The 119,619-nt window shown below is 48.5% G+C and overlaps 1 protein-coding gene across 3 annotated transcripts; it reads right to left on the minus strand.

The window, feature by feature from the left end:
* Window positions 1-1,321: 1,321 nt before the first annotated feature.
* Window positions 1,322-83,759, minus strand: SFSWAP (splicing factor SWAP). 3 transcript variants are annotated; one of them, XM_060027849.1, is made up of 18 exons: window positions 83,379-83,759; window positions 80,661-80,830; window positions 79,948-80,079; window positions 75,378-75,463; window positions 69,436-69,661; window positions 68,162-68,274; window positions 67,080-67,215; window positions 49,400-49,640; window positions 48,260-48,391; window positions 47,625-47,718; window positions 46,524-46,695; window positions 38,641-38,871; window positions 37,327-37,517; window positions 19,597-19,862; window positions 13,078-13,203; window positions 3,386-3,538; window positions 1,996-2,068; window positions 1,322-1,622 (listed from the first exon to the last, which is right to left on the minus strand). In XM_060027849.1, the coding sequence occupies exons 1-18, from the start codon at window positions 83,594-83,596 to the stop codon at window positions 1,557-1,559; spliced, it is 2,826 nt and encodes a 941-aa protein (XP_059883832.1). In that variant the 5' UTR covers window positions 83,597-83,759; the 3' UTR covers window positions 1,322-1,556. The 3 variants fall into 3 exon arrangements, with proteins under 3 accessions (XP_059883832.1, XP_059883831.1, XP_059883833.1); XM_060027848.1 differs by having other exon boundaries at window positions 3,386-3,541; window positions 83,379-83,756; XM_060027850.1 differs by having other exon boundaries at window positions 3,386-3,541; window positions 80,708-80,830; window positions 83,379-83,400.
* Between the last annotated feature and the right edge of the window lie 35,860 nt (window positions 83,760-119,619).

The raw sequence follows: 119,619 nt of genomic DNA on the forward strand, positions 1-119,619 counted from the left end.
GCGTCCCTCTCTCGCCCGGGGACCTATGGCCACGCCGTGCCCGCCGAAGCCCCTGCCGGCGCTGAGCCCGGACAGAGCTGGAGGAAGACGGAGCAGGGCAGCCGCTCGCCTGCTCCCTTGCTGGGAGGTGGAAGGGCCGCTCCTACTGCCCTGCCCGACTCCACCCTCGGCCAGGTCAGTGGAGACGCTCTCTGCCGCTGCCCCCCCGACCCCCGACCGTCGTCAGGGACGGGCTGTGAGGGTCCCCCGAGGAGCTGAAGGCGGCTGAGGGAGGGGCACCGGTCAAAGGCAGGACGATCTGAAGCGTGTGGGCAGCAGGTGACGGAAATATATCAACATTGGCCCCGGAGAGCGACAGATGTCCCTCCTGACGGTGCAGCGGACAGTGCAGGGTGAGGGCTGCTGGCCGGCCTGTGAGAACTTTCTCTTCATACTTTTTCAATAAATCTAAACGTGTTCTAAAGCTTCTTACAGAGAAGATAAAGGAGCTTTCTGTACAGGTGCAGAAGCAGCTCCAAGACGTAGAGTAACTGCAGGCGCAGGGGAAGCAGGCACGCGGTTTGCTTTTCTGCGTGTAGGAGACGCGGATGCAGATGTGGGCCGGGCGGAGGAGACCGTAATTTCCCACTTCCTTGTAGTTGTAAAAAGCAACTTGAAAGGACACACGAGGAAGTCATATTTAACCAGGTGGAGGAATCACTTATTCAACACAAATGGAACCCCAAACTGCTGAAAGCCGCCTGTCGGTGCGGCCGTCGGATTGAGCTTCCAGCCCCTCCTGGCAGCAGCCCGGCCCCCTGCGCGCTCTGGGTGGCTCGCTCCCGCTGCCCGTCTTCTCATCTCTCTGGGAATCTGGGTCACGGACAGCAAGCTGATCTGGACGCAGGTCTCACCCGGGCGAGTGGGGACATCCAGGCAAAACCTCACTGAAAGCTGGTGGGAATGTGGTTTTTAAAAAAATATTTTATTTTTGGCTGCGTCCTGTCTTCATTGCGGCGCATGGGCTCAGTTGTCCCGCACGGGTTTAGCTGCCCCGCGGCACGTGGGATCTTAGTTCCCCAACCAGGGATCGAACCCTCGTCCCCTGCCTTGGAAGGCAGATTCTTAACCTGCCACCTGCCTCTCCTGCTTTGCGGGGGCTGAAATGGCTGTGGCCTCGCGCCCCGGTGCAGGGCTGGGGGAGCGGGACAGGCGACCCCTACAGCCGTCCCCATGCCGCGCGACACCCACGCAGCAAGTGTTAGAGGCCAGTGACAGACGACAAACAGTAATGAACTCACAAGCCAAACAAGGAAGAAACTGCCCACGGTGACTAGCTAGAAAAGGTGTTTTCTTCCCATTTTATTTGATAATACATTTTCACAGAAACAGGATATTATTTACAAATATACAGGTAAGAGACTGCTGGTCAAAAATCTTAAACCTAAAATGTCATCAAAAATTAATTTACAAAACCCGCCAACCGTCCAGGAGCCCCAGCGGGATGTCTGTGCAGGACGGGGCTCTCTGCTCTGCCAGCTCCTGGGGCCCCAGGCCCAGTCGCCCACGGCCGAATCTCAGGAGGCACTGGTCTGCATGTTTTTGGAAGCTGCGAGCATCGCTCTTACTTTGGCCATGAGGTCCTGTGCGAGGAGAAGAGGGCATCCCTGAGGGCTCCCGCTAAGTCTCAGGAAGGGGACGCTCCACACAGGGAAGTAGCTCGTGAATGTGTTAACGGGTGAAGACCGAGGAAACTGGGGGCAACGTGCTGGGTGGCTGGGGACACACCCAGGCAGGCTCAGGGCCCAGGAGGAGACGCTCAGGCCTGGCCGGGAAGGAGGAGACGGGGCTGACCGGAAAGGGGGGCCCAGGGACCAGCTGCCCTGGGCAACGCTGACACCACCGCCTCCAGAGGACCAGCTGGGACCCCCGTCAGGACCCACAAGATAAGGGGACAGGGAGTGGAAACCAGCCCCCTTAGAAGAAGATGGGAAGAAAGAGACCCTCCCGCCTTACCTGAGTGATTTTGCTCTGCACGGAAGAAACAATTGCTGAGGAGATCTGACCGTCTTTTTCCTGAGAAACTCCCCTAACGCAAGTAAACAGAGAGGTCAGAGGCTTAAAAAATACTTTAAGAAGGCATTTTGTTTTACTTGTTTCCAGTATCCTTAAAAAAGAAATCAACATTATAAATATATTTCACTTTTATGTTTTATGTAACACGTTTGAAATAGTTCATAAAATGCAACATTACTCAAAGATATAGGGCTTCCCCGGTGGCGCAGTGGTTGAGAGTCCGCCTGCCGATGCAGGGGACGCGGGTTCGTGCCCCGGTCTGGGAAGATCCCACATGCCGCGGAGCGGGTGGGCCCGTGAGCCATGGCCGCTGAGCCTGCGCATCCGGAGCCTGTGCTCCGCAACGGGAGAGGCCACAGCAGTGAGAGGCCCGCGTACCGCAAAAAAAAAAAAAAAAAAAAGATGAAGAAAAGGACAAAAGCACAGAAAGCGGGCGCCACACTCCCAGAGCCTGACCACAACCCGAGTGGGCGCCTCTGGTGCATCGTGAGGACTTTCGGGGCCGTGGACACGACACACAAGTGGTGGTCGGGGCCTGTACTGAGTCACGTTTTACCTTTGAAGAAGCTGCACCTTAGATTCTGACCCACCTCAAGTGAGCTGTGGCCTCTGCTACTCACCCACCAGCATCGGAGCACCGTAACGCACACTTGCGGAAGCAGGGGGTTTACAGGCGCGATGGAGGACCTGATCCCCTGCCCCCGACTCCCGCCCAGGCTCTGGGTGGGTGGGTGTGGGCGGGCGGCTTTTCAAAACAGGACTAGGTCTGGCAAATATCCCCCGACAACCACGGGCAGCCAGGCAACGGGGGTCACCTGCGCTGGCACGGGGAGACCGCGGGACGATCAGCGTGGACGCCGACATCCCCACAGCCTGCGTGGTCAGGAAGTGATGGGTTCACCCCTGCCCGCTTGGGCTGAGAGGGGGCGATGGGTGGGTGGGGGTCCTGGGCCCCTGTCACCGCGGAGTCCAGTGCCCGACCCCCTCCTTTGGTCACACCGGGCTCCCCAGCTCCCACGCCATACGGCCCACGTGAGCACAAGGCACTACCGGCAGGGAGCCTGGAGAGACACTGGTTTGGGAACCGGCCGCTGGCACACTACGCGGTCGCCCCACACCCACTCGTAGGGTTCCCCTGCCCAAGCGCGGGGCGGGTGGCCCGGGGCGGCCTCTGGACCCACCCCTCCGTGTGCGCCCTCTACTCATCTGGAGCCCGAGTGACACCCGGAGGGGGTGGGGCGCAGGGCCTGGGGCCGGGGGTCTGCCAGCCCGCCCCTTCTCGGTACCACCCCCACCGGCCCCCGTGGCCCAGAGGTCAGGGCGGGGTTACCTGGAGCGCTCCTGGCTGGAGCCCCGACTCTCCACAGGAGAGATGCTGGCCGAGTGCCGGCGCGCGGCCTGCTTGCTCGGGGAGGCTGGCTGTGAGCCGGCCTTGGACTTGGTCCGCGACCGCGAGCGCCGCTTCTTCTTCTTCTCGTGGGGGCTTCTGGAAGGAAAGCGGTTTTAGACAAAGGCACAGCGCGGGCTCTGAAGGAGCTCTGGGTGCTCTCCACGGGACAATTCAGCAATTTCACCCACCCTTCTATACACATTGACTCCTTTTCAAAACCAAACACATTTAATTAACTTGAAACGGATGGATATAACAAAATAAAAGTCGTGCAGAAGTAAAACGTGGACCACCTTCTCGCCAGAAGTCCTGCAGTCAGATGCCTGTGGGTTTAAAACACCATCAGCACTTTATCTGCATTTAAAATAACCCAAGATAAGTAACCAAGCGCTGTTTGTACTGCTTGTTCATTTACGCTGACTTCATGGGAATTTCCAACCAGAAGTGGAAAATCATCAAAACCCAGCACTGTGAGCACAGACGCTAGGCGTGTCCTTGTGGCCTGAGGCTGACGGCCCCCGGGGCCACCCGCTCTCCCACCGCCCTCGCAGCCGCGCCTCGCTGCCCGTGTCCTCGCGTCCTCCGAGTCGCCAAGGCCCGTGACTCCACGTCAGAAACGACCCCCAGCCCCTCCCCACTCCAGCCCCGCAGCCCCGCACTCTGCCTGGGCCCAGCGCCTCCCGCCCAGAGGCAGCTCTCACTCCACTCCACGCCCTGCCCTGTGACCCCCCCTCCCCACGGCCCTGAAACACAGCAAGAAAGAGGGTATGTGTAGGTGGTGGAAGCGCTGCGGTGCAGGTCCCTGCCCGCTTCTCCTGAGACCACGGTTGCCCGCCCTTCAGAACCCGCCGGTGCCTGGGCTGCAGGCCGCCCTCCTGCTGGGACCATCTCCTGGAAAGTCTCTGCAGGCACAGGTCACCGCTGGTTTCATCAGCCCCCGTCTCAGTTTGTCGCTCCCCGCTTCCTCCCGGGCTGCGACTTGCTGCAAAGCACTAGAGGGTGGATCCCTGGCCGTGGGCAGCTGGGCGACAGGACGGGAACTGGACCTCGGGAGACATTGCCCGATGCCCACGCCCTCGTCCTCAGAGCGCGGCCGGAGGGTGGGCGACGGGCTTCTGGTGCTGTCACTTCCCTGCGTGCCGTCACTGCTCTAAACACGGACGTCCTGGGTCACCGCCTGCACAGCTCACACTCCTCCTGGTTCCTCGGGACTCAGGTGGCTCACAGGCCCTTCCCAACCTGGAGACACCCCGGGGCCTGTCTACACGCCCACCCACCCCACTCGTCGGGGCACCTCCCTGGGGCGGCTCCCGCGGACCCCTGGTGCAGGAGGCTGCTGGCCAGCGAAGCAAGCTGGCCGTCCCGCCGGGCAGGGCGTGGCTTTCTGGCTCTGTCTCAACAACAAGGACCTGGCCCTGGGTGGTGGCAGCTGGGCAACTTCAGTTCAGCTGTGGAAGTGTCCCTGGTGCGCTGGCCTACGTGCAGGACAGGAGCAAGAGAAGTGGTCCACAAAGAAGAGGCTCTTCCCGGTGCAGGGTACACAGAAGCGGGAAGTGCACACCACAGGCCTACTTCCTACACCGCAGACGTTTTGTGACTTTTTGTCACATGGCTAGGATTTCAAAAGCAGCAGCAAATAAAACAATGAATATTTAGGAGCACGTGGCATACGTCCCGAATGATTTCAGCCCCAAATCCGGCTAAGTTCCTACGGCTGCCTACGTGAACTAATTAAAGGTAGGTGAGCAATCCTGAACTGTAGATCACGTTCAATTTCACTACAGCTTGATCTCATGACAAAACTTTCTAAGCGTTCGCTTAAGGAATTAACTCATCTTTTTGCTTTTTAAATTGAGGTGTGCTTTATATCCAGAGAAATGCAAAGGTCTGAAGTGCTATTTGCTGAGTTTTGGCAGACATGGTGAAACCCAGACCCGTCACGACTAGGAACACTCTACCATCCAGAAGGTTCTTCCACTGATGCTCTCGGGCATCTGCATCCCCTGACCCACCATCCCAGATACCCACTGCTCTGATTTCTACCACATAAATGGAAACCCAGATAAACCGGATCACACAGTGCTAGTCCTCTGTGACTGGCTTCTTCCGCTCAAGCAGTCTGACTCTGAGATTCCTCACGAGGGGGTTCTTTTCGCGGCCAGGTAGTGTTACACCGTATGAATCTGCCATCACTGGTCTTTTCGCGGCCGGGTAGCGTTACACTGTATGAATCTGCCATCACTGGTTGAGGCTCTCCTCTGTTAACAGACATTTGGGCTGTTTCCGGTTTCTAGCAATTACAAGTCAAGTTGCGTCTGTGGTCAGATGTTTATGGCGAGTAAACACCTGGGACTGGCACGGTCAGGCCATGGAGCAGTGTATGTTTCACACTGTAGGAACCCGCCAAACTGTTTCCCAAGCGTTTCAACACTTAGTAATGTCCCTCTGCTTGTTTCCAGCCATTCTTGTCAGTGTAAAGAGCGCCTCACTGTGGTTTTAACCTGCATTTTCCCTGACAGGTGACTAAGGAAGCTGAGCACATTTTCATATGCTACCTTCACTGGCTATTTAAATATATTCTGTTTTTCCACCAAGGTATTTGTGGTTTATTTATCAAGAGAAAACTATTCCTTAGCCCAGATATGCATAGTTCATAGTTTTGAAACACAAGCATGTGACAAACTCCTGTGGAACTCAACCCAAAGAAATCCTTTCCATTCCAAAATAACTTTGCACTCTAAGAGATACCGGCCTTCCGCATCTCCTCAAAATCTCTTATGGAACCGTAACTTCTGTAGACATCTGCATGTGCCTTCTTTCTTGGTTCAACCACAGCAAGCTTACAGACAGCTGCGACACCCGGGGACACAACGAACGCTCCAGCAGTAGGAAAGTGCAGGCGCTTGGCCAGGAGGCTGCCCCGCTGAGGCCTCCTTACGGGACGCGAAGCTCCTCTCTTCCACAGCTCAGTGACAACAGCCTTCCAGGCCGATGGAGAAATGGACCTGAAATACATTCTGTTATGAAATGTCTTTCAAGCCCTCTGCCCCTCTTCTAATCGGGTTGCCTTTTTGGAACTGACATAGGCCTCTGTCAAAGATGCACATTGCAAATCTCTCTCCCCGTCTGGGGCCTGCCGATGCACTTTCTTAACTGTCCCTTTTGAATGAAGTTTTTAATTTCAATGAAGTCAAATTTATGATTTTTTTCTCTTATGGTGGCATTTTCTACATCCTCAGGAATCTCTGCCACCTCATAAATGTATTCTCCTTGTTTTCTTCAAAAACAGAATGGTTCTAGTTTTCATATTTAGGTCTGTGATCCATCTTGAGTTAAGCTTGGTATTCGGGGTACAGGTCACTTTTCTTCCATTCTGATGTCCAGTTGTTCAATCAAGTTTTGCTGAAAAACGACTTTTCCTCCCTGCACTGTTTCGGCTCTTCACCCTTTTAAGGTGTGCAGCGCACGCCATCTGACTCCTGTGGCTCTTAGTAAAGTCCTGAATTGGTATGAGAGTCTCCAACTTAGCTTTCAAGGTTGTTCTGACTGCCAGTCAGCGTGCCGAGGGCACAAGAAGCCGAGGGCGGTTCTGATTGGGACCGTATTGGGCCTACAGATCCTTTTGTGGAGAAGAGCCATCTGAACGACACTGAGCCTTCCAGTCCATGAATATGGACTTTCTCTCCATTTATTTAGGTTTCTCCTAAACATCTTCTCTGAACTGTTTTGTGATTTTCAGTGTAGAGAGATCTTATACACATTTCCTTACATTTATCCGTAAGTAGTTTGTTTTTTTGATACTGTTCCAATTAGTATTGTTTTTAACTTCATTTTTCGGTTGTTCTAGGCTAGTATACAGAAATAAACTTAGAGGTTCCTTAATAAGAAGACACAGTTTTACGCTCTCCTTTGCAATCTTTAGGCCTTCTATTTCTTTTTTCTTGCCTTACTGTCGAGGCTGTGAATTCTATTACAGAGCAGACACCTTGGCCTTGTCTCTGATCTCAGGGGGAAGGCACCAGCAGGTGTGATGCTAGCTGTAGGCTTTGCAAAGATGTCCTTTGGGAATTCTCTGGTGGTCCAGTGATTAGGACTCCACACTTCCACTGCTGAGGGCCCGGGTTCAATCCCTGGTTGGGGAACTAAGATCCCACAAGCCACAGGGTGTGGCCAGAAAAAAAAATAAAGATGCCCTTCACCAGATGGAGAAAATTTCCTTCTATTCCTGCTTTGCCAAGTTTTTTTTTTTCTCCCCCTTTTCTCTTTTTAATGAACAGGTGATGAATTGTGTCAAATATTTTTTCTGCATCTATTGAGATGTCATATGATTTTCTTCACTTATTCTGTCAATACTGTGAATTACAATGACTGGTTTTTGAATGTTAAAGAACCTTGCATTTCTGAGACAAACCCCATTTGGCCCTGATGTATTTTATCCTTTTAATTAATTGCTAGACTCAAATCAGCTAACACTTTGTTAAGGATTTTTGTACTTATTTTCCTGAGAGTATTAGTTTAGGAATAAACACATGCGTGTACACACACAGCCACCCCCCCCCCCCAACAAAGCACTCCACACTCCACACCACACAGATGTGCACACTGTCCATCTGCTTTAGGACGGTCTCATGCGGTGAACTGGGAAGTGTTCTCTCTTCTACTTCCTTTGAAGTGTCTATAAAATTGGTTACCCCCTTTTTCTTGAATGTTAGACTCTACTGATAAAAGTCATCTGGGCCTGGAGTTTTGTGGAAAGGTTTTAAATTATAAATTCAGTTTATTTAGCAGATGTGGAGCTGCTTAGATTTTCCATTTCTTCTGCTGTCCATTTGGTAGTTTGTTTCTTTCAAGGAATTTGTCCATTTCACCTATGCTGTTAAATTAACCGGAAGGAGATTTATTTTCTTATTATCCTTTTAATGTCTATAGGGTCTTTCATTCTTGATCAATCTAAAAAAAGATTTATCATTTTTAAAATTATTTTCAAAGAACCATCATTTGCTTTTACTGTTTTCCTCTGTGAGTCTGTTTTCTATTTTGTTGACTTCTGATCTTACTTTTATTATTTCCTTGCCTCTATTTACTTTGAGATTAATTTGTTCTTCTTTTTCTAGCTTTAGACAGAAGATTGGTTCTTAGACCTTTCTTTTTTTTTCTAATAGAAACACTTAAAGCTACTAACTTCCTTCTGAGTACAGCTGCAGAAGGAGTATGTTACATTTTCATTATCATTCATTTCAACATATTTTCTACTCTCTCTTGTGATTTCTTCTTTGACCTATGGGTAATTTAAAATGTGTTAACTTCCAAGTATTTGGGGACTTTCCAGATACCTTTCTACAGATTTTTATGTGTAAGAAGACATACTCTGTATCATCTGAGTCTTTTGGAATGTGCTGGGACTAATTCAGTGTTACAGGGAACGATTTAGCCTGGTGACTGACCCACGTGCATGTCACGAGAGTGTGCATGCTTCACTGCAGGTGGTAGTGTTTAGCGGGTCAACAGTGCTGCTCATATTTGCTGCATCTGTCGTGTTCTACTGCCTGCCTTTCCCTTTAGTTCTGTCAGTTTTGTTTCAAGTATTTTAAAGCTCTTTTATTCAATGCACACATTTAAGACATTATGTCCTCATGAAGAGCTGGCCCCTTCATCATTATGAAACTGCCTTCTTTATCTCTAGCACTACTTTTTCAAGTCTGCATGGTCTCCTGTTAATACGGCCACACCACCTTTCTTCTTATTAGCACTGTACGGTGTATCTTTTAGATCTTAACCTATTTGTATATTTAAAGTATCTCTTATAAGCAGCTTAGTATTAAGTTTTGTTTTTTAATGCAGTCTAAAATCTCTGCTTTTTAACTAGAGTTTTTAGTCTGCTTACATTTAATGTAATTATTTGTATGGATGGTGTTAACAATCTTCTTGTTTTCTAGCTGTCCATTTGTTCTTTTTCCTCCTCTTCCCCACTTTTCTGCTTTCTTTTGCATTAATAAAGCATTTTTATGGTTCTCTTTAACAGTATTGGATTTTTAACCTTTTTATTTTTAGTGGTTGCTCTAGAGAATTATGATATGCATCTTTCAATTGTCATAATCTACACTGAATTAATAACACTTCATGTATGATACAAGAACCACAGAACAGCAGCATATTCCCATTCACTCACTCAACAAGCATTTGCTGATGTGCTCGGTGAACACTGAGCTGTAGGGATTCAATGCTAAACCCTGCCCCCCGTCCTAACCAATCACATACTATTTACTGTCATAAAGTAACCGGGACTTCCTGTTGGAGTGTACTGTAATATGATTTGGCTAAACATTTTCATGAATTTTACTTATAAAAATATTCACTCTGCCCAGATCTGGATCTCCAAACACTAAAAGGAACCAGGATTCCTAGGAGAAACAGCTGACCCCAGGTCTGGGGCAGGGAAAGCACAAGCTAAGCCTGGAATATCTTGGGCCAAAAGTGACAAAGTACTCAAAGAACAATGGGGCCAAATGTGAGACAATGCTACCATCAAATAGAATATAATGGCAACGGATTGTTGCACAACAAATAAAAAACAAATCCCCAAACCCAAAGTCCACAGTGATACTAAAACAAAGGGGGGTGTTTAGAGAAGAAATGAGGAGAAAGCTGCTGGCCACAGGACACTCACATTGTTCCAGTGCCACCCCACAGATGACTTGTTAGTTCAAAGAGGTATGATTACACAGCAGACACAACCTTAACCAAGTGATCAAACTCAGTGTCACTGGCAATGGGACAAAGGGACACTTGTGTGCCTCCTGGTGTGATGCAATGGGAAGTTACACAACATCACTATAGAGTATTCTTGCGAAAAATACTTAACATGAACACAGCCAAAAGGACACAGTAAGACAAATCCAGAGTGTGGGATCTTCAATGATACAGGTGACCTGGGCTTGTCAAAGTCATGACATGCCCTCACAGGAGGGCATGAGGGAGGGAGGAAGAGGAGGAGAGAGAAAGGAAAGCAAATGTGGCAAAACGTTAACACTGAATCACGCTACAAGTTACATGCAGATGGGTGTTTTTAAGTAGTAAGTTAAAAACTTTCTAGTAAGTTAAAAGTTTTTCAAAAATAGAAGCCAGGGGCTTCCCTGGTGGCACAGTGGTTAAGAATCCGCCTGCCAATGCAGGGGACATGGGTTTGAGCCCTGGTCCAGGAAGGTCCCACATGCTGTGGAGCAACTAAGCCCGTGCGCCCCAACTACTGAGCCTGCGCTCTAGAGCCTGCGAGCCACAGCTACTGAGCCTGCACTCTAGAGCCCATGGTCCACAAAAAGAGAGGCCACCGCAGTGAGAAGCCCACACACCGCAACGAAGAGCAGCCCCCACTCGCTGCAACTAGAGAAAGCCCGTGCGCAGCAATGAAGAACCAACGCAGCCAAAAATAATTAATTAATTAATTTAAAAAAATGTTAAGTTAAAAAAAAAATAAAATAGAAAAAAAGTCGTGAAAGAAGCACTCGGTGATCAGCCTGTAGAAATAATCCTTCAAATCTGGCAGGAGGCACTTCCCCTCAGTTGGGGTGACCTGACGGGATTAAAGTGACCCTGACTTGGCGGACGGATTAGTCACCTGCTGCCACACTGGAGCAGAGACCCCGAAGCTACTCCGAGTAGAAGGATGAGGGGACAGCCTGACTGCTGGGTAACAAAACGCGCCTGCTAACAGAACGTATTCCTGGCCTACAGAAACTCTGGGTTTATAACCAAGCCCAGGAAATCGACCAGTAATCGTGCACATGTTCACCTCTACTGGGTTCCTCCTGAGTCCACCACTGTCCACGACCCCTGAGTCAGGTCACAGGCTTGATCCCATCTATCAGGGCAGGGTAGCTAGGCCCTGCAGTAAGTTGAATCTTAACTTCTTTCATCTGACTTACTGAAGTTCTGATGATAGCACAAGCTCTGATGAACCCTAATATAATCACCGTCTTCTCTAGTGATAGCTCTTTTAATGCAAAGGTTAATTTGAGGGCAAAGCAAGAACTCTTCTGTTAGGAGAGATCTTCGGCTGCAAGGAATTAATTTTAGACCATGCCCTTTACATACACCAAGGGTGACGATAAATTTCAAATGTCAATTACTTGCATAAGGAATAAAATTTAAAATGGACTTCAATTTTCATCATTTTATCCTGCAACAGTCACGTATGCTTAGCGTGGGAGTTCCAAGGCACAAAGTGAAACTTATAAACAGACGGAGTGAGTCTGTGCGTGAAGCCTTCACTGAAATGTATCAGTTTTACAGCTCCTTTCCTGATTTTTCTGTTTTAAGAAAGAGAGATGACATTTTATCATTTAATGGAACTATTGCATAACTAGCCAGACTGCAGGAACGTTTTTCAGTTAGAAATGCCTTTCAGAACTGCTCCTGCATGTATACATGTAGCTGATTCACTTTGCTATACAGCAGAGACTAACACAACATTGTAAAGCAACTACACTCCAATAAAGATGTTAAAAAAAAAAAATAACTGCTCCTGTTGAGGATGTCTGCTGACGGAGGGGCGTCTCTGAGGCAGGTTTGGGTGATGGCTGGGTTCATTTGTCCAAGAATGGTGGACACCTGAAATGCAGATCTGTCCTCTGGAAGACCCTGGAAGGTTCTGGAACCCCGGGTGTCCTGACACTCAGCAGCATGGCATCATGAAGTCTGAGACTACGATGGGCAACAATGGCGTCTTGCCCTTTTCTGGGTGCCTTGGTCACCGGGCCAGCAATGCTCCTTGTCTACCTACCAGAGCCGGGGCCTGCCTTAACTCCAGTGCAGGGACACAAAAAATGGGAAGCCCTCATTTTCAGAGAGGATGGAAATACAGAAGCCAAGTGACAAAAAGCATTCAGGTGGCATCACCCAGGCTGGACGGGGCGATCCCCAGGTGGCGCCCCTCAGCCGAGAGGGACACGCCCACTGGCCCACCGGCCACGCTCCTGGCTTGGGCCCTGTGTCTCCTCAAGGCAGCGGTGGTGCCAGGGCCTCTGGTGGCAGAGGTCAGCCCCGGAGCGCTCTTCCTGGAAGCGGGGGCAGGGGCCCTGGCTTGCCGAGGGTCCAAGGCCCAGACTGGGGGTGACGGCGACATGGGAACCAGCCTCCCTCACTCTCCTCAACTAGACAGGTCTCTCCTAGCGGTCAAGGGGCCAGAGGACGGGCCCTCTCCCTGCTCTCAGACCCCACGAGGACCCTGCGGCACTCTCCTGGGAGCTGCAGCCGAGGCGTGGCCGCCTGGGCAGCAGGAGGGATCCACCTGAAATCTGAACTTCAGACTCTCCTTGTCGGTCGCCCCTCCACTCCTTTCCCTGCTCAACACGTGAAGGGTAAGGAGCTGCGTGTGGGGGGTCTAGGGGCATCTAGGCTTGGGGGAAATGTGACCCCAAGAGCTCCCAGCAGGGCCAACCACCTGCAAAGACAGACGTGTTCCAGCACAGGCAAGCACCCTCTGCTTCTGAGCTCCAGAGCAGTGAGAACGCTGCCAGGATGACTCGGGATCGGCCAAAGCAGCTGTTCCCCGGCTCCGGACAGCTCTGTGCCGGAGACGTGGGAGCCCCACCTTCCAGCGCAGGTCCCGTGTCTGTGAAAGCTCCGCCGCCTACCTGGACCGGGTCCGCTTCCTGCTGACTCCAGGGCTGTTACTCATTCGGTAGGCAGTGGGGACACTCCTGTCCTCCCGCCGTCTCTCGGGGGAGTGTGCTCGTCTCCGGGGGGACCGGGACCGGGACCTGGCAGAGGAAAGCAGGCATTTCAGTCCTGTGTGGGGTGGGCAGGGAAGCACCTCCACTGCTGAGACGGAGGCCAGCCCTGGCCTGAGCCCGTTGGGCGTGGTGGGTCCCTGCCTGTCCTTTCAAGGCCCGCCCCCAGCCTCCCTACTCTGCTGACCCGGAACTGGATCCAGGCTCAGAGGCAGAACGCTCATCACACCAATGCTAAGCTTCTAAGTGGGGCCCAACTCATGCTGAGGCTGGAGCCGTGGGCTGCTGGTGCGGACAGCCAGCAGGAGCCAGCTCCCGCCCACTGGGTCCCTGCAGTTCCTGGCGGACGCAGGCCCGCTGCTGCTCTTCCTTTCTCTTGCCTTTGCCCATCTGGTCTCCCTAAAACACGTTCAGCTCACTGGTATTGCTGTCAAAATTAGGTAAGCAAAGGCAACAAGGTCCAAGTGAGCTGTTTCCACTTGTTCTGAACACTGGCAAGAGGAAGAAACTGACACGTGATGAAGTTCGAGGACCCCCTGGAAACCTCTCTTGTTTGCACTCATCTTATGGCCTCTCAGCATGAGGAACAGCCTGCAGGCCCACTGGCAGGAAGCCTGAACCTTCAATCCGATTCAGACCGTGCCGTTCCCATGAAAGTTCTGGCTAAACCATTTGTTTATGAGATGTCTAATACTTTTTCTTCCCTTTCCTGTGCCTGGAAGAGGACTATTCCATTCGTGCAGTGCCGTGACCCACACACGGCAACCGTGCCCCAGACAGCAGCACGCAGAACTCCAACTCGAGACCCTCACCCACGGGGTCACGGTCCTAACGGACGGCCCTTTAACAATGGGTTTAGGACTCTTATTTTAGTTTTTTGTCCATTCAGTGAAATTACTGTTTTGGGGAGACCTGAAATAAGCAGAAATCTGGGGGGGGGAATTTCTTTCCGTTCTGTTTCTATGACAACCCACTCAAAAAACGATATACAGAAGAGGTTTTGATTTTGTCATCTAAAGAAGTTCTACACGGAATCATTTTAAGTCACAGTAAAACCCCCAACAACGCACACCGTTGTTGCAAAGATCAGCTTGTATCACATTCCACCCTCTGTGTCACAGGGGCAACGCTGAGTCACTCCTGAAAAACACTGCAGCCACGGAAGGACCTGCTCCGGGAGAAACGCGCCTCGGCCCTGGGGCTCCTCTGACACAACTGCTTTTCAGCTTATACAACGGTTGTGATTTTTGTTTCCAGAGCTTTCCTAAGATTTAAGTAACGATTACAAAGCTGAGGTCAGTCAGACACCTTGACATTTTACCAGGCTTTCCCTCAAAAGGGCTCCAGGAGTCAAATCTGTTCGTGGTGGAGGCTGCCCGATAACTGCCTCGCTGTGCTGCCGCCACTGCCGAGCTGCCCTGACAAGGCTCCGGGCTCAGCATCCCTGGGAGGCCGTGGGTCTGTGGCACGGAGGCACACACTTAACGTTCAGAATGTGCTGGGCTGCGCGGTGCTAGAGCCCCGAGAAAAGCTCTGCTCAATCAAAGCCACAGCGCCTACGGAACGCTTAAACACAGGCTTCTACGATGAGCTCAATAATCAGGAAAATAAATCACTTTTTACTGTCTGCAAATCCCTAACTTTGACATACAATACCACTTTGCAGTGGCCACTGGTGCTTTCTTTGAAGTGAGGTGCCTGTGACCAGTAGATTCCAAGTTACCTGGGAAAAGCACATCTCAGAACGGAGGGCCATGAGCTACACCAGATGACGCTTAGGTTTTATTTTAATTAAAGAAGCTCCAATGCTTTTATTCTGCTAAGTAGGGTCTGAATATTGCTACCATGGCACAGTGCAAGGAACAGGAAGTCCATTTTGTAAGTAAATCATCTGCATAACGTGACCGGAGGCCTTCTCATAAAGAAAATGAAATAGTCTGAATTAAAAATTTTCAAGCATGATGCAACTCAGATTTTTTTCTTAAATGATCATAATGGTTTGCTTTCAAAGAGAGTCATAAGAAGGCTTCTCATCTGAACGACAGCGATATTTATAAACAGCTTCTTTCCACCAGTGTTTAACCATTTCAGGAACCCACTTCCTCCATTCCTCTTACTTTACTACTCACAGGTCCTCACGGAACTGAACAAGCAGCAACGATCTGGTACCAACCAGGCTGGGAACCTGGCAGCAAGGATCTGGTACCAACCACGCTGAACAAGCAAGAGGCTCCCAGGTTTTAGTTCTTCTCAAGCTTAAACTGTGGACCCGACTTCACCCGCAAACCCTTCCTCCCCTCCTGCGGGGACAGCTTCTCCCCGCAGCGCTGTTACCAACACGGCGGCCACGGCTCTGCCTGGGGTTACGACTCACTTCCTGGACACCAGCACGTGAACCGGCGCCTGGGGGAACGTCAAGCACCCCATCCTCCTTTAAGGGCCTGGATCAGGAGATTAAACCAACCACCCTCACCGGTTTGCTACGCAGTTTTATCAGGGGGAAAACGTAAGGAATTACAAATTTCAAACTAAAATACGACCCCAATTTTGCCCGCCTGAGTTCTTTTTGAACATTAAATAGAGCACTTGCAAAAGTCACATTAACCCCCCAGCTCCCAGGCCCCTCCCCGAGTGAAAGCCCTGAGGGAGCCTGACCTCTGGAAGCCACACGGGGGGGCCCCTGGCCCTCCTCCACATAGAGCACCTCACACCGCGGGGCTGCAGAGTTCCACCCAGAATCCCCCCAACCTCAGAACAAGCGAAACCAACCCCCCACCAACTAACCAACTATACGACGCTGCAGGCGATCTCATCAAAAGCCTTACAAACAAGCTGAATTTCAAGCTTTAGTCTCATCGAGCTTTGTTTTAAAATACCTACACTGTTACAAGTGGATTTTAATTTTAGGCAGTGAATTGCACGAGTACATCTTCATCCATTAAGGTATAAAACCTAATGTGATATAAAAGCAGAAGACAACAGAGAAAGAAGCCTTCTACTTTAATCAGTGTTGATTTAAAAGACACCAAATACTGTCTTTCGGTAATCACTGTGCTTTCTGAGAAGCAAAAGACTGATTTCCAAAACTAAAAATTTTCCTATGACAAATTCACCTTTGGAGAGCCAGAGTCATCTATAATTTAGACATATTTGATAAATGGGACTTCAACCATACGAGCATTAACATATTAACATAAAAATTACTTATGACATAAAAGCTTTTTAATCTTAACTTTCTATATTTTATACAGGATTTCAGTAATTTAATATACAAGAGAAAATATATTTCAACTGTAATATCCTACAACAAGTAGAAAGAAATATTAACAAAAGTCATTTTACTTGGAGCTGGCGGTAGTCTTTTTAAAACAAATGATTAAGTTGTGTCAGGCCCAAGAAACAAGTCTTATATATCCTATGCAGACATTATGTCTGTCATGGGTTAGTCTATCTGGAAAGACAGATAGTTAAAGAGAAAATTATGACAGTATCATTAGCAGCTGGTTAAAATTTAAATTTCTTTTTTTTATACTTCAAACAATTCATATCACCAAGAATACCAACCTCTTTCATTTTATAAGATTATTTTATAAATCCAGTTGGATCCCTAGAAATTATTAGTGTGAGCCTGGATTAAGAAAGCAGGTCTGTAACCAGCTTAAGAAAAAAGGCAGTATTATCAAATAAAACTCACTCTTCTCAGAAATAAGAGCCGAAGCAGGATTCTACCTGGTGAAGGTGACTTATCCGACTTATGTCCCCAGGGCCCAGAGACCCACCACGAGACAGCTGGTCTCTCCTCCGTACCTCCGATCAGAGACCTGCAACCCGCCTCTGGGCCCTGAGCTCAGAGGTGGTCTGATTTCAAGGAGCGTCACTGCCACATATAAGCTGTCAAGGCAAATACTCCTGGACAAACACTTTGAAGGTTTGGTTTTATAATATTATTTAAAAAATATTTTATAATAAAGTTGCACTCTGCCTTGACATTTTATCTAAACTGCAAAATCAAACATCTGACTTATTTAGTGAACTTAAGTCAGCTGATTTAAATCAAATTAACTAAAAGTATCACACAGATACTATTGAGATTAAAAAAAATGTTTGGGAGTTATGAAAATACTCAGCTCTTTTTACAAACGTTTTAACTATAGGTCAAATTAAGGTAAAATTGATGGTTTGCCATCACAGAACTCACACTAAAAATTTTTTGAACTTAACTTTTTCTTTTAACTGAAAATTACAAACTAAGGATTAGGAATTTGCTTCCTGCAGTTGTCAGCACTGAATATATGAGAACAATATAAAATATACTTGAATATAAAATCTGTAAATCTATTCTAAAATAAAAAAAAATTTAAATGTATTAAAATAACATACAAAATGACTTACTATTATATATAGATAGTCAATAAATATCACACAAATCCTAGAAAGTTAGAATTCCAAGTGTTTCACGAACACTTCCAGTTCTGAACAGACCAACCTGGGGGAAAGGTCTGTGGCCATCAAATCTGACCAGACAGGCTCACTTCAGTACTAGACACTGGCACCTACTGTATGCGCTGAGCACTCACCATGAAAACCTACTCATTTCTTACCCTGGGAAACAATCTAAGGAATCCTGAGAGTTACCAGTCCCCTAGATGGGGGTTTATGAATGCATTTTACTCTCTTCTCTTTGAGCCCTGGAATAAAGGCTAACTAGGAAGAATTTTACTGGGTATGTTATTACTCAGAGGGCTTGTACAGGCCTATTTATTTATTTCCACTATATAACGTTATAAGAAATTTTTTCAAGCAAGAAACTTTAAAAAGTTTTGATATATACATACAAGTTTCTGGGGACTTTCAAAAATTGAAAATATGTCAGCAAAGTTGTTCATTTAGTTAAACAACAACAAGCTCTGTGTGTGTGTGTGTGTGTCTGTCTGTCTGTGTGTGTGTGTGTGTGTGAGAGGGAGAGGGAGAGGGAGAGAGAGAGAGAGAGTGAGAGAGAGAGGAGTGATGGAACGTCTAAAGAACTAGCAAAAACGCAGAAAGCGGGACTTCCCTGGTGGTGCAGTGGTTAAGAATCCACCTGCCAACGCAGGGGACACGGGTTTGAGACCCGGTCCGGGAAGATCCCACATGCCGCGGAGCAACTAAGCCCGTGCGCCACAACTACTGAGCCTGTGCTCTAGAGCCTGCGAGCGACAACTACTGAAGCCTGCACGCCACAACTGCTGAAGCCCGTGCTCCACAGCAAGAGAAGCCACAGCAATGAGAAGCCCGCACACCTCAACCAAGAGTAGCCCCCGCTCACCACAACTAGAGAAAGCCCGCGTGCAGCAACAAAGACCAATGCAGCCAAAAATAAATAAATAAATTTATTAAAAAGAAATGCAGAGAGCCAAAGATCAAATTTATTCTAATTTCATTGTAGACAAGTGTAAATACTTGTCAAGCCTTTAAGGTCTGGTCTGGGTAAAAATAGAGAAAGCATTGTTGTTCTAGGATATATTTAAGACAGGCAGATGTGTATACAAGTACACTTTTCTTTTAAACATTAAAAAATAAAAAGTATAGGGCACCTGCATTTTTCCCACGGAAAGGAAAGAACTAACAGCAGCTGGAGAAGAAGAACTAGATCAGTACAAGTGCTGTGCTAAAGAGAAACTGAGAGAAGTCCAATCAATGTTCAGTAATAAATCACAAGGCATGAAGTAAGTTTTAAAATTAAAAATTTGCTTTCCTGAACCTCCTGCAAGCCAGGTGCTTTAAGAAAAAGAAAAATACCTGCTTTACTAAGCAGCAAATTCTGTGATGCTTACAGGTTTTCATGTTTATTACTTCTGTTGCCTGAAATGTTAAGCTGCTTCCTCAAAAGCTGGCTCCTTGTAAAGGTGGTTTTGGGTTGAACAGTGACTGTGGGTGAGAGGTTTGGAGAAGCAAATTAATCGAGAAAACAGATGTGTGCCACTGTGCTCCCTCCTTTATGTGCACTTGTAGGTGCTGTGCCAGGGAAGCTGAACACAGCCGAAGTACAAATCCTCCTGCTTCGCCATCTGCACATTCACAAGGAGTTAGCCTGGGAAAGCCTGCTCGTTCACACCAAGCAAAAGACCCCCAACCTGTGGATCTTCCACACATTTCAGCCGATACGCTAGGCTTGCTTCTAAGACCTGTTAAAACGTAAATACCTCTATTTTTTAAAAACCCTGGCAGTAGCTGATGAACCTTAGGAAGTCAGGTTAAAAAAATATTTTGAAAAGACCTTATTTGGATTGGCAGGGCGCATCTCTCATCAACACACGCAGGTGTGTGGGTCTGTGCTTACAGGGAGCTGGTCTAGGGAGGCCCCACCCAGCTCTGCTGGTGAGCAGGTGCGGGGGTCTGCACCCACACCAGATGCACGGCCGCGAGGGCGCCCTGCACACCCACCTCGAGCGCCGTGCTGTCCGATAGGCACTGGGAAGACAATGCTTTGCTTTCGAGTGGGATCTAGACCTGGACTTGGATGACGAATGGTACTTGGGAGAGCGTGATCTTGTTCGAGACCGTTTTTTGTGCTTTTTCTTTTTCCTCTCTCTCTCTTCTTCTCTCGGCGGGTCTTTGCTTTTGCTTGAGCGCCCTTCCGGAGGCTTAATGTCTAAAGTGGGCAGAGGTCTGCCTCCGGCCAGTAGAGGGCAGGACACAGTACTGGCTTCCTGGGAACAGAAGCAAACGTCTGGATGTTAACAGGGAAAATGCGACATTTAAAAATGTATGTTTATAAGCTTCCGACTTTGGGGCCCTCTCACCAGTAACAAACCAACACCTCCTAGAGCGGACCACGCCTCCCTCTGTGGTGCTAAAAACCCTGCCCTGGCATCTTAGGGAGAATGACGGCTCCTTCGAAGTCAAGAGCTGAATGCCCACCTCTCCCGGCCGAGCCTTCCCGTGCAGGGTTCCCCCCAAAGCCTGCTGCGCTGCGGCAGCTGGATTTGGCGAAAGGAACGCGGCACGAAGGGCACTGTGTTAGGAAAAGAGCCCCGCTTGCTCTTTCGTAAATAATTGTGACCTTCCACCGAAAAGGAGATTCCTCTAGTATCGCGTTTTGATGAACCTCTGCTCTGCCTGAACCAAAAGAGGTTCCTCTTTGATTTTTAAAAAGCTCTTTGTCACAAGGAAAATACATTTCTCTCCTTCCTTCTTTGTACCTGTGTGAGGGGATGGATGTTAACTCCTAACTCCTACTAACTTACTGTGGTAGTTATTTTGTTCTATATGTAAGTGAGATCATGCTGTGTACCTTGAACACACAATGCTGTGTGTCAACTGCTAACCAGAAAACTGTCACTCGCCATCTGCTCTACAAGGATGAAGACACTGGCCACTGCCGTCGCTGACCTCTGACACCCCCTGAAAGGAGCTCTGGGTGGAGATCAGGAAGGAGGCCCTCGGTGCTCTGGGAAAACCTGGCAGAACAGGCCTTCAGATAGTTAGAGATTTTCAGGGGAAGACGTTAAGAGCCCAATTCTAGTATTTCCTCATGCCTAGAAAAGCACTAACATCGTTAATGGAGACACCTGCTCCTCGTGACGCGCAGCCACCTTCTGCCAAGATGTGTGCTCGACTGCACGCACCCCCTCACCAGAGTCACTTATCTACTGACCCCCGGCCCCCAACCTCTGCGGAGCAGTTCCTCGGCGCTCCTGAGAGGCTGTCTCCTGGGCTGTCATCCTCATGTTGCCCCAAATAAAACTTAACTCACAACTCTCACGTTGTGCACTTTTTTTCCACTGACACAATTATATCTCAGTAAAACTGAAAGAAAAAAATAAAGCCACTAATGGGAATCACAAACAAGATAATCCCATCAGCGCAAGTCAGCCGTGCCCCACACATGTGAACGCACCACACCACGGTACCGCACTTAGTAAGTTATCAGTCATCCTCAGAAACTCTTTACCCAAGCATGACAGACACACAGAAGAGTGCACAGGCCTTCAGGACGCTGCCTGCTAAACTCTCACGGTGGGACACCAGCACACACATCAAGAAGCCACCACCCTCAGCGCTGTGGCATCCAGAGCACGCCCATCGCTGGGACTTTACTGTAAAGTGCTGGAGACGCACACCTGAGGACCACATCGCACTCTACGATGACAGGAATGATAAGCTGCCTGCACGGCCATCAGAAGGGTGCACTCCTGGCTCACTATGGTCCATCCCAGCAGTGAGTCAGTACAAACCAGCTTGAAAGAATGATGTGGTGATATCCTATTTTTATTGACGTTAACATTTGTCCACATCACGTTGTAAGATGAAAAAATGAAAAACCCCAACAAACCCAGAACTCCAAATACCCACCACCGGTATTTTACACTTGCAGCTGTGGCCACCCACCTGCAGCCCTTCCCCTTGTCCTGAGAAAAGTCATTTCCTCAATTCATTTACATGAGTTTTAACTACAGCCAGTAAATACCACACGCAGAGACATATCGAGATATCTGCAATGTGTCACTTTGTGCCTCGGAGGATTCAGCTGTAAGGTTTACGGAAAACAACCCCAGGCAGGGGCTGTGGCCCGGCCCCGTCTCGTGGGCCGCGTGGACGCTGGCTGCTGTCGGGTGCTGGGCTCTAGCAGGACCGGCCTCCCCTCTCTTCTCCGCAGGTCCATTTGGACAAGGCCAACTGGATGAGGGAAAACAACACTTTGTGCAAATGGTTCTTCTAAAGTTGCGCTTCTTGCCCTGGCGGTGCTCCTGCGGCCGGACGAGGATGCCACCCTGGGTTAGGGGTCAGGGCTGCGACCCGAGGGCAGTGCTCTGCCTGCCTACTGTTTACACTCACAACACCGTCTCTCACACCTTCCCTTCCTTGTGAGCTGAGAGGCAGCAGGGCCGAGAATCGCTCAAGAACAGTAGAACAGTGCGCTCTGTTCCCAAAGCAGTTTGCTCTCTGTAGCCGGGGCCACCGCAGGACGGGGGGTGCACGGGCCGCCTGCCGCTCCTGGCTGGCTTCGCTCGTCTCCTCCGTGTCAGCGCTGCCCAGTTCATTTTTAAGGCTCTGCCTAAATTGTCTCCAGGGAACCCAGTTCATCGTGAGACAGTTCTTCCTATCAAAAAGGTCTCTCTCACTTCAAATTCTTTTAGTGCAATAATATTTTTTGGGTTACATTTAAAAATAATTGGTTGTTGTTCAACAATTCTAACATGTAGAAATGAACCTTTACTTCTAAGAACACCTAACTCCCACTCTGGCACTCCATAAACTTATATACAAAATGATATGTTAAGACTAAACTAAATAAAATGTAGTGGCCTTTCTAACTTTAAAGGCTGGCGGAAGGGAAGTGCTGGCTGTGCCGCCAGCCGTGCTGCCTAGTAGAGAACCCTGTTGCCGCTCGGCTGCAAGAACCAGCTTTTAGTGCATTTAAAAATCCCAGTAACTGTGGACTCTGAATTAGGAATATACACATTGCACGAACAAGGAGACGCAAGTAGGGGTAAGAGGCGCCAGCGAGCACTTCCACGCCAGATGCACGAGGCCTCCAGCAACGGGGAGTTAGTGGTCACGGCCCCAGGAGCCACAGGGCAGTCAGGGCTGCTGCGGAGATTTTCCCCGGAGAAGCAGAGAGAGTCTATTTTAGGAGAACTGAGACATGGTTTCCATGCCTTATCTAAGTGGTTTGTTGAGTGAGGAGAAACACAGAATGGCTGTCTTTCTCCCTCAGGGTTCTCCCTTCCTGCACATGAGGACAGAACCACGGTACTAATTAGTGATGATTAGTGCTGCACTAAACGGGGGAGAGATGGGAAAACACGCCCCCCATGATGGACGTCTGCAAAGGATAAGAACCAGGTGGACGAGGCACACCGCAGGCGGCCAGTCCAGGACAACAGGAGAGGGTGAGTGGCAGCTTATTAGATGAATTCCTATTTATACGTTATTGCCAACCTGGTAATTTGTACCTCTGAACTTTATTACTGCTTCTTTTGCCTTTATCCTAACTAACGCCCGTCATTAGGAATACTTATTTCACCACTGTGGTTATAGTTTAGTACTTCATTTTGAGGCGAGGGAATAAGTGAATCAATATATTCAAAATATAACTCGTAATTAGGTCATGGGGTCTATTTATTCCAATAAAATGATTGATTACCCTTCACCATTAAAGTGAAAATCAGCAACTGAGGTGGGGGGCCTTGGCTGGGCTGAATTAAGATGATGCATTGTGACGACCTCACTGTTTTTTTCAGCCTAAAAGTACTAAGAGGATATTAAAAAAAACCCCGGCAGTTAGACTTGAGAATAAGAAAAAAAAAAGGATAACCAATCCCACACGCCCAGGGGCAGCCCCCCAACAATGGTGACCCCAGGGGCAGGCTGTCTGTGCCAGCACGTCTCGGGGTCCTGAGATGTACGCTCTCCCCAACACGGCTCCACTTCTGAAACCAAGCAACCTCATGACGCGTCCCACCACGCAGGGCGGCGGCTCTCGTGACGACCGCACCAGGGGGAAGCAGGCGCGGGTCACGCCCTTCATGCAGGGTGAGGCTGAAGAGACTTGCAGGCCGCCCGCACTGCCAGACAGGACGGCTGGATGCAGGAGCTCTACCCAAACACAAGCCGAAGGGCCTGGCCTGCCCGGGCCTCCAGGGCTGCTCAGAGGCAGGGCTCCGGTATGTCCAGGCTCGGGGAGCGGCCAGCACCTGGGACACGTCAGGACAGGCGTGTGTTCTGGCCTCTTCAACTACACCCAAGGCGTTCCTGGGTGCACAGCTGGCGCAGGGGGCACGGACTCAACAACACAGAGGGGTGGTTCGTGGATATTAACGACATGAGCCACAGAACTATTTCAGGAAAACATCACTCGGGCTGTTCAGAAAAGCGTGGTGGCCCCCTGCTCTCTGCAGCCCGGCACCCTCTCCCCTACTTGCAAGAACACCGTTGATGTGGACAATGGCCCTTCTTGCCCTCTCAGTGCGTGAATTCCGGATGAAGATCTCCAGCTGAAGCAGAAGACAGACCAGAACATTCTGCTCTCCCCGGCCACCTTGCTACGTTGAGGGAGAAGCACATGACCCGAGTCTGGCCCAGGTCAACAGATTCAAGACCAGGCTGAGCGGGGCGGGGCTGCGGAGTGAGGCACTGAGACAGGGGCCGGAGGGAGCAGAGCTGCGGAGCTCAGCCCGCCCAGGAGGCTGAGCCTGCAGAGGAACCCTCGAGACCTACGTGAGCCCCAAGCACGCTGCGCCCCCCTCACAACTCAGAAAGTGAACCCAACTAGTTACTGGACTTGCTTAAGTCATTTGGGGGCAGTCGGGTGGTTTTCTAGCATGTGTAATCAGGGCCCTGACTGATGCAGCAATCCAGGCTTTCAAACGACTGGAAAAGAGATTTAAATACCCAGCTAGCTCTGTAATCTAGACCTGGCTGCAGTGATGGAAACGTACTGTTTCTGCACTGCCCCCCACTGCAGTTAGCTACCAGCCATGTGCGGCTACTGAGCGCTTGAGATGTGGCCAGTGTGATCAAGGACCTGAATCCTCAATTTTAATTGAGTTAAGCTGAAATTGCCACGTGTGGCTGGTGGCCATACTGCACAGTGCACATCCGGAAGGAGTCAATGGCCCTGCTAATTTGTACTATAAATTATACGAAAACCCCAAGACCAAGTCACTGCTGAGTCAACACCCTCCCTGCAGCCCCACACCTCCCTTGTCTAGTTTCTGAAGGCACCTGGCTGAGGCTCTGCACAGGGTGACCCGTGAGGAGCTGCCTGTGATGCCCGCGGGGGACACAACAACAGAGCCGTGCGGCAACCAGTGTCCAACAAGCAAAGCGGCCTTTTGGGGATGGAATGTTAATACTCCAGCAAAAATGATCAGAGCACAGATCATCATGGGGTAGAAGAACACACAGGTTGGTCTGAGTCATGACTGGCAAAATCAGGAAGGAACATGAGAAAGATTAGTCATTTATAAGAGTATTTAAGGGCTTCCCTAGTGGCACAGTGGTTAGGAATCCGCCTGCCAATGCAGGGGACACGGGTTTGAGCCCTGGTCCGGGAAGATCCCACGTGCTGCGGAGCAACTAAGCCGGTGCGCCACAACTACTGCGCCTGCACTCTAGAGCCCCTGAGCCACAACTACTGAGCCCACGAGCCACAGCTACTGAATCCCACGTGCCTAGAGCCCGTGTTCCGTAACAAGAGAAGCCACCGCAATGAGAAGCCCACGCACCACAATGAAGAGCAGCCCCCGCTCGCCGCAACTAGAGAAAGCCCGCGTGCAGCAACGAAGAACCAACGCAGCCAAAACTAAATAAAATAAGTAAATAAAAAAAAAAAGAGTATTTAAAAACTTGTGCCCCTTATTTTGGTAACAGTGGGAAACAATACTGATCAGTCTTTGATCACAATAAAGTATTTGTCAACAAAGTAGCACACAAACTAGCAACTATTATTTCCTGCTGTGGGAAAATAAATTGCTCAAAAGCAGACTAACATACATTTTAAAATAAAATCTAATTTCTGAAGTAACACTACATTAACCACTAAATGGGATAATTATATAAAGGACTCAAGATATATTATACGTTTGAAATCAGACTTTGAAACGCATCCTCTAAAACCGCATTTGCAAATGTCTACCAGTGCACATCGAGCCAGAGTCTCCCCAGTCGACCTCACAGGCAGGGCAATCGCCCAGGTCTGACTGCTGAGGCCTCTTTCCAGATGACCCTCTCCTGCCCTCTAATCAGCTGTGCCCGCTCAGAGTGCTGTTGCCGCCGTATCCACATTCTTCCGTGGAAACGTACTGCAGCGGTTCAGCCTCTCCCAGACCTGTCCCCATCGCCGTGCTGGTTCTGCCCCTTCCTCCACAGACCCTTCATTCAGTGCGGGGTTGGGCCAATCACTGCTGCCTGCGCAGGCTTCCCCTGCCTCTGCAGCTTGTGGGTCTTTGGCCCCAGAGTGCCCTCGCCCCCGTCACCTCTCCAAATGACCATGGTTCCCCAAGACCCTGCTCTGTCCCCAAGCACTCTACGGACCCTGCCCTGGGCCGCCTCTGCTGTCCTGGGGGCCCGGCGCCCTCACCCTCTTGCTCAGAGCTGCTCTGTGCCCCGCAGGGCTGACCTGGTGGAAATGTCCATGGGCAGATGCCAACCACACGAATGCGACTGGTCACGGAATAAGAGACAGGCTTCTAATTCACATCCCAAAGTGCCCTGAATATAACAGAGGCTCAACAAACATGGGCTGATTTTTGTTCCCCTTTCCTTTTCAAACTCTTGTTGGACCTGTAAACTTGGCAGGATCATTAACTTGAAAAAATTACTGTTATCTAAACAATGTCTTGAAGTCTGTTGTTACCACGTAAATGACGGCATGATTCAACAGGGATTCAATTCAAGACTTCTGATTTCTCTTTGTTTTGAATTAAGAGCACAAACAAACACACACCAGAAATGGGATGGTATATACACAGATTTCTAAGTACTACTTATGAATAGTGTTTTAAATATTTTATATACTGCTTACAAATTTAACATACTAGTATCTGTCCACATCAATAAACACACTCCAAGGCATCATTAAAAGTTATACCTGAGTATGTAAAAATCACCTCTCCTAAGAGATCGATGGAACCGAACAGACAACCATGCACTAACAGAGCATGTACAGCTGGGACTGAGTGTAGAATAAAGGGGCCCTTGAACTAGTGCAAAAAGATGTGTGATTTAGTGGGTTGTGTTGTGTCTAGCTATATGCTCCCCAGAATGAAATAAATTCCCAGTGGGGCAGATTAAAAGACAAAAAGGAAACTGTTGGTAACTCTAGTGATACAGAGCTAACACAAAACAGGAGAGAAAAGCCAGCCAGCCAGGAGAAAAGTAAAGGCTATGGAAGGGGTTCACAGCAGGGGAATAAAAAGGCCACAAAACCCGTGAAAAGTTACTCAGTTAACACCTATAATTAAAATATGTAGGTTAAACCAAACAGATACCATCTTTTCCTATCTATCAGACTCACAGAATTAAGGTGATGACAGCCAGTGACGGCAGGGCGTGAAGACAGTTACATTCACACACCACAGAGACAAACAAAACGAAAACAAACCCCCCCCCCCAAACTGCTATAATCGTTCCAGGCACTAATTTAGCAATAAAATAAATTTAAAAAATTTTAAATCTGAAATTTAAAAATCAATTCCACAGTCAGGGATTTATGCCGTGGATATACTCCCCTCAGTGAGCACAGAAGGCTTAAAGCAGCACTGCTGTAACAGTAAAACCCCAGGAGCGGCTCGCGTTTCCACCAGCAGGGAGGGGTGAACCAAGTACGGCACAGGCAGGCGGTGCCTGATTTCAGGACTGATGTATGCAAGGACTGACAGTCACTCATCCTGTAAACAGTTACCAGGTGTCTATTACACACGAGGCACTACTCTGGCATTGATATGGAAAGATCCCTAGCAGAAGTGAAAAGAATCGAGATACCAGAATAATGGACAGGGCACAGTCCTATTATTGTAATATTCAAAATCTGTTCCTAACTAAATAGGATGACGGGTGCCAGGGGCCTGGAGAGGGGAGTGGGGAGCTGGGGTTTAACGCGGACAGCTTCAGTTTGGGAAGATGGAGAAGTTCTGGAGATGGACGGTGGGGATGGCTTCACAACAATATGAATGTACTTAATGCCCCTGAACTATATGCTTAAAAAGCGTTAAAATGATAAACTGCATGTATATTTTACGCAATAAAAAATGAATTAAAAACGGATACTTTGGAGACGGCGGGGAAGATGGCGGAAGAGTAAGACACGGAGATCACCTTTCTCCCCACAAATACACCAGAAATACATCTACACGTGGAACAACTCCTACAGAACACCTACTGAACGCTGGCAGAAGACCTCAGACCTCCCAAAAGGCAAGAAACTCCCCACGTACCTGGGTAGGGCAAAAGAAAAAAGAAAAAACAGAGACAAAAGAATAGGTACAGGACCGGCACCACGGAGGTGCAGGGAGGAGCAGGGCGGAGACTGCGGATGGCGGAGGGGGAAAGCTTCGGAGACGTGGAGGAGAGCAACAGGGGTGCGGAAGGCAAAGCGGGGAGATTCCCGCACAGAGGATCGGTGCCCACCAGCACTCACCAGCCCGAGAGGCTTATCTGCTCACCCCCCGGGGCTGGTGGGGCTGGGAGCTGAGGCTCGGGCTTTGGTCGGAGTGCAGGGAGAGGACTGGGGTTGGCGGCGTCAACACAGCCTGCAGGGGGTTAGTGCGCCACGGCTGGCCGGGAGGGAGTCCGGGGAAAAGTCTGGACCTGCCGAAGAGGCAAGAGACTTTTTCTTGCCTCTTTGTTTCCTGGTGCGCGAGGAGAGGGGATTAAGAGCGCTGCTTAAAGGAGCTCCAGAGACGGGCGCGAGCCGTGGCTATCAGCGCGGACCCCAGAGACGGGCATGAGACGCTAAGGCTGCTGCTGCCGCCACCAAGAAGCCTGTGTGCGAGCACAGGTCACTATCCACACCCCCTCCCGGGAGGCCGTGCAGCCCGCCACTGCCAGGGTCCTGGGATCCAGGGACAACTTCCCCGGGAGAACTCACGGCGCGCCTCAGGCTGGTGCAACGTCACGCCGGCCTCTGCCGCAGCAGGCTCGCCCCGCATCGTGCCCCTCCCTCTCCCCCCGGCCTGAGTGAGCCGGAGCCCCCAAATCAGCGGCTCCGTTTTTTTTCTTATATTATTTTAAAATAATATCCTAGCAAATTCTACCACCATTTGAGTGATTAATAAAAAATAAAACTTTCATTTATTTTCTAGCACCTGAAAACACCTCTAAACCTTTCAACTGAAGTATGTATAGATGAATGTGCAGACCAAAGTAAAAGCATCAAGATAATTATATTTAAAAATGAGTCAGGATTAAAGGCGATGTCCTCCTTTTTAAAAGCATATTGCAGTATTCCAAGTACATATCCTTACTCTCAGCGCTCCTTTAACCCCGTCCTATGTGAGTGAAGAACACACGCCCTCCTGCGACCTACGCGCAGAGGCGGGGCCAAATCCAAAGCTGAGCCCCCCAGCTGTGCGAACAAAGAAGAGAAAGGGAGGGAAATCTCTCCCAGCAGCCTCAGGAGCAGCGGATTAAAGCTCCACAAGCAACCTGATGTACCTGCATCTGTGGAATACCTGAATAGACAACGAATCAAATTCAGGAGGTGGACTTTGAGAGCAAGATTTATGATTTTTTCCCCTTTTCCTCTTTTTGTGAGTGTGTATGTGTATGCTTCTGTGTGAGATTTTGTCTGTATAGCTTTGCTTTCACCATTTGTCCTAGGGTTCTATCTGTCCGTTTATTTTTACTTAAAAATTTTTTTTCTTAATATTTTTTATTTTAATAACTTTATTTTATTTTATCTTACTTTATTTTATTTTCTTTTTTCCTCCCTCCCTCCCTCCCTCCTTTTTCTCCCTTTTATTCTGAGCGTGTGGATAAAAGGCTCCTGGTGCTGCAGTCAGGAGTCAGTGCTGTGCCTCTGAGGTGGCAGAGCCAACTTCAGGACACTGGTCCACAAGAGACCTCCCAGCTCCACGTAATATCAAATGGCGAAAATCTCCCAGAGATCTCCATCTCAACACCAACACCCAGCTTCACTCAACGACCAGCAACTACGGTGCTGGACACCCTATGCCAAACAACTAGCAAGACAGGAACACAACCCCACCCATTAGCAGAGAGGCTGCCTAAAATCATAATAAGTCCACAGACACCCCAAAACACACCACCAGACGTGGACCTGCCCACCAGAAAGACAAGATCCAGCCTCATCCACCAGAACACAGGCACCAGTCCCCTCCACCAGGAAGCCTACACAACCCACTGAACCAACTTTAGCCACTGGGGACAGACACCAAAAACAACGGGAACTACGAACCTGCAGCCTGCAAAAAGGAGACCCCAAACACAGTAAGTTAAGCAAAATGGGAAGACAGAGAAACACACAGCAGATGGAGAAGCAAGATAAAAACCCACCAGACCTAACAAATGAAGAGGAAATAGGCAGTCTACCTGAAAAAGAATTCAGAATAATGATAGTAAAGATGACCCAAAATCTTGGAAATAGAATAGAGAAAACGCAAGAAACTGTAACAAGGACCTAGAAGAACTAAAGATGAAACAAGCAATGATGAACAACACAATAAATGAAATTAAAAATACTCTAGAAGGGATCAATAGCAGAATAACTAAGGCAGAAGAACGGATAAGTGACCTGGAAGATAAAATAGTGGAAATAACTACTGCAGAGCAGAATAAAGAAAAAAGAATGAAAAGAATTGAGGACAGTCTCAGAGACCTCTGGGACAACATTAAATGCACCAACATTCGAATTACAGGGGTCCCAGAAGAAGAGGAGAAAGTATTTGAAGAGATTACAGTTGAAAACTTCCCTAATATGGGAAAGGAAATAGTTAACCAAGTCAGGAAACACAGAGAGTCCCATACAGGGTAAATCCAAGGAGAAACACACCAAGACACATATTAATCAAACTGTCAAAAATTAAATACAAAGAAAACATATTAAAAGCAGCAAGGGAAAAACAACAAATAACACACAAGGGAATCCCCATAAGGTTAACAGCTGATCTTTCAGCAGAAACTGTGCAAGCCAGAAGGGACTGACAGGACATATGTAAAGTGATGAAGGAGAAAAACCTACAAGCAAGATTACTCTACCCAGCAAGGATCTCATTCAGATTTGATGGAGAAATTAAAACCTTTACAGACAAGCAAAAGCTGAGTGAGTTCAGCACCACCAAACCAGCTTTACAACAAATGCTAAAGGACCTTCTCCAGGCAAGAAACACAAGAGAAGGAAAAGACCTACAATAACAAACCCAAAACAATTAAGAAAATGGGAATAGGAACATACATATTGATAATGACCTTAAATGTAAATGGATTAAATACTCCCACCAAAAGACACAGACTGGCTGAATGGATACAAAAACAAGACCCATATATATGCTGTCTACAAGAGACCCACTTCAGACCTAGAGACACATACAGACTGAAAGCGAGGGGATGGAAAAAGATATTCCATGCAAATGGAAACCAAAAGAAAGCTGGAGTAGCAATTCTCATATCAGACAAAATAGACTTTAAGATAAAGAATATTACAAGAGACAAAGAAGGACACTACATAATGATCAAGGGATCGATCCAAGAAGAAGATACAACAATTGTAAATATTTATGCACCCAACATAGGAGCACCTCAATACATAAGGCAAATACTAACAGCCACAAAAGGGGAAATCAACAGTAACACATTTGTAGTAGGGGACTTTAACACCCCACTTTCACCAATGGACAGATCATCCAAAATGGAAATAAATAAGGAAACACAAGCTTTAAATGATACATTAAACAAGATGTACTTAATTGATATTTATAGGACACTCCATCCAAAAACAACAGAATACATTTTTCTCAAGTGCTCATGGAACATTCTCCAGGATAGATCATATCTTGGGTCACAAATCAAGCCTTGGTAAATTTAAGAAAACTGAAATTGTATTGACTATCTTTTCCAACCACAATGCTATGAGACTAGATATCAATTACAGGAAAAGATCTGTAAAAAATACAAACACATGGAGGCTAAACAATACACTACTTACTAACGAAGTGATCCCTGAAGAAATCAAAGAGGAAATTAAAAAATACCTAGAAACAAATGACAATGGAGACACGACGACCCAAAACCTATGGGATGCAGCAAAAGCAGTTCTAAGAGGGAAGTTTATAGCAATACAATCCTACCTTAAGAAACAGGAAACATCTCGAATAAACAACCTAACCTTGCACCTAAAGCAATTAGAGAAAGAAGAACCAAAAAACCCCAAAGTTAGCAGAAGGAAAGAAATCATAAAGATCAGATCAGAAATAAATGAAAAAGAAATGAAGGAAATGATAGTAAAGATCAATAAAACTAAAAGCTGGTTCTTTGAGAAGATAAACAAAATTGATAAACCATTTGCCAGACTCATCAAGAAAAAAAGAGAGAAGACTCAAATCAACAGAATTAGAAATGAAAAAGAAGAAGTAACAACTGACACTGCAGAAATAGAAAAGATCATGAGAGATTACTACAAGGAACTCTATGCCAATAAAATGGACAACCTGGAAGAAATGGACAAATTCTTAGCAACGCACAACCTGGCAAGACTGAATCAGGAAGAAATAGAAAATAGGAACAGACCAATCATAAGCACTGAAATTGAAACTGTGATAAAAAATCTTCCAACAAACAAAAGCCCAGGACCAGATGGCTTCACAGGCGAATTCTATCAAATATTTAGAGAAGAGCTAACACCTACCCTTCTCAAACTCTTCCAAAATATAGCAGAGGGAGGAACACTCCCAAACTCATTACACAAGGCCACCATCACCCTGATACCAAAACCAGACAAGGATGTCACAGAGAAAGAAAACTACAGGCCAATATCACTGATGAACATAGATGCAAAAATCCTCAACAAAATACTATCAAACAGAATCCAACAGCACATTAAGAGGATCATACACCATGATCAGGTGGGGTTTATTCCAGGAATGCAAGGATTCTTCAATATATGCAAATCAATCAATGTGATACACCATATTAACAAACTGAAGGAGAAAAACCATAGAGTCATCGCAATAGATGCAGAGAAAGCTTTCGACAAAATTCAACACCCATTTATGATAAAAACCCTCCAGAAAGTAGGCAGAGAGGGAACTTTCCTCAACATAATAAAGGCCATATATGACAAACCCACAGCCAACCTCGTCCTCAATGGTGAAAAACTGAAAGCATTTCCACTAAGATCAGGAACAAGACAAGGTTGCCCACTCTCACCACTCTTATTCAACAGAGTTTTGGAAGCTTTAGCCACAGCAATCAGGGAAGAAAAGGAAATAAAAGGAATCCAAATCGGAAAAGAAGAAGTAAAGCTGTCAGTGTTTGCAGATGACATGATACTATACATAGAGAATCCTAAAGATGCTACCAGAAAACTACTAGAGCTAATCAATGAATTTGGTGAAGTAGCAGGATACAAAATTAATGCACAGAATCTCTGGCATTCCTATACACTAATGATGAAAAACCTGAAAGTGAAATCAAGAAAGCACTCCCATTTACCACTGCAACAAAAAGAATAAAATATCTAGGAATAAACCTACCTAAGGAGACAAATGACCTGTATGCAGAAAATTATAAGACACTGATGAAAGAAATTAAAGATGATACAAATAGATGGAGAGATATACCATGTTCTTGGATTGGAAGAATCAACATTGTGAAAATGACTCTACTACCCAAAGCAATCTACAGATTCAATGCAATCGCTAGCAAACTACCAATGGCATTTTTCACAGAACTAGAACAAAAACTTTCACAATTTGTATGGAAACACAAAAGACTCTGAATAGCCAAAGCAATCTTAAGAAAGAAAAATGGAGCTGGTGGAATCAGGCTACTTGACTTCAGACTATACTACAAAGCTAGAGTAATCAAGACAGTATGGTACTGGCACAAACACAGAAATACAGATCAATGGAACAGGATAGAAAGCCCAGGCATAAACCCACACACATATGGTCACCTTATCTTTGATAAAGGAGGCAAGAATATACAGTGGAGAAGAGACAGCCTCTTCAGTAAGTGGTGCTGGGAAAACTGGACAGCTACGTGTAAAAGAATGAAATTAGAACACTTCCTGACACCATACACAAAAATAAACTCAAAATGGATTAAAGACCTAAATGTAATGCCAGACACTATAAAACTCTTAGGGGAAAACATAGGCAGAACACTCTATGACATACATCACAGTAAGATCCTTTTTGACCCACCTCCTAGAGTAACGGAAATAAGACCAAAAATAAACAAATGGGACCTAATGAAACTTAAAAGCTTTTTGCACAGCAAAGGAAACCATAAAAAAGATGAAAAGACAACCCTCAGAATGGGAGAAAATACTTGCAAACGAAGCAACTGACAAAGGATTAATCTCCAAAATATACAAAGCAGCTCAATATCCAAAAAACAAACAACCCAATCCAAAAATGGGCAGACTGTGCATCTGAAGCCTGTGCTCTGCAACAAGAGAGGCCGTGACAGTGAGAGGACCGCGCACTGCGATGAAGAGTGGCCCCCACTAGCCGCAACTAGAGAAAGCCCTTGCACAGAAACGAAGACCCAACACACCCAAAAAATTAAATAAATAAATTAAAAAAAAAAAATGGGCAGAAGACCTACATAGACATTTCTCCGAAGAAGATATACAGACTGCCAACAAACACATGAAAGGATGCTCAACATCACTAATCATCAGAGAAATGCAAATCAAAACTACAATGAGGTGTCACCTCACACCGGTCAGAATGGCCATCATCAAAAAATCTACAGACAATAAATGCTGGAGAGGGTGTGGAGAAAAGGGAACCCGCTTATACTGTTGGGGGGAATGTAAACTGATACAGCCACTATGGAGAACAGTATGGAGCTTCCTTAAAAAACTAAAAATAGAACTACCATATGACCCAGCAATCCCACTCCTGGGCATAAACCCTGAGAAAACCATAATTCAAAAAGAGTCATGCACCCCAATGTTCACTGCAGCACTATTTACAAAAGCCAGGACATGGAAACAACCTAAATGCCCACCAAGAGACAAACTGATAAAGAAGATGTGGTACATATATACAATGGAATATTACTCAGCCATAAAAAGAAACGAAACTGAGTTATTTATAGTGAGGTGGATGGACCTAGAGTCTGTCATACAGAATGAAGTAAGTCACAAAGAGAAAAAGAAATACCGTACGCTAACACATACATATGGAATCTAAAAAAAAAAAAAAGGGTTCTGAAGAACCTAGGGGCAGGACAGGAATAAAGACGCAGATGTAGAGAATGGACTTGAGGACACGGGGAGGGGGAAGGGTAAGCTGGGACGAAGTGAGAGAGTGGCATGGACATATATACACTACCAAACGTAAAATAGATAGCTAGTGGGAAGCAGCTGCATAGCACAGGGAGATCAGCTCGGTGCTTTGTGACCACCTAGAGGAGTGGGATAGGGAGGGTGGGAGGGAGACGCAAGAGGGAGGAGATATGGGGATATATGTATAGCTGATTCACTTTGCTATACAGCAGAAACTAACACAGCACTGTAGAACAATTATACTCCAATATAGATATTAAAAAAAACCCCAAACAAACAAAAAGCCCACAGTTTTATTAGAAAATATAGAAGCAACCATGTAACATAATGGGTTACAGTATCTATGTATGCAGATACCTTTTAATTAAGCCCTATATTCCCTGCGCAAATGACATCAAAACAATAAAGGAAATTAAAGTAGTCCACTCACACCCCTCCCATGTGGCAGCTCCCTCACCTTCTTAAGTTCCCTGCCTGCCCACACTATATGCGCGTTTTTACAGCTGCAGCCATAAACGTGGAGCTGTTCTGTACTCTGCCTCTCCCCCCTTTTCTATCTGTGGCGGTTATAGCGGCTGCATGTTTTCATCACTGCCCTGGCGCAGAGGTGCTCCCAAAGCCAGGGCATGACTGCAGGTGCTTTTCTGGGCCCGCCTGCCTTTGGCCTCCCCAGGCGGCCGCCTCCGGAAGCAGCACAGGGAAGCACAGAGGCGGCCAGGCCGGTGCTCCAGCAGGTGGCCGGGTGCCCAGGAGGATGGCAAGCGCGCCCAGCCCGCCAGGGCGCAGCCCACAGTCCACAGGCTCTCACGGAAGCTGGCATTCGTGCTCCCCAGCCTGATCCAGCTACCATTTTTGAGGTCTCCTGCCAGATTTGAATTTCAGACCGACTCCTGAGGTGAGAAAGCTGATTCGACCTTCAACAGAATGCTGAAAATCTGAACTTAGAATGCTGCTTTCCATGGAGAAACAAATAAACCAGTGGCTACATGCAGCAAAAATCAGTTTTTAGTAACGGCCTTAGACGCTCAGAAATGTCAACATAATTAAAGTAAAAAACGCACAGTGCCCGTTCTACGTTACAGGAAAAAGGCAGCTGCGAAAGACGTTTGGGGACCCCTGGAGAAGCGGGGCAGGCCGTGTTCTGAGCAGTCCAACGCCCCACGCCCCACTGCCATGTGAAGGGAGGAAATGGGCCGGGGACTAAGCTGTGGTTCTACAGCTTAGGAAAGAGTTGTGAGCATCTGACCCCTTTAAGAGAAGACGACGGTAACCATATCTTACTTTTCTTTTTAATTAAAGTGCTGCTATTAACACAGACCCCTGAGTAAGGTTCTTGGCCGTCAGTGTGAGCTCAAGGGCCACTGCTGTGGCAGGAGCCTCACTGCTCTGGTGAGTCTGTCCAGGCCCGAGGCGGCCCTCACAGCCGAAGCTGTCCTGCAGCTCCTGGGAGGCTCACCACGAAGCACAGGCTCCCAGCCTGGGCCCAAAGGTCCGTGTCTGTGACACTGCACCCAGTATTTGGTGTGCATGTGCACTCAGGGAGTTTTCATCAGGTTCTCACTGACCCCAGCTATACAGTACAGACAGACCTCATTTTATTGTACTTCACAGATACCGCGGTTTTTTTTGTTGTTGTTGTTTGTTTTTTTACAAATTGAAGGTTTGTGGCAACTCTGCGTCGATCATCAGGGCCACCTTCCCAAGAGCACTTGCTTATTTCATGTCTCTGTGTCACATGTTGGTAATTCTCGTAATGTTTCAAACTTTTTCATTATTAGATCTGTGATCAGTGATGTTACTATTGCAAAAAGATTACCACTCGCTGAAGGCTCAGATGATGGTTGGCATTTTTTAGCAATAAAGGGTTTCTAAATTGAGGTATGTATATATTTTTCAGACATAATGCTATTGCACACTTAATAGACTACAGTATAATGTAAACATAACTCTTACACACACCGGGAAACCAAGAAGTGCATGTGATTTGCTTCGCTGCTATGGCCTGGAACTGAAACCACGGTATCTCCGAGGTCTGCCCGGAAAAGCACGCGATCCCCCGTGGCAGAAGGGCGGGGTCTGCTCACAGCCTTCACGCAGGCTCGAGCGCTGAGCGGCCGGAGGAACCCACACTCAGGTGCTTTTACCAACCACGCTTTGCCCAGAACACAGACGTGGACTCTTGTTTAACTCACCTCGACGCTGAAAGGATTTTCTTCCACTTTCCCGACTTCTGCTTCTGGCAGAGGATTTTTTAAGGTTTGTAAAAATAAAGCTGCCTTCCTTTTACGTTCCGCTTGAAGCTGCTTCTCCTTTGATTCCTTAGACGCCTGGGCAAGCTTTTCCCTGGCAGCAGCTGCCAGTCGGTCCTCCAACTTTTGCTTTGCTTAAGGAATAAACAGAAAAAAAGATGTTTAGAGCAAGCAGTACTGTATAAATATATTGCTATCTTAATTTCCATGGGCAGTAAAAGGGTCGTGAAATATAATGCAGTTATTTTAAAACGTGAATATGATACAGGTTTCAGGAAAGGCCAACAAATCAGGCAAACAATTCTCAGAGCATTAGTTTACAATGCTTTCGCTATTGGTACTTCTCACATTTTACATTCCAAATCAAAGTCAGAAAGTTGTTGGGATTCCACAGCAGTGAAACCTGAAATGATGAAAACCTCGGAATGGTTCTCATAAACATGTGCCCGAATTACCAGGTAAGGAGCACTGTGAAAAGTGTTTTATTCCAAATGATCTGACACACTGCTCAGTCCACACGCAATAAATGCAGATTTGGGCACACATGCACGAACACAAGTGTGCTCGGGGGGAGCAGCACAACGCTAGTTCCCGAGAGCAGGGCATCCTGTGGTTAAAGAATTACCTTCCATCAATGTTGCGTGATCTGTTTGTGTATACAAAGAAAAATTCATTCACAAAACCAGTTAGAACAGATACATACTGCAAACGCAACTGTTAATTCACTACTTTAGTGAGAGCAGAACAGAACTTATTTTGGAGGAGGGACAGAACACGACAAGACGTTCCCCACAAACACTGCTAGCCATGCGTCAGAGGCAAGCGGTGGCCACACCGTGACCCCTGAAGACGAGCCACAGCCTGAAAACCAGCTCGGGCCCCAGCACCTTCAAGGGTCCGATGGTTCTGCAGGGAGATGGCCTCGCAAAGAGGCGTCTCCCAGCTCGGAACATTACCCCGAGCTGGGCGCACAGGCTGAGCATTTGCCCCAAGGCTGCCATTAAAGCCTTCTCGGCCACCCTCAGCCGACCCTCTGAAAACACATCGCCGAGGGCACTGCATCTGAGCTTAAGGAACAGCAGCGCTCCTCACTCCACAGAGAACTTCTCAGCTGAGCCAAAGCAGCCCGCGGCTCCGCAGTGGTTCTGATCTCCGAAGGCTGGAGACTCCAGCTGGCAGTCTCGTAGTTTTGCCTTAGTAGGTAAATCTTGTATTTACGTACTTTTCTTTTAAGAAGTTTAAAACATATTGACAAACCTTGCTTTGCTTCTAGCTCCTCCTGGGTAAGTTGAGGCCGCTTCTCCTCAACAACTACACAGGGTGGGGCAACTGCCGGGTTAGTGTTTGTAGCACTACTAGAACTTTCTTGGCCTTCTTTGCTTTCTTCATCATCATCACTGTCATCATCTAGCTTAACACGATTTTTTTCCAGGGGAAGTAGATCATTTTCTTTGGCCTTGATTGCAAAGCTTATTGGAGCAAATGAAGCTATTGAGAAAAGGTGAAAATGGTAATACATTTTTAAGTAACTGGAAGCACAGAGCAGAAATCTACACGGGCCCCACCATCCACATGAGCATCAGCTGGTGGAGCAATGTCTTGAGTGGAGCCACATCTTACGCAGAGGGAGGTTCTAGGGGCCGCAGGCAGTGCCTGTGATGTCAGAGGGCATTTAAGAGGACATCACACGTGCTGAGCCCGATGGAGGGGAAGGCAGAGCACCGGCTCCATCTCGGGCCACGTCAGGATGCACACACTGAGTGCCAGCTGGGGTCACTCTATGGGCAAATGGTCAATTTTTGTTGGTGTTTTCCTTTTTTTTCTGGGCTCAGCACATTGCTGAGTTTGCAGAAGTAAGCATATGATGGGACTCCACTATTAAAAGGTACTTCTAAAAAATCCCAACCATAGAAGGTAATCTTTTCTTACAAAAGCAAGCTGCAGAAACTGTTCCTTTATTCAGCAAACGTTTGACTGGGTGCCTACTTTGTGCTAGGCGTTATGTCAGACTATTCTCTGCACCTTTAAGAAAATCTTAAACCTAGTGTAACAAAAATTTAGGTGGTTCAATTTTTCTCTCCTAGAATATTTGGAAATTTTAATTGAAGAGAAATACAAAGGCCCCAAAGGAAACAATCTTCTTCCCCTTCCCCCGTCTACTCAGCACTCACTGAGTCCCTGCGTCCTCAGACTATGGCAAATGGCTCCTAACAACACCTAACTGGTTGTAATGAGATACTTTATTTTTAAAAACCATGTGTTATTACTGATGAAAGCTATTCAAGTAAACCACAGCGAAGGGCAATGTCAAGTGCAGCGCAAACGGGCTGACTCTGAGAGGGAAGTGGATCTAGGTTACCGAAGGCAGGTTCTGATGTGGCTGTAACTGTGGAGGTGAGCTCACCCAGCTGCCCCCGCCCCCCGGGCTTCTCTACTTTCAGCATTTCACGGTTCCAAACCCAAGTGTGACTTGAAGCTGGTAAATAATCTCTGACATATAATCTCTGACATATAATCATCTCTCGTCAATAATCTCTCAAGCTACACAGCACACCCCAAGATGTTAAATGTTAGCAAAGTGATATTTTATAAGTCAGAATGAAAAGGGGGCAAAATCAGTCTCTGTGTTGATTATGCAACGCCATGCACTGGCACTGTACGTGGTGCGCTGAGGTCTACCTTCCTAACAAGCCCCAAACAAAGATATAACACGGGGTGGAAAGCACACTTTGCTGGGAGAGTCAATATTAACTATTTTACCGTGGTTATGTTAAGAACGGCCCTTATCTTTTGGAGATAAGTGCGATCACACTGATGGATAAAATGCCATGATGTTGGGATCTGCTTCAGAATATCCTGGGGGTGGGCTGGACTGAGAATTCTAAGATGTGTCCTGCGTCGGCCACGGGCGCTGGATGCTAGCACTGCGTGTGTGACTATTACACCAGGCTCTGTTTCTGTACTTGTTTGAAATTCTCCGTAAGAAAATACTTTCATAATATTAACCGTTTATAGCCTCTAGTAATATGGTCTCTTTAAGAATAGAGTCAAAGAAACAGAGAAAAGAAAACTTCAGTTAAATGTTAATCAAAATTACTCAAGTTAACTTGGGCTAAAGTATTATATCACAAAATAATTTTAAAACAATTACTCCCAATCTCTTCCTCCAAATTAAAAAATATGCAATCAACAAATATATTAAAATGAAAACTTCTGGAACACAGTTTAATGCATGTCGAATACAGTGCCAAACAGCACCACTGTTCGATACATACTTTAAAGTGATTTAGGGACTTCCCTGGTGGTGCAGTGGTTAAGAATCCGCCTGCCAATGCAGGGGGACACGGGTTCGAGCCCTGGTCTGGGAAGGTCCCACATGCCGCGGAACAACTAAGCCCGTGCGCCACAGCTACTGAGCCTGTGCTCTAGAGCCTGCGAGCTGCAACTACTGAGCCCACGTGCCACAACTACTGAAGCCCGTGAGCCCTAAAGCCCATGCTCCGCAACAAGAAGCCTGCGCACTGCAATGAGGAGTAGCCCCTGCTCGCCACAACTAGAGAAAGCCCGCGCACAGCAACGAAGACCCAACGCAGCCCCCAAAATAAATAAATAAATAAATTTATATTAAAAAAAATAGTGACGTAACAAAAGAACTGACTAATGTGCAGAGTCTCCACGCCTCACCTCACTTAACATTTGCAACCCCTGGAGGAGACAGATACTATCAGGCCTCCCCATTTACAGATAAGGAAACTGAGGCTCAAAAGGTCAAGTAAGCTTCCCAGCATAGCTCAGCCAGAAAGCAGGGGATGAGGAACTACTTTCTTTGGAGAATTACTCAATTACACAACTACTGCTTCTACCTGGAACCTTATTTGCAAGTCGCCTCACAACACGTGAAAAGCACTTCCTACAGCCTTCAGCGGTTTCCTGTTGTGTTAAGGATGAGCAGCAGCTGTGGAGGGGCCCCTCTCCCACTCCCCGCTCCTGCACTGCGCTCCAGCCCCGCCCTGTCTTCTGCCTGGAGCCGTCATCCTTTTCTCATGCCTGGCTTTCTTGCTCGTCTCATCTCAAATGAAGCCTCTCCTCAGACAGGCCCTGCCTGGCCTCTCTCCTTCACGCCACTCTTGACGTTCTGTGTTGTGTGTGCGGTCTGGTTACCCCGGAGCCTGGAGTGGGCAGGACCGCAGGACTAATGTGGCCCCGGTGTGCACTGACGCAGAGTAGCCTGTGCTCAGGAAACACGCGTGAGTGAGCTGACGGCGCCCGGCCCTCCACCTTCCACATCAAATATGCTTCGTTTCTTAAGGTATCAAGTTTCATTACTAACTTTTAACTTCTAAGGTAATACATATTCTCTATAGGAAATTTTGAAAACACAAGTGAACAAAATGAAAGACCAACTGCTATTCAGATACGGGAAAGAAATGATCTGAGCACAATGGTTCCGAGGCACGTACATGTGCATGTGTACAAACACACGAAAAACGGGACCATACTTTATAGCCTGCTGTTTTCACTTAGTAAGCGACACCTTTCCATAGAAAACGTTTAGACATCTTTCCATGTCAACATACATCATTTTAATAAATGGCAACAATATTCCTTAGTATGGACATGCCAACTGATTTCAGTCTCCCATGATGGTTCCCAATTTTTTATTTTTAAAAGCCCACGAGCCTTGGGAGGAACACCTGGTCGAGACGTCCTGGTGAGCCAGACGTTTCTAGGAGTGGGAGGGCATCCGCATTTAGGGTTTGGTCCCCATCACTGGGCTCTCCCCTGGAGAGGCCTTACCGACAACACTCCAAGGACAACACACGAGTGAGGGTCCTGCCACTTGCACGCTCTCTGTTACTTTCTAACTTTACCAAATTGGAGGCAAAGAACAGTATCTTGTTAGTGAGGATATATTTTAAAAGTTTAGGACTTCCCTGGTGGTGCAGTGCTTAAGAATCCGCCTGCCAGTGCAGGGGACACGGGTTCGAGCCCTGGTCCAGGAAGATCCCACATGCTGCAGAGCAACTAAGCCCACGTGCCACAACTACTGAGTCTGCACTCTAGAGCCCGCGAGCCACAGCTACTGAGCCTGTGTGCCGCAACTACTGAAGCCTGTGCTCCGCAACAAAAGCCACCACAATGAGAAGCCCGCGCACTACAATGAAGAGTAGCCCCCGCTCGCCGCAACTAGAGAGAGCCCGTGTGCAGGAACAAAGACCTGACGCAGCCAAAAAAAAAAAAAAAGTTTATTCACTGACCAACTGTTTTCCTTCTTTTGTGAACTACCTTTTCATGTCCTTTGTTTTTCTACTGCAGTGACTCTTCTTACTGATTTACAAGAGCTCTTTCTATAGCAAGGACTTTGACCTTTATCTTCTGTTATATTAGCCATCACTGCCATCCTGACGTTTATCTTTCAACTTTATACAGGCCCAGTTCCCATCAGACCTATCTTTCTTTATCATTCATGGCTTCAATTCTTAGAAAATCCTTTCCACTCTGACTAGAAAAAAATTACCTTTATTTTCTTCTACTTCATGATTTTATTTTTTATGTTTAAACACTTAAATCTATCTGGAATCACTATAATTGTCAGAGGTAACGTGAGAGTCTTATTTTTTTCACAATGGAGAGCCTGTTTTTGCAACGTCAATTACTGTCATACTAGGGAAGCTTTATCATAAAAATCTCAGCAAATGTTGGTGCTTTTCCAGCATCTGCTAGCAAGGTAAGATTGTCCTTGGAGGCTTTTCTGGCGGGATGCCGCACTGGGATGGCTGCAAGGAGCCCCACCTGCTCACACCTGCTCTCACTGTCGTTCCCAGCTTGCTTCCATCTGAGGTGCTAACATCTGGGTTTCCCGGGGTCCTGGCCTGCAGACTGCTAAGCTTTATGGGGCTAAGGTGCTAGGGCTGGAGAGCTTCCTAACTGTCCATCTTTGGGCTCTGGAGTAGCTTTAATCAGACAGGCTTTCTCTTTCTTGAGGGAAGTTACCTTGACCTTAACTTTGTCCTGGCCTGCCTGCTTTTAGAGGTATTTCACTGACCAGTTTTCTAAATTCTTTCAGGCCTATAGATCTGTCGTCTTACTGCCTCTCTGGAGACATTTTAGCAATTGATCAATATATTTTCTTAGACAATTTTTTTCAGTTATTTTCAAATTTATTCAAATTTAGTTAAATATATTGTTCTCATGTACTTAAAAAACACCGTGTTTTCTCTCTCATTATGCTGTGCATTTGCTCTTTTTTCTGTATTAAACTTGTACAATGATGATAAGTTTTACTGGTCTTTTATTATATCCTCACCCATTTCTGCTTTGATTTTTACTGATTCTCCTTTTCTGCTTTTCTTACATGCATTTTTTTGTTTGTTTTCGTTTTTTTGCGGTACGCGGGCCTCTCACTGTTGTGGCCTCTCCCGTTGCGGAGCACAGGCTCCGCACGCGCAGGCTCAGCGGCCATGGCTCACGGGCCCAGCTGCTCCACGGCATGTGGGATCCTCCCAGACCAGGGCACGAACCCGTGTCCCCTGCATCGGCAGGCAGACTCCCAACCACTGCGCCACCAGGTAAGCCCTCTTACGTGCATTTTATAGAAAGTTTCTTCCTAGGTCCTTGAGTTGAATGCTTGCTTTGTTTTCACTTTCTCTTCACCAACATAAGCACATGAGGTTGTAGGTTTTCTTTAAGTTTTCACTGCATCTGATAAGTCTGGATAATATGCTCACTGCCCTCACCTTCCCTGACTGATCAATTTCAGGGTGCTGACATGTCTGTAAGAACCTTTGTCCTCCAGCATTCAGAACACTTTTCATTCAGAAGTTCAGATAGATCTGAACTCCCTGGCATTTAATGCTGTAGATACACGTCCGATGCGCCAGCCTCTGCTTTTTCTCCCCCGTGAAGGACAACCTGTCTATTTTCCCATCTGGATGCTTTTCCTTCCATCTCTATCCTTTCCCTTGGAAATCTGAGAAAAATTTTGAACTTGTCTTCTCACCCAGTCTGATTTTTAGTGTTTTTATTATATTTTAAAATTTGGCAATCTTTTTCTAAACAATCTTTTCCAGATGTCAGATTATCGGTTGCACTAATTCTACAGTACCTTTAATTCTGTGAGAATATGCATCAGAGACTAAAAGAATTTTCCTGTCACTTAGTAACTGTTTCCAAGGTGCCCACGTGCTCCGAGGCTCAGATCGTGTTCTCCTGAGCTCCTGCCTCTTTGCGGAGCCGAGACTCTCTGTCTCCTCGTCCTCACCCTGACGGAGCTGAGGGTGGGGTGCGTGCTTTCGGACACCCGCAGCTCTCGGGCGCCTCAGGCTCAGAGGGTACGACGAGGGAAGTGGCGAGCGAGCACCATTTCGTCTGCTGAATCCCAAGGCGCTTGCTCCCGGGAGCGGGGAGGGCGCTCCATGCGGGGGCTGGCCCACTGCGCCCCGACCACACCCTGTTGGGGCCCTGCTGCCCCCTGGACGCTCCTGGTGGTTCTGGCCTTCTGCCCGCCCCCTTCTTTGGTTGACAGTGGTTCCCCCGGGGTCACTGACACTGAGTCCCCAAATGTCCTACTCTTTCCTATGAACTGAAGTCCAGGTGGCCTGGCCTGTCCTTCTTAAACATGAACAGTACCTCCCCCTGCTTCTGGAGCAGTAACTGTTTTTACTCTCCTTACTAATACATTCCTTTGGTTATTCCAATGAGAGCTGAAGGCGGCTGGGAAGGGTGAGAGATTAAACACGTGTGCTCAGGTGACCTCCTGGACTGAGAGGCTCACAGGCACTTCCATAAGTTTCCCAGTTACCCATCTGGGTCATTTGGGTTACTCCTGATCGCCATCTTTGTATCAGAAAAGGCATCTGTATGCACAGAAAAGGCCTTCCTGCAATCCTGGCCCGTCTGCCCGTCCCGCGTCTCCTCTGCCTTTCCTTTTAACCCGGGCACTGGCTCCTGCACCGCCCGGCCACGCCCCCTCCTCCACTTCAGGCCACCAGCTCCACCCTGAACCCCCCACATGGCTTCTCTGCCTCGATCCCTTCACACACTCACCATACTGCATAAAGTGATTCCTCTGATCTAAGCCACAAGGTGTGCTGTCCCTGCTGGAAGCCCCGGGACCCGCCAGGAAGGCAGAGCCCCACGAGCTGCCCATGGTTACCTGGGCAGGTGTGCCCCCCTTGACACCCGGGTCCCTCAGACCACTTCCCGTCTCTGAACAGGCCACACGGCTCAGACCACGCCGTCCCGCCTGGGAGCTCCTCTGGCTCTGAACCCTCTTCCCTCTGCACAGCCCTTCTCATTCCCACCTGGTGCAACTCACTGCTTCTTCACACGTCCAACCACAGAGTTCTCTGCTACCGTGCCTGTGTCAGCTTTTTTTTCTTTCTATTTATTTATATTTGCTCTTTTCATGTATGTCTGTCCTGGTAGATGAAAAACTCCTCCCAAGAACATAAAAGGTAACTGAGGGGCTTCCCTGGTGGTGCAGTGGTTGAGAGTCCGCCTGCCGATGCAGGGGACACGGGTTCGTGCCCCGGTCCGGGAAGATCCCACATGCTGCGGAGCGGTTGGGCCTGTGAGCCGTGGCCGCTGAGCCTGCGCGCCGTGGCCGCTGAGCCTGCGCGTCCGGAGCCTGTGCTCCGCAACAGGAGAGGCCACAACAGTGAGAGGCCCGCGTACCGCAAAAAAAAAAAAAAGAAAAGGTAACTGAAACGGAGCGAGTGGAATACCGCCTGGTAGAGACCCTCAAGGGACTTGCCTTAACAAATAAAGAAAACGAATTCCATTGGCACAATAGTTTGCATATAGTTTCAGAAGTCCAAGGGGGGGGGGTACAAAACATCATTTGAAAAATTCTAAACATTTCCATTAAATTGGTAGAACAGGCTGTTAGCAACAGCCTGTAGAACGCATACCTAAGATGAGCTTATATCCAAATGACCCCAAACCCGAAATCAGGAAAGTACTATGAAATAAGCAAGTTTTATTAGTAACAGCAACTTAAAAGGGGCAGCCATTTCCTCCTGTCCTGTGGCTAAAGGCACCTGACCTTAAGCGGTCCAGCGTTCTTCCTTGCTAATTTGAAGTGACACCTGTGAGGTACAAGGTCAAAACTGGAACCCTTGGTAGGGAGGGCAGCGTACCTTTCACCAGCTTCCCGTCGGGGACGGCTTTGCTGCACGACAGCTCCTTCTTCCCCGAGGAGCCACCTCTGCCCCCTGCGTCGGCCACATCTTCAGACACACTATCGTCCCCAACGTCACTCGGCTTTTCAGGAGCAGACTCTGCAGGAGCCTCTTCCGGTGCTGACACAGCCTGCAGAGGTTAAACATGACTCTGAACTGCTCCATTGGAAATGACACAGGATTTGTCAGAAAAGATATGCAGCACATACATTTCATGGGACAAAAGCATGGCTACGTTACTGCCTAAGTAACACCACGGAATATATTTTCTAACTCAGATGTACTATTTTCTGATACAACAGAATGAAAAGAGGAACGGAAGGAGGTATTTTCCCTGTAATATTGTTTTGGGAACCAATGCCCACTAGCTCTTCTTTGGAGAATGACCACTGAGAACACGTTTAGAACACCAAATTATGCCCAGCACCTACAGATGAGTCCATTTTCTTCAGTTTGAGCAGTCAGATAAAAGCCTGTAGAAATCCACTGATATGCAAAGCCTACGTCATCTCTCTATCAAAACAGGTTTTAGAAAGACATTAGGGTGCCCATGTAATTGAGGAGAGGAGAGGAGAGGCAGAAGAAAGGATTACAAGGACAGGAGGAAATGCTTCTAACAGGTGCCTGAGAACCAAGTGTGGGGACGTCTGCAGGGATGGGAGTCGTGAGGCGAGCTGCTGGCAGGTGGCGCTCGAGGCCAGTGGGTGGGTGGCACCTGTGTGGCTCCAGCCTGTCAGCTGGGGGCATCTGTGGTTACACTTAGGCATTTAAGTACATGTTAACACAACACACAGCTTCCATCCAAAGTAGTCAAGAACAACAGCCAAGCAAAACACCAAATGCCTGAAGAGACAGGATTACTTTGTTTACAACATTCTGGACAAATGATCATCAATGAACTATGAATACGGGTCAAAGATTTCAACAGATGTAAAACAAGAGAGGTGGGAAAAGCTAAACTCGGCAAATGCAAGACATACGTCACACGTAAAAGCGAGTGTGAGATCAGCCAACCCGGTTAGCGCACATCCCGAGGATTGCTTCCTCCCAGACACACACCTGTGCGCTTTCAGCCCCTTCTTTCTGGAGGAAGAACTGCTTCTTAAACTCGTAATAGGCATTATACTGGTGCCACGGCTGCAGGAACTCAAACCTAGCAACAGAGAAGGGGACGAGTCATTCAACAAGACACGCTCGCTCGCTGTGACACCCCTCGGCTCCGACGGACCACACCTGCTGCTCTGAGGCTTCGCAGTGACTGACCCTGGCGATCACACAGATCGTGTTGCGACCACAGCCTCCTGTTGTTATGTTACGACCCGAGCACGGAACATTATTTGATGAAAAAAACAAAGTGCAGTGTGTGTCTGAATTTCCACAGCAGATTCTTGAAAAGCATGAATTCCAGCTTTTTATTTTAGGGAGGTTCAACATTTTTAAAAAAACAAAGCAAAACAAGTTAAACAAACAAAAAAATTATAACAATAAAAAAGACAACCACCCCAACTCTAAGTAATTTAACAAGATATATTTATCTAAACACATAAGGATAAAAAAAAAATATGTGTGTATATATATATATACACACACATATATATACATATATATAAACAATTATGTAGCTAGATTAAAAAAAGAAGCTAAACTAAACCCCAAATACCATTCATCTGCCCCACATAAACTCCTTCACTCACCTTTGATCATTCTTGGCACGAACGCTGGTCTCAAACTTAAGGCCGTTCCTGGCCACGTACTCTGCCAGCTTGTCAATCACGGGCTGAATGTCGGGGGGCGGGGGGATGATGGCGGCCACGGAAGCAAGTGCACTGCAGAGGAGAGCTGGGTCACACACACAGTGCCAGGCCCTCCTCCAGATCAGCGGCAGGGGGGCGGCCAGCAAGGCTGCTGGGGGACTTGCACTGTCTCAGTTCACACCGGCAGGTAAGTTACACACAGACAGGGAGGCCCTTATCTGAAATGACTGGGACTACAGAAAACTAGTCAAAGTCAATCCATTTGAAACAGGGACCAAAATATCATTGCCAATGATGAAAACAGGGGTTTTACTCAAAGTGACACTTAAGGTCATGAACACAGGTTCATCTTTTCTCTCCTCACATTTCCCCCAGTTGCTAATTCTAGAAACAACCAAGGACAAATCAAGTGTGAATTTGTGTATATATACGAAGGTATGCTGGCCAGCGTGACTCATCATCCTTCGTTTCCTGTTTCCTGCCTTAGCATGATCAGGAAGCGGGAACCATCCAAGTGCTCCGTCAAGGCTCCTGAGCGGTTGTCCTGTCAGCTTGAGACGTGCCAGTGCCTCTTAGGAAGTGCTCGCTCACCCGCAGACGCTCTTCAGAGCCCCCTCCACGCTCCCCAGGACAGGCGCGGGGGTCCAGTCCCTGCCTTGCTGGCTCTGTTAGTCGATGGTTAGCTGAACTAACAGCAGATCCGCATTTCCTACCAGCTTGTGAGCCATTCACTTGCATCGGCTTTTATGAAATCCTGCATTTTGGGCAGAAGCTGGGCCTCGCTTCACACTGCCCGTGCCTGGTGCTGCCCCGCCGAGATGGCGGCACACGGGAGAGAGCAGATGCTGGGTCAGGGCAGCGGCGCGGGACGCTGTCTGGGAGTTCATTTTCTCAGTGGTTAGACCTCACTGCTACAAGTGCTTATGTCATGACAGTTTCCGTTGCCCAATCAACCCTGTAACTCGGGGATTTGGATAATAAGTACTCAGGTAACGGAGACCCTCTATGTGACTCACACTATAAAGAAGCCCAAACCAAGAACACAGGTGCTCCAGGTGACCAGCAGAAGTGAGAGCATACCTTGTGGTGATGGTGGTGGAGGTCACCCCACTACTCGTCTCTGCTGTGCTTGGGGGGGGCGGTGGCGTGGTCCCTGGAGGGGGCGGGGCCGTGGCTGTCACTCCAGCGGAGCCGGACACGGCCACCCCGGCAGGCAGGGTGCTGTAGTAAGTGGCTACGTCAACCCCTGGAGGGGGAGGTGCCAGGCAGTAGGTGCCGTCGGGCAGCATGTAGTAGCTGTAGTACATGGCTGCCACTGTCGCTGTGAAAAGACACATTTTGGGGGCGTGAGAGTGGCAAAAGACAGGCTAGTTGGTGAGTATCCACAATGCAGGAAAAAGGGACACTTTTCCAAATGCAATATCACTTCTGTCCAATGTCAACCACATCGTTTTGTTTTTCGGATATAAGAAAGGCTGCCCAGGTGACACAGAGTTTGGAAGAATCAGGCAATGCCCAGACACACACCCAGGGACGATGGAAAGTGAACATGCACGGGGACATTCAAGGCAGCCCAACGTGGACCTTCCTACTACACAATTGATGTCCTCCCTAACTGCAGAGCGGGCAGATTAGGACAAAGTCCACTGTCCAGCAGCACTAGCTCCCTTCCTGTGTGGCCTGTGAGGTGATCCGTCTGAGGACTAAACACCCTTCCCTGGCTTCCCCGTTTGACACCAGCTCTCCACTCTCTCCTCTCCTTACTTTTCTCATTTAAACATTTGTCTGGGCATAAATCACAGCCATGTATTCTTAGGTCAGTCTCCCAAGGCACGACACAGAAGCAAAAATAAACAAATGGGACCTAATCAAACTTAATAAGCTTTTACACAACAAAGGAAACCACAAACAAAATGAAAAGGCAACCCACAGGATGGGAGAGAACATCTGCAAATGATGTGAACGACAAGGGCTTAATTTCAGAAATATACAAACAGCTCATGTAGCTCAGTAACAAAAAAAACAAACAACCCAATCAAAAAACGGGCAGAAGACTCAAATAGACATTTCTCCAAAAAAGACATACAGATGGCCAATAAGCACATGAAAAGATGCTGGACATGGCTAATTATTAGGGAAATGCAAATCAAAACTACAAGGTACCACCTCACACCAGTCAGAATGGCCACCATTAAAAAGTCTACAAATAACAAATGCTGGAGAGAGTGTGGAGAAAAGGGAACCCACCAACAGTGTAGGAGGGGATGTAAATTGGTACAGCCACTATGGAAAAGAGTATGGAGGTTCCTTTAAAAACTAAAAATAGAACTACCGTATGATCCAGCAATCCCACTCCTGGGCATATACCCTGAGAAAACTCTAACCGGTAAAGACACATGCACCCCAGTGTTCATAGCAGCATTATTTACAATAGCCAGGACATGGAAACAACCTAAATGTCCATCAACAGAGGAATGGATAAAGAAAATGTGGTACATATACACAATGGAATATTACTCAGCAATAAAAAAGAATGAAATAATGCCACTTGCAGCAACATGGATGGAACTTGAGACTATCATACTAAGTGAACTAAGACAAAAAGAAAGACAAATATCATATGATATCACTAATATGTGAAATCTAAAATACGATACAAACGAACTTATTTACAAAATAGAAACAGACTCACAGTCATAGAGAACAATACCAAAGGGGGAAGAGGGAGGGAAGGGATGAATTAGCAGTTTGGGGTTAGCAGATACAAACTACTATATACAAAACAGATAAACAACAAGGTCCTACTGTATAGCACAGGGAACTATATTCAATATTTTGTAACAAACTATAATGGAAAAGAATCTGAAAAAGAATATATATTATGTACAACATTCATATAAATGAATCTGGTATGTATTTCTTATATACATGTAACTGAATCACTTTGCTGTATACCAGAAACTATCACAACACTGTAAATTAACTGTACTTCAATAATAAGCAAACAAACACTTGTCTTGGAAGTCATCTTGTCTACAAAGCTGTGCTGCTCTGTAACCCCTGCATGCCTTCGCCCCAGCACAGAGACGTACTGCAATTGATTTAAGAAGTCCTGACGGCACTGAGATCATTTGGGGCTCTATTATTATAAACAGTGAAGTACACTCACTTCCTATATATTTTGCCCACCCATGCAAGTATCTGTAAGACAGAGCCCATTTTTTAAAACAATCAAAATTCCTGTAAATTTATTCATTTTTTATTTGGGGGGAAAATATTCAAAACCAGTGAAATCACAGAAGATCCAATGAACTAATTAAGAATTTAAATTTCTAATTCTGCTGTAGATAAGCAACTGGTTCTGACTACACAGAGATTTAATTTCCTCTGCATTAGAGCATGGTGAAAGATTTTTCTCATTAAGGAATTTTATTTTGATCTTCAGTTAATCTACTTTAAAACAAAAACATTTGCCAATAGTGAGAGCCTTTACACTGACCACAGTTTCCCGCACTGGAAGCTCCGTGGGGAAGGTGTCAGTGGTGCAGCAGCTCACAACCCGTCCTTGACAGCTATACCCCAGCCTTTCCGCCTCGGCTGGGACAACTGCATCACTCACACGTGCTGCAGGCATATCCGCGGCTGGTAGCGACTTACTTTCCATGAATTATACATGTCTGAACTCCCAAGTCGTGAATCGCTGGCTCGATGCCGTGCACCAACCACTGTTCACGTTCACCACAATATTCCACATTTTCAAAAAAAGATGTGTGGCCTCAATATCCTCTCTGTGTGATCTTTAGCACAGAGACATTCAAAGCATATCTCTGAAGGAAGGCGGGGGCAGAGGGCAGGAAAGACACGTTTGTTCTGTAACCCCAGCGCTCAGCACACAGAATCTGTTGGGTGGACAGATGGAGTCGATGCTTCAGATACAAGCTTCTCCTAACCCAATCAGGTATTCAAATATGAACAGAGGCTGCTGTGAGCTGTATCATCCTCCTTGAGACGATGGAACGACTTCCCCACTCACCCTGCACTCGGTCGAGTGACGGGGGCCCTTCTTCTCACCCCTGGGCACAGACACCGCCACAGAGGAGGGGTGAGGAAGCAACGGCAAGACCAGAGCGTAGCCCCGCCCACAGAGCACCCCCTGTCTTGGGAGGGGCAGCAAGAGCTGCTACTGCCCAAAGTGTCACATCTCAAGGACAGGACAGACACTCCATGTCCCTCCTATGCCAGGTGGCCAGCCTCTGGCCTGAAAACAGGCCAAAATACATCTCAAAGTCGTAGCTACAACCAATGAGGCGTCTGGATTAGAACAGTTTACAGTTAAGTGTCAACTATATATTATGCAATTGCAATTTAATGCATTCTTTATGTAACAGAAGTGAATAAATTATTTTCAAAACTAAGGATCATCCCTTTGAAAGAATGAATGCAGATTAACCATCAGTCTGTACCTGAGCCACCCATCAAATTAAACTAAAACAAAGTCTAAAAATAACCCTGCCAGAAAGACGGCAGATTAACTCAGGAACTCACCCATTACAAATACCTAAAAATGCTTGTAAAATATAAGGGAAAAATTTAAATGCATAGCTGAGCTCACAAAGAGAAGAGGCTCCATTTCCATGTGTGAAAATCAAACAAAGCCTCCAAGCCTGAAGGCAGCTCCTAAGCCTTGAGCCAAGTCTTACTCCGGAGGCAGGGATCCCACACTGGAAGGCCAGCCCAGGGCACGCCCCTGGGGATCTTGCAGAGGAGGACAGACTGGAAGCAGAAACCTAAAGACAAGGCACGCAGGATGCCCTCTCACTTCTCACCCACGCGCTCTGTGAGTCCTTTCCAACGAATTCTAATTACACCTTGCAAAGGTGAACAGGAATTTGAAAATCCCTCTGTATCCAAAACTAACCCTGATGCCAATGGAACACCTGAGGCCTGGCGAGCTGAGAACGCAGACTTTGCTGCTGCGTGGTGCCTGCTGGGGCAACGCCACAGCTGAGGGCCCAACAGTGCAGCCAACTGTGCACTGTTTCCCTCAGATTCCCATTTCATGTGCAGGATGTCATAGATGAAAAGATTTTAGGGAGAAGGTTGTTTCTGTCCTTTTCCCCACAGACACTGAGGCCCGGGGCGGATGTGACAGTGATAGGCCAACCTCAGCCCGGAGCCACGCCTGGCCTGGCCTGCCCCCCAATCTATGGTGAACAGTATCATGCCCCTCATTTCATTTGCAGGTGCCAGGGGCAGCTCCAAACAGTGTCTTCTGCCTGCCGTGAAGCCCCTCCTAAGTTTTACCTCCAACAAATAACAAAGGTTGGCGAGGATGTGGAGAAAAGGGACCCCTCATATGCTGCTGGTGGGAATGTAAATTGGTCCAGTCACTGTGGAAAACAGTACGGAGGTTTCTCAAAAAACTAAAAACCAGGGACTTCCCTGGTGGCGCAGTGGTTAAGATTCCACGCTCCCAATGCAGGGGGCCTGGGGTCCAATCCCTGATCAGGGAACTAGATCCCACATGCACGCCACAATTAAGAGTTCGCATGCCACAACTAAGGCCACATGCCTCAACTATGGAGCCAGTGACCCACAACTAAGGAACCCGCCTGCCGCAACTAAGACCTGGCACAACCAAGTAAATAAATATTAAAAACAAACAAAAAACCCCCTTGAAATCAAATAAATATATATATAAAAAAATGAAAACACTAATTTGAAAAGATACATGCACCCTAACTTTCAAAGCAGCATTATTTACAATATCCAAGATATGGAAGCAACCTAAGTGTCCATCAGCACATGAGCTGATAAAGAAGATGTGGTGTACACACACACACACACACACACACACACACACACACACACACACAGTGGAATATTGCTGAGCCATAGAAAAGAATGAAATAATGCCATTTGCAACAACATGGATGGACCTGGAGGGTATTACACTTAGTGAATTAAGTCAGACAGAAAAAGACAAATACTGTATGACATGACATATGTGGAATCTAAAAACTAAAATGAGTAAACATAACAAAAAAGCAGATACAGAGAACAAACTGGTGGTTACCAGTGGGGAAAGGGAAATGGGGAGGGGCAAGACAAGGGTAGGAGATTAAGAGGCATAAACTATTACATATAAAATAAATAAGCTACAAGGACATACTGTACAGCACAGGGAATACAGCCAATTATTTTACAATAACTATAAATGGACTATAACCTTTAAAGGTTGTGATTCACTATGTTGCGTCCCCGTAACTTACATAATATTGCACATCAACTGTACCTCAATTAAACCAAAGTTTTTACCTCCAGAACCATCTCCCACCCCAGGAGGCCCCTGCTCTGCCCTCCTGCACACACATCCCTGGGGCAGTTCTCTGCGATCAGGGCTATGGTCCCAGAAGGCAAAGCATCTTAAAAGCAGTGAGAGGGAGGCTGCACAGCTCCCAAGTTAGAGCAGGCACTAGAGAAGCGTGTGACAAGCAAAGCCCGCTGACAGCAAGGTGCGTGCTGAGGTATTCCGCAAGAGCAGGAGCCAGCCGCCGGCACCACCCCGTGGCAGACACTGCAGATGTGCGCTCGTCGCTGCAGTGGGGCCTCACAGCTCTTGAAATCCTTGAATTGGAAAGCCTTTAAAATGACTACCAACTAGAGAACATGTGTTTTTGTGTACAGCTCCCAACTCAGAAATTCTCACGAATGCTAAGTTTTGAGAATCGCTGGACCAGACAGAGCAAAGGACAGACAGAGGTCTGGCTCCCTGGAGCTCACCGTCCCATCCTAGACACGGGATGGTGTGGTGTGCAGGGTTCCAAAGGGTGCCCGCAGTCCCACTTCTCACCGGGCTTCCAAGGCATAACACTCCTTACTAGGGCTCTTGCTGTTCTCAGGGCTGTCTGTTGAATTTTTAAAGAGGGAATTGGGCTTTACACAAAGTTAAATGCCGATGTGATTTTAATAAACGTCATGACAATGTTTACTTAAACATGCCTACTCCAAATAAATCCAAGACAGAGATGCCAACGGGTGCCTCCACTTCCCAAGGGCAGGCATAGCTGTGTGGAAAGATCAAGCCGCTTAAAACCACCGGCACATTCTTAAGCACTTCCTCCCTGACACTCTGTGCGCTCAGAAACGTACAGAGCTGCGGAACCCAGGGTCAGACAGACCTGCCTAATTACCTTCCAAAGCCCTTCTATTCAACGGGCTTCTTGCAAAAATCAGAGCCAATTTACTGATTCTTGTATGTGATCTTAATCTCGTACAAATCTAACTCTCAGAAGAGAATGTAAGCCTTGGAAGGGTTCTTGGAGATCAGCGGGCTGGTCAGCAATCCCTGCTGTCAGTTCAGAAATATAAACGTGTGTCTGTATTAAGAATGAAAGAAAATAGCTTTCCTGAGCTCCGTGGAGAAAAATAAGTATACTCTTAAAAGACCGATCTACTTTATCCACACAAGATCGTGAAAAAGAAGCGCTGTGCTACCAGCTGAGCGGGCCTGGGCAGCAGCAGCAGCAAGACTGCCCGCCCGCCCGCAGCGGCCCTGCCCACCCCCGGCAGCGCCTGGCCCCTTGGCCTCCGTCACTGGATGGCCAACCAGTCTCCATCCACCTGCATCCTTGGGACTTCCCTAATAACTTCAACGGCTTTAAATCCTACGTACACGTGCTGATTCCAGAACTGCTGTCTCTAGCTCTGAGCTGAACTGGTATGTTCAGCGCCTGCTCAACACGCGCACTGGGACATCTCATAAACCTCTCAACGGGACGCGTCCAGAACACAGCCGTCCCCACACACTGCCGCTCCTGCTTCCTGCGGCCGCGCCTCCTCCCGCTGAGTCAGCCCGGGCTCCGTGGTTTCTCTCGGACCCATACCCGCCTCCTGGGAACCAGAGCCCTTCCGGCCGCTGCCCTAGAGGCTCCAGGGACCCCTTCCCAGACCAGCCAGAGCCCCCATACTGCCCACCCAGCCGCGTCACTCCCCATCAAGGCCCCAGCCACGTTCCCTTTCTGTGAGGCACCTGCCTCGGGTCCCATGCCCCCTCCCCACCACTACCCAAATCGGGCCTCACCCGGGCTTCCTCAGGCCCCTGGGCCCCGGAAGCCTTGGCTCGAGGGCCTCCCTGGTTCCGTCCGCCAGCACTGCGGACTCCCCCAGGGGTGTCGCTGATTCTGCTCCACGATGGTGGGAACGCCATGCACTGCTCTTCCCAGCATGGCTTGCCCGCGATGCCAGTTTGTTCAAGGAATGTACAAGTCACGTGTGGAAGAACAGGAACTGGAATGGCACAGGGCAAAGGCTTCTAGGAGATGGTGGCCTGGAACCTTCCAAACTCTGAAGGGCGATATTCAAACCACAATTCTGGGCCCATCCAAATGACCTACCATGAGTGAGAGCAGAATTAGGGCATTTTCAGACATTCAAGAATCAAAAAAAACGGTCTTCCTGGTACCCTTTCTTCGCAAACTACTGGAGGACATGCTCTAGCAAAATACAGGAGTAAACAAACAAACAAGGAGAGAACAGCACTAACAACACAGGAAAGCAATGAATGGAAGTCAGCGGAACACCCCGGGTTACAGGCTGGGAACACGGCCTGTCCAGATTGGTGCCAGCAGCCAACAGCTCAGGAAACACAGCTGTCGGACTTCCCTGGTGGCGCAGAGGTTAAGAATCCGCCTGCCAATGCGGGACACAGGCCCTGGAAGATCCCATGTGCCGTGGAGCAACTAAGCCCGTGTGCCACAACTACTGAGCCTACATGCCACAACTACTGAAGCCCGCGGGCCTAGAGCCCGTGCTCCACAACGAGAGAAGCCACAACAATAAGAAGCCCATGCACCACAACGAAGAGTAGCCCCTGCTCACCACAACTAGAGAAAGCCCGTGCACAGCAATGAAAACCCAACACAGCCAAAACTAAAAACAAATAAATAAATAAATATACTAAAAAAACCCCAAAAAACCAGTCTACTTGACTGGAGAATCTTTTTCTGCCTACAGATAAGAGTTAGCTTTCTCACACTGAAAACCTTTACCTGAGGAGAGGTTAAACTATAGGAGTTTAAATATTAAGCATCAACAACACAATTCAATGGTAAGCAAAATTATCACTGAATTCTGCATTTTCAAGGGGGAGGAAAGTGCCCAATAATCCCAGGGAATGTTAAAAACGTTCAAGGTGCTTCAGAAGTAGAATGAGAGAAATCAAAGCTGAAACCTCCCTCTCTATCCCTTTTCTTAAGACTCTCTTATCCACGCAACTGTCTCTTGATGTCTGTTCTCAAGCCTTCTGGCTTCACCTCATGGACTGGGATAATTTTCAGGACTTCCTTAAAAACCCCTCCTGGCCGCCGTTAGCTCTAGGCAGAGCACTTATCCACTAGCTCTCTATCATATACAATTGATGATACAATTGTGTATCATACACAATTGCAAGGGAAAATTACAGTCAAAACAAAAACTCCCTCAAATTCTACATCCACAGTTTTTAAGTAAAAAAATATGACCCTGGGACTTCCCTGGTGGCACAGTGGTTAAGAATCCGCCTGCCAATGCAGGGGACACAGGTTCGAGCCCTGGTCCGGGAAGATCCCACACGCCGTGGAGCAACTAAGCCCGTGCGCCACAACTACTGAGCCTGCTGCGCTCTAGAGCCTGCGAGCCACAACTACTGAAGCCGAGCGCCTGGAGCCCGTGCTCCACAACAAGAGAAGCCACCGCAATGAGAAGCCCGCGCACCGCAACGAGGAGTAGCCCCTGCTCGCCGCAGCTAGAGAAAGCCTGCGCGCAGCAACGAAGACCCAACGCGGCCAAAAATAAATAAATACATTTATTTAAAAAATAATATATTATGACCCTCCCCATGCCCCAAACACTTAAAAGCTTTCAGCATCTGGCTCAGCACATACCGTGTCTAAGAACCCTGGGGCTCCTCTCACCACAGTGAATGGCGGTGGCCCACGGCTGTTAAGGGCTCAGAAGCCAGATGCTAGAGAAGATGGAAGCTCAACGCGGGCTCACAGCAGCCACCCTGCTTAATTTCCTTCACTGTGACATCCAGACAGCCCTGTGTTTAAGGAGAAAGAATCCCCAAACAAAAGGAGACTTGTTTTGCTGTCACCAAACTGGAAGAGGAAAATCTGAAGACTTCTGTAGTGACACGGAGAATTTCTCACTTGTAAACGCACTGGAAACCACCCAAATGGATCCGTTTTAGATACATGAATGTGTGACTCAGGAACTTTAAGGCCAGTGTTGAAAAGCAATTGCTCTCTTTTTTTGCTTCTCAAGATGCCTTGTCTCCAACTATTACTTAAAGTCTTCATCAGTGACCCTCAAGCAAAATGCCCTGGATTTTTCATACCGTGTGGAGGGTTTGGAGGCAAGCTACCTAAGAACAGGTCCTGGGGAGTCCGGGTGGAACCATCAGGCAGCTCAAGCGCGAGACCAGGAGCTCAGGGTGAGGCAGAGCCTCAGGGGTATGGGAGGTGGGAGCCTGCGGCCCGGGCTCTGTGCTGTCAGAAGTCTCCCCTGGGCCCCCGACTGGGGGAAGGACATCTGCTCCAGGGCATTTTGGGGATCTCGTGAGAGCAGAGAATGGAGTCTCCAGAGGAGCTGCACTTGGGAGGGACGACAAAGCATCTCAGGGCAGGTGAGAACGGTGTCGAGCAGGGGTGGCCAGTGCTGGGATGAAAGGTCTGGATGGAGCTGCCGACCTGAGTGGGGGAAGGTGAGAAGGACAAGGCCCAGCAAAAGGAGCCCAGGGAGGAACATGCCGTGCAAACAGCAAAGAACGGAGTCTGGAAGGAGACAGATAGTTCTCTGGGCCACGGACGAATCTGGAGAGACAGGACTTCAACTGAACACAAAGAAAAGGAAGTTAAGACTAGTAATGAGATGGAAGGGATCCTGCTGAGCAGGGCCAGGAACTGGGCCCGTGCGCCTGCTTCAGCCCAGCTCGGGAGAGCGCAGGATGCTTTTACATTTTCAAACAGTTCAAAAACAAACCCAAAACAAACCAACAAAACAACACTTCATGATGTAAACATTCTATGAAATTCAAGGTTCGGTGTCCATAAATCAAGGTCTATTAAGGCTCGGCCACATGCCCTTGCTCCCGATGGTCAGTGTGGCTTTCATGCTCCACCAGCACCAGCAGCCGCCACAGAGGCTGCTCGGCTGCCACACTGGAAACGCTTACATCCTTTACAGAAAAGGTCTGCAAACCTGCTGGAGAGTTTAGAAAACAAACCGAGGCCCAAAATACCACCATTATCGACTATAAGGAACACAACAGTCACAGCTGAAAAAAACCAAGTCACCAACCAAGGAGAAGATGGATGGAAGTGGATGTAATCATGCTGAATGCCAAAGAGAAACATTAAAAAAAAAAACAAAAGAACATGACAGATACGGAAGAAAAAGATGATCCAAAATAAGGAAGCTGGTGTCTTTTAAAAGAAGTTCAGAGGTATAACAGAAAATAATTTCCCTGAAATGAGAACTGCATCTTTGACTGAAAGGGTATACAATGAATTTCAGGAAAACGGGGGGCTTTATGCTGATTAAGTTATTAAAATGTAAGGGCAAAGAGAATTCTTCACGTATCCAGTCAGAAAAAGCAAGCTCTTAAGGCGTGAGGGAGGGGAAGATGGAGCTGGCCTCACCCCTTCCACAGCAACATGCAGCAACGCTCCCAAGTTCCAGGCAAGTGTGACTAAGTGTACTATTCTCTGCCTAGTTGCTATTTATGTCAAAGGGCAGCAGACATTTTCAAACATAAGATCTCAGAGAACAGCACCCAGGAGCAACTAATGAAAACCAACCAACTAACTCACTCAACTAGTCGGTGGCAAAAGTCAGCCAACCCAGGTTTCTCTGATAGGAAGGACCATGTGAGATTCTAGTTTACAAGATCTCAGAGAAAGAAAATACAACCCAAGTATTTTATACCCAGGCAAGTTTTCCTTCCTACACCAGGGTCAATGGCAGGCACTTTTCAAGAATGCATGAAATGGAACCCTTGTAAAACTGACTTGTTTATGAAATTCAAACAACCAAGAAACGAATCAGATAAAGAACTCAAAGACAGATGCTCTGACAAAAAAACTAATCCGCAGAACTCAGACTAACCAACCAGGGAAAAGAACAGAATGTAAATACTACTTTAAACTCTCACAATCTGAACACGGTATTTCTCAAAAAAAAACCTCGCAGTTAGGGGAGGGGTGAAGGGAAGGCATTTTAATAGTGCTGAATTTTCTCTACTTTCTTAGTTGATTAATAACTCTAAGATAAAAAACATAGCTTGAAAAAACCCCTACAATTCCAACCTCTCTGATGTTCTCCTTTTAGAACTGAATTCTTGAGGTATGGAAGAAACTTTTAACTGAAGTTCAGGAATTACTTCATTTTCAGTTTGATTACAGTTCTTCAGCTAAATTCAAGTAAAATTATAAAGCTTATTTCTACTTTAACACAAATATTTCTATCTATACATTAACTTTTTAATCTATCTTTGCATAAAAATTATCTTTGTATTCTAAAGATATGAGCTTTCTTTTTTTCCCCTTTTCCCACAATAGCTCAGTCTTCTTCACTGTGTCAATGATGCTCACTTAATGTTAAAAATGGCTATTTCTGGATGGTGGCATCTTGGGTAATATTTTTACTTTTTCCCTTTTACTTCTCTTGAATTATAGTACAGCTACTTCTAAAAAAGAGCTTGCAAGGTAAGTAAAGCATTTCAAGGTCACGACTTTGCAGAAAAAATGCTAAAAACAATAGCAAAACCACATTTTAAAAACTGGGAAGAAGCATGAAAATATCTACTGCAGCCATGTGACGTGGTTTAATTTCACTTAAGCTATTTATAGACCGAAACATCAAAAAACCCAAGCTGGCATTTTATTTAAAAAAACTGCACGCTGTAATAGTGGGTGGTATTTCAGCATTACTGCTTCCGGCATAATTTATTTTTATTATGCTTTTTTGCAAGGATTTATAGATAAATAGCAGAAGACAACTAAATAATAACAGAAAACAGCATGAAAGACAGTTCACTGTCAGGCTAATAAATGAAAGAGATTGTTTAAGTTTCGCATATCTATATTTAAGGAGCTTCTGGAAAAAAATTCTTTTAAAATAAAAATAGGGGCTTCCCTGGTGGTGCAGTGGTTGGGAGTCCGCCTACCGATGCAGGGGACACGGGTTCGTGCCCCGGTCTGGGAAGATCCCACATGCCGCGGAGCGGCTGGGCCCGTGAGCCATGGCCGCTGAGCCTGCGCGTCCGGAGCCTGTGCTCCGCAATGGGAGAGAAGCCACAGCGGTGAGAGGCCCGCGTATCGCCAAAAAAAAAAAAAAAAAAAAGATGCTTTTCTTCCTAGACTGCCAAATCTAGGAAAACCTCTGATCAGCAGAAAGTAACTAACAAGGGACGACTGAGTCCATTCTAAGGTGATTATTAAACACCAAGTAATGTAAAAAGACGGAAAAGCTCAGTGACTTCAGCTGCCTGGACGGGCCCCAGCCGGTGGGCTCCCTCGCCTCTGTTCGGGACACAAGCTGTCACAAGGACTGCTTCAGCCTCAACAGGATACAGGGAGAGCTGACAAAACAGTCTTGCCATTAAAATCTCAAAACTGCAAAGAATTAACTCAGGATACGAGTGTTTCAAATGAGCATCACACACACCTGCAATTTTTCTGAGAAGGTTCAAAGTGGTACAAATGGCCAGGGAAGGAGTCACCCCCTCACCCTGAACCCTCTTCTAAGCGCACCGCTGGTACCAGTCTCTTACCTGCCCCTCTAGTCTCACACCAAACGCCCCCTTCGGCCCCACCCTCGCCCACCAGGAGCCCCAGGCAGAGCCTCCAGCTGCCGCTGTGCCCTAACCCTACTCCATTCGTCCTCCCTGAGGGACACACAGGGCATCTCAGTCTTTTGCTGCTAATAAAAATCGTTCTTACAGTGAACATTCTTGTAAGCTCAGTCTTTACACACGTAAGCTCAGTTCTGGGTCAAAGGCGCGCATTTTAGGTTCTGGTCTACACGGCCAGCTTGCCCTCCACAAGTCTAGCACTCCCACCAGCAACATGATGTCGACCTGTTTTCCTTCTTTGCTTACGTGACAGTTGAAAAATGGCGTGTCTCTCTTTTATTTAATCTCTATGATTACTAAGAAATTCAAATAGGTATACATGAAACAACATTTCCCACAGCCCAGAAACCTCAATTTTATCTGAAGACTTATAATTTCAAAGTGTTCTTGTGTGCCTGCGAATGGGTATTTTTCCACCATAACAGAAAGTCTCGGATTCTTCATGTATTTGCTGTAGCCTGATTTAAATGAAATGTTGGATTTTATTTTCCACGGAGGTTAGGTTCTAAAGTCAGCAGATACAATGCCATCTGAGTGAGCAGCAAGGGTAAACCTTTAAAAAAAATTTTATGGTCATTTTTACCTTTGTGAATTATTCATACTGCAGTTCACTTTTCTACTGGGCTATAAGTTGTTTTCCTATTTGACCGTAAAAGCTGTTTCTGTTAGTTTTTTCCTGCTTTCTCAACGGTTTTGTTTTTTCCATTAGTTGAATATAATGTCTGTTGGCTTAAAATAGATGATTCTTGTTCTGTTATTTTCGGGCTTCCCTGGTGGCGCACTGGTTAAGAATCCACCTGCCAATGCAGGGGACACGGGTTCGAGCCCTGGTCCGGGAAGATCCCACATGCCACGGAGCAACTAAGCCCGTGTGCCACAACTACTGAGCCTGTGCTCTAGAGCCCGTGAGCCACAGCTACTGAAGCCCGCGAGCCTAGAGCCCGTGCTCCGCAACAGGAGAAGCCACCGCAATGAGAAGCCTGCGCACCGCAATGAAGAGCAGCCCCCGCTCGCTGCAACTACAGAAAGCCCGCGTGCAGCAATGAAGACCCAACGCGGCCAAGACTAAGTAAATAAAATAAATTAAAAAAAAAAAAGTCGTTACTTTCCTGAGAACTCTCACATCTGGCACGTACACCTGGAAGTAGTTTTGCTGTTGGATAAAAGGTGAGGCTCTAATGGGATCTGTTTTCCGAACAGCTTTTCATAAGCCAGTCCTTCCTCGTTTGAACCTGTCTCGGGGGGTGCACTCACCCCTCCCCGCTGAAGGGCCTCCTGGGTCTTGGGCCGGGGAGGCCCCGGAGGCACTAACACACCAGGCCAGGGCACTGCTCTTGAGAACGCTGAACCTTTCTGCTTTTTACCAGCAGAGTTTTTCACTTAAACTTTGTCTGGTTAAACGTACTGTAATTACGTATTTAATTAAAATTTATGCAAACAGATGAAATCTGAGTGAGAAAAGAGAATTACTGATTCTGTGAAAATGAAACTGAATCCTTTGAAAAGATCAGATAAAAACACCAATTGCTTAAAAAACAAAACCAAAAAACTGTTGTGGAACCCAAGGAGGGAGAAAGAACTGTGAAAGCCTTGAAGTAAGACACTGCAAGCTTGCGGTTCTGCTCTTGGGCGCCTGGCGTGCACCTCACCTCACAGAACTCAGGCTGGCTGTGCTGAGGACGCCCGTCAGAGGCAAGGCCGTGGCCCACGTCAGAAGTGGGTCAACAGCAGCACGTGTCAGGCACGTACGTATGTAGCATTTTCAGACCTGTTTTAATCACACATTTTGTGTAAACCACCAATTACTTAGGCCTCCCAAGGACTTCTATTATAACATGTCATTTTATTATCTGATGAGCCATGTTGCCTTTATTTGCCTCTTTTTCAAATTTTTCATATTCTTGCTTGCTACTTTTTAAGATAACCATAAACTCTAATTACAAATAAAAACATCTTTGAGAACCCAAGTACAGGTGTCTGTGTTCATTTCTTCTAGGCATTTTTCTGATCTAGATCCAAATTCTAAGGTCACCTCTCCCATCCTATGACTCCCGGATGCTAGATGGGCTGTTGTCATGGCAACCCAAGGGGCCGATCCTGGAGGCAGGGCTCTCAGGGAACATTTTCTCCACTAGGCACTGCCCCTCCCCTCTTCACAAAGCGGCCCGTGCTCAGGTCTCCACTTCTACACCACCCATTCACTTCCCATCCGGGTGGAGTCTGGCTTTTGTCCTCTCCATTTTAACGAAACTGCTCTCACTTCCCAGCACGATGCGTTTAAATCTGTGTGAAATCTGAAGGCCACTTGACAGCCCCTCCCCAGCTTCTGGGCAGAGCTGACTACTGCTGAGCATGGTCTCCACAGAGAAGCTCTGCAACCTCCCTCTGTCCCGCTGCCCAGGTACCCTCCTGCACCCACAGCAGAGGCTGGACACGGGCACCTATGAGTAGCATCTGGCTTGCCTTATGTTTTGTATTTTTATAAAATACGCCTTGTATTTTTACAAAATATGAATTCACTGCTGACATTTGTAAGTTGAGATGTTTCACCTAAACACGCTAGGTTCCTTGCTTCTCTGGAAAACCCAGAACCTGGTCCCAGCCCTCTGGCATGGCTGAAACCCACGTCTCAGCAGAACACACTCTGTCAGCACCGACTCCCTCCTTCCCCTCCACTGGCCTGGGCACACGTGAGGCTGGCCCTCAACGCAGCGTGTGTGTCCATCACCAGGCATAACCCCCATACCGCCTCTCTTACTCGTGTCTGTCACTCTTGCATGTGTGAAGAAGATGACTGTCAAAACAATTATTTCACTGAGGGGAAGAGGTGGTCACTAACTGGTGCTCCACTGCTGGAGCACCTCCGGCTGGGGTCAGGGGTCAGGGAGGGGATCAGGACACCCCGCCCACGGACTGGCCTGCAGGGTTTGCATAGAGCAAGGGTGGGATTTCCCCCGGGGCGAGAGGCTGTCAAGGGTCACCCTGGCCTCTGGGGCCCCTGATGAGTGGCAGGAGGGACTGAAGTCATGGGGCTCCAGGCTCCCTGGGTCCTGCCCACCCCTCTCATCCTCCAGCCAGCCGTGACTCGGCCCAGGCCGTGGTCAACAATCAGAGCGTGGGACCTCGCAGTAAAACCCCGAGTCACGGAGTGGCCTCCCTCGGCTCCCCTGCCCAGTCCTACAGGCTATGTAGAAACGCAGAGCCATTACCGACCTCGTAGTTAACTGCACGCACACTAGTGATTAGCAGCGCGGATAACCGGATAACGGCCACTCAACCCTGAATTTTTATTCCTTTCCGATGCAAGGAGTTTAATAGCTCTAGAAATCTAGAGGAGGCAAAGGGACACTGCATTCAACTTGTGCAAATTCAAAGACAGGTGTGAAAAGAGAAAGCAAGGAAAAAGGAAGCCAGAGACGTACCACTCAGTGAGCTTATAACCTAGACTGAGGTAAAGATGGGGGCAGAAGCTCCCGGTCACGCCCAACTCCTGATTCACGGGCTTCCCCGGGGTGGGCTGGCTGTCAGTACTGAGAGCCCCGCCGGGAGGCATGAGGAGTGATTTACAAAGCGCTTCCCTGGTGGCGCAGTGGTTGAGAGTCCGCCTGCCGATGCAGGGAACACGGGTTTGTGCCCCGGTCCGGAAAGATCCCACGTGCCGCGGAGCGGCTGGGCCCGTGAACCATGGCTGCTGAGCCTGTGAGTCCGGAGCCTGTGCTCCGCAGCAGGAGAGGCCACAACAGTGAGAGGCCCGCGTACCGCAAAATAACAAAAGAAACAAAGAAAAACAAAGCGCTGCAGGGATTACCGCCCACTCTGACGCCCACTGCACCCCCAGCCCAGAACCAACAGGCAGGTAAGATGAGACCGCACCAGATCCGCTCTTTGATTTGAACATTTAAAGAAACTGTATTTAACTTGATTTATGCATTAAAGAAATTATCTGAGTTCTCTAAGACATTTTTTTAAAGACACATACATTAAGTTCACTCAAGTAATTGATTTTTGAAGTCTAAAAATGTTAATTTAGCACATCAAAATTACACATTGCATGCCAGTGCCAGACGGGAATGGCAAAAGGACACAGTTATCATTTTTAACAAAAGCTTCTTCCTAAAGTGACAAGCAGCTTACGTTTTAAAAGGGAATTAACCTCAGGCTGACCCTCCAATCTCTAGCTGAGAGTGACAGGCTTTATAAATTCATTGTATCAGGTGTCCCTGTGAAGTAGGCTGAACAGATGAATTCCCGTGGCTTTGCTAAAGGTTCTTCTCATTCAGTATTTAACCTCTGAATAAAATAATTTTAAAAAGACCTGATAATGAGACCAAGGTTAAATACTTTCAAATGATTTCTTGAATAGAACTTCAAGATTCACCTTCTATTAATAACCTTTAAGTAATTAAAAAGGGAAAAGAGTAGCAACCAGCAGGAGCAAGTAGGAACTGTAGCCAATTCCGAGGTGCACATTAGACCCCTGTGTCCTTTAGGAAAGCAGCCCCGGCAAACAGCGGCACAACACATGTCCCCCGACGCCCACTTTCCCCGTCCTTCTTAACAGAACTCTGCTTTTGTTTAGGGCAGCGACGTAGCCGACTGAAAGCCCACTTCCCAGCCTGTGCTGCAGGACAGCAGGACCATGAGAAACTGCTTTCTGCTCTTGCTCTTCCTCTTCATCCTTCCTGGAATGCAGGGCTGATGCTGGTGATGGGGCAGCCATCTTGCCAACGTGAAGTGACAGGCAAAAGGATGAGGCCACGTGCTAAGGGTGCTTAACATGAACGCTCCTCATGGCACCTCTACCGGACCTGCAAACCTGCCCCCGCACCTGACACCCTGCCCGGAGGCGCACAGTGAGGTACTCACAGTCAGTGGTGTACTCCACCTGGGAGGGCTGCACGGCCGTGCCATCTGCCGTGGGTGCAGTGGGGGCAGGACTGTCGGCCTGGGCTTTACGGACCAGGGCCGCAAGGGGGTGATCTGGGTCCACCACCTTCAAAGGCTGCAGAGAGAGAGGGTGCAAGGTCACACCACATCCTGCATTCTGAGTCACGCAGAACCCTTCTGTGGCAAGAAGGCTCTAGGACGGTGTCTACGCTTCAGAAAAACCTCAGCACACGCATGCACGCAGCACACACATGCACACCACACCCACACACGTGGGCAGGCGCACAGAGGGAGGCCCTGACCGTGGCCGACGAGAACTCTAGCTGGTTGTGAGTTCCAGAGGAACTGAATAAACAAATCACCTCAATCTTCCGAATGACATGAAGGAAAAGGAGGGATGACCAAGACTAGATTGCTGCTGAGAAAAGTGTAAGCCTCCAAATTCACTCAAAACCTCAAACTCTGTCCATCCTTAAAGCAATTTCTGATTTTTAATCACCAACAGCTTTTAAAGCCCAATCAATCAGCCACACTGCGTGACTGCTGAAATGACATGCTTAGGTCTGATGGGCCCCTGTTTTTTCACATCACAAATGGCACAATGAATGGTGTGGATTAACTCCTTATAATAAGAATGAAAAGAAAATTTTTCTTTGATTTATGTTTCTCACTAATACATTATGTTATCCGTGACGGTAACAGACTATTTCAAGCGGCACATACCCTGGACACCTATGAAATCTAATCCTGTTTTAATAAAACCTGAATGAAAAAGTAATTTTCCAAGTCTTAACCAACATTTTACTTATTCTAAATATCCCAAATAGTAAAACTATAACAAAATGAAAATAAATTGCTTGTGATTTTATAAAATGGGATATATAAGCAATAAAGGGAGCAAATCCTTTGCCACCAAGCCAAACAAAAAGGCGAGATACACGTCAATGCTAGTAAAATTAAAACAGCTATCATACAAAGAAATGCCTGCTTAACAATTTTCCGAAGTTAAATGAGCAGTTTTGCTATGGCATAAAGCTACAGCTCAGTAACGAGATGAGAACCTTCATGAGCTCCTCCAGGCGGCTGCACTTCTTGGAAGCGAACAGGGACGGGTGCAGGTAACTCCCGCCCTCTTCGTCATCGTCATCTTCGTTGTCAGAGCTGACCCCCGACTCTGAAAGCAAAACACATGTCAAGACGTCAAGGTACAAATAAATTACGTAAGACCTCAGACGCACACAAAGGCAGAACTGTATGCAGCCATTTCTTGGTTATCTGTCCAAAAACCACCTTCGGAAAATATTCCCTAGCTTGCTGCCACCCAAGTCGTTCAGCAGAATGACATTTGCTTGTGACTTTATCAAGTGGGATCACAAGAAACAAAGGCAGCGACAAAGGAGCCTGACCTCGGCCCCGCTGGCACCTTCCCTCCGGCATTTACTAGTCCGGAGCCACTGAATATTTAAATTTTTTGGAAAAAAGGCAAAGATCGTACTGATTTTGAAGGTAAAATAACAGCAACAGATTTTTTACTGAACTACAGCAAACGAACAACCGTGGAGGAGAGGAGGTCTGGGGTAAGATGCATACAACTGATTTTGAAAATCGTGTTTCAGCTGGAAGAAAAATTCAATGTAGACACATGTACTGCTGTCTCAGAATGTCATTCAAAATACTTAATTGGTCTTTGTAGTAAGAATTCCAAATTTAGACACTTATAAAAACAACAGCTTAAGGCAGAGTAAAGAAAAGAGAGTAAGATTAGGCACTTCATTCTGTGGACTTGTGTAATTTAGCCTCAGGCCCTAACACGGGGTGCACGCTAGAACGATGCACGGAGCACGAGGCTCGCTGCTCTGTCTGTGACATGTTCAACAACCAGAATGAGGGGAAACGTTTCCAACCTAGATGGTTATGCTCTGATGGCATCAACATTTAATTCTATGTCACCCATCTTTGGAAACGTTAATTAAGAATCTAGGGCTTCCCTGGTGGCACAGTGCTTGAGAGTCCGCCTGACGATGCAGGGGACATGGGTTCGTGCCCCGGTCCGGGAAGATCCCACACGCCGCGGAGCGGCTGGGCCCGTGAGCCGTGGCCGCTGAGCCTGCGCGTCTGGAGCCTGTGCTCCGCGACGGGAGAGGCCACAACAGTGAGAGGCCCGCGTACTGCAAAAAAAAAAAAAAAAAAAATCTAATATATGTTCAGACTTATTGCACAGCAGGTTTAATCCTCGTGCCTTAGTGGCAGGATTTCACAAACGTTCAGGAAGTCCTACAGCGCAGATCTCAACCCCTCCCCCAGCCCAACACGGGACAGAAACAGTTTCACATACTCTTTTTCTCTTCACTTTTGTTTTCTGCCAGTACCGTATACCGTCCTTCTTTCATAGCTTTCTGGATGAATTTGTAGTAGGGATTGAGGTAGTGATCAAAGCGCAGAAAGTCGAATTGAGAGTTTCGGGCCTGTTTGGCCTTCAGCATTATTTCAAACTGTGCACCCTGTTTGCACACGAAGTTGGCCGTGCGCTCAATAATGGCGTGCATTTTGGCTGTTGGTGGCTACAAGAGAACACACGCATTCACGTTATCAGTCTGTCCTCTTTTCCACTGAGCGTGTGGCTTAAAACACAGGAATAACCCTGGTTTTACTACTGACTAGAGACATTTCAATGGGAAGAGTCCAGTTTGAACAGACTGTGGCACTGGCCCCGTTACACGACACTCAGTTTCTGAATTTTGCAGTATTTTGTGGGAAGAAAACTCACCTGCTGAGGCAGGCCATTCTAGCTTTGTACTGAACCCACAGGAGGCAAGCTTTTCCGCACCAATCAATGTGTTTCCTATATTGGGGGCCCTTAACCAGGGTTCCGTGATAGGGTTCAGGGGGTTGTGAATCAATCCTCTGGGGAGTTGTATGCAAATTTTGCACATACACATGCAATTTTCTAGGGAGAGGGGTGCATGTTTCAATAAGTTTCTCAAGGATCTAAGAATCATTTCTCTTCCCTTTTTCTCAGCAGGGACTAATGTTTAGAGCTTTGAAAACACTACTTTTGTACATCCAAGGAAAGCCGCAGGCTCACGCCCAGCCTTTCCTTCTGCACCTGACCTCTCCTCACCCCGTTCCTCCTTCTTACTCCCTGTAAGACTGCCCCGCCCGTGGCGCCCGTTCATCAACGCTCCCACTTAAAAGTACAAAGCTCCAGGGACTTCCTTGGTAGCGCAGTGGTTAAGAAACCACCTGCCAGTGCAGGGGACACTGGTTTGATCCCTGGTCCGGGGAAGATCCCACATGCCGCGGAGCAACTGAGCCCGTGCGCCACAACTACTGAGCCTGCGCTCTACAGCCCGCAAGCCACAACTACTGAGCAAGTGTGCCACAACTACTGAAGCCTGCAGGCCTACAGCCCGTGCTCCACAACAAGAGAAGCCACTGCAATGAGAAGCATGCGTATCACAATGAAGAGTAGCCCTGGCTCGCCACAATTAGGGAAAGCCCACATGCAGGAACGAAGACCCAACGCAGCCAAAAAAAAAAAAAAAAAAAAAAGTAGAGCTCTAAACTGAGGCCCAGCTACCTGTGGTCTGGCCAGAGCAGAGACGGTTTTACCCACATTTACTGGGCAAGTCATCTGGTTGCCTTGAAGTGCATTCACTACCTGGAACCAGACCCCACCTCTCTCCTGCATGTGCTGCTAAGTTACCTCCGCCACATCATGAGCTGAGCAATTCCTACCCACACAAGGAGCCCCTCGGACCAGAAGCTGGAAGCCACACATCTGAAATACTTTTAATATTAATGAAGAGATTAACACTAGAAAATTACATGCAAATAAAGTGGGAAATTATTCTCATTAATAACGGGCGGTTAAGAACTCAAGATGCTTACTGTAATTTCAGGGCTGAATCCTTCACAAAATACAAACGCCTTAATTCTCAAATGTGATTCCTGAACTAATGTCCTTCACACTTACACTGGATAAATGTCTATGACTAAAGTTACTTACTGGTCCCCAAATACACCAGAGTCCATGTCAAAGGCCCCCTGTTGCACCGAGGTGCGGATCCTGATGCACGTGTTCAGTGGCTTTGGCTCAACAGGAAGATTCATTTTTGCATTAGTGTGTTCCGTATATATGACAATTGTGCTTCAGAATGATGATCCTTAAAGGAAAATACAACCCCTCCCGCCGCCCAAGTAGAGATGTTCTCCACTGACCAAACCAAAACGCTGGTCTAGAACTTCTTAAAAGCAGGCCCTCTTATGATGTCACCTTATGGTTACAGCAGTCACAGAGAGTGTGTGGGTCATTTTACAAAGCAGCTTACGAGCACCCTTCCAGATGTGCTACTGAAGCAAGTGGATATCAGATAAACATTTGGTTTGGAGAAAGTCATTCTCTGCTCTCCTTATCATGTAGGTTTTAGAAAAATCCTCTTCTATTTAAGAATATGATCATTCCTACCATAAGATGGGATTTTAAGGATGTAGCCAACACATAAATACGTATGTGTTACAAAGACTGACTGGTCCAGGGGAAAATGCTTTTCTAATTTATGGAAGCCTTTTAAGAAAGCAACTGAGCCCAGAAAGGGGGACTAACACCTCCCAGCATCTCCAAAATTAACGTGGCTCTAGAAACTCGAATAGGCATCGGGAAATGGGACAACAGAATGTGATGTCAGAAAACCTGCATCCATTTTCCAAAGAGCTCTGGAAAATGCTGGAGCTCTGATCCCTGCAGCAGGGTGGGGCTGGGGGCCAGGCTGGGCGGCAGGTGGGGTGAATAAGCGAGTAGCCCCAGGGGCAGCTGGGCTGGCCCTCTCTCCTCCTCTGTGATCAGAGCCCCAAATAATATCAGACTGAGGCACGAACTCAACTGTCAAAACAAAACTATGGAAGTAACAGCAGGAAGTATAGGAAAATATTTAAAAACTGTCAGGGGTGGAAAGGTCTTCTAAGACAAGATTCAAAATCCTGAAGCCAGAAAGGAATACAGTGACATATATGGCGACATAAATGACTTCACGAATACCTTTAAATTCTGCACGGAGAGAGGAACAAACAGGTAAAAGACAAAGCGCCAGGAGAACAAGAGTGCACGACGCTGACCGGACCAGGGCTTAGCACTCATCATACTGAAAAGTCCTCACAAACCCCCAAGGAAAGGCAGGACTCCACAGGAACACGGGGTAAACCGTGCTTCTCTTGTCTCCCCACCCCCATCCCATGGCAACACAGCACCTGAAGGTACGGTGAGACTGACGCTCTAATCAGAACAACATTCGGTAAAGCGTAACCGCAGTGGCTCTGGGCTGGAAGTGCAGGCCTGACCCTTACAGGATGACCCGGGGCGGCTGCTCTCGACGGCTCTGCCCCGTGTGCCCGTCAGAGGCACTGGTGTCGTGAGGACAGAAGATCCGAGCTAACACAGCGCCTGGCACACAGCACGTGCTCCATGAATACTCACTGTCTGATGTTGTTATTAACCTACTGGTGCCACCGCGCAGGACCAGGACGGGAATTGTACATTGTATCCTCCCCCCTTTTCCTTCTGTCCATAAAATATGTCAAACAAGCACATTTCGCTCGTAAATACACTCAAACGGGCGTGCCGAACAAGCAGCACTTCCGATCCCCTTGCTGATCCGAGGGGAACGTGAGGTGTCACACAACAGGCGGGGGGCTCACGAGACCTCGCGCGCCTCTGGGCAGTGCTTGTGGAAACCTCGTTTGGGCTCAGAACCTGGATCTGCGGCGTCTCGGGTGGGTGAGAGACTTGGCTGAGACGCGCCCTCCACCTTCCCCGCAGTGCAAGACAACACAACACAGCCAGAGACGGACCTGGGCACGTGTAGAACTCAGGAGGTGACAGAGACAGGCCTTCGGGTCCCTGGGAAAGGGACAGGTAACTGAAAACACAATGTCGGGACAAGTGATGCTGGGCTACATATTCCGGGAGAAAACAGTTCCTTACTTCCCAAGAAACATACAAGTGGACAAACAGTCACTACGAAAAGCTAAAATAAAGCTGTGAGGTCACCTGAGGAGCTGGCGTCTAGAGGCCCAGTGGGACCAGGCGGCCAGCCTCGAGCAGGCGCCGGCACGCGGCTTCCAGGACGCTGTGACCTCTCACTGCTCCTGACCCTTCGCACGGACCCCCAGAGACCCTGCAGCCATGGGGTTCTACTCCAAAAGCCTAGTTTAAACCTGAGACCCCCTCAAGCACCCGCTCTCTTCACCACCCCGCCTCCGCCGCTGCCCGAGCAGCCCCTGCCCACCGAGGCAGCAAGCGTCACCTAAACACGAGCCGGCAGTTTCATGCTCGGCCACCAAGACGGAACGTACGACGCAGACACCTGTCTCCTAGGCAGTCTCCCCGCTAACGCGGACACGACAGTGTGTGACGCATACAGCAAATCACTGCCCCGATTCACAGCAATTCTGAAGAATGACATACTGCTACCACCGTACAGGAAAGGCCAGCTGTCCACAGGCCACCTGGTGAGCACTCACACACGGTTTCTCCACAATCGCGAGATTTCCTACCCGGGGGACCATTTTATACGAACATCGGGAGAGAGCAGACCACTATACGCCAGGCTTGCTGTGCTCTCCACGGGGAGCAGACGCTTCGGGTCCCGGCAGGCCACCACGCAGCCTAGTGGTGCTGACTCTGGGAACATACAGCCATGAAATACTTCAGTAGGAATTAAGGCAACAAAATCTACTACACTTCTATGTTTATGTTCGCATAAAAGCTTAAAGATGATCTTCATACCAAAACTTAATAGGAATCTATAAAGTCAACCTTAAATAAAAGCTTTTAGCATTACGTGTGGGTAAGAGAGCAACTGTTTTTAATGCGCCTCTCACGTAGAATAGCATATTCCAGAAAAAACAGAGACACGATACATAAAAATATTTCAATACAAGTCTCAGGATATCAAATCTTCAGAAAACATTTTCAGTTTTAACTGTAGCAAACTGATCAACGGCAGAAACGGGAACCAAACATAAATAGTGATTCTACTTGGCAAAATCCAAAGAAATTTTTACCCATATTTGCAAGAAAAGAGAAAGAGAAGGAGAGGATTTATAAATGAGTAAGTGGAGGAAGAAATGGGTGGAGGCAGGAATTAAATTCTGTTCTCTCCCATCGTCACATAAAACCGAAGGGCAAGAACCAGCAGATTCACGCTGCGCTAAATAAGGGAAGTATCACGTGCTAGTGTGGGGAACACAAGAGGCTCCTTCTATGGGGAATTTTCAGCATCCACTGTTTATTCAATGATGCTGTAGCAGGACACTATGAAGGGGCTGGAATACCCACGTCCGTGGTGCTTGCAATCCAGTTAGGAAGATGCCAGAGAAAAACCTTTACTCTGAGCACGAATATCCCTTTTCCAAGCATGTACACACAACACAAATATTTTAAACGTCCCTAATGACCATGTAAGAATCCCACAAAGCACAGCGACTCAGGATGGCACAACGGCTGAGACCATGGGTTAGAGGTCCTGCCTGGCACGCACGACCCAACTTCTTCACTTTTCTGCATCTGTGAAAGGGGAACAGGAAGCTACCTTATGGGGTTACTAGCATTAAGTAATACTTAGAAAATCCTCAATGGGGCCTGTCACAATGTAACCTTGACTGGACGTAGCTGAAAGAGCGAAGTGAGATCAGTGGGAACTAGAGACCCAGCTGCAGAGCACTTAGGCCAAGAGGATGCGACCCAGGTGTCCCTCCCGAGGGCAGGGGCCGCCTGGAGATGCCACAGGGCCCTAGTCATAACGGAGAGGAGAACCGGGTGGAAGGGTGCCAAGAGAATGTTATAGTAAAGGTCCCCATCTTGAGTGCCCACAAAACCACACCAGCAAAAGACAGGACACAGCAACGGTACTGAAAGCCACGTGCCCTGAGCAGGAGGGTCTCTGCATCTAAACGTGGCTAACAGTCTCCTCACCAGTAGTTCTGACTGGGTTTTTCCATGTTGGTAAAGTCTGGGGATTCAACCGTATGGTCTCCGAGAGCGAGCCAGCTCCCCAGGCCCCTGATGCTCTGGTCTGGTGATTCTGCTAGAATTTCTCCCTTTTTCTTTAGGGGGGAAGAGGTGGTGTGTGATTTTTTCTCCGTTAACTCACAAATAATTTTAAAGCATTACACACCCAAACTAGAAAGCAACTGTGATCATGGCGGGGTGCTCTCACCAGTACTTCCCGATAAGTAGTAACAAAGGTTAACAGTATTGTGAACGAGAAAGACACCTACCAGCTCCACATCAGACGGCACGTTCAATCCTAAAGGGGCAATGAAAGGCTCCTCGTTTTCCTCCAAATTTTCAGCCTCGTGTTTTTCTGTATAAAAAGAAGACATAGAACTTCAGAACCGTGACCTGCAGAGGAGGCACACCCACCAGCTGTAAGCCACTATGGGGCCGGGGGGCGCGGGCATGACGGGCCCTTCCCGGTTCTGTCGCACACCATCCCTCCCAGGAACACTTCCGTTCTCTGCTCGCTCCACCACGTGTGGGCAGAATCACTTTACCAAACCCCCGAGGGGCTGGGGGTACAGACACAGCTGCGGCAGCGTGGACTCCCCGGCCGTGGGGAGGGTGCAGCGAGACAAGGCACGTGAGCATTTCCCCAACAAGGCTCCGCACTCGGCAGGCACTCGACACACGCTAGGCTCTCCTCCTTCCCAGCCCCTCTGACCTGCTAGGACCGCCCTTCAAACTATCGCTGTGGGTCCCCCAGAGCGTCAGGCACAGGTGCTCAATTCCAAGACAACGCTTTCACCGCTGAACCGTAAAACCCCAGCATGTAACTGCCAAGACTTCTCCCCCCAAGCAAACCACCTCTCTTTCCACAAATAATCAGATGTATTTCCAATTCTTCTTCTTCTTCTTTTTTAAAGACGTATTTATTATTTATTTGTTTGTTTATTTATTTATTTATTGGGGCTGCATCGGGTCTTAGTTGAGGCACGCAGGATCTTTGTTGAGGCATGCGGGATCTTTCTTTGCGGCGAGCGGGCTTCTCTCTAGTTGCAGCGTGCGGGTTTTCTCTTCTCTGGTTGTGGTGTGCGGGTTCCAGGGCGTGTGGGCTCTGTAGCTGTGGCGCACGGGGTCCAGAGCGTGTGGGCGCTGTAGTTTGCAGCATGTGGGCTCTCTCATTGTGGCACACAGGCTCAGCAGTTGTGGCATGGGGGCTTAGTTGCCCTGCGGCATGTGGGATCTTAGTTCCCCGACCAGGGGTTGAACCCGCGCCCTGCATCGTAAGGCAATTCTTTACCACTGGACCACCAGGGAAGTCCCTCCGTTTCTTCTTTAATGGTTCATTTAATAAACATTTGTCTACTGTATATTAGACAAGGCACTACACATTATAGCTTTCTGAACTCTAAGGTACCTATATACAATTCAATCACTCAGAGGATCAATTTAAAAGAATATAGTGAAATGTACAAAAAATAGTAGAAACCCTGTAAAAGCTAACAGTTTTAAGGATTTCAACATCTACTTAAGTTTTTCTTTCAAAAAAGATGACATGAGATAAATATTAAATCTTCATCAAAACAAACGTTTCCATCATACATAATAGAGTCTCTTGAAGAGATGAACAATTTCAAAAGTCTCCTATCAAACCTAATTCTCTGTGAAGCCAAGAGGGCATTTTAAACAGGCTTCACAGTACACAGGGACCCGGGGACTGTAGTCTGATGAGATACAGACTGATTACAAGTTCCTATTAGATAAGAGTATTTAATACTGTCCCACAAGCTCATGCAGCCTTACTCTCACCCAAGGGCTAAAGACTTACTGTGGCCTGAAAGCTCCCTGTAATCAACAATACCCCCGCTCAGCTTCAGTAACCAAATGACACACTGAACTGGTAGATATTAGAAAACACTGGTTTGCGACATGCCAAGTAACAGCTCCAAATCCTCAATTTCCTTTGGGAATGAAGCCAGAGGTGTCTCTATAAAAGTACAACTTTTACCGTACCTCCCTAAAATGACAAAGTGATGGAAACTAAGGAAACAGCCTTTCCTTAGTGCTAAGTTGTTCTCAAAAATAAAGCCACTGGAATCGAAAGAGCTGTCTGGAGCAGGAGGTCCGCGGCTTTGCTCCCTCCTTATACACACCTTTCTTTACAGAAAACTGGCTTCGGCAGCACAGAATAAAACCCAACCATTGCAAAGCTAACTCAGAGTCAGATAGATTTAAATAACTTTCTCTTTTTTAAAAAAATGGATATGTAATAATGATGAAAAACAGAAAATTTAAAGGATGGAACTGGGATGAAAACAGTAAGCTGCAAAAAGGGAAGAGAGAAGTTAAGTTGCACAGAAATAAAGGTTCCATCAAATGCTTCTGTTTAATGTCACAAGGCTTTAAGGTGCTAAAGACGCCCCGACAATGCGGTCATCCCTCAGTACCTGCAGGGGAAACCAAAATCCGTGGATACTTAAGTCCCACAGTTGGCCCTCTGTGCCTGCGGTTCCACATCTGTGGATTCAACCAACAGTGCAGTACCGTTTGATTGAAAAAAAAAAATCTGAGAATGAGTAGACCTGCACAGTTCACACCTGTGGTGTTCAAGGGTCAACCGCATAGTAATTCTGGAAATCAAGGAATATTTAGACATGTTGGTGACTCAGGAAAACAAACAAAAATTAAATTTTCAAATTTTAAGATAACACAGCAGTAAAGTAAAGTTTGGCTGTTAGTGGTGCTGGGCACCGAACACCCAATGTTTGAATTCCGTCTACAAAGTGCGTGAATGTATAGGTACACATCCACGTACGTGTATGTTTGTGTGCATGTGTACATGTTATTCATAGATGTGGCATTTTATTTATATTAGTGTAAATTAAACATAAAGTGTCAAGCTGTAAGGTTTACATGGGCCCAACTTCCACTAAAAAGTTAATCAGCGTACCAAGCAAAGTTCTGAGCATGTGATTACAGAAAGAAACAACATTTTAAATACAGAGAACATTACGTTAAAGAGAAAACATACTAAAACTTGGAAGAGAAACCAAGTCACATGGAAGTTCTTAAAATGCAATAATCATAGCAAAGTTCAGCACCAGCCAGCCCAATAATTACACCAAGACAAGTGCCCATCACCTAGAACAGGGGCTGGCAACCGCTTTCTGTAAAATGCCAGACAGTAAATATTTCTGGCTCTTCTGTCTCATCTACTCAACTCTGCCATTGGAGTGCAAAAGCCACACAGATAAAACGTGAACAAATGAGCACAGCTGTTCCAATAAAACCTCACAGAAACGTGCCAGCTGGGCCTCGGTCATAGTCTGCTGATCCCTAATCTGAAATGTTAAGGAATGATTATTATACATTTTTCCAGAGGCGGTCGATGGGCCTTGCAAAGGACATCTGGGCGCTATAGATCTCAACTCTTCACTTGTGAGATGGCGGCAGTGCGCATTCCTTCCTTCTGACCAAACACTAGATATTTAAAGCAGACATGACGCATATGGTTCAGGCACAACAATGAAACAGGAACTATTCGGAATCCCAAAGTGGATGAATTATTTTGGATAAAGGAACGAGTGTATACTTCTTAAACCTGCAAGAACATGTCTACCGCACCCTAACTTCTGAGGTATGGTCAGATCCAAAGGTCAACGGCAAAAGGTGTTTAATACCTTAACCACGCTTTAACTCAATACGGTTAAAACTACACCTGGAAAAACTCTTTAGAAGCTCGCAGAACAGAGCTGTGCAACAGTGATTCTTATGTCCATCAAGTAATGAGCAGAAGGAAAGGAGGGGCAACAAGGCAAGTGTCTGTACTGCTCTCCCAGGATCACGCCCCCGGCGAGGGGTCGGGAGAACCCGGGTGCAGCTGCACCGTGCAGGGCAGACAGCATGTTAATATTAAACTGCTATAATTACTTCATACGTGTCAGGAGGTTTGTTACTTAAGGAGGAAACAAGCAAGTCCCACATCACAGGTTCAGTTAGCTCGAAAGTGAAATCCCTCTATGATGGGATTCCTGTTCATTATTCTGAACGTCTGACTAGGTTTCTGAAGTTCTCCTTCTCTTTAACAGAACACCATGAGGAGAGTGATCCACCCTCAATGACCATCATCACTGACGATTCACGACTGACCAGCATGCAGGGCTATAACAAAGGTGCTCTCAGGTCTTACCAAAGTGACTACGGACACCCGCTCCTGAACTGCACATGGGTCTGGATTTTTTAATAGCACTATTTTTTAAAAAAATAAATATTCTGAGTTAATCCAGAAAGGCATAAATTTAAAATCTTTAATTCTATGTAAACATTATTTTGAAATACCATATGGTTAAGTCTATCCCCTAGGGCCTACTGAGCCTAAGCAGGACATACTGTGCTGCTTTCTGTCTGGTAATAACGGACCCCACAGGCGTCCTTCCACTGGGCATCGGCCACTGTTTCAGTCGTGGGGGGATGTGAAGGAGCAGGCTAGCAGGAGGGTGGTTAACGCCTGTCCTGTCAACGGCCCAAGAGCAAGTCACTGCGGATTTCAACACATATACTGTCTATCTAGAAACAAAGAATCCAGCGGGAGTAACTTCCTATTCCCTGAATCCAAAAGAAATAAAGGCAAGGCGCCCAGATCCTAGACAGTAACTAAAGTCTGAATTCACTCTCCATCTCCATGAACAATTCACCTTCTGGTTTTTAGCTTCGTTTTGCCCTAACACCAATGATGTTCTCTTTCTGTCCCAGCGATGCTGTAATTACTCAGTGCCCGTGTCGTGTTTGGGAGACTCTACCGCTGCACGTAGCACCTGCCCAACGTCATCACCCCGGGCAGCCCCCCACCTCGCTGTTTAGAAGGCTCCTCTTCCTCTGTCGGTTCGGACGGGTCATAGTAATCACTGCCGTAAGTGAATCCCACCGCATTATAGCTCCCGTCCTCCGCCAGCGCTTCACTCAACCGCTTGTATTCTTCCTCTTGAAGAAAAATACGAATTATGTTAACAAAAATAGAAATTTACTGAGAAAAATTTTATATATTTCTAAAGTTGTAGCTATCAGTAAAGTATACAGCACACTTTTTCCAACCTCTTTTTGAGGCAAGAATGTTTCTAAAAATTCACACTTCATATCTATCAATATGTACTTTTGCCAGTACATGTTTACCACAGACAGCAGAATACGTGTCTTTTGTGGAAAATTTCTTCCTGCTGAGAAATTTGGGGATTAAGAACTGTATTAAAGATTGTTAAGGCAAAGACAAGAACATCAATTTTAATTTATACGATACTGTTAAAGAAGAACAGTTAAAGAGTTTGGTTTTTGTTTTTTCAAATCCCAGTCTGCCCTCAAAAGCTGGGAAAATTCTTTGTGGCTCTATATATAAACTATCCTGAGGTCCTCTCAGAACGCAAAGACTCCTGTTTTTCCAATCCACTGGGTACTGTCAAGATAATATCAGAAAGAGTGAGTATAAAAAAATGAATGGGAGTAAATTTTTAAATACTTAAAAAATTTTAAAGAGTTTGTTGCTTAAATAAGTTTTTCTTGAGCAGTACCTTGCCTTGCCTCTTCCTCAAGCAAGTCCGTATGCAAGGCTAAATACCTCTCTTCATCACACAGGGCCTCTATTCGTGCCTCCTCTTCAGAGAGCTGGTAATCTCTGTTCCATGTGGAATACTCAGCATCGCACTCAGAAAGGTCATGCAGGTGACCGCGCCCATCATATCTGTAATATGAACGTGCTGGTCAATGGAAAGAAATTAATGTCTGGGTTGGTTTGTGTGGGATGTTTTATACATATACTTACCGATTAAGATAAAGAAATAAAAATAGGAAAACAAACATATAAACTCTTCTCAGATTTATATTTAATTTGGCTAGTCATAGCTCGCCTACTTTTAAGCTCAAGTTATCTTAACAAAGTCTAAGCTCCTCTCTGCAATATGATAAAACTTATAATTAAAGGTAAACAATCCTTTAATAGCTTACAATGGTATCCACTTCAGTGGCAGTTCTTACCGTGTATGGTTTGGTTAACCATTCAATGCCATTTGCAAAAAAAATAAAAAATAAAAAAAATTTTTTTTCTGAAAAGTCAAATATCATAGCTTACATTCACACAAACCGGATACATAAATACCTATCCGTAAGAACCAAACGGTCGAAATTTCCTCGCTTCCTTCTGCTAGTCCCGAACTCTCAGGAGAGATCTTCACCAAAGAAACTTGCGTCCATTGGAGGTAAAATCTTGGCTAGGCTCGCCCCCTAGCCACTTGGCTGAGGAAATAAGTGCTGGGTTATGTGATAGAGAGACACACATACATAGGAACAGTGACATATACGTGCAGTTTAAGGAGGTTCACTCGAAACAGAGCAAAACTATTAGGAGATGCAGGATCATTATTTTCTTCCAGACTTTATGCCCCCAAGATATAACATACATGAAGACGCATCCACGTGTACTTGCATGGACCGATAGATACTTTAGCCAAATTAAGAAGAGCACTTCCTGCCATGCTTTTAACACAGAAGATTCGGTGAAGATGCTGCCAATGTGCACCTCTCAGATAATGAGTGAATTAGTAAATTTCACTTAAAACACTCAGATTTAGGGTTGCAAAAACAAAGGTAGAAAGACAAACAAAAGTCTGCTTAATTTTTTAATGCTGACTTTTGTAATGAGAACCAGAAAATACTACAGGTAAAAAAAGACATTTACAAGAAAAAAAGGCCAAAAATTTCAGGGTAGCCAAGTTATTGCATTTTATTAAATTTCAAAATTATGTTTACGATGCTGTAAACCTCCTTAACTTACAAATGTAGATCATTATTTTAAAATATTACACATGTACATGTGTGGTGTTTGCTCCCCACTGGTTTTGGAAGACCTAACTCCCCTCGTATACAGAATGATATGGAAAACTGTATAAAAAGCTCAGATTTTCTCGCTTATCAAACTTTAATAATAAATACCGCAAGTAACACTTTGGAAAAGGAAGCTGCCTGACAGCTCAGGCAGCATGATTCAATAGGAACCATGGTTTAAAGGCACAGCATGCTTGAGCAGAGCATGGGGGCCCTCAGGTCCAGACCTGAGCTGGCCACCCTCCGTCCATGAGTCCTTCTTGTCTAGATCTAACTCCAAATGGAAACGTCGGGGATGGAAAAAGCCGTCTGGTCATTAACGTGTCCATTCTGGCCAGCTCAGAGGTCATCCCTACAGTCATGTTCCAGGGCTCTGCAGAATCCAGTTTTAATTGGCTCAAACGATGGGCTTCCTTCACTCGGAGACTATTCCACAGTCTAATGGTTGGTCACGGTTACTTTTCAGTCCGGGCCCCAGAAGCAGAGTTGCCAAATTGGCAAAAACCAAACCGACAAACAAAAATCCCAAGGAGAAGGAAAGAGGGACTGAAAACATGGGAGGGGAAGAGAGCAAACAACCTACATCACGTAAGGGCATCCTTTTCAAATCAAACATCTTTAGAAATCCAATCCCGGGAGCCCTCTGCCCAAAGTGGCTGAACACCCTCCAGGGTGATTACCTAAAGCACCTTTGATTTGAAAAGAACACACCTGTATCCCAGCCCCACCCTTCAGTTGTAAGAGACAGTGAAACCAGCCCTAAGAACGCTACGTCTAAGAGCAAGGCCAGTGTCTGCACGAAGTCAACTGGCCTCCAATTGATTGGCAACTTCACCCTCGGCCTGAATCTGTCAAACTCCTGGGATTAACACAGGATGGGGGAGGAGTCGGGGGGAGTCAAATGTCAAGCCGGCAAAATATGCGCGCTCCACAGAGAGCGCTGCGGGCACGACAGTTTCAAAGCCAACTCAGGGGACCCAAGAGGTATCTAATTGCGGCATCAAGCTTGCGGCGTTTCGGGCTGCCCTCCCACCCACACCGAGCTATGGGAGCGCGGAGGGCTCCAGAGCGCCAGTCAGGAGAGGCCCAGGGCCCAGGCAGCTTCCACTGCCCGGAGTGGCAACTGCAACCCAGCGACAAGAGTGAGAGGTCGCGAGGTGGCTGCGGGGGCAGAGACGATCCCTCCGGCGACAGACGCGACACGCAGCTCCAGCCAGGGCCTTAGGGCCGGTTTCACCGTCCCCCTCCCCCCGAAAACCAGGGGGATGTGGGGACAGGGGAGTGGGTGTCCCCCCGGATCCCTGATGGCTCCAGAAAACCCCTCTCCAGTCCTGGCCATCAAGTCAACATCAGACGAAATCAAGCGGGCGAGGGAAGGGGAGGACCGGCGGGTGGGGGGAGGAACCGACCTGTCGATGAGGATCTTGTGGTCCCCCATCCAGGGGATGAGGTGCTGTCCCTGCTCCTGGGCCAAGGCCCGCTCGTCGTCTCGGAACAGCTTGCAGGCATAGCCGAAGACCAGCAGCTCCACTCGGTTCCCCCCACCGCCGGCACCGCCCGGCCCGGCCTCCTCCTTCGCGCCGCTTTTCCTCTCGGTTTTGGCGCGGCCTCCGGTCGCGCCGTACATGACAGCGTCCCCGGCGTCCAGGCTGGTTCTCTTCTGCGCCGCGACGATGTCCCCGATGTCTCCGCCTGGCCTACCCCCTCAGTCAAACGCGCCGCATCCCGGCCCCAACCTCTACACCGCCGCCATAGCGGGCAACAAAATGGAGGAAGCGCAACTTCCGGCGAGGGGCGGCCCTACTTCCGGCTAGCAGGTTCTGCAGATTCGCTACTCCCGGGGCAGTTTGAGCCGCTAGAAAAGATTTGGCTTTAGCCTTTCGCATTCGGAGGCGCCGCCACGTTCGGGGCTGCAGTTATCAGAGAGGAGTGTGGTTTTCGATTTTATTTTTCTCCGGCGGCCGTCCAGGGCAGTGGCGAAAGCGCAGCTTTGGATCGCGCGCTGCCCACACCCTGGCCCTTCCCGGCTCTGGGCGGAAGGAGGGCGGGTGCTTCGTGGGCCGAGTGCGCGGCTCGGTGTGGGCGGATATATCTCTTCTGGGCGAGGTTTCCTGTTGGCTGCCGCCTGGACCGGGGGTCCGTGGGGTCGGGTGCTTTGGAGCCGGGGGTCGTGGGGTCGGGTGACCTGGGGCCAGGACTCTGAGGCCCGGGGGGTGGCTGACAGGCTGTGCCCTGGGATGGGTCGCATGGCTTTCTGGTGCCCTGGTTTGTTTTCGGTCCTGGGGGTCACGACCCTCGTCTCGCGTACCACGGAAGGTTTCCTTAGCGGGTGTCAAAGAGCTTAGTAAACGGGAAGCCCTTCGCGGTGACGGACTTGGGGGTCCTGGGACCCATGTGGGAGAAAAGGGGTTGGGGCGCTGGTGGCAACCCCGTTTGCGGAGACCTGTCACTTGGATGCGGGGTGACTTTGCTTTGTTTTGTTTTGTTTCTTATTCTATTTAGTTTATTGGTACAACCCCTTTTTAAAACCGTCGCTATCTAGTGAAGGTCAACATACTTACCAGTACCCAGCATTTCCACTTGTCTTACCTGATACCCCAAGACCTGCGGGAGACTTGGACTCAAGTGTTTATAGCAACTTTTTGTTTCTTTTTTTTTTAACATCTTTATTGGAGTATAATTGCTTTACAATGGTGTGCTAGTTTCTGCTGTATAACAAAGTGAATCAGCTACACGTATACATATATCTCCATATCCCCTCCCTCTTGCGTCTCCCTCCCTCCCTCCCTATCCCACCCCTCCAGGTGGTCACAAAGCACCGAGCTAATCTCCCTGTGCTATGCGGCTGCTTCCCACTAGTATAGCATCATTATTGAATGACCCCAAACTGGAAACAGCCCAAGTGTCCATCAACAACAGAACGCTTAAATAAATTGTAGTATAGTAATATACACAGTGGAATATACAATGAAACCGAATGAGCTGCAGTTACAAGCAAGAGCCTGGATGAATCAGAAACAATTTTGAAAGGAAGCAAGACGGAAAAGTACAAATAGTACTTTTGTGATTTCAATCCTAAAACTCAAACAGGCAAAACTAAGCTATAGTGTTTAGGTGGTAAAAGATTAAAGCAAAGGGAACTTCCCTGGTGGCACAGTGGTTAAGAATTCACCTGCCAGTGCAGGGGACACGGGTTCGAGCCCTGGTCCGGGAGGATCCCACGTGCCGCGGAGCAGCTAAGTCCGTGCATACAACCACTGAGCCTGCGCTCTAGAGCCTGCGAGCCACAACTACTGAAGCCTGCACGCCTAGAGCCCGTGCTCCGCAACAAGAGAAGCCACCGCAATGAGAAGCCCGTGCACTGCAACAAAGGGTAGCCCGCGCTTGCTGCAACTAGAGAAAGCCCACGTGCAGCAGTGAAGACCCAACACAGCCAAAAAATAAAATTTAAAAATAAATAAATAAAATTGAAGGTGCTTTTAAAAAGAAAAGATTAAAGCAAAGTAAAGCAATGTTAAAAGAGATGATTACGTGAGGGATGTGGGGGAAGCAGAGCGTTATGATCAGGAAAGGCTGATGGGATGCTGCAAACATTCTATTTGTTGAGCTGAGTGATAGTTACAAGAGTGTTGACAACTCTGTGGAGTGCATTTTTTAAAATAATTTTATTTATTATATTTGGCTGCGTTGGGTCTTTGTTGCTGTGCGCAGGCTTTCTCTAGTTATGGCAACCAGGGGCTACTCTTCATTGCAGTGCGTGGGCTTCTCATTGTGGTGGCTTCTCTTGTTGTGGAGCACGGGCTCCAGGCATGCAGGCTCAGTAGTTGTGGCACACTGGCTTAGTTGCTCTGCGGCATGTGGGATTTTCCCGGACCAGGGCTCGAACCAGTGTCCCCTGCGTTGGCAGGCAGATTCTTAACCACTGCGCCACGAGGGGAGTCCTGTCAAGTGCATTTTTGTTTAATGTTTTTAAAAAGAATAAAGGGCATCTCGGGTGTAAGCTGTTATCATTTTTTGATATTTTTGTTTCAGCCACACACACATATGGTCATAAGATGTAGTTCTTATTGTGGACCACAGTAAAGGAGTTTGCTTATATTATCTGGAAGATTCCTTCCTATTCTGTAATTTGAAATGGCCGATAACTTCCATTAACATTCTTCCCACACAGGAATGCCTGCTTTTTAACACAACTGGAATCTTAAAGTGTGGGTGGGTTTTGGGCAGTCGTGATGGGTAGGATGGCCAGCCCTGTCCATTGCTGTGGACGTTAGCTCAGTCCACTCAAACTGGAGCTCTTTGATCTCCAGTTACTTCATCTGTCCAATGAGGCTAAGAACTTTGCCAGGTCCCTGCCATGAATGCTAACTGGCCACGTGAATGGTAACTAGTCAGAGCCAAGTTGGGTGAGGCCATAGAGGAAATGCCTCTCCTAAGATCACCCCAGACTGGCAGGCACAGGCTGTGAAGGGGTGATACATTTTTGGAAGTAAATAGTCATAGAAAATGGGTCTATATGGTCTAGATTTCTAGGTCCATCTTCGTGCAATTTTGTCCTTTTCAACCAAATGTGATTTAACTTTTATACATTTGCAAGAGTTTGTGTGAATGATGCAGTAAATCAGGAATATAAGTCCAATGTCAGGTCATGGGTCCCAGCTTGCATTCAGGTTTATGAAAGAGCATATCAGTCAACCCATCTCACCTGAGCACTTACCATGCGTCAGGCACTTGAGTGCGCCTCACAGGACTGTGAACTCCTGGGTGATAGGAAACGTGTTTGTATCCCCAGTTGGACAAAAATTAATGACAATGCCTTGTCTATCGTTTGGAAATTTCATTCAGTGGCCGATAACATCGCGGCCCCTAGGTGAGATGCATTGTCTCCTTGAATAAAGATTCTTTGCTAACAAGGCAAGAATGGGTATTGGGTGGGCAAATAAGCAATGTCTGTTACATTTTACATTACCCCTACTCATAAAAGGCAGGGGGAAGACATGTAAACACATAAATACGGTAAAGGGGCATGCAATTTCTATGAATCTGAACATGCTTAATTTAAAAATAATAGCTTATATTATCGAGCATTTTTCAATTAGGGTTCTCTTAGGAAAACAAAGGTGGTTCTACAGAGGGAAGTTAGTACCCTGGACCGGTAACAAAGGCGTAGGAAGAGCTGAAGACAGGAGTAGGTGGGGCAACCCTGAGACAAACGAGAGCTGGCGCCCCAACCATCCTGGATGCTGGCTGAGCACGGGGAAGGTGGCCCCGTCAGACCTGGGGTTGTGAAGGAGGTGCTGTGCAGAGCCCTGGAATCAGGAAGAAGATACAGATAGAACAGGAGATGCCTTTCAAAACAGAGAAGCGGGGCTTCCCTGGTGGCGCAGTGGCTAAGAGTCCGCCTGCAGATGCAGGGGACACGGGTTCGTGCCCCGGTCCGGGAAGATCCCACACGCCGCGAAGCGGCTGGGCCCGTGAGCCATGGCCGCTGAGCCTGCGTGTCCGGAGCCTGTGTTCTGCAATGGGAGAGGCCACAACAGTGAAAGGCCCGCTTACGGCAAAAAACAAACAAACAAACAACAGAGAAGCAGAGAGATACACAGGCTTCTCCCCTCACACCCTCCAACACCCGAACTGTCAGCATTTGCTGGACGGAGGTGACGCCAGTGGGCAAGGGAGACTGGAGGCTCCGCCTGCAGGCCAAGCCCCTCGTGACACTGGGCAGAAGGACCATAGTGGACATGAGGGCAGATAGGTGCCCTCCTGAGCACGTGTATTATCCAATTGGTCCTCACGAGGCCTGGCTAAAAACAAGACGACCGTCCCCAAATGGAGTTGATTATGCTGAGCCCCACATCACCAAACTAAGACCTAATTTAATAACGGCTTTTGCTCTCCAGAAATGAGATTTTAAACCTGTGAACCAGGAATCACTAGATCAGCACCAGTTAGGTCACCTGCCTCTTAGACGCCTGTCACCTGCTACAGGAAAGTAACCTTGCAATGACCAGCCCATGTTCGGTCTAGTATGACTTCCTCGTTCCTCTTCCCTTCTGTCTATAAAAGTCTTTCATTTTGTACAGCTTCTTGGTGCTTCTTTCTATCTGTTAGATTGGATGCCGCCTGATTCATGAACCACTGCAGAAAGCCAGTAAGATCTTTTTTTTTTTTTTTTTTTTTTTTTGCGGTACGCGGGCCGCAAAAGGGTCACAAGGATCCTTGTAAGACGGAGGTGGGAGTTTGGGGAGCCGGCCTTGAATACAGAAGCAGATTGGAGGGACGCAGGCGCCTCCAGAAGCTGAAAGAAGTGAGAAACAGACCCTCCCCTGGAGCCTCCACATGGAACCAGCCCTGCCGACACCTTGATTTTAGCTCCTTTGAGACTCCTGACCTCCAGAGTGAAAGAAAATAATGTGTTGTTTCAAGCCACTGAACTTGTGGCATTTGCTACAGCAGCGGCAGGAAGTTAATACATATGGTAACTCTGTATTTAACTTTTGGGGAGCTGCCACGCTGTTTTCCAGATGGCTGCAGCATTTTCCATTCCCACCAGTACTTGGCATGGTCCATCCCTTTGATCTTAGCCATTCTAGGGGGTGCGTACCTCACTGAGGCTTTAGTTTGCTTTTCCCTAACGATGAGTGTCTTTTCACGTGCTTATTAGCCATTCAGATATATTCTCTGGTGAAGTGTCTATTAAAATCTTTTGCCCATTTAAAAATCATGGTCTTGGGATTTCCCTGGTGGTGCAGTGGTTAAGAATACTCCTGCCAGTGCAGGGGACATGGGTTCGAGCCCTGGTCCGGGAGGATCCCATATGCCACGGAGCAACTAAGCCAGTGCACCACAACTACTGAGCCTGCGCTCTAGAGCCCGTGAGCCACAACTGCTGAGCCCACGTGCCACAACTACTGAAGCCCGTGTGCCTAGAGCCCATGCTCCGCAACAAGAGAAGCCACCGCAGTGAGAAGCCTGTGCACCGCAGTGAAGAGTAGCCCTCACTCACCACAACTAGAGAAAGCCCATGCACAGCAACGAAGATCCAACACAGCCAAAAATAAATAAATTTATTTATTTAAAAAAAATCATGGTCTTTTCCATATATCATGATACGCTGATTTGTTTCCTCCTTAAAGGTAGCTGTTCCCTGACTTTTATCATGGTAGATCAGTTTTGCCTATTTTTATGTTTTAGGTGAATGGGATGACGTTGCATGTGCTCTTATGTATTCAGTGTCTCACTCGTCATGTTTGCAAGTCCTCCATATCATGGTGTATGATTTCTAGATTTTTCATTCTTAGTGCTGAATAATTTCCCATTGTGAAAAGCCACCAGTAATCTATCCATTCGACTGTTTATGGCATATGAGCAGGTTCAGTTTGGGTCAGTGCTGCTATGACCATGCTTGTGTGTGCCTTTTAGGACGCAGGGTTACACGCTTTTGCGCTGAAATCGACAGGTATATACCTAGGGGTGGAATCGATGTGTTACAGCGCTCAGCTTGAGAAGATGCCACCAAGCTTTCCCGCTGGGGGTGTACAGATCCAGACCAGGTTGCTTTTGTCATTGGACATTTTCACTGTGAGGACCACACCCAGGTGACACTGTTGTTGATCAGTGTGGCCCGCACTGTCATCTTGGAGCTGTGGAAGCACAGGTGAGTGTACAGATTGGAAACCAGGACTGGGCTGGGGAGAGACCAAGGTTGGTGTAGAGATGGGTTAGTAAAGGTCTATTCAGTGCCTACTCTGAGCCCAGCACCCCTGCAGGAAGCATCCAGCCCCTCATGTTGGGGGATTTAACTTAGGGGCATGTATGATCTAAGTGTGTGCGGGTATACTGGTGATCTGTGAAACAGGTGCGAGAGCATTTAGTATTTTCTGCTGTTGCCAAGTTACATCCTTTGCCATCTGTCAAATGAGCCCAGAAAGAACAGAAATGGTGGCATCAAACTGCCGTCACCCGGGGGCATCCGAGAACGACCCTGTCCTCCACCCAAGGCGCTCCTCCAAATCAGCGGCAGAAACAAAGTTGGAAAGCATCTCCTTTCCACTGAGACCAACTCTTGGTGGATTTCCTTCCACAAGGAGCAGGTGGTCTATGGAGTGGCTGACTTACCCTGTATTAAATCTCCCTTTTCTAAGCCTCGAAATCCTTACATCCCTCTAAAACAACCTGGCTCGTTACGAGTCTCCAAATAGTCTTTTCCTCTACATCGGGAACATGGAAGGGCCCAGGCATGTAACACCGATGAGGACGCCCCAGCGGGGAAGCGGACCCCAGCCCAGGGGAAAGGGACACTGGCCACGCCCTGCTCGGACCTCAGCCCAGGGCCACCGAGGTGCAGGTGAAAGTCTGGGTTTTTATGTGAACGTCTTTTCCCCTTTTTAAAGTGGGAAGAAGCAGGCCCCAATAAACATCTTTCAATCTCTGCTTTCCATGCTTCTATTCATTTACTTATTTTTTGGCCTCGGCCCGCGGCATGTGGGATCTTAACTCCCCAACCAGGGATGGAACCCGCGCCCCCTGCATTGGAAGCGCGGCGTCTTAACCACTGGACCGCCAGGGAAGTCCCTACATGATTTTACATGTGATTTGAACCAGCAAAATCATACTTTAACGAAGGGGCTCCGGTAGGGGGGACCTTGCGGAGCTCAGCACTTCTCAGACCCCTGGAAAAGCCCGAGCGTCTGCCCTATAAACAGTCCCTCGGGCATGCCCCACAGGGATCCACTTCCTCAGGAACTGGGACTGCTCCAGCTACGGCGGCCGCCTCCCCAGGGGCTCCGGGAAGTGAGATGTCCTCCCGCCGTGCTCGCTGGGTGATGCATCCCCTGGGGTGTGTCCACATTTGAATGCACGGCTCTCTCTAAATTTAGCTCTCCGATCCCACTGAGACTCACCGTGGGCACCATCCTTCCTCTGCTCACCTGCCAGAGCTGTGTCATTTTGTCATTAGGAGAACCCAGTAGGGAGGCACGCATGCAGAGAAGGCCACGGGCCACCACAGGCACGGACAGCCTCTACAATCTGGGCCCAGTCCACAGAGAGCTGGCCTCTGCCTCCTGCTTCCCAGAGCCTGGGGTCGGTGGGAACCGCCTGCCTCCTGCCTACGAGGCTGGCAGCCAGGCGTGCGGCAGGGCATCCGACCTGGCCGACCTGGAGGTGGGAAAGAGCAGCGGGGTGGCTGACCCCAGCAGGTTGGGTTTAGGAGGCCCAGAGGCGCGACTTCAGTGCTGGGACTGGTGCTCGGGAATCTACTGGGCTGGGCAGGCTGATTAGCCTACAGACGGCGGCTGGTGAGTGAGCAGCGTGGAAATGATGATGGGCTGATTGCTGTTTCCTGTGCGGGGGTGGGGTGGGGAACGGGTTTGTTCCCAGAGAGTTAAATCTCAGGGATCACATTCACTGTCGAAGTGCTGGATAAACCTGTCTGGGCTCTCAGAGCCCTGCCCATGGCCCCGGGAGTCAGGGTTGTCTGAGTGAGTGGGCCGGGGGAGGGCGGGTTCACAGGGACAAAACCCACCTGAGCTCTCCCTGGGCAACGCCCCCAAATGCCCCAGCTCCACTCAGCTTCTAGGTCTGAATTCCCCGTGTAAATAAATGAAAATTGGTGGATTTAGGGGACCTGAAGATTTGCAGAATTTGGGATATGTGGACATAGGTGGGTTTTGGACTAGAAAGGTCTCCCTGCCGCCTGCGGTCTGCATTCTGTCTGGAATGGGTCACGTTTGGTCCACAGAGGGTTTTCTTAAAAATCTGAAGCAATATTTATGTATTTGGAAACTTCTCTTGAAGAACTGGAATGTCTGCAACTCTGGGCCGCGATTCCGGGATTCTGGCATGTACATGCTGTCCTGGGGCTGGGGAGTGGCTGTCCCTGTGGACTCAGTGTGTCCCTCCCCTGCCCCTCCCCGACTCAGCCTTGCCAGGCGTTAACCACTCAGTCACCAGGTCCTGAGGAGGCTGGCAGAGGGCCGGGCGCTTGCGGGGCTTGGGGCAGTGCCTGTTCACCACGGTTAGAGACGTGTTCCCATATTTCAACACTAACAATTGTTAGGGCCCGTGAACTCAAAGCCACACGGTGGGGAGGTGGTGTCCTGACTGTCCCAGGCCTCTCCAGCTGCTCTGGCCTCTCCCTGAGTGAGTCTAACACTGATCTCGGAGGGGCAGCAGTGAGTGGTGGCGTAAAGTGAGATCTTAATTCCCTGCCCGGGAGTTGAACCTGGGGAGCCTGGATGAAAACCAGGAATCCCAGCCAGCACACCCCCTGGCTCTTGCCCCCCAGTGAAAAACGCATTTCTCACCGAGGCAAAACTGTAAAAACAGGTGCAAAGTTTATTGTTAGGGACACAGCACAACAACAAGTGGGAGAGCACACCGAGAAACAGCTTGTTTAGTTAAGACAGAAGCAGGGCAGAGATGCACACCTGGAGAGCAAGGGTGTGGTCGTCCCCCCTAACGAGGAGGACCCCAGTAAAGAGGCAGTTAAGTCACTTATATAGGGCAGGTCTTCCGGGTCTCTGTTCACCTCTGGCCAATTATCTGGTTTCCTTCTCCACACCTGCCCTGCCCTAGGACCCTCCCTAACACGCGTGGGCAGCTTCTTTCCAAGATGGATCCCAGCCCAGAGGCCTATGGGACGGCCTTAGCATCACCTATTATGGGGTGGTGCCCCCTCCTTTTTGACCCCCAAGGAGCCTTTCTGCGCATGTGCAGTGTCTCCCTTGCCCCAAGGATGGGAGATGTATGGCCTCTTGATCTTTTAACAGGATTTAGTCCCACTCTGTTCCTGCCACAAAAATGTCCAATGTCCGATTATTTACCCTATTTCTCTTACTGGTTTTTATATCGAGGTGCAGATCTCGAAATATAGACAGGAGTCCGGTCATAAATATGTATTCCTGGAGCCCGTTTGTCTCTTGCTTCAGGAAATGTAAACAGGGGGCTGGTAAGGAATGTCCACCCTGGAGCCCATCTTCTTCTCCCCCCAGGAAGTGTGAACAGGAGGCCGGTTGTAAACGTCTAGCCTGGAGCCCATCTCCTGCCTCAGTCCCATCACGTGGACCCACGGACGTGCCCGTTGGGATCAGTGCTTCCTGTCCCTGGAGCAGACACGTGGTGCTTCTCCTCCTCTCTCTCCCCCATCCTCTGGCTCTGGTTCCACGTCTCTTTGCAGAGGAAGGAAAGAGGAAAACCCCAAATCACCGCCCTGCCCAGACCCTACCTCACAGGACTGGGGAGTAGGGTCCCGGCAGGGCCGCCCTGCACCCCCAGAAGACACTCCTAATGCCATTTCCTCTCTGTCTGTGTCTCTCTTTCTTTCTCTGTCTCTCTATCTGTCTCTGTCTCCCTGTCTCTGTCTCTCTTTGTCTCCCTGTCTCTGTCTCTCTATCTCTCTGTCTCTATCTGTCTTTGTCTCTCTCTCCATCTCTCTGTCTCCCTGTCTCTCTGCCTCTGTCTCTCTCTCTGTCTCTGTCTGTCTCTGTCTCTCTTTGTCTCCCTGTCTCTGTCTCTCTATCTCTCTGTCTCTATCTGTCTTTGTCTCTCTCTCCATCTCTCTGTCTCCCTGTCTCTCTGCCTCTGTCTCTCTCTCTGTCTCTGTCTGTCTCTGTCTCTCTTTGTCTCCCTGTCTCTGTCTCTCTATCTCTCTGTCTCTATCTGTCTTTGTCTCTCTCTGTCTCTCTCTCCATCTCTCTGCCTCCCTGTCTCTGTCTCTCCTGTAGATTCAGTCACTGAGCTGACAGGGTCAAAGGTGATCATTAAAAGCCCATCATCTCAAAAGAGCCACTTCTGCACCCAAACGGGGGCTTGAAGTTGCACAAGGTCAGTGCATTAAGTCCGCAATCAAAGTGGCCGGAGCTCCCAGACCCCCGCGGCTGCCTCCGCGGTGAAGATGGTCCTGACTCTCCCATCGCAGGTCCCCTCGAGGGGCCATTTCCGTTCAGACGGGCAAAGCCCTGCCTGGAAGGTTGTCGTAGGGGTTACTCTAAGTGTGTTTTCACCCACTGAGATCCGCGCTATCGCTCCGAGGTGACCGCTGCCACTAGTGTGGATGGAGGCGGGCGCTCTGCCGGGATTTCCCCATAACGTGTAATTGTGAAAACCTTGAGAGATTTCGGCTGGGACACCCACCCCCGCGGCGGAGGCGCTGGGTGGCCCAGGAGGAGAGACCCTCTTTGCGCAGCCCCAGGCCGGCCCCTGGGGACAGAGCTGGCTCCCGAGCCTGGGGACTGGGGTCTTCACAGGGACGGCGTCCGTCTGCAGGGCCCCCGCAGGGCTGTGAGCTCCCTCGGCTGGGACGGCTCCCTCAGGCCGCGTCTCCCCTCGCACAGCTCTCTGTCCAGACGCCAGCACCCCTCCCTGTGCTGGGCGTGACCGGGGGGGCCCAGGCACTGGGCTCAGAGGGAGAGCCCAGCTCAGTCCATCCGACCCCCCTCGTCGGGGGCAGGAACTTCCTCACGGTCCCCACCAGCATCCCGGCTGCTGCCCAGGCCCCATCCTCCGTTCTGGGATCGCAGGCTCGCAGGCCCACGGGGCATGTCTGGTCCACGTGGGGTGACTTGTGGGGTTAGGCAAACCCTCAGGATGCAGACGGGCATCACTCAGCTGGCGACCAGTGGGGGAATCCGTGCCTGCTGTGGACGGACAGGCCCAGGGGCTGTGGGCAAAAGGGAGAGGGCTCTGCACCTCACCCTGGGCAATGCTCAGGGTCACCTGGATGAGACAGGACAGTCGCTGGCCCCGACCCCAGCCCCTGGGGCCCCTTGTGGGTGGTTTCAGTCAGGGGACTCCACTGACCTCAGACTCTTTGACAATTCAGCCAGGGCTCTGCTAGCACTTTCTGTGCCTCTGTGCAGACTCGAAAAAGTTACCTGCTCCAGGGGGCACCTGGATGCCTGCGGAGTGGACCACAGGCTCCTCCTCAGCCCCTTCCTGCCCTTCTGGGACCTCTGAGCAGTGTGCAACCTGCACCACCAGGCGGGGCAGCCCTGTCTCAGGCCTTGGGAAATGGGCTTGAAGCAGCTTCAAGGTTAAAATGTATTTACCCAGCAGCTCCTTCTAGAAATTCATCCCAGGGAAGTATTCAGGGATGCGTGTGAAGATTTATGCTCATAGCAATGCTATTTATAATGGTGGAAAAATTGGAGACAATCAAAAGGTTTAAAAACAGGGATCCACTAAATAAATTATTGTGCAGTATTCTCACAGCTCTTGAAGCAGCCATTAAAAATAGTGCTGGGCTTCCCTGGTGGCGCAGCGGTTGAGAGTCCGCCTGCCGATGCAGGGGACGCGGGTTCGTGCCCCGGTCTGGGAGGATCCCACATGCCGCGGAGCGGCTGGGCCCGTGAGCCATGGCCGCTGAGCCTGCGCGTCCGGAGCCTGTGCTACGCAACGGGAGAGGCCACAGCAGTGAGAGGCCCGCGTACCACAAAAAAAAAACACACACAAAAAACAAAAAAAACCATGAGGCAAGATGTCCCGTCCCACTCATCACCAGGCCTTGAATGCAGAGGTCTGTGACGTTTCTGCCCTCCCGATCCAGGCTAATGTGCTTCGGAGTGCGGACACCAGCCCGGGGACGCCAGCCCCGACGCCTCCCCTGGAAACTCCCCAGGAGGTGGGCACATCAGCCTCGTCAACAAAGTGGCCCAGCGCCTGCCCGCTGGCGTCCATTCCTGATTCCCCTCAACCAAGCACAATGGGAGCCGCTGTCTCGGTGCCACTGCAGGAAGCAGGGTCTGCGATGCTAATGCGCCTTCCAGGACACCAGGCCCAGTGGGGCCCTTGGTACGGGGTTGGGGGACGGCCTGTGTCCCCTGCTTGCCTGCGGGACATTCATGCCTTCTGTAGAGGACTCCTGCTGAGGACAAGCTGGGAAAGGAGGTTTTCTAAAGGGGAGCTCGTTTCCTGCCTTCTAACCAGGGGCCCAGGACAGGAGGGGGAAAGTCCACTTCACCAAGAACATGAGGTATTAGTAATAATGATATTAGTAACAGTAGGCACAGGGCCTGCTCCAAGCCCTGCCATTGCCCCATCACCTTTCCTCCTCTCCCTGGAAATAAGGCACCATCTTCACCACCATCATCACCATAACCGTCATCATCCCTATTGCGCAGCTGCGGAAGCCCAGCCACAGGAAGCTCAGTGATCGGCACATGATAAAGAGATTAAATTTCTCCAAAGCTCACAAGACCCCCTTTTCCCTTGGGGCCTCCTGGGCCCAGATAAGAAGCTGACCCAAGCAGACCGGGCCTCATTCAGCCAGTGGATGGGAAAAATGGGAGGGGAGGGCTCCCCTGCGTCCCCTCAGGGCGTGACCCACCAGCCGCTCCCATCACCCCCTGCATCCCCTCAGGGCAGGACCCGCCAGCCGCTCCCATCACCTCTGCTCACGGTGCATTGGGCAGAACTCGAATCCACTGGTGAGATGATCCCTGATTCTGCGAAGGCGGCCGGGAAATGCAGTGTGTGCCCTGGGGATGCTCGGGGTTCTGATGCACCGGAGGGGCCGATGCGGAGGGAGGAGCCTGGGAATCTGCATTTATAACGAGCTCCAATGATGCTGCTGCTGCAGGTCCAGGGACCCCAGTCTGAGTAGCAAAGCTTTAGGGGCTCAAACACCCCTGCGTCTTTCCCCGTGGGAGGCACCTGCTCAAGGACACTAGAGGTCCCCACTCAGCCCTGTAACCCATCATCCCCCGGGGTCCTCTCCGCTGTGCCTCCTGATGGACCCGTGAGGCCAGACCCCCGCGGTCTCCTCCGCTAATTAGTGCAGCATTTCCTGCGGTGGATTCTCCCCCAGAACGCGTCCCCGGGATACCTGGCGCCTGTGTTTGTTTTCCAGCATTGATCCGATGCATGTAATGAAAGCACAGAACTGGCTTAGCAGAGGGCTAATTTCTCCTGTGGACATCAGACATACTCAGTGCATCGCCAATACTGCTCATTAAAATTTCACCTGTGTGCACAGAGGGAAACCTAAAAATACTCACCAGTCTCTCGCTGCCTCAAACTTCAGAGGGGAAGGCGTGTGCGGCCCTGGACCGGCGTGAGGAGACCCTGAGACTCCAGACAAGGGGAGAGGACCCCTGCGGCCTCCTGGGCGGGGAGCTTGTCTTTAATGTGCAGAAGATGTGGGAGGGAAGGGGCCACGGTGCACCGGGCTGCAGCGCCCAGTGGGCAGGACACACGCTCATCAGGGACCCTGAGCCGCATCTCCAAGGCCTCCAGCCCGTGTCCCTCGCTCATACCTGAGGTCCAGCGTCAGCTAATGCCCGTGAAAGATGAGAGAGTCCCACAAACCTAACTCCACAGGAATCAGCGTGGCGCAAACACTGACAAGTCAGGGTGCTGCCCACTAAGGTTCACCGTCCGCCCTGCGGTGACTGCCTTGTAGGACTTACAGACCCCTTGACCCAGCCTCACTGCATCACAGTTGGGGGGGGGCAGCCTCACACCCCTCCTCCCAACCACACTCTTCTACGCACCGTTTTACGGCAAAGGGGTCAGCCCGGAACCCCCTCCCCCAGGCTTCCAAAGTCCAAGAACTGAAGCACCAGATTCCTCTGCATTGAACCAAGTCTCCATTGCAGGACGTTTCATTTTTTCCTCCGAGCTCTCACGCCTTCAGGGAACATCGTGGTGGGTGTTCTCTTTCTCGCCTCCTTTGCACACGGGTGGGTGTTTCTCCAGGTAGATCTGGGAAGCGGAGAAGCCAGGGCCTGTGCGGTCTTTGCGCCAATAGATGTGCCCAGATCCCTCTCCGCAGAAGGCCCTTCAAAGTACGTTCTCACCAACAGCACGTAGGAATCCTGTTTCTGCACGTCTCTGCTGATACCCGCTCTTGTCCGTCGTGCTCGTGTTTGCCAATCAAACAGGTGAGAGAGGATGTCTTGTTTTAACGAGTTTTCCCCTCATTCCTACCGAATCGAGCATTTCCACGCTTACTGGCATTTGTAATTTCTCCCCCATGAATCGTGTGTTTATATCCTTTGCCTGAATTTCCACCGTTGTTTATCTTTTTCGTATTATTATACGGAGATGATGGCATATTGTATCTGTGAATCCCTTGCTATGTATGGTGTGAATGTTTTCTCCAAGTCTGTGGGTAATTCTTAACTGTATCGTGAGTCGTATAGGGATTTTAAATTTTGAGGTAGTCAAGCTTATGTGTTCTTTAGTTTAGCCTTTTGCATTTTCTGTGTCTTGTTTGAGGTCTTTTGTCTCTCCAGGTTCCATTGTCTTATATTTTTGTCCAATGTTTTTACAGTTCTGTTTTACACTGATGTCTGAAATTACTTCGGGAAATGATGTGAGGTTGAAGATTAATTCTGTTTTTCTTCCACAGCAGCAGAGAAGTGTCTCCGCACCATTTAGTGCCATCAATCCCTGTGGATGCGAAACGCGTCCTTTCCTGTGTATTAATTCCACATACGCTAAAGTCTCTGTTTCTGGACTTTTCATTACGTTCGATTGATCTATTTGCTCGCGTCAGCTGCCCTCCCCGTTTTATACCCATCTGTTTTGTGCCCAACATGCGGAGAGAATCACCACCCCCTCTCCCTCCTTTTCTTCCTTTCTTATCTTTTCTGGTCTTGCCCTTTCTCTTCAAGATGAATTTTAGATTCCGTTTGTCAATATCTCTAAAAATCTATGTTGAGCTTTTGATTGTTGTCTCACTGAACGTGTAGAGTAAAATGGAAGAAAGTCAGCCACGCACTCCTGAGGCTTCCTGTTTAGGACGGTAGCAAACCTCTGCTCCCTCTGCCAGGGCGTCGCAATGTCTTGCAAGCATGTCCTACTGTCATCTTTGTACGGATCTCACACGTTAATCAGGCTCACTCACGTATGTTAAAGTCCTGCTGCCGTTGTAAATGGAAAATTACTTTTCTATTGAATCTTCTAAGCAGTTACTGCTGATAATTAGGACCATTTTGATTTTTTATTAAAAGTTTTTCTTTTGATTTGAATTTGTCCTTTTGATTTGTGATGTTGGTTTTGGGGTTTCTACTTAGACAATTATAAGTAGAATATACTTATATTCTACTAAACATGTAATTTCCACCTTCTCAATTGACTACCTTTCCTAGCCATGGTAGCTGGTCTAAGGCTGGACTGTTGACACCCACTGGACCAAATAATCAGGGAGGGAAGGATCTCGTCTATTATATATCGAGTCTCTGTAGTAGTCAGTGTGTGGGGGTCTGTGGGGAAAGTCAGTGTGAGGTAAAGGAGATCAAAGTTTGCACACAGACAGAAACAGAAGATGGAGAGAGAGAGACGTGGCTATTTGAAAGTAAAACTGAGCGTTGACTAACACAATTGCCTTATTTTCTTGAGATTTCTTATTATTTCTCATTTATTTTTATTGAAGTACAATTGACTTATAATATTATACTAGTTTCAGGTGTACAACATAGTGATCTGATACTTATATACACTACAAAGTGTTCACCTTTTAAATTCTATTTATAATCTGTCACCATACAAGTTATTACATTATTATCGACTTTACTCCTATGCGCTACATCACATCCCTGTGACTCATTTATTGATATTTTATGACTGGAAGTTTATACCTCTTAATCTCCCTCACCTATTTCACTCATCCCCCCGTCACCCTCCCCTCTGGCAACCTCAAGTTTGTTCTCTGTGTCTGTGTGTCTGTTTCTGTTTTGTTGCATTTGTTCTTTTTTTAGTTTGTTTTTTAGATTCCCCATATAGTCAAAATCATATGATTCTTTCTCTGTCCGACTTAAGCCACTTAGCATAACACCCTACAGGTCCATCCATAGTGTTGCAGATGGCAAGATTTCATTCCTTTTTTATGGCCAAGTAATATTCTACTGTACATATGTACCACATCTTCTTTATCCATTCATCAGTTGATGGACACTTTTGTTGCTTCCATATATCGGCTATTGTAAATAGTGTTGCTATTAACATTGGGGTGTATGTATCTTTTGACCTAGAGTTTTTGTTTCTTTGGAAAAAAATACCCAGAAGTGGAATTGGTGGATCATATAGCAGTTCTACTTTTAATTTTTTGAGGAACCTCCATCCTGTTTTCCATAGTGGCAGCACCAATTTACATCCCCACCAACAGGGCATGAGGGTTCCCTTTTCTCCAAGTCCTTGCCAACATTGTTACTTGTTGTCGTTTTGATGATGGCCATTCTGACAAGCCTGAAGGTGATAGTAGCTCATTGTGCTTTTGATTTGTATTTGCCTGGTGTGGAGCATCTTTTCATGGGTCTGTTGGCCATATATATATGTCTTATTTGGAAAAATATTTATTCAGGTCCTTTGCCCAATTTTTTTTTTTTTTTTTTTTGCGGTACGCGGGCCTCTCACTGTTGTGGCCTCTCCCGCTACTGGCTCCGGACGCGCAGGCTCAGCGGCCATGGCTCACGGGCCCAGCCGCTCCACGGCACGTGGGATCCTCCCGGAACAGGGCCCGAACCCGCGTCCCCTGCATCGGCAGGCGGACTCTCAACCACTGTGCCACCAGGGAAGCCCCTTGGCCCATTTTTAAATTGGTTTTTTTTGATGCTGAGTTGTACAAGTTCTTTGTATATTTTGGATATTAACCCCTTATTTGATGTATTATTTGCAAATATCTTCTCCTATTCAGTTGTCTGTCTTTTCGTCTTGTTGATAGTTTCCTTCACTGTGCAAAAGCTTTTTAGTTTGATGTAGTCTCATTTATTTTGCTTCTATTTCTCTTGCCTGAGGAGACATATCCAAAAAAAAAATTACTGCTAAGGCCAATGTCAAAGGGCATACTGCGTGTTTACTTCTAGGAGTTTTATGGTTTCAGGTAATATATTTAAATCTTCAATCCATTTAGAGCTTTCTTTCTCTTTTGCATATGGTATAAGAAAGTAGCTCAGTTTCATTCTTTTGAATGCAGCTGTCCAGTTTTCCCAGTACCATCTATTGAAGAGGATGTCTTTTCCCTACTGTATATTCTTGCCTCCTTTGTCATAGATTAATTGACCATATGTGCCTGGGGGGATTTCTATTCTGTTCCATTCATCTATGTGTCTGCTTTTGTGCCAGTACTATACTGTTCTGATTACTGTACCTTTGTAGTATACTTTGAAATCAGGGAACGTGATACCTCCAGCTTTGTTCTTCTTTCTCGAGATTGTTTTGGCTATTCAGGGTCTTTTGTGTTTCCATTCAAATTTTTGAATTATTTGTTGTGGTTCTGTGAAATGCTATTGGTATTTTGATAATGATTGTGTTGAATCTGCAGGTTGCCTTCAGTAGCATAGTCATTTTAACAGTATTAATTCTTCCAATCCACGATCAGGGTATTTTTTCCCATTTGTTTGTGTTGTCTTCATTCTTTTTCATCAATGTCTTATAGTTTTCTGAGTATCGGTCTTTTACCTCTTTGGTTAGATTTATTCCTAGGTATTTTATTCTTTTTGATGCAATTGTAAATGAGGTTGTTTTCTTAATTTCTCTTTCTGATAGTTCGTTATTACTGTATAGAAACACAACAGATTTCTGTATATTGATTTTGTATCCTACAACTTCACTGAGTTCATTTATTAGTTCTAGTAGATTTTTTTTGTGGCATCTTTAGGATTTTCTCTAAATAGTATCATCATCTGAAAACAGTGACAGTTTCACTTCTTTCTTTCAAATTGGATTCCTTTTATTTCTTTTTCTTTTCTTATTTCCGTGGCTAGGGCTTCCAATACTATGGTGAATAAAAGTGGCAAAGGTGGGCATCCTTGTCTTGTTCCTGATCTTAGAGGAAATGTTTTCAGCTTTTCACCCTTGAGGATGATGTTGGTTGTAGGTTTGTCATATGTGACCTTTATTATGTTGAGGTATGTTCCCCCACGCCCACTTTGTTAGGAGTTTTGTCATAAATGGATGTTGACTTTTGTCAGAAGTTTTCTTCCTGCATCTATTGAGATAATCATATGAGTTTACTTTTCAGTCTATTAATGTGCTGTATCACATCGATTGATTTGTGGATATTGAACAACCCTTGCATCCCTAGGATAAATCCAGCTTGATCGTGGTGTATGAGCCTTTTACTATATTGTTGAATTTGGTTTGCTAATATTTTGTTGAGGATTTTTGCATCTATGTTCATCAGTGATATTGGTCTCTAATTTTCCTTTTTTGTGATATCTTTGTCTGATTTTGGTATCAGGGTGATGCTGCCCTGGTAGAATGAGTTCAGAAGCATTCCTTCCTCTTATACTTTTTTGGAATAGTTTGAGAAGGATGCCTGTGACCTCTTCTTTAAGTGTTTGGTAGAATTCACCCATGAAGCCATGTGGTCCTAGGTTTTTGTTTGTTGGGAGTTTTTTTTTTTTTTTCAAACTGATTCAATTTCATTCCTGAGAATTGGTCTGTTCGTATTTTCTATGTTTTCCTGATTCAGTCTTGGGAGATCATACAGTTCTAGGAATTTATCCATTTCTTCTAGGTTGTCCATTTTATTGGCATGTAGTTGTTCATAGTACTCTGTTATGATCCTTTGTACTTCTGTGGTGTCAGTTGTACCTTCTCCTCTCTCATTTCCCCTATTTTCCCCCCTCTCTTTTTCTTGATGAGTCTGGCTAAAGGTTTATAATTTCCTTGAGATTTATACTGCTCATGGATGATCCTATTCCAAAGCTCCAGTACACTCTGGGAACAAAAGTAAATCTTAGATTAAACTTAACAGAGATATTGGATCATGATAGGAAACCATGCCCCACGTGAAGGTCTCCTGCTAACACTCTTCAATCACAAACTCTGCTCCAATAGGGGGATGATAGTGAGCTCTCAGAAAGCTGGTTTCTGACCAAACCATTTATTTCCTAAATGTACCAGCTAGTTGGTGGCAGTTCTACAATACATGTTATTTCATCTTTAATATTCTTTTTTTTTTTGGCGGTGCCACACAGCATGTGGGATCTTAGTTTCCCTACCGGGGATCGAACCCATGCCCCCTGCAGTGGAAGCACAGAGTCTTAACCACTGGACCACCAGGGAAGTCCCTCATCTTTAATATTATTATATTGAATGTTGACTCCTTATAGATCTAGAACTCTTCAGATTTAAAACCTCTCCTTCTATCTCTTTATAAGCACCCAGATGCCCAGCACAGTGGGCACAGTGAATGTTGACTCCTTATAGATGTAGAACTCTTCAGATTTAAAACCACTCCTTCTATCTCTTTATAAGCACCCAGATGCCCAGCACAGTGCGTGATCAGAAGGGGTTTGGTAAACATTTGCTGAGTCGATTGATAACCCCTTAGCATTATTTCTACTGACATCTGTCTTACAGTCTGCAGACATCTGAATGGATTTAGAGACGTATGTGTCTCAGAATCTGTATTTCTGAGGATATTCAAGATAAAGCCACCATCTCCCCAGGCTTCAGCCCAGAAGCATCTTTTCAGACAGAAAATCTTTCAATTATGTATTTTTAAGCTGTTACCTGTTGGAGTTAAGGCATGAAGGAAATATTAAAATAACATTTAGTACTGCCACTGAATCCTCACATGTGTTCACCGTGGAACAGAAACACCAGCTCCATCCTGGCGTCCCAGCAGGTTTCAGAACCTTGGATAGGGCCAATGCCCAACTTGGTTTGGGAAGCTCTTCAGTCTTGGAGGGAGTTGCTAAGGACGATTCCACCTGGTGAGGTGAGGGGGAAACAGAGGAATGAAGTCGGCAGCTGAGGGACAGGAATATGGGAGAGAGATGGGAGGACAGAAGGGGTTGTGGGGGAGGAGTGTCTAAAGGCCACCACCTGGGGAAACGTGTCACACATGCTTTGGATGGCTTGTTCTTTTTTTTTTTTTTTTTCGATTAAAGATCTGATTTATTCAAGCATCTGAAAACATTCTACAATGAAACCTGCTATTAGCTGCTGCTTATACTGTGCTAGGGACCACTCGCATACTGCCATGCTGTTTTCAGAAGCCTTGAAATGCCAGTGATTGACAGTTTAAAAACCGTACACCTGATGGAGAAGGAAGACAGTTTAATGCTTCACCCGGATCCAGAGGTGCACAGATGAAAGGACAGCTCCAATCGGCAAACGGGTGTTTCATGATCGTATCCGAGAAGAATCGACTGGTGATGGACAATTCAGAAATGCTTCCCCAAAAGGTGTATGGTTCCTTAAAAAGTTTCAGGTCACAACCCTTGCAGAAAACACTGACGCCCAACACACTGATTCTCGGTCCAGGAAACCTTCCAGGTTCTACGTGGCTGGGTGCCCCTCATAATCATGTTTCTGTGGCGTAACTAAGAGGGTCCTTTGGACCGGACAGGGCGCAGGTGGGGACTGTGCACCAACAGTCATAGTGGATGGCAGTGAACAAGGCAAACGATGTCATAAACCCTTCCTTTGTGCGCTCCAACGTGCTGCTATATTTTTTGCGGTACGCGGGTCTCTCACTGCTGTGGCCTCTCCCGTTGCGGAGCACAGGCTCCGGACGCGCAGGCCCAGCGGCCACGGCCCACGGGCCCAGCCGCTCCGCGGCATGTGGGATCCTCCCAGACCGGGGCACGAACCCGGGTCCCCTGCATCGGCAGGCGGACTCTCAACCGCTGCGCCACCAGGGAAGCCCGGGAAGCCCTACCATACTCTTCCTCATCGATCTGTAGGTAGTTGCTGAAGTAGAGGGTACAGGACACCGGCGCTGAGCAGGCAGAGTCCTGCTCGTCCCAAGAAACCTCGCAATGGTAACTCGCCCCGGATGACACCTAGGCCCACAGCAATGATCTGTCGGGACCAGTAGATCACATCTAAAATTTCATCTCTGTCCTCCCGGGCCGCGTTGCCCCGCAGCACCTTGCTCTAGACAGAGACTTTGAGGGCCCCGTTGGCCAGCTGCGGCTGAGAGGTCGCCTTCTTCTGCCGCGCCGCGCGGGCCGGGCCTGGGGCGCGCGGGCAGATCGAAAACAGGTCCGGGTCTGGGGTCGCGGGTCCCTGCTCACGGGGCGGGGCGGCGGCAGCGACAGGCTCAGCAGATCGGTTCGGCGGCGCGCATGCGGCTGCCCACACTTAACCTAACACTCCGGCTCTGCCAGCTCTGCCGAGACCAGGGGCGCGCAGGGCGGAGCATCCCTGGATGGCTTGTTCTCGAGTATCAGGAGACAACTTGCCTGAGGTCAGGGATCCATCCACATTTGGGCAGATTTTCTCCACTGTCACTACCCACGCTCCTTGGTGGCCATCTCACACTCAGGCCCTACAGGGTCCCGTACACTAGACCTAAAACGTACACTGACTGAGCCATTGTGACACGTGGTCTGCGTTCTGACGCACGCCAGACCCTTATTACAGGAAGGAAAAGAAAGAGGACAGAGGAGAAATGTTAGCTCCCAACACCGGGCAGAAAGAATTTGTTAAACAAACAAACAAACGAACCTATTTCCCCTCTTCATTCCCCCCTTCGGGCAGTGATACGAACCTAGCTTCCCACCCTGCAACCTCACTGCTTCTGGGACCTGGACCCTGTGCTCAGTTCACGGCTGCCAATTGCTCTGCTGGGTCTCATTTTACCTCCGGCTTTTCCTCTCTGAACATATGTGCACACACATTTATTATTTATTTACTTTTGTTTGGTGATCCAACTGCAGTTTACTTTAATTAGAAAGTTAGCCTCGGGCCAAGCATAATATACATTTGTTTTGTTTGACTACTTTTGAAAACAAAAACCCACCTAAGATCCCCCATAGCTAATGAGCTTGACAAGATTTGTTTGATAACAAAGACAGTGAAATGTTTCAAATGCATCCACCCAGCTTGGCAAGAAGGTGGAGGGAATGCCTTCCAGCTCTATGTTGGCCCAGGTGTGGAGAAAGATGGATACCCTGAGGCTCAGAACGTTCCTGTGCCCTTCCCGGGACAGGGGTGTCCACCCTGAAACCATGAGCGCTGACTGCTCAGCCCCCTCCTACGACCCTTCCTTCTGATAGGCTCTGCTTCTGCTGAGCCGTGGACAGCCACAGCCACAGTCAGAGGGGCATGGCTTAGCCTGCAGAGACAGAGCCTTGGTGCCTGCACCCCTCCTCCTGGCTCCTGCAGAGACAGAAAATATGCACCACGAGAGGCAAAGGGAACTCCGCTCCAGCCTCAGAAGTGGCCCCCGCCCCTGAATTATTTACAGGGACATGTGATTAGATAATTCCTGCCATCACATCCCTACCATCCCTGCTGCTGGCTCATCAGTCACAGGTGGTTACAGGTAATTAGGGAAGTCTTCACCAGGGAGGTCTGTTTACTGTCACAGATGATTCATAAATGAATACTTCATCCTCAAATCTAAATCATTAAAATAAAAAACTAAATTTGACTACATCCAATTAAGATAATAATCATCTTACCTTGGAGTTATCTCATGCCTTATCCTGGCTAAGCCTCCAAGTCTTTCTGTGTTATTTCTTCTTATATCCCTAAAAAGTTCCAACTAGAGGAAAAGGGTCAGGAATTATTCTGCCCATTTTGCAGATGGATAACCTGAGGCTCAGAATGTTCCTGCGCCCTTCCCGGGACAGGGGTGTCCACCCTGAAACCATGAGCGCTGGCTGCTCAGCCCCCTCCTACGACCCTTCCTTCTGGTAGGCTCTGCTTCTCCTGAGCTGTGGACATCCACCGCCAAGGCTCTGCCTGATGCTCATGGGTTGCGATGTGATTTCATCTGAAGTCCGCTCACCCACGTTCTTTGCCATCCAAGAGAAGGACATCTCCACTCTTCCAGCTGGTTACGCCCAAGCCTTGAACTGTGTATGCAATCTTTCAGAAAATCCTCACGGTTCTACCTTTAGAATGTCTTTACCATCCAGCCACCTCCCTGCCCCACATGGCAATTCTCATACAGGACCATCACCTCTTGTCTGGATCCTGCATGAGGTCCACCAGCCTCTGCTTCCACCGAGACCCCTGCAGTCGGCTCCCCACGCAGCAGCCTGGGGGTCCCTTGCCCCCATATGTCAGACCATGTCCCCCTCTGCTCAAACCCTCCAGGGTCTCCACCCATGCTGTGCTGTCCAAAATGGTAGTCACAGGCACATGTGCTGCTGAGAAATTAAAATGTGGCTGCGCGACTGAGGAACTCAATTTGCATATTACATAATGTAACTGATTTAAATTTACATAGTGACCCGTGCTCCCATGTTGTAGAGTGAAGATCTAGGCCCTGCCCACCTCTCCACCTCCCTCTTCCTCTGCTCCTGGCCACCCACCCATCTATCCACCAAACACATCACTGTGCCTCTCTGGGCCTCAGTGTCTCCACGTGACCAGCGGGGGAGCAGTTCTACTTCCACATCCTCACAGGGAACGCTGGGAACGCTGGGAGAGTGACACGTCCTTACACACAAGTAGGGAAGCTGTGCAGCCGCCAGGGTGACAGGACGGATAGTCTGCAAAGTGGCAGCTCAGTCCAGCCTCCTTCCCACCCCCTCCCTGCTGCGAATCCCAGCATCCCTCACACTCCCCTGGGCTCTGTGTCCCCCCCCTTCCATTCTGAGTGCCCAGCTTAGTCTGTGAGCTCCCCACATGGTGAGTGGGAGGGTGAGGGCCCTGGAGCAGCTGGCCTGTGTGCAAATCCCAGCTCTGTCCATGCGCCGGGTGCCCTCGGGAGGGACACTTAACCTCTCTGGGCCTCAGTTTCCTGAGGACTCTCCTGGCGGGTCCCGTCATGGTGTCCTCTGGCCCCATCACAGTGGCCCCTCCCCATATCCCCCACTGCATCACAGTGACACCTCCTCATGTCCTCAGGACACATCACAGTGACGTCAGCATCACCAAGACGTGCAACGGGCAGTGCAGCAGCAGCCACCTGTGTGTGAAATGACAGCTCTCGCCTCTCCGGACGGTCGGGGAGTTTATTCTGGGCGGGGGGAGCAGGCAGAGGCCACACTGAAAGGTTCTGTGGCACATCCAGGGATGCGGCTCTCCCTGGGGCGGTCCTGCCCCAGCCTGCGGGCTGACAGGCGCTCACGGCCGCCCTCGTCCTCACGCATTCCTGCCTCTTTCTGCTTCTGTTTTCTGCTCCCTGCTCCGACTTCCCTGGGACCCACCTCTCTGCTCTGAGACGCCGCAGCTGTAAACGCCAGATGCACGAACGGGCCTGGGGACCAGTCTAGCCGGTGTCAGCGCATTTTCCACTGAGACCTTCCTGACTCGTGTTACCTGGGCCACGGGGGCGATTTGAAAACACTTTCTGTTCAGTTTTGAGGCCGGCTGTTCTAATTCCAGATCCCCATGTAAGTTCACAGGTGTTTTTTCTTTGCTTTTTGCTGGAAGCATCGGAGCAATTTCCTCTCTGCGTGTTTCCCTCACCCGCCGGGCAGGTTTACACACCGAATATAAACCGTGAGCATAAAAGTCAGGAGTCTGCAGGCCCCGTTCCTCTCAAACTGGAGCCGTGAGGTTTAACAGAGGAGAGAGGGCCTGGGGAACCACGGGCGATCACAGTTAGAATTGAATTCCCTTCTGGCACCGGACCCACCCCTGCGCCCAGCACCCTGCAGGGACAGGGAAGGCGGGGAAACCCGAGTTCCCCGCACGTGTGGACCCCGCGTTCCCCGGCTCTGGACGGGTCCTCGGTGGGCGTCTCTGCCCCGGACCCGGTGGCCGTCTGCTGTGTCCCGCACGAGCCCCTCCCGGCGTCCCCGGCCGTGCTCAGCTGCACGTGGAGGGATCGGCAGGTCAGGACCTGAGTTCCCGCCGCCAGCTGAGGGTGATGACGAGCGCGTCAGCACCTGCCGGGCCGTCGGTGCCTCGTGTGGTCACGACGTGTCTGTCCACAGACAGGCCGGACCGACTCAAGCCCAAAGGGGCCTCTATCGCTGGTGGGCCTGGAAGGGCCGGGGGAGCTGGGGATTCAGGCGGCATTTGGACAGGGGAGGGCGCGTGCCGGGCCAGGGGTCAGGGCCTTGGGGTGTCCTCGGATGACCTGGTCACACACTGAGGGATGTCAGGAGGGTCCGAGCACAGCGCCTGAGGGTCCCCAGTGCCCCGGGTACGGTCCACCTCCCCACCACCCAGCATCGTTACACATGTGAGTGTGTTCCATCTTGGCTTCCTCTTTTTGAGAAGCGCTGCTCCATGTAGCTGGGGAGGTGTGGGGCTTTCTCATCCCACGGCTGCTGTCCCGATGCCCAGAGCCCATGCAGCACTGGGTGAGGTGTGAGTGTTCTGGGTCCTGGAATGGGGACTGTCCACCCAGAGTACGTCGGACTCGAGGGCTGAGACGAGCACCCAGGGTGTGCTCAGTGCAAGGGCACATGTGAGCTGGGGCACAGAGGAGTCGTGCTGGAGGACGCTCTCTACTGGAGCGCTGTCAGGGTGCCAGGGCGCAACGCTGCTGAGCCCTCACCGTTCACAGTCCCCACGTAGACTTTGGTGGAAGAAGCCTCCCGCCCCCCCCCCCCTTTTTTTTTTTGGCTGCACCTCCCATGTGGGCTCTTAGTTCCCTGAGCAGGGATGGAACCTGTGCCCCTGCAGTGAGAGCACAGAGTCTAAACGGCGCCCCGCCCCCTTCCTGATCGTCTCTCCATGCCCCCGCCTCCCTCCCCCCCCAGCCGGCGGGGGTCCTTGGTGGAGATGGGAGGGGGCAGGAAACTGTCTCTGAAGTGCACGTCTGACTCTTCCTGTTACACACACACACACACACACATGCACACACACACACACACACTCATGGTTTCTGAAATTAATAGCTGCTGTTTTCAGTTGTCTTGCTGTCTGTGCACAGAGGTGGGAACGGGGGAGACCCCCAGAGGGGCACTGGAGGAATTTATGAGCCCCCAAGTCATACTCAGAAGACACCCTGTCTTGTGCTGTGAAGAAGCTCTGCCCACGACTGGCCTTGGAGAGGGTGACCCAGTGACACAGCTCTGGGCCACGTCAGGGGTCACACAGAACTGTGTCGTCTCGCACATGTGCTGGGTGTCCCTGGGGCTGTGCACGGCTCCTCCCCGCACTGGCTGTCAGGTCAGTGCACAGGAGGGAAATGGGGCCCTGGGTGTGGGTGGGCAGGTCTGGTACTCGGCTTCCCCCAGGCTTCACTCTCCCCACACGTGCACGCCCTGTGTCCGTGTCCCTGTGATGAGCCATGGGTCACCTGTCCCTCTGGGTTACATCCTTCCCGGGCTCACAGCTCCCCAGGGAGCCTGAGAGGAGCAGCTGCTCAGGCCCCATGTGGAACCTCCCACCAGACAGATGTTTATGAGTTGCCGTGACTGGTACAGCCTCCCCAGGCTGATGGGCAGATGGGCAGAGACAGGCCCCGAAGGCTCAGGCAGGGCCTCGTAGGGGGGCTGCCCACCCGGGCCCTGACCAAGCCCACCCCCGGGGAGCCGTGCCCTAAAGCAGAATGCCCGAAGCTCTCCGTGGATGAGCTCTCCGTGGATGAGCTCTCCGTGGATGTCCCCGTGAGGGCATCAGCGTCTTAAAATGCCAGCCCAGGGTGGGTGCACTGAGTGCAGGTGAGGGCTCAGCACTGCCAAAGTGTCTGGAGACTGAGTCTCAGCTCAGGCTCTGCAGCCATTATTCTAGAACATTCTTGCCCCCCGGCTCCCGGAGTGCTGGTGGCTGCAGGGTGTTCTGGGTCCCTCATGTCTGATGTCATTTACCTCCTATGCTCAGGTGGCATCATGTCCTTGTGTGACAGTGACCGTGAGCCTGGATGACCAGAGCTTCCGCCTCTGGATCCATTACACACGGAGAACTAAAGACCAAGCTGTCTTCCTCTGTGACGTGGGTGGGTCTGTTGGGTGGTGGGAGTGGGCAGAAGGGGGCAAAAGTTCAGCAGGAAGCGTGTTTGTGAGAGGGTAGGGGAGAGGGAGGACGTTAAGTGGTTCAATCCACAAGTTTAAAGAAATGAAGTCACAGAGTTATTTATGATTAAATGTAACTCTTTCTCCAAATCTGTCACCACTCAATGTAGGTGACACCAGATTTAGACAGTCTGTGGGCGTCTGCATGGAAGCAAATCACATCTGTTCGTTGCCAGGAAAGGTTGATCTGAAAACGGATTGAAGTTATCCGTGCTAAAAATGAACATTTCATGAAGAGTCATGTGAGCGAGTGGCAGCCCGAGCACATGCCCACCTCTCAGCTAGGGGTGGGGACACCATGAGGACAGCATCTATCCCCACCCCGCCTGGCTGTGTCCGGGAGAGGGTGGTCAGGTCTCCCAAAGGAAATCCAGAGGAGGGGGGAAAAAACAAAGAGAACAGGGAGGCAGGGTTGAGCCCCAGGCAAGGGGCAGCTGGTCCTAGGAGGCCACTCGGTGCTGGGACCTCAGAGACAAGGACTGTGTGTATTTGATATCTGTGCTTAATGACCAAACGGAAGTTTTGTGACTCCAAACAGGAAACCGAGGTATCAAGTACACATTTTTATCCTGAGAATTAGCAGACTGCTGAATATTGTAAGCATAGGACTTGGTGTATCCACCACAAATCATGCTGTCCCTGGATTTGAAACTGAGCAGGACACTGTGGGGCCTTCCTGGGGACAGATCCCCTGCCCTGTGTCCCCTCTCTCTTGTTTGTAGAAGAACTTTAGCCTCCTAGGCCTTCCCCAAGTTCCAAAGAGCAAATTTAATCCGAGAAGTGAGAAAATGCAGAAACAAAGGAAAAGAGTCAAGTAAGACAAGTTAATAATAGTTCAGCCATAAAGTCAAGGACCTTTTGTTCCTCCTCAAGGGCTCTAGATACTGTGCTGAGCCGTATCCTTGCGGTGTTTTGCAGATACCGAGACCCTCACCAGGTGGAGAAACTAAATGCATGCCGACCACCACCACGTAGACCCCAGACCAGCTGGAACCAGAAGGTTCATGATGTTGACTCCCAGAATACCACCTGTTACCTCACCACCAACCAATCAGAAGGATGTCCACAAGCTGATCACACACCTGCGACCCTCTCCCTCACTTTGCCTTTAAAAACTCTTCCTGAAAGCCATCAGGGAGTCCTGGTCTTTCGAGCATTAGCAGACCCACTGGTCTCCTCGCTTGGCCCTGCAGTAACTGCTGTACTTTCCGCCGTCACCACAACCTGGTGCTTTGCTAGCAGACCCAGGTTTGGTACAGTAATAGGTTTCTGTCTTTAATGCTTTTCTTTATTTTTTTCTCCTTTGAAAAGATCTCCTCCTTCCTCCCTCCCGTCACCTTCCCATCCCCTTCCATCTCCAGTTCTCCTCCCAGGCCGTGCCCCTCTCCGGGTCCCATGGGGACACATGCGTGGTGCCTGGGCATTCTCCCCCTCTCCTCACATCAGTGCCCTCGCTCATGTCTAAACCAAACAGGGGCACTCCACACCTGCTGTGAGCCGGCGTCCTGGTGGGCCTGCCGTGCCTTCTCCACTGATGGCTTCTGGCTCTGCCGGTGGGTGCCCAGCCCGGGTGTCTCCAAAGCCTCAGCCTCGCTCACTGGCTCCCTGGCAGCTCTGCCCACCTCAGAACCCACCCCAGTGGACCAGGAGGGTCACGTGCACCCTCCCCAGCCAATCCTGCTTCAGGGATGGGGATATTTATGCTGATTGGCCAGGCCTGATTCCCTGCTCTCTCCTGAACCAATCACCGTGCTTGGTGGGGGAGGGGGGCATGCAGTGATTGGCAACTTCCTGAGTCACGTGCCCCATCCACATCACTCCATCTAGAAAGGCAAGATGTGACTCCCCAGAAAGAAAATGAGGCCACCTGACCAGAAGGCGCCCCCCAGAAAATGGGTGCAGGGACGTTGAGACAACAGCACCCACCCACTGCTCACACCCGAGAGAGCTTACCCTCCCTGCCGTTGCTTTGATCCTAGGCCCCGTGCCAGGTGCTGGCCGTGCTCCTGCACTACCTCTTCCTGAGCGTCTTTGCGTGGATGCTGGTGGAAGGGCTGCATCTCTACAGCATGGTGATCAAGGTCTTTGGATCAGAGGACAGCAAACACCGCTACTACTATGGGATAGGATGGGGTAGGTGGGGATGGGATGGGATAGGATAGGGTGGGATGGGATGGGGTAGGGAGGGCTGGAACAAGTTAGGTGGGGATAGGATGGTGTAGGGCAGGTGTACCTTCATTTTCAGGTCCTTCTTCGGACCCCTCTGCCCCCAGAAGGGCAGGAGAGGAAGGAGAGTTGGACAATTGATGGCAAAGACCTCTCGGTTTGTTTGTTTCTCTTTGTTCTTGTCCATCCTGAGGAGTCCTGGTGAGGACCTGAGGCCTCCTTTCCTGCGGGAGGGTTGGGCTATGTAACTGACACCTGGCCTTCCGGCATTTGCCGTAAGGAATCTACCAGCCGTTGGAGACCTGCGATTTCTTTCTGATTGTCTCTCAGTAGTTTTAATTTTCACAGTTCTCGTTATGCGAAGATGACACGTTTGTTCTATGCTTCGAGCTGGCAAATACTTCTTTGGTGAGGAGTTGGAGGGAAAATACACACACACCCTGTAAGGCCAACGGGCCGAGGCAGGGGAACACAATCAGATTCACAGGTTGCATCAGACCGAATTCTCCGGACCACCCAGTTCCAGGAACTGACCTGGGGACTTTGAACCCAGCCCAGCCTTCCCGCCTTTCGAGGGGCGGGACCAACGGTCCCCCAGGATACCCGAAAAGACCACCAAATAAGGAATACCCTGTGCCCTCCCAGATTCACCACACCCCTTTCCCTTCTTCCCCTATAAAGTCTTGCCCAACCCTCGCCCGGGCGCGACTTCTCTGGCCCCTTTCTCTCGGACCAGTGCACCTCGCCCGGGGGCGCTCCCTAATAAAGCTCACTTGAAGCTTTCCTCTGTTCCGCGGTGCCGTTTGTTAAGATCCGACCTTACCCACCCCACTGGTTTTCCTGGAGTGAATAGCTTCATTATTCCCCTGGGAGGATAGAAGAGGGAGAATTTGGACTTTGAAGGGCAGCTGTTGGGGGGGGGGGGGGCGTTCCTGGAGGAGGGGCCACTAGAGGGAGAGGGAAACTCCTGGGAAGAAAGAAGGGGAGAATGGATGCAGGTAGACGAACTGTCTCTGCCTCATTCTGCATTATCTTATTGCTTAGAATTTTTATATCTTTTATTGAAAATTTCAGTCTTCCTTTTGCAATAGATGTGCTCCTGACAAGGAAGGGGTTACTATGTTTTTTAGCAGTTGTATGATAGCCAGGACGGAGCAGGGTTATGAAGACGAGGGCCTTCTACGACCCTCCCGCTGGTCGCTTCAGCTGAGGACTCACTCTCAGTCAGGGGTTGCAAGCCCCCATGTCCACTGAGACCAGACACGGAATCGGCACCCTGTAAGACCTGGCACCCTGGACTCTGTCCCTTCCTGATGGTACTTGGCTGGAGCTGGACAGCGCATGTCTCCTCCCCTTGGAGGACCCCAAGCCTGCGGGCCTGGATGTGAGCTCCCTGCAGACAGAGCGCTAGGCTGGTTTCTAGCAGCCTCCATCCATCTTCCTGCCAGCTTCCCCTTAATGAATTTCATCAGCGGCTCAGGAGCTGTGTTCTTCGCTCTGATTGGGCTAGACTTGGCTCTGGGCCTAAGAACAGACAATCTGCAGGTGGCTGGCCTCTCTCTACCTGCAGTTATTAATTAGGAAGGCGGTGGAGGCTGACCCAGGGCCCCAGGAGGTCACCCTGCAGGGAGGGCCCCTCAGAGAGGCCGCTTCTCCGCGGATTCCCTCCCTGCTCTTACCCCGACCCTCAAACCACCTGAAGCTGGCGGGAGTGGCACCTTCAGATGCCAGGCCCCGAGCAGGCGAGTATGCAGTGGGTGGAGGTGGATGACAAATACACCCTGTCTTCTAGAAAGTTCACGAGGAATCCAGGAGAGGACGGCAGTGGTGAGCACACAAGAGTTTCAGTACCAGCATAGTGTACACCAGCCTTAGCTCCCACACTCAGGAGCGGAAGAGACGTGTGTGCTGTATTTTCTCGTGATGCTACCTTATTTCTTTCAGAAGCTCCCGTTCAGCCGGAAGGTGGAATTTCATCAGCCAATTCTGGATCCTACCAGGAAGACTCATTACACAGCGCCAAGATAGCTGAAGGCGCGTCCCAGGCCGTATTGTGCTGCAATAGCGAATAACCCACAAGATCCCGGTAGCTTGAAACAGCCAGTTTTTTTCTCGCTCACACTTCATGTCTTTCATGAGAATCAGGAGGTTCCACTTATGACAGCAGAAATCTCAATGAAGAAAGCACAGCCTGATCGCTTTGAAAAGTTTCTATTTTCAAAGGTGAAAGCTTGAACCCCCCCAAAATATATTTCATTAAGATGGGACCAGGATTCTGAAATTTTATCAACTGTCTTGTTGGTATCTCACAGTTCAAAAGCTGGTAATAGAGAAAAAGGAAATGGGAACGCGAGGTAGTTAATAATAGCAGATTATTGTAGGGATTAGCTTCATGCCTTGAGTGACTTATTTTACATACACATGGGGACACCTCATTTGGTTCTCACAATAGCCTAACTAGGAAGGTATTCATTACCAGTTTTCACAATGAGAACACGAAGGCTCAGAGGGGTTTAATGAGTTCCCTAAGGCTGCACAGCTGGTCTGGGGCTGGGAAAGGAGCCAGGTGTTGCTTGGCTCCAAACCCACTCACTGTTTTCTCCATCCTGCTCCCACGTTCCTCATTCTGCCATCTGTGAACTTTTTCTTAACACACACACACTCATCTAGTCTCTGTAGCTTGTTCTGCAGCTGTGAGTTCGAGGAAAGATCATCCCAGTCTCTACTTTCTATTGAGTGTTTGCGCCAGTATTTTGCTGCTACCCTCAAAGCTGCAGAGAATATATCTTCGTACTTAAGCAGGACAAATTTCAAGCACAATACCTGGTACTTGGTCCTCGATAAACATTCATTACATTGATATGTTTATCTAGGTCCAGGTGTCATTAGCAGGGTTACACATGCAGTTCCATATTTTAGATGCTCTGTTAGTTTCTCCTTATTCTCATCCATCACCCTCCACATCCGTCACTTCATCACATCACCATCATCATCACCATCATCATTACCTTCACTATCACCGTCATCACGTTTACAGCTAACATCTGTTGGGCACTGCTGTTCAGCTGTGTGCGTACTGGGCTGGGTTAAGAACTTTGCGTGTATTTTCTTATTGAGTCTTCCCCCATGATCACTTGTTGAATGAGTGAGTTCATTGACTCACCAATGATCAGTAGGGATCTTAAGACTTGGCTTACTTATCTTAAATACGATACATCTGATAATTCTTCCCCCCCATCATCCTCCCGCTAGCATTCACTGAGTGCTTATTTACCAAGAATGATAAACTACTTATTAGTTCTTACAGTGACATTTCGTGGTAAGGACTGTTGTCACCCCCATTTTACAAACGAGGCAGCTGAGCCTCAGAGAGGTAAACTGACTGCCCAACGTCACCCAGCTCTGGATCAGCAGAACCTGGGTTTCAACCAGGGAGTCTGGTCCCACATTTGGGATCAGATAGGACCATCCCATGGCCTCCCAGACACACAGGCCACCGACATGCTGACCTGGCCTCTCATCCTTACACAGATTATCTTCCAAGTATCTGGAGACACAGGAAGTAGGAGGGTAGTGGGACAAAGTCATGGTCATCAAATCCTACTATGGAAGAATCTTGCATTTGTATGTGGTCAGAACTAGGGAAAATGTGTCTGGGCTGCAGACACACTCTGACTTGGCACAAAGCTGGCTGTTACTCAGAAGAGTCTGTGAGGCATCAGCTCCAGGCATTCGGCACCTTGCCAGGAAGCTCTGTTTTCCGTTTCCCTTTCAATGCCATTTCAAATTTTTAATCAAGGTAGACTTGTGAGAGTCTAAAATTGTCCTCACTACAAAGGATGGGTGGTGTTCTAGACAGAGAGAACAGGAGGGACTGAATTCCAAGTGGAGGTAAAAGAAAGCTACATGTGAGATGCTCAGGCTGACCCTATAATCATTCTCAGCTTTCAGCAGCTCCAGCAGAAGCCCAAAGAGCAGCTGCAGTTGGTGGGAGTGGGGTCCTGACCCTCCCCTGCGGGTCCTGATACCCTGATGCTCTGGAACACCCTGGGCTTCACAGTTGGTGCGAGTGGGGTCCTGACCCTCCCCTGCGGGTCCCGATGCCCTGATGCTCTGGAGCCCCCTGGGCTTCATCTACGCAGGGTTTCTACCCCGCAGGAGCCAAACTAGGTGGATCAGTGAATGGCCAGCGTCAATGCTCAGCAAGAACAGGCGCTGGCTCCTCCTGGCTCCTGTGCTTTGCTCCAGAGGTGGAGGTCTCAGCACACTCAGGGCTTAGTCACAGTATTTCCAGGACCTGGAGCTGGGTCTGTGCTGCACCCATGGAATCCAGCAGCATCCACGTGATGGAGTCCTTAGGTTATGTTGCCCAGGAGCAGGGCCTCAGGGACATCCGCTTCCTCATGCAGAGGAAACTGTGGTCTCAGCTCTTTGCACCTGGTCAGGCACCAGCCCTGCCCCTGGATCCAGTCTCTTCACACTAGACTGTGAATGCAGGTGCACATCAGCTCTAGACCCTGGGCTGGGGTCCTGAGCCCTTCACTGGCAGAGGGAGCAGAGGGCTGGGGGTCCTGAGTTCCTCACTGGCAGAGGGAGCAGAGGAAGAGGCTGCTGTGCTCAGGGCAGCTGCGTCATTTAGAGACCTCGGAGGAGGCACGACTTTCTGAGTAACTAGGGTGGGTTGTTTTCAGAAGTCAAGTCCGATTCTCAAGTCAAGACCCTCAGAATTCACCTGTGTGTGTGGAAGTGGAGAAAGTCCTATTTTCGATGTGTGCTCTCCAGGACAAACTCCCCAGATAACTGGGGTGGGGAATGCTGCGTATCTGCCTCCCTGTTTGAGGTCCATAGACATATTAGCTTATAAATGCCTCTAAGCTACACAGTGTCATCTGGAAGAGAAAGAGGAAGGTTCCCTGTGGTCAGGCCAGATTTCCCAAAGCTCTTCTTGAACATAGGGCCCTTTCTTTGCGGAATGACTGATAGCTGATCCAGAGTAGGTTTGAAAAACTTTATTCTCAGTATGAGAGCTTTCTTCCAACTCCCAATCCCCAAACAGACTGTGACATGGCATTGTGAATACCAGGCAGATTTATTCTGTCTTAATTCAATGTCAAGTGGCAGAAACTCAACTGAAAGTAGCTCATAGAACAAAAACACCAGGGCGATGTCTTCAGGCACGCTCGCTCTAGGGACTCGAGTGACATTATCAAGATTTTTTCCCTTTTTTCCATTCTGCAGATCTGACTCCTCCATTTGTGCCTTGGCTCTCCCCATGTAGTATCAAGATAGCTGCTTGGATCTGAGTCTCACTAATATTTGCATCTTCTTAGAAAGCTCAGCTGCTTCTTTCTCAATCATTTAAATGAAAAATCCAGGACTGAGTCTCATTGGTCCATCCAGTGCTACACGTCCATTTTGGGGTCAATCTCTGGCAAGAGGTTTAATGATTTAGTAAGCTGGGTTTGGGTAACATAGCCATCTTAGACCCATGACAGGAGTCAGATAACCTGACCACATAGAATGATGATGGCTCTGAGGACTTCCCTGGTGGTCCAGTGGTAAAGAATCCGCCTTACAATGCGGACGCGGGTTCCATCCCTGGTCGGGGAACTAAGATCCCACATGCTGCAGGGCAGCTAAGCCCACGTGCCGCAACTACTGAGCTCTCACGCCTCAACGAGAGAGCCCGCGTGCCGCAAACTACGGAGCCCACGCCCCCTGGAACCCACGTGCCACAACTAGAGAAGAGAAAACCTGCACGCCGCAGCTAGAGAGAAGCCCGAGCACTGCATCGAAGAGCGGTGCACCCGTGCGCCGCAACTGAAATCCGACGCAGCCAAAAATAAATAAATCTTTGAAAAACAAAACAAAAAAACAAAATAAAAAAGGATACAGTCTTCTTAAAAAAAAATGATGATGGCTCATCAAGGAAAATGCAGGCTCAGTTACTTGAAGAAAGTGGACCAATGGAGCAGCTCTGTAACGGTGCCTGCAGACCCCGCAACACTGACCAATACCGATCATCCTTCAAGTTCCAGGTGGCCTCACCTGCTCCACCTGTCCCCCTTCCCCCACAAGCCATGGCTCTAGGCTGGCAGATTGCTTCCCATCACTGCAGGACCACACCTTTTCCAGGTCATCCATTTTGACGTGGAATCATTCACTTCCTTATCCTCGCGCGCGCGCGCGTGCGTGCCCAAGCATGGGAACGCAGGCACCGACCTGTTTGGTTGCATCTAAGCTCTTAGGAGACTTGTATCTCAGCTCACATTTGCCCTGTGACCCCCACCTGTCAGATTAACCAGGGAGATGGTTTTCCCGTTCCATAGGCTGCCTTTGCATTTTGCTGCTTGTTTCGCTGTTCAGAGCTTTTTAGTTTGATGCAGGTCCGCTCACTTATTTTTGATTACGTTGCTTGTGCTTTAGGGGTCATATTCAAAAGCTCATTGCCAAGACCCATGTCAAGGAGCTTTTGCCTGTTTTCTTCTAGTTTTATGGTTTCAGTTCTTATATTAAGTCGTTATTTATTTTGAGTTAATTTTTGTGAGCACTATAAGAGATGGGTCTAGTTTCATTCTTTTACACGTGAATATCCAAATTTCCCAGCACCATTTATTGAATAGACTGGCTTTTCTCCACTGAGTATTCTTGGCTCCAG

This window comes from Delphinus delphis, chromosome 13 (assembly GCF_949987515.2).
Source record: "Delphinus delphis chromosome 13, mDelDel1.2, whole genome shotgun sequence".
NCBI lineage: Eukaryota > Metazoa > Chordata > Mammalia > Artiodactyla > Delphinidae > Delphinus > Delphinus delphis.

Excerpts from the sequence above, each read along its gene's own strand:
- SFSWAP (XM_060027848.1), bottom strand. The coding sequence starts at position 83,596 with ATGTACGGCGCGACCGGAGGCCGCGCCAAAACCGAGAGGAAAAGCGGC. Across the intron at positions 80,831-83,378 it reads CACAAGATCCTCATCGACAG|ATATGATGGGCGCGGTCACC; the intron begins GTCGGTTCCTCC and ends TTCATATTACAG. Across the intron at positions 48,392-49,399 it reads TCCACCACCATCACCACAAG|TGCACTTGCTTCCGTGGCCG; the intron begins GTATGCTCTCAC and ends TCTCCTCTGCAG.